Source organism: Zootoca vivipara, chromosome 8, assembly GCF_965207765.1.
Source record: "Zootoca vivipara chromosome 8, rZooViv2.hap1.1, whole genome shotgun sequence".
In the NCBI taxonomy this organism is placed as follows: Eukaryota; Metazoa; Chordata; class Lepidosauria; order Squamata; family Lacertidae; genus Zootoca; species Zootoca vivipara.
The window spans coordinates 62184907-62300157 of record NC_142591.1 but is presented as its reverse complement, the minus strand read 5'-3'; the positions used below and the strand labels follow the sequence as shown (position 1 = coordinate 62300157).

Here is a 115251-nt window from a genome sequence, read left to right as displayed (position 1 = left end):
CCTAATGATAAGACTATTTTCTCATTGCCAAAGTCATAATGGACTTTTGGGTAAAATCTTTTAAGTTCACAAGCTCTCAAGTGCATGTGATATAAGCAAGGGTACACTATGAAGAAAATGTAGACCACCAGAGTTGCTGTGATATTTTCATCATGAAAAGCCTCTCTCTCATGGCTGGTGGGCACTGAAGGTTAACTGCATATAAGACAGTTTACGATTTAAGAATTAAGGACCCTGAAGGGACCATTAAAGCCCTTGAATAATAGCATAGGGTCAGATTGTAGCTTGCTGCCAATGATATACACTGAGCAGAATGCGAAGGGGTCTACAGAATCGTAGTTAGAAGGGACCCCACAGATCATATTCTAGACCAGGGACGTCCAACTCCCAATAGACTGTGATCTACTCACAGTATAAAAAAATCTAGCAGTGATCTACCCAAAGTTTTTGAGCTTTCTTGGGAAGCAAGAGTTGTTTAGCTTTTGTAGGAAGCCAAAGTTGTTGTTGTTGTTGTTGTTTTGCTTTCCCCCCTTCTAAGGAATCATAGAGTTGGAAGAGACCACAAGGGCCATCCAGTCCAACCCCCTGTCAAGCAGGAAACACCATCAAAGCATTCTTGACATAAGGCTGACAGCAACGCGTGGCTGGGTCAGCTAGTAGAATAATAGAATCATAGAGTTGGAAGAGACCACAAGGGCCATCCAGTCCAACCCCCTGCCAAGCAGGAAACAACATCAAAGCATTCTTGACATATGCCTGTCAATCCTCTGCTTAAAGACCTCCAAAGAAGAAGACTCCACCACACTCCTTGGTAGCAAATTCCACTGCCGAACAGCTCTTACTGTCAGGGAGTTCTTCCTAATATTGAGGTGGAATCTTCTTTCTTGTAAGATCGCTGGGAGATCGCTGGGGGCCAGAGATCAACCAGGATCTACCAGGAACACCCCGTGATCTACCAGTAGATCACGATCTACCTGTTGGACATGCCTGTTCTAGACCAATCCCCTGCAATTCAGGAATCACAGCTAAACAATTCCCGACAAATAGCCATCCAAGCTCTGTTTGTTCCCCTGGACGAAGGCAACAATGCATGTGACCAGGGCCAGATAACAGAAGAGGTAAAAATTTCTAAAAACAGAAGATGGCAACTCTTCATACAAAAGATTCCAGGTTCAGTCCCTTTTATTTCCACTTAAATGATTTATGACAACAGGTGTTGAGAAAGATGCCTGCTGTGGAGCCTGGAGTTACTGCCAACACACAGTACTGTATTGTCCAAGACAATGGACTGATTTTGCTGAAGCACTTAAAATGAAAAGCATAACCTGGAAAAGTTGGGGTCAAAAACTCGAGTCTAAGTTGTTCTCCCGGTAAGTAAGTTTAATACATATGCAGCTTCATCCTGACCTGAATTTAAATGTCTAATAAAAACGTATACAGGTATTTATTTTCATTGCTTTAAGCAGTTTTTTCAACCTTTTCATCCCCCATCCTTTCTGCATTTAGTCTCCAACAGTGGAATCACAATGTGGTTGTTAAGGCACAATCTAAGTGTGCATAGGCTTTCAGCTCTAAGCCAATATGCACTTACTTGAGAGTAAGTCCCACAAAACTAAACAAAATTCCATTGTTAGGTTGTAATCCTATGCACGCTTACCTGAGCAGAAGATCCATTGAATGCTGCAGGATTTATGCATACATAAGCTCATGCAGCAAAATGGGAAACATGACTCCACCCACTTTCCATTTTATACAGATGTGTGCCATAGTTCTACACAGAAGTTAAGAATGTAAGAGCCTGCTCAATCAGTCCAATGGTCTCTATCTCATCCAACACCCTGTTACTTTATTTATTTCAAAAAAATTATATACTGCTTGATTCTCACATTGGCCAAGCAGATGCCTGTGTGAAACCACATGTGGGACCTGAGCACAGCACTCAAGTCCTTCCCAGTGGGTTTTATTCATAAGCAACTTCAGCCCCAGTAGCTCCCGAAATAGATTTCAGGACTGTGCAATCATAATCTGAGGCCCTTCTTCGTGTGCCTTGTCCAGGAGAAATCCAGAAGGCGGCAACACCAGAACACGCCTTTTTAGTGGTGGCTGGCGCTGTGGTTAAACCACTGAGCCTAGGGCTTGCTGATCAGAAGGTCGGCGGTTCGAATCCCTGTGACGAATCCCAAGCAATTCCCGTTGCTTGGTCCCAGCTCCTGCCAACCTACCAGTTCGAAAGCACGTCAAAATGCAAGTAGATAAATAGGAACCGCTACAGCGGGAAGGTAAACGGCGTTTCCATGTGCTGCTCTGGTTTGCCAGAAGTGGCTTTGTCATGCTGGCCACATGACCTGGAAGCTATACGCCGGCTCCCTCGGCCAATAATGCGAGATGAGCGCGCAACTCCAGAGTCGGTCACGACTGGACCTAATGGTCAGGGGTCCCTTTACCTTTACCCATTTGTGGAATGTTCTTGCCACTATCTTTAGGGGCTAGGCAAAAACATTCCTCCTCTGCTAGGTCTCTGGCTAATTTTTAACTCTGTGCATAGGGTATTATTGTTTGGTCTGATATATATAGTAAACTGTGATCCTCAAATGAAGGGCGGTATAGAAATTTAATAGGTAAAGTTAAAGGACCCTGGACGGTTAAGTCCAGTCAAAGGCGACTATGGGGTTGCGGCACTCATGTCGCTTTCAGGCTGAGAGAGCATTTGTCCACAGACAGCTTTTCGGGTCATGCGGCCAGCATGACTAAACCGTTTCTGGCGCAATGGGACACTGTGACAGAAACCAGAGTGCACGGAGAAGCTGTTTACCTTCCTGCCGCAGCGGTACCTAAATAAAGACTGAGGGGACATAAGCAAATTAATGGCCCTCTTAGGATGTGGGTCTATGGGACATACTGTAGTAGCAATGCGCTTTGACAAGCGTATACAGTACTCTACAAAACCAAAACAACCGAGATGGGACTGCTCAAGTTGAAACTTTGAGGGGACAAGCTCTTCCTAGACTCATAGAACTGTAGAGCTGGAAGGGACCCCTCGGTCATCTAGTCCAACCCCCTGCAATGCAAGAATCTCAGCTAAAGCATCCATGACAGAGGGCCATCGCATCCAACCTCTGCTTCAAAACCTCCAAGGTGTCCACAACCAAAGTCGAGCACCTCCTTACCAGTTCTAACTCCAGGATGCTCCAAAAAATAAAAATAAAAAATGGGGCACCCCTCCCCTTCAAAAAACAAAATTCCCACCTGAGACTGAAGGCGCGCCTTTCCCTTCCAGCCAAGTCTGTCAACCCCGGCTCGAGCGACCGAGCACGTGACGCCAACGGCCTCCGCCACCTGCACAGCGCAGGCGCAAGAGAGCGCGCCGGCTTCGGAATGCTTAGCCGCACGCGGGGAGACCGTTAGTTGCTTAGCCAGGTGAGAGAGTTCCGGCCCTGGCTCCACCCACTTTCACAGGCGGCCCCGCCCACCTCGAGCTTCTAAAAGTGTGAAGGCGGCGACGGGTGGGCCTTGTCAGTGTTGGTTGGAGCGGGACGGCGAAAGCTGCCGAGCTTTAAATTCGTCGGAGTTCGCGGTAAATGGTAAGGAGGCGATATTTGGAGAGGGAGGAGTCGGAGTCGTTTGTTCGCCGAGGTGGAAATTGGGAGCGTCCTGCGCGAGGGGAGTTCGCTGTCATGAGAGAGCGAAGCCTGTAAGTCGCCTTGAGTCCCCTGAGGGGAAAAGGCGGGGTAAAAATACTGAAAATCAAAACGAAACAAGCACCAACTCTTAGGAGCCTCAGGAAGATGGAGGAAAAGCGAAATTGTATGGAGGCCTGAAAACGCGACCATCCCCTCCCCCCAGGTTCACCATATCGGTTTTCCATTTCAGTATTTGGCCCCCCTGTCCCGTCGAGGCTGACCTTGGACTCTTTCCTTTTAAGCGGTCTCCTGAATCTCAGGGATTTTTAAAATATTTATTTATTTTATTTCGGAGCTACGGTGTGTGGACGCAAGCAAAGCGGGACTCCGCCCCTCGCACTTCTTTGCCAAGTCGCCTTTAAAAAAAAGAATATTTCTTGGTATTGTTTCGAATAGCTACTATAGCAGACAGTGTTTGCTAACGGGCAAATGGGTCGCTGAAAATTAATTCCGTCACTTTCAAGTTCAGTAGCATACTGTTCTGGCAGTTTTTACTGGGGCCCAGGTCCAACCAAGACCATCTGGTTTCTCTGAACGGTTAATCACCTACCGGTGGGGGCTTTTGATGTGATGGGTTATGATTCGGATAGGGTGGTCATGTGATTTAATTGAGTAAATTAATCATATGTGATTTGGTTAGGTAAAGCTACATATATTTGTATACCAAAACCAATAATGCTGAATTCCTTATTTTCTCATAATGCACACAAGTATTGCAGCTGACATCCTCACTCTTTGTCAGTACTTGTATTTTTTTTTAAAAAACAACCTGAAAAGAAACATGCTGCCCAGGCACAAGAATGATTCCTATGCCTAGTGATGTTGGTTGTCTCCTATGGAAATTAGGATTGGGGAGAGAAAGATCTGGGGGGGGGGCATTTATTCAGCAAGCAAAGCTAAAAACTTAAAAGCCGCCAAATGGCATGAATTCATTATTTGAATTCATTACTGTATTACTAATGAATTTATGAAATGGAAATTTACTCCAGAAAAGCACTGGAAAACATTTCCAGTTTCTGGAAAACTCCAGAAAAAAAACTGGAAAATGTAAGCCCATGTTACATTTTAGACACAAAAAGTTGTAAAAGTGGAGGAGTTGTCTACCTGGTTCATTATGACAGTATCTGGCCACTATTATTAGAATTTTGCTTTCAAAACCAAAAGTACAACCAAAAGTAGCTGAGGTCTATCTTAGGTTGGGAGAAAAAGCAATTAACATATTCAGTTATAATAATCATGATAACTCTGACTGCTAAGACATGTTCAAATACATGTAACTAAAGCTTATAAATTCATAAGTGTGCAAAGGAAGTAGTTTCTTCTTTTACAAAATACAGTATTTTAAAAGGCTAGATACCAAAATGGAAGATGGTATCCAGCAACAGCTGACTTGGATGATTAGGGTTTATTTAACTTGCACATTTCCATTGATATGCCTACCTAGGATACAACAAAGTAAAAGTTAACAAAGGCTTCACCAATCACATCTTCAGAAGCGCATTGTACAAGGTATGGACAACTTATCAACCCTTACTGGAACCGTATGCAGCACACCATGGTGGCTATCAGCATTAGAAGCCTTCTCAGTCAAAAAAGTAAATACTGTACGACAGGGAATAGGGCAACGTACAGCCAAACATTTGAAGAAATAAGGCACCATCTCACAGACTGGCTTCAATATCACCAATTAAACAATGTTTTTCCTTGGATAAAAAATTAGGCTTTGGGAAAGGAGAATCAAAGCTGCAGAAAGTATTATTAGGAAATAATAAAAAATTATTATCTAAAGTATACAATCTATTATTAGAGTGGGACTTAAAAGATGAACAAATAAAAGAAGCACAGATCTAATGGGCTCAAGCTAACGGACATTTAATACAATTAGACCAGTGGAAACGGTTTTTGAAAATTGATATAAGATTCACCACCTGCTATTCTATAAAAAAGAATACAGTATCATGAAGATGTTCTATAGGTGGCATATGACACCAAAAATCGTTAAAATATATAAGACCAAATCCAATCTTTGTTAGAAATGCATGAAAGTAGAGGGTACTATAATCTACCTTTGGTGGGGCTGCATCCACGATGAACTAAAAAAAGATGCTCAGAATATCTTTAGGAAAAAAAACCTGAGTCATTCTTACTGAGTAGTAGGAGATGAGATACCACAAGACAGGAAAAATTATTTTATGCAACTGCAGCAGCCAGGTTACTCCTTGCAAAGAACTGGAAAGGAAATTCTATATTCACAGAATAGGATTGGCTGTACTGTATAAATTAACAGAATTTATAGAATTGGCAAAATTAACTGTGGTAATAAGATATCAAGCACATCAGAAATTAAGGTCACAATGGTTATGGTTCAAAGAGTATATGAGTAAACACTGCTCTAAAGATAACATGCTGATATGTTTAGACTAAGCTCGTAAAGCTGTATTGATAATATAATATAATAGCATACTAAAAGAAATGTAGTGATACATGATTTGCAATGTAAATTAGAACTTGAATGAAAAAATGACGAGCACTGGTGGAGGAAAGTAATAAAGGTGTATTGTCATCCACCTATTTTATGTACTTCTTTCTTACCTTAACTTTTTTCTTTTGTTTTTCTTATATATTTCCCCCCTTTTGTTGTTGTTGTTGTTATGATATTATGGTTGTAAGTGTATGTGTATTAATGTTTGTATGAATGTCTAATAAAATAAAATAAATAATTTTTTTAAAAATCACTGTAGAAATCAGATATATTAAAACTGCAGTCCTGTACTTGTTTACCTAGGAACAAGTCCCATTGAACTCAATTAGGCATACTTCTGAATAAACATGTTTTGGATTGCACTGTAAATCAGTTCACAATGACATGAAAAATATGACTCTTATGATGATGTCCCCTTTAGTGCCTCCCTCAAGAAAATAGCCTTAAACATTCAAAGAGTGCATAACAGTTCATAATATGCTAATAGTAAATTGGGAAATAGTATACTGTTTTAGCCATAGTGAACATTCCCATTCAAAATCAGGATTAATAGGCCACTACTCTTGCTTGACTAAGCCGCTTCTGGCGAACCACCGCACGGAAACACCGTTTACCTTCCCACCAGAGCCTCCCTTTACCTTTTACACTTGCTTATTAAACGAGAGGCTAAACCTCTCTTGTTTAGTTGAAAGATACAGCTGCTAAGTTCACATGTTTAGGGTGTTACTGAAATATTGCATAACATTAGGAATTATTAGGAATTTAGCTTTTTGGTCCTTTAAAGGATGAGACAAGAAAGTTCAAAAATAGGGAACAGGGTTAAGGGTTTGGTGTGCGATGCTAGAGATTGTGCTACAGCAGGTGGACAACCTTAAAGTTGCAAGGCTGCTAAATGCATGTTAAGCTTCTTAATTTCTGGATGTTCTACTACAGTTATTTGCATGTACATGTACTTTGTCTTTTACAGTATGGCTCCTCAAGGTGTTTAAAATAATGGAAACAAAAAGTATGATTGGTAAGCCCCTCCAGCCAGCAAGACCTGCACGCCATCTCTCTTCCCATGGTAAGCATCTTGATGATTTTGGAGTGCATACTGTACTTGGAAATAGAGTACCAAACTATATGTAAATTGCTGTTGAATGATGTGATTCTTAAATATTAAATAGCAATTAGATATTAAATAGCAATCAGAATAAATTTTAAGCTTTTCCTTCTGTGCCACAGTCCTAACAATAGTCAGTCTTTCTCTTTCTCTGTATATATATATATGTGTGTGTGTGTGTGTGTGTGTGTGTGTGTGTGTGTGTGAGAGAGAGAGAGAGAGAGAGAGAGAGAGAGAGAGAGAGAGAGAGAGAGGTTTGACCACAGCACCACCCACGTCCCTCCATTAATTATAGTGGGACTTAATTCTGAGCAGACATCTACAGAACTATGCTGTAAACATAACCAACCCGCTCCACTTATATTTTTTGCCATATTCATTGACAACATTACCATCCTCTCTGTTATACAAACATAAAGCCTTTTAACTTTATTTTATATTTTAATTGTACTTCTTTACTCTCCACATTTGGTCTGTTGGCAAGTAATGTTGCTTTTCTCTTAATAACACTGCAGAGAAATACAGCCCTTGCTCTCTGTTCCCTTCGTGAAAACTCTGGTTTATTTCCTGGTCACCCCTTGCATTTACTACTGCAACTGTCCTTTTCTGGCAAATAATAATAATAATCCTAACTTCACATGTACACCAAGGGGTTCTGAACTAGTGGTGACTGACCAGGAAAGAAATCTTGGTTATGGTGGATAGCTCAATGAAAATGTCAAAACAGTGTACAGCAACTTTGAAAAAAAAGTGAATGACATGCTGGGGGTCATAAAGGAATTGAAAATATTATTATTATGTCTTTATACAAATTGTGGTGCAACCACACTTGGAATACTGTGCACACTTCTGGTGTCCACACTTCAAGGATATTGTAGAGCTGAAAAGGGTTCAGAAATGAGCAACCAAAATTATCAAGGGACTGGAGAAACTCCCATATGAGGAAAGCAAACATTTGAGGCTTTTTAGATTAGGAAAAAGGAGTAAGTGGAGATGTGATAAAAGATTATGTATGTCGAGAAAGTGGATAGGGATATCTTTTCCTCCATCTCTCAATACTAGAACCCAGAGTCATTCAATAAAGCTGAATGGAAGATTCAGAAGATACAAAAAGTACTTCTTCACATTGTGCATAGTTAAACTAGGGAGTTTGCTTTCATCAGATGTGATACAGACTTGGATAGCTTTGAACAGGAATGGGATAAATTCAAGCAGAACAAGGCCAGGCTATCAACACCTAGTAGTAATGATGGCTATATTGCCTCTAGCATCAGAAACAATATGCCTCTGAATACCAGTTACTGTGGAACATGACTAGAAAGAATACTGTTTCATGTTATGCTTCTGAGCTTTCAAAACAAAACAAAAACAAAAACCTTTGCTTGGCTTTTAGTTAAGAATTTTGTTTATCTCCCCTATTTTTATCTTAAATTATTTTATCCTGTTCTTGTATGGTAATAATTTTAGCGATTTGCTTTTATATTTTATGTAAGCCTAAATAAATTTTTATTTTTAAGAACTGCTTTGAATTTATTATTTTTAGAAAGCACAATAAAATTTCTGCATGAATAAAAAAGCCAGAGTCCACTATGGCACTGCCATCTTATCTGTCCGTTCATATATATTAATATTTCTCTGTCCTTCACAATCACCCTTTCTCCCTTTTTGCTCCTTTTGTCTTGATACAACCTTAATTTTGTCACCTTACTTCAGATTTCTCCTCAAAACCGACCTTTTTTACAAACCATTTTTCATAACCCTTTAGTCTTCATTCTCTGTTTTAACAAGTAACCAAAATGCATTCAAGTTCTTCCATTGTTTACTCCTGCCTTAATTTCTGTTACCTTACTAGTGGCGAAACATGATAAGCTGTGTTGTATTTTATATTGTAAGCTTGAGATATTTACAAATCATGTACATTGATGGTTTCATGAAGGTTTCCTATGGACTAAATATTACACTGTTTAATTTTTGAAGTTCGATTAGAGCAAGGAAGTGTAGTTCAATTTACTAACAAAGAAGTAAACATATTAAATTATTTCTACAACATCCTTTCCCACAGTATCAGCAACCACATTCACTTTCCAGACTAAGTTTCCATGCAACCCTTCTGTATGTTTGCATAATGAAATTAGTTCGGTAAGTATTCATCCAGTATACAAAATAAATAGTATTCACTATATTCTGGGCTACTACAAATGTCCCAATTGAGCTTTGATATAACTAGATAATAACTGCGTCTCAACTTCAGTTTTCAATTTGGGAGACGGGAATAATGATGTGCCAATAAAGCTGAATGGAAAGAATTATTTTTACAGTAATATGATGATTTTGGTAGCTGTGCCTACAGAATCAGTAGTAAATAGTTCCATTTACACAGTCAGTAGTCTAATCCTTGAAATCTTCCCCAGCCTTTCCTATCCTGGTACCCTCTAGATGTTTTGGATTCCCATCAGTTGGAGGTAATATTACAAATGGTCGTGGATTGTGGGAGTTGCAGACCTAAGCATCTAAAATGCACTAGGTTGCAGAAGGTTGTCTACTTAATTGGTGCTGAAAATACTGCTTGGGGGACCCAAGCAGTAAAGAGGTTTATAGGTCAAAACCAGCACTCTGAATTGGGCTTTGGTATATTTGTTTTGGATGCTAACTGACACATGTAGTTTGAGGATGGTACCTTTGTCCCTATTCAAGCCACAGGTGATGACAATTAACATCTTGATAAATTGTAATACAGCATTTTCACATAAGTCTCCCTTGAAACTTCTTTTCTTCAAGGTTACAGGGGTCTGGTAGGTCGAGTTTCCGCAAATGGTTTTTGAGTCTTGCCATTTCTGGTGTCAAATTTGCATCAATTTATTATTCTATTTTAAAATCTGGCCTATTAGTCCATAATTTGGGAAACAATGACATAGAACTGAGCACAACATTCACATTGCTGCTGTCCCTACCCTCTGAGTCACTGCTGGCTGTAATAAGCAGTTCAGCTGTTTTCAGAGATTAAATAATCAGTAGGAAATGTTAGTAGCTGGCATAATCTATGTCAATTGTCTTTTTTTTTGTACTGGCTTTGTCTCTGCACCAGCACTTTGTGACTGGTGGGCATCAGTAAATTTCAGCCCAAGCAGTAGAAGGTTTGAGAACCCCTGTTCTCTGGAGGCTGCAGAAATGCATTGCAGGCAGATTGAACATTGAAGATGTGAAGGTGAAAGAACCTTTTGATGCTGGCGCTAGTTCCAGTAATAATTTTGCCAGAGTGGACAGACTTTGCATCTCAGTTTGCCACATGGCTGGTTCTTCTGTCCAAGTTACATGACATATTGCTGGTGAGTAGCTGTTTTAGGTTGGGTGAATGTAAACAAGTACAGGTCTACCACCCAAGGCCTGTGAGAAAGTGTGACGGTCTTACTTTCTACAATCTACATCTTACAGTGGTACCTCGATTTGCGACCACCTTGGGGAGCGACCGCTTCGGTTTCCGACCACCGCAGACCTGGAAGTGTTTACATCCGGGTTTCGCAGCGCTCGGATGCGCAGAAGCACTCTTGTCGACGCTTCGCGCACATGCAGAAGTGTGCCTCGGGGAGTGACGAACTCGGGGAGCGACCAGCTCCCCGGAACCAATTGTGGTCGCAAACCGAGGTACCACTGTATTTCCCTTTTGCAGCTACTTGCACACATATGTCTGACACTTCATGCTTATGCTGCTACTGCTACTCTGACCCCCCCCCCCCCAATTAATAGAATTAAGCATTCATCATAATAGAATTTAATAATAATAATAATAATTTATACCCCGCCCATCTGGCTGGGTTTCCCCAGCCACTCTGGGTGGCTTACAACAGAATATTAAAATACAATAATCTATTAAACATTAAAAGCTTCCCTAAACAGGGCTGTCTTCAGATGTCTTCTAAAAGTCTGGTTGTTTTTCTCTTTGACATCTAGTGGAAGGGCATTCCACAGGGCGGGTGCCACTACCAAGAAGGCCCTCTGCCTGGTTCCCTGTAACTTGGCTTCTTGCAATGAGGGAACCGCCAGAAGGCCCTCGGTGCTGGACCTCAGTGTCAGGGCAGAATGATGGAGGTGGAGACGCTCCTTCAGGTATACTGGACTGAGGCCAATTAGGGCTTTAAAGGTCAGCACCAACACTTTGAATTGTGCTCGGAAACGTACTGGAAGCCAATGTAGGTCTTTCAAGACCGGTGTTATGTGGTCTCGGTGGCCGCTCCCAGTCACCAGTCTAGCTGCTGCATTCTGGATTACTTGTAGTTTCCGGGTCACCTTCAGAGGTAGCCTCACATAGAGCTATATTTGCATGAACAGCTTAGATGAATTCTAGACTGCAGTAAAACACCAGTATTTTATTTTGTTTTTAGATGTGCAAGTCTAATGGAATGCTGGTTTTAAATGACAGTCTGATTCCTACACTGTCAGAGCAGCATAAACCTGAAGTCACAAAAGGTAAACATTGTGAGTAGAAGTACTGAACTATACTAATAAACTGGAGGTGTATGGACTATTGAAAAGCCAATTTTTAAATTTGGGACATGTCTTGATGGGCCCTTTTACGTTGTCTCAGGATTGAGTGAGAGGCTTCAGGCAATCACTGAGGAAACATGCAACGATCTTTGCATATTTACACAAAATTTATCTCAGATTGCAATGTTAGTCTTGTTCTATTTTTTAAAGTTCATAAAACTTGGGAATTGATTTGACTGAGTAAAATGGAGATTTACTTGTGTTCAGGAGCTCCTTCAGTACACAAAGCTCATTGCAAGACAACTTTTTGTGCATCGGAGGTACATGAGCTAAACTCGGTTTCAACTGGTTGACATTTCCTGTCCCTTCTCAATATTGCTAATGGTATAGAACTCTCAACTTTAAAACTGTATAAATGGGTATCCCATAGTCTGTAGAAATCCCAGTCTATTAAAGTGCAACTTCCACAAACACTCACTTGCCAATGATGTAAGAATCATAAATCACCATAAAAATAGTTTAATTTATAATTTTCACGAGCTGTTTCATGCATGTATGTACTCTTCAGCACAATACTTAAAATTTAAAATTTGCATTGACAGAGAGAATAACATATAGTAGAGATTTCCTCTTGAAGCTTTCAAAGGTTTCACTTGCCCAAAAGAAACCAGAATTTCTTCCCGATCATCCCATTGTACTTGAAAAACCAGTAAGTGTTTGAAAGTATTTAAGTAGCTTGTTTTGTGCTAAAAGGAGTACAGATTAATAAATTGATGGAGCTTGCTGTTGGTATCTAGTGCTGCAGTTGCAGAAGGGGAATTATCTTACCCAGTGCTTTTTTTCTAAAAAGAAATGTTTAGGGGTACTCTCATTTTCCTACTCATATTGAAATACTGCCCTTCAATGAGGCCAAACTTAGATTCACAAAATGTTTAGGGGTATGTGTATCCCTGAGTCCCCCCCCAGAAAAAAGCACTGATCTTACCCCTCTTCCCACTATATTCCCCAACACTCCTGAATAGCTTCTCAAGGGTCCAGGGACAGCACAAAATGCCTGAGATGTGGAGGAAGGGGGTAATTAGATAAGGGCAGTATTTGAGTAGAGCTGCTCTTATGTAAGCTGCCTTCACTCGGTTACCCCCTCCTAGCCGCTATCGCCCAGCAGGAGGCTACAGCTGGAGAATGGGGGTGGGCGTTCTTGCTTGAGCAACCCAGTTTCTTCCATTTATGCAAGCTGCTTCTAAATTACTGCTCAAGGAATAGTTCCTACCATAGCTGCCAAGTTTTCCCTTTTCTCGCGAGGAAGCCTATTCAGCATTAGGGAAAATCCCTTAAAAAAGGGATAACTTGGCAGCTATGGTTCCTACTAATATGCTGCATACCTGGGAATTCTGAGTTTTTCAGAGCATCAATTATGATAAGGTAAATATTGTATAATCTGTTGAGATGTTCTTGTGTTTCAATACTTTCCCAGTAACTCAGTCATTCCCATAATCTGACTTGAATACAAGAACTATAAGTATGACACACTAAAGTGGGGTGTGGCTGGGAATTTGTCAAAGAGCTGTTATAGGGGAATGCTATAAAAATCTTTAAACATTTCTGGGTTTAAAGAGCAATCTGGTGTGTTAGGGAAGGGTCTTACAAGAACTACAAGTAGAGAAACTGACTCTAATTAATGGATACACGCCCACATTTTTTTTTCTTTTATCAACTGCTCTTACTACTCCAAGAGTTTGTGTTCACTTATTTCCTGGTTCTGTTATCCATTTATTATTTTATGTCAAGGGGGCAGGACTGGACCTGGTTGGTGGGCCAAATCCAAAGTTCTCACATCTTCTGTGGACCACTTATATACACTTATAGATGAATTGCCCTACCCACTTATACTCTGTTGTCAGCTTTGAACTCAAGGCTTGCACAGGAAGAGTCGGGAGTACAACCAATGTGTGCTTGATTCTTCTTTTCCTTTTGGTAATTTGGTACTTTTTGAATTCAGCACTATTATTATAGTATCACATTCTGCACATATGTCACAAGCAATGTACAAAATATATTAAAACAGCTAAAGAACAATTAAATAAGAGCACAGAAACTGATAGCAAGTTAATTTAAAAACAAACAGCAATACAAAGTATTGTTGCTGCAGGGAATCAGGAAAAAAAGGCTCCAAAATTGAAAGAAATCGAATTTTACAAGTGTCTGGGGAGGAAGAATCTAAGTGTGCTTCTGTTTCTCCCGTTTCAGTTGGTACTGTTGGTTTACCTGTCTCAAGCCTGATGTTAAATGTCATTTGGTGATGGTCAGGTGGGGGTGGTTTTGACTAAACCATGTCATGGGCTAAATGGGGAGGCGTGTGAGCTGAAGGTTCCCTTCTGTAGTTTTACGCATAAATGTGTGCTCCCAGCTTTTTAAATACTTGCTCAGAGTCTAGTCCTGAGGTGTGATTGCCCTTAAGCTTGCTTAAATATCTATTGCAAATATTCTTCATTAACTAAATTTGGTGGTGGGACATTTTGTCTTGTAGAAAAACTATTTACTACCTACTGCAAGCAACAATAGGTCTTTCTGAAGATGAGGAATGTGTCTTTTTCACCACTAAAAATTAAGGGAATGGGATCTGTAATGCCAATAGACTGTAATCAAAATTTATCTTTTACAGTTGGTGTACCCATCAGTTCATTTCGGAAGTAAAGCTGTTTTCAACAGAAAACTTATGTGAAAACTTCAAGTTTTGTATGACTTAAACCAATAGTTCATTGAGCTTTTGTAGTTATAAAGGAGAGAACTGCTAAAATGAGGCAGAACCACTTCACTTTTCAAATTTGGAAATGTTGCCTATGACACCATACTGCCATAGCTGTGGTGTCCGAAGGACTGCGAGTTCACTTGATCACTTTTGCTGCAACTGATTAGATATGTGCAATGGTGACGAAGGCTATTCTCATTGGTCGGCTGCTATAAACTACTGACTCCTCATGGCTACATACACCTTACAGTAAGCCTTCAAACCACCATCACATGGTAAACATTCCTCTGTATCTATCCTTAGTGAATGTTAAGTACACTGTATTATATATGTATATCTAAAATACTGGCTAGTCTTTTATAAAAGCACATACTTAAATCTCTTCCATTGAAATCATTGGGACTTGACTTTCGTTAGAATGTGCCATTTTTCCCCTAGTGTTATAACATTTCTAATGTATTTATAAATAGTAGCGGTATGTTTTAATAATTTTATCCCTCTCTGCCCTTCCATTTTTTTCACCTTTTTCCATCAATCACTGTAACTCTTCCTAAATAAACTAGATTGATTCAGGGTGGTGTGGATTTTAAACTCTGTGTAGAGTGACTTATGTGACTACAAGCCACTGATCTTATTGTCTTAACTTTAGTCATCAGTATACAAAACAGTCATACTTGGGAGTAGACCTGTTGAAATGAATCAACTTAAGTCCATTGATTTTAGTGGGCCTGTTGAGTAGGACTAAAGCTTGATACTACTCTCTATAACCAAGTGATATCTTTCTAGGTTAACGATAGCTGTTGCTAGCTGCCATAGCTCTGTGGCACCAGGCAGTGGATCTATATAGACGCTAAGTCCTATCCTGCTTTTTGTACTAACAAAATAGTAGTTTGTTCTGCTAAACATATCTCACTTTGTGATTGTCAGCAGCAGATAAGTTGGCATTGTAGACAGATATACAAATAATGGTTACTTGCAACTTGTGGAGGATTACGTTCTAGGGACTGCGCGTAAAGCCAAAATTGTGTATAGTCAGAACAACCTCTGGAACTGCCCCCATGTGCGCATCCCTATCACTCCAAAGCCAGTGCAGCAAATGGACTTTGCCTCCCACACAAGGTGGAGAGCTTTTAAGCGCTCTGCCTTCCTTACTGGGCTATGTGTTCCTTAAATGGACCTCCTTGTCATAAACATTGTTACAGGTAACTTGAACGATTTCAACTTTGCAGCCATTCAGTTCAAATTATACAAATGAAATGCACTGAAGGTGGACAGCTAAATCCATTCTCATTTGTGACTTGACCTATCATTGTTGGAAGGAAGACTGGTAAATGGCCTGTGTTTCTGATCTTTTCCGAAGGCTGCAAACAGGTTTTAAAATTGAGCTAATCCTTGTAGAGATGGAATAGCACTTTCTTCCATGGGCAAAGTTTTTCTTGAAGATCTTTTGGGTGTGCATGGGCTTACAGCTGATCTTTCCATTTTTCAGTAATAAATAGTAAGCTTGACTTACTTAACAGAGTAGCAGCAGCAGCTAAATATGAGTTGTTAATATAAATGAAAAACGTGTCAATCCAGGAGTCATGCTTCCCATTTAGTTCACATATGTTATATAGAATATCTTAGTATCCATGTTGGGCTGACTTCAGTGCACACCATGTTATTAAGCAAAAGGCAGCAATGTCCAATGTAAGCATATACGTTAAAATCTACATCCTGATTTGTGTCCAAAAATGATTTCTCAAATATTTACAAATAGTTAAAACATACAATAAAAGCACTATGCACAATAACATAAAGAGCCATATGAAACAAATTAACATCAATAAATACCATTATATAATTCCATAAAGTAGCAACAAATAACTTGTACAATGTGGCCCTTTTTAAAAATGGAAGGAATGTTATTTGCTAATTTTAGAGGCTTTATAATAGTTTTTTTGAAATGCAGAACATATGTCATTAACTGGGAATTATAGCGAAGCTTCTAGTTGTTGTTAAGGATCCACCAGGAAGCTGAAAAGGAAGTATTCATGCTGATTAGACAATTATAGTATTTTAGCAACTTCTTAAATTGTACTAGCTATTTTGGTTTTTAGTGGATGAGTTTATTCCAGGCATCCCCAAACTGCGGCCCTCCAGATGTTTTGGCCTACAACTCCCATGATCCCTAGCTAACGGGACCAGTGGTCGGGGAAGATGGGAATTGTAGTCCAAAACATCTGGAGGGCTGAAGTTTGGGGATGCCTGGTTTATTCTAACCATTTAAAAGTTTGCACAAATGAAAGCACAACAATATTCAGAGCTTTTCATATGGAATAAGAAGCTGCAACTAAAGCAAACTACCAAAATGAAAATAAACATATACCTGATTTAGTGACAGGCCAAGTTAACTAAGTTCTGATTGGCGATAGTTAAAAAGAATTGGGCAACCTTTCAGTAGTAGCAGAAATTTTATCAGCTAACCAGTGAAACAGTGGTTTCTACCATGGAACCTGGAGAGAACAGGTGAAATTTAATTATCTCCTCATATGATCACATAAAAGGTAAAGGGACCCCTGACCATTAGGTCCAGTTGTGACCGACTCTGGGGTTGTGCGCTCATCTCGCATTATTGGCCGAGGGAGCCGGCGTATAGCTTCCAGGTCATGTGGCCAGCATGACAAAGCTGCTTCTGGAGAACCAGAGCAGCACATGGAAACGCCGTTTACCTTCCCGCTGTAGCGGTTCCTATTTATCTACTTGCATTTTGACATGCTTTCGAACTGCTAGGTTGGCAGGAGCTGGGACCAAGCAACGGGAGCTCACCCTGTCACAGGGATTCGAACCGCCGACCTTCTGATCAGCAAGCCCTAGGCTCAGTGGTTTAACCACAGTGCCACCTGGGTCCCATACATACATACACATACATACTGTTAAATTGAAACCCAATTTCCAGGTCCCCAGAGCCCTAAGACCAGGAGGGTTCTTTATATTGCTCATTACAGTATGTTACAAAAGGGAACACATGAGGCAGTGTAAAGGGGAATCCAATACATATTGTTATTTAGAGCACTTAAATAATTACCACCTTTGCTCCCAGTCAGATAGTGCCGTCACATTTTGACTGACAATATTATATAATCTTTGGAGTATTAATGCTTTTGCATTCATTTCACTTAAAGATAAAAATGCCTAGAGACATTTCTAATCTCATTATTTTAATAGTGAACAGCCATTGGCACCACCATCAATTTCAAAGGGTCTACTCTGATTAGGACTAACATTGGATACAACCCACTATCAATGTTGTTCCCCCTCGTAACATCCCATTACTACTAATGTATGCTATTCTTGCTAACACAAATAAATGTTATTTGTGGTATAATTTGATCTTCGTCTTTAAGTACTGACACACGATCAATCAGAGGGTTGAAATGTTTCTACCATGTAGGAATATTCCAGTAGATTACTCCCTTCTTTAAAGTGACATGATTCAACCCTTGTCTGCTTTGATCTTGGAAAGGGAACGGGAACTGTCTCCTCGGAATCTCTAAGACGTTTCCCATATCCCATAATTCAGATTATCGAGAAGAGGGGGGATAATATATAAGAAAAGCAGTATTCCAGCTACCACAATGTGTATGTCATGTTGGAATTGTTCCTGTTCAACATGGCTAATACTTTACATTTAATTTTTTGGGGTTAATCTTTTAAGATCTCAGGAGCAGGAAAAATGGCTTATCATTTAAACAGATTTTACTTCAACCCAAATTCCTGGAGGTACTAATTTCAGAGCTATATCTGGTAGTCTGTTTATTTCCTCCTGTAGGACTAATATCAGTTTTTAGGGGAGATTTAAATTGGTTGTTCTTAAATCCCTCACTCAGTGCTGTACTCTGAATTGGTTTCAACTGCACCCAATGGCTCCTAGTAAGGATTTCTGTGGATTTATTAAAAATGGGAAGCTCTGGTCACAGGTCTCCCACATTATACCTTCTATTCAAGTGACAATTTGAATGGTATTCATATTATGCCACCAAGCCATTTATATTGAAGATAAATATTGCTTGTCAAGTTTTGTCTGTGCTTTATTTGTTAAAAGCTTCCCAGAGTGGCTGAGGCAACCCAATCAGATGGGCAGCATATAAATAATAAATTATTATTGTTATAACAGTCATACATATGACTTCACTGCTTAAAAAATTATCTGTTACTCAGGAGCATGTTCCACTTTGATCAATGGGACTTACATGGGAGCAAGTTCCATTGAATACAGTAGGTCCTATTTCTGAGTAAACATGCATAGGATGTCATTAGTGGGAAATCCCTAAATCAGGCATAGGCAAACTCGGGCCTCCAGATGTTTTGAGACTACAACTCCCATCATCCCTGACCACTGGTCTTGTTAGCTAGGGATGATGGGAGTTGTAGTCCCAAAACATCTGGAGGCCCGGGTTTGCCTATGCCTGCCCTAAATAGATGCTTCTCTGCTTCTGGAATGGAAAATAGGTGTTGAGGGAAGAAGGGATAGAATGAGCGGGGGGGGGGAGAACTTTTTCACACAGATAACTACGGTATTTACAGGATGATTACCAGGCACTAGCATAGTTGTAATATGTTCTGGAGTTTCCAGGCAATCCACATTACTTCTTTGAAATGTCTTGCTGTAGTTCATCTGCAGGTGGCTATAGAAATAAAAGCGATAACTTCATTTACTCTTTCTCCTTCCTATATCAATTCAGAGTTTAAAATAAAATTGGATAGGGAGCCCTCTTGGTTTACAAATCTGCAAAGCCTTTATTATATAGTATGAGATTGTTAGATAAAAATGTACTACTGAGTTAACCATAAATAATAGTCCAGTTTACAGCCTACACAATCAAAACCCAGCCCTGATCCATGTGTCCCTGAGATGTTTGTTTGGTGGCCACTAGAAAGTGTGGATTGAACCAGAATATCTGGGTTTTTTTAATGGAACATTTCTATGTTTTGTTAGAAAATCTCTTCGGGGCTTTAATACATCAGTACATTTATCTTTTTCAAGTCTATTTCATGTCGTCCTAATGTGCTTTTGCTTATTTTATGAATACTTCCATCCAAGTGTTCTGAAGGATCAGTGCATTTGGAATGGAAACTTGGTATGCTGTAGAAAAGTATAATAATTGGACTATTCTAACTGATCACCCAATTAATATACGTAGGAAACGATCAGACAATAAGCTACTTGTATTTAACATGGCCCCCCCTTTCCCACCCCCAGCTAGGTGATGCTGATAAATATTTATTCTGGAAAATCAGGTTTTGTTTCTAGTAACAGTAGTTGTAGATAGCTGATATTTTGAACTATTTATTTATATTTTTGTCCATAATAAGATATACACATGGCATTTTGTGTACCTGTTCCAGGCATTGTTCTCCCAGAATTCATAAATGATGAAGCGAGATTCACCAGAAAACCTCTGAATAGAAACACTAATAAAACAACAGAATTAATTTGATAAGTAGATAGCAAAGCCAGTATGAAGAAGTAATAAGTTTGGTTAAGATGTAATGAGAACCCTGGCTTCTCACTTTGAGAAGAAGCTGCCACATGCCTTGGACTTACATATTCCCAACCTCTTCAGTAGCCACAAGGAGATCAGATCGAAAGTTGTTTCATATCTTAAACTGAACCAGAGTTCCCTGTAATGCCCAAACTTAAGAACCTGTGGTTTGTTTTAATATTAAAAAACCCTTATTTTCAGATCATTATATTCACTTTCAACTGAAATTCTGTTAGTTTTTTTGCAAGAAAAGAGGAGTGGGACGCTAAATCCAAACCACCACCACCCATTCCAAAAAACAAACAAATCCTGATCGGTAGGATTTCAACTTTATAAAGAAATGATTACAGTTCTGGCACCTAGATCTTGAGGAACCCAGTTTGCCCCACAGCTACGGTAGAATGGTATGCATATTTTCAGTGGTGCCTCGCTTAACGAATGCCCTGCTTAACAAAATTTTCGCTTAACGAAAGGATTTTTTGAGCAGAGGTTGCCTCGCTAGACGAATTCGTTTTATGAAAAATTCGTCTAGCGAATCACGGTTTTCCATAGGAATGCATTGGAATTCAATTAATGCATTCCTATGGACAAAAAAAATTCAAAAAAAATTCAATGCATTCCTATGGGATTCGCTAGACGAATTTTTCGTTATAAGAAAAGACCCGTGGAACAAATTAAATTCGTCTAGCGAGGCACCACTGTATATTGCTACAACTATAGTTGCATATAACCTTCCATCCAAGTTCTCTGCAAGGTTTACATAAATGGTAAAATACAATTTGAAATAAAAACACTAAATCAAAAGTAAGTCACACAATCAGCTAAAGTCTTTAGGCTTTACTTGTTTTCAGCTGTATAAATTAAGACACAATTGGTGTCAAATCAGAAAGAGACCAGCAGGTGTCACTATGTACATAAGGAATACAGTGTGCGAGGAAAAAGTCAACTACGGTATCCCTTTTAACTACAGTATATTCAACAGGTTACTTTGCAAGTACAGCACTGTATGTTAACCTTTTTCTTTAATGGGTAATTCGCTGTTGCTCATAAAACTTTTTGGTTTGTTGTAAACATCTAGTTTTGCAGTCCATTTTGTTTTATGTTAAGTATGGCTGCTTTTTTGGAGCAGATATTTAAGTTCCATTGAAATTAATGAGAGTTCCGAGCTACTAACTTTGGCTGGTGCCAGGTCATAATGTGAGGGATGCTTATAGAACCCCTTCGCTAGTTGTCATCCTGATGACTTCCGATGGAATTCTAAGCAGAAATTTACAGCCATCTAAATTTTCTCATCCTCTGGGGCCAGCAAATGTACTCACTGCAGGCATCCGTCTTGAGAAGAGGCCGTGTCCACATACTGCTTCAGAGCAAACCGGAATTGCTCCAGTTCTTCTTCTATTACTGACATCTGACGCTGAACTATCATTATGTGCTGACAGAAGTATGAAGACAATATTATTAGTGAATGCATTGCACTCCTGATATCAGAGCATTTTTATCTTGCCATCTGGGTTGATTGCATACAATAAAATATGGTATGTAAAAATATTTTTTACAGTATATGTAAAAATAAGAGCAATATAATGCAAAGGTTGTTTTTGTTTTTGTTTTTTAAAGGCTGAATAAAGCAATGATGTAACTGGGTCTTCCCTCTAAATGTAATATACCGGTAATTGTGTTACTTTTGAGGGTCCTATTGGAATGCTCAGTAACAAAATTTTGCATCCTTACCCATAAGTAAGCCTTACAGAGGCCAGTGGGACTTACTTCCAAATTAGTATGCATAGGATTGCAAGTCCTTGTTAATTAAACCAGAATAGAATATCCAAAATTTACTTCATGCCTCCATGCAGAAATAACTGCATCAATTCATAATCTAGGGGTGGGGTACTTACAGATTTAGTGTTTTCTTCTGACACCTCTTCTTCCAGTGGCTCAAGCTTTAGATCCTTGCCAACAGCATGGAGGAGAAATGCAAACAAAAGTACCAGATATTAACTATCCACACAGTCATCCTCTGACTTGGACTTACAAGCAGCAGAACCATGGTAATTGGGCAATTTCGTTATAGTGTAACATACCTAAGCTATTGTTGGAATTTGAGAACAACAGAAAAGTAACTGTGTGCCTTGGGAAATAGATCCAAGAAACAACTTCTATTTTGTAACTGCTTGCTTATTGTCATTGGGATGTGCCACTGCTTTTATATACTCAGCACGGATTCAAGCCGACCTTCATATATGTAACAAGTAACACGTTTCAGCAACGAGGAAAGAAATTTTTTGGAGGTAGATAGAACAGGTAGTTATGGATACTGCCACTGCTGGACCATGCTGGCTAAGATAGGGAAAGATGTGGTACAAACTGACCAGAGGTGATTGAGAGCTGCCAACTGTGTCTGCTGCATGGTGATGAGGGTAGGGAAGAAGACCCACTTCTCTGCCTCCATCCCATCATCAAGTACCCACCAGCTGAGGGTTTTTTTGTGTGATATGCCCTACAACGTGCTACTTCAAAACCTTGCCCTTCAGTGGCAAAGAGGGCTACCCAGGTAGGTTATTTAGCTCATTTAGTGGATGTTGTACCTGCTCTACTACTGTCAGGGATGGAAGGAGAGTGCAATGCAGTAAGGATATAGAGGTATTCTTTACAGATTAATGAAGGACCTTGTGCTCACCTTCTGCTCTAGCCTGTCAATCAGTTTCTGGAGTCTGTTTATCTGGGTCATCCACTGGTTGTCTTCCTCCAACCAGCCTTTAGGAGACATAAATAATGGAGTTTTAAAACACTGTTGAAAACTATGGCTTTCTTTATTCACCTCTTTGTTTTGATGGGCATGTTTTCATCCATGTTAGAATATTCAAAGTACTGTTAATGTTCAACCTGGATAATGCTTTTCTAAACATCAATAATAGATAGCATTTTCCTACAATAAGTACTTCACATGACTCAACATTTCTTACTAAATGCAGCTAAGAAATTCTTAAGCCTTTCTTGTCCTGCAGTTTACGGTTACTCCAGTTTATAATTAATTCTGAGGACAGAATCTACTAGGTCAGAGAAGGGACATCCTTCAGGAGTTATTCCAGACTACATAGTTCCTTTTTCTTCCTGGACACTGTGTGGAGATGCAAAGCTTCAGAAGGTGCTAAATATACAAGATCGCATGCAGAAATGTGCTGCTTAAAAATGGCTGCCCGAGCTTCTTACAGTACCGATACTTTGGTTTACACAAAATGCCTATGCTGTATTTATGTTTAAAGTACAGTAAGACTCATACAACAGATGCAGTATTTTCAGATAAGCACATAGCCAGAAGGGTGGGAAGAGTTCTTAGAAAACGTGGACGGCTGCGATTCATCTTCAAAATGAATGCTATGCAAATAACTTTGAACTTGGAGTGGCTTTTCCCAGCATTGTTTCAACATGCAAAAATGGCCCCCATCCGGATCCTTCTTACACACACAAGTCTGATTGAAATTAGCAGTGTCACCTGTGGCAGCTCCTGGTGACAAAATGTTGCTGTCACTGTGGTGGGTAAAATCTCTTTTTGCTTTGTAAGATTGTTAGCTGGTAGATAGAGACCTTAGATTGCTCATGGTAGATATAACCTGGCACATTCCTTGCAAGGAAATGCCTCTCTGGTTTATGAGGTTTATTGGCATTTTGTTTGTTTTAAAATGGCAACTACAGGAGAATCCAGTCAAAACTGGGACTGTGTTATGTGGGGATGCCTTTAACCCTTTATGCCACAGTCCTAATTAACACCCCCTCCCCCGGTAGCTGCTATTGGCTCTGGAAGGGGAAGCTCTCATATTACAGCATACTTTTTGATTCATGATAAAAACAGTTGCACTAGATGAGTGCAAAGGACAGCTACAGAAATTGCTCTGTGTCCTGACTGACCACATATAGGAAAGAACACAGCTTGTTCCATAAACAAAAGGGGATAGATCAGTGTCAAAAGGCAGCCCTTTTTCTTGTCAAGCTAACATGCAGCAGCAGGGACCCTTGATCTTGCACACCTGTTTTTGAAGTGCCTCAATACCCTACCTTGAGCTAGGAGGAGTTCCCTCGTATCCGAGAGCAGTTTTCTCAAATCCTAGATGTGCCAGGGCAAAACTGAAGTTGGTCATAAAGGAAAGGCACTCTCTGCATGTGTTCAAATATGTTTGCATTTCAAAAGATGAATTGAAAACCAGTTTGGGAGCTCATACTTTTGCATAGCTGCCAAGTTTTCGCTTTTCTCGCGAGGAAGCCTATTCAGCATAAGGGAAAATCCCTGTAAAAAAGGGATAACTTGGCAGCTATGCTTTTATCATCTGCATGATTTCTACAGCCCTTTTAAAACACGAAGTTTTTCAAGCCATTTGTCCCTTGTAACAGCCCTGTGAGATTAGTTGGTAACACCTCCACTATAGAAATAGGGAACTGCAGGTAAAGACAGAGATCTAAGTGAGGTGGACAGACTGTTCAATTATGACTACAAGTTGCTGGTTTTTCTCAATTTGCTTAATTGTATATGAAAAAGTAGGGCCTTTGTACTGCTTTGATTTTACCTGTTCTCCATATTCCAATTTAATATTTTCTCTGATGTTGGATAGCTTCTGACTTTTCTGTTTCCACTGTATTTTTACAGTTTGTTCAACTGGCAAATAAATGTTTAGGGTGGTATATGCAAACTACTGCACATGTCCGCTATATGACAGGAGTTCACACCCAGATTTGTCAGGGCCAATTGAAGTGACAACTTAGGGCCATTCACACTGGTGTATATCTGAACATTTTGTAAATGTATTCCTTAAAGCACCCAAATCACTCATACATGCATAATCCAAATGCCTCGTATCAGCACTTGGACTTGGCAGCCCCCCCCCCCTGCAGTATCCCAACTGTACACTTGGTGGAATATGAGAATTACCTTTTACTGGGATTTAATTTCATATTAATTTAAATGAAACTTGCTATTTGACTTGTCCTTGGTGGTTACAACTTGTAAAGCACAGAAAACCAAAAATGCAGTACTTCTCTTAAATAACGTTACCTTGGTTAAAAAGAGGGCTGACTGGAGAAAAACTGCTGTTCCTTTGGAGTCTTCGACTTGAACGTCTTCCCAGCTGCTTAACTGCAAGCACCTCTGGCTTTGCTGGCCTTTGTCTTACAAATAAATATTTATATATGCATAAATCAATTGGATTAATGAAACTGTCTCTTTATTCTAAGCATGTTTCCAGTCCTCTTCACACATAGAAACACACATACTAGGAGCTGCCGAGTCACAGAATGTAAACATTCTAACTGCAGAGGGTCTGTCACAAATCTGGCATTCACCACAGAGCCTAGAACATAAGCTTGAGCAAAATCTAGGGAAAGGAAGATTTGGGGTGGCTGCCAATCCAGGTAACTGGAAAGCAGAACGGCCTTGGAGTCATTCACCTATCGGAATGAAATAAACATCCCTACAGTAAAGGTGTGCATCTGGTTCATACAAAGCTCAAATTCTGAACTGATGCAAGCTGCTTTTTTCTGAGGTGACATATGGCTTCACTGGCTGAGGGGCAATATGATTCTATGGAGCTTCCTCTGCCATCAGAGAAAAAGATTCAACTCTAGAGGGCTTGACACTGTGGCCATGGAAAACTCCCCCACCATTGCTATTCCAACAGCAGTGAAGCCAGGAATGGGGTGTTGCCCCATGGGGCATGTCCATCACTGTTTAGAGAAGGAGGGGCTGCAGGGAGCTTGCTACCTCCTCCTTGCCAAAAAGTATCACCTGCTCTTGCTGTCATTTGCCCTAGGACTGCAGAAACCACGAGGGAATTGGCCCCATCCACTGGCCAAAGGAACAAGAGCCACCAACTCCTCTTCAAGCAAGAACAGCAACGAGGGAAGCTCAGCCTAACTATCCATAACTGTTTAGCACTTTGTTCAGGTCCTGAAGGACTCAACTTTCCCACCCCACTCCCTTTATGTATTCTGTCTTTAGTTTGCAAGTCTGACAGCAGGGCCTGTTTTTCTCTCTCTTATTGATGTGAGCTGCTTGGGGAGGCAAGTTATCTGAAAGGCAGGCTAAAAGTATGGCAAACAGCTAAGAAAATGTCTAGGGAAGCTATACTCCCCAGACCCCCAAGATGCTAAAGCAACTCCATCTCCAGAGTTGGGGTAGTTAATTCTCACCCACTGGCTGCAATGGGAGGGAAAAGTTTATGAGAGAATAATGTGGCCACCCTCCTTCCCTGGCTGCTGCGAGCTTGCAAGGCTCTGGATGTGGCAGTTGACCCACTGGAAATGCAAAAACATACCTTCTCCAGTAGGTTAGCTTGCTCTTGAAAAAACATTGCTTGGGTGGAGTTTTACTGAGAGTCGACCCAATGAAATGAAGAAACATGATAAGGTTAGGTACATCAATGTCAACTGAGTCTACTCTGAGTAAAACCTAGTTGAATAAATACCACCCCATGGGATCACCATTAACTGGAAGAAAATGTATTGAGACTGACAGTGGCTGTAGGAAACCCGCAAACAAGATTCGAGTGCAAGGGTACTGTCCCCTCCTGGGGTTTCCAGCAACTGGTATTCAGAAACATTACTGCCTCTGACTGTGGAGACAGAGCCATAGCCATCATGGCTAGTAACATTTGATAGTCCTCCTCCATGAATTTGTCTAAATTTGCCTATTATGTTTTTCCATCCACAAAACATTTCTCCAGTGTTTGCAGCCTCCCTGGCTGCCTGTACTCCCTGATCTAAAAAGCCTCATGGAAGAAATTATCTCATGACATCTTCCTCAGGGTTATGAATGATGTAAGGCAGGCTTCCTCAACCTCGGCCCTCCAGATGTTTTGAGACTACAATTCCCATCATCCCTGATGACTAGTCCTGCTAGCTAGGGATCATGGGAGTTGTAGGCCAAAAACATCTGGAGGGCCGTGGTTGATGTCACCCAGGAAGGCTGCTGAGTGCTGACTGCTACTGAGATGATTTGTAGAATGAGGGAGGGGAGGGAGATGTTCATTCACAAACATGCCTTGACCACTTGAAATGACTTGTTTTTACAATCGCAAGGTAATAGGAGCACACAGCATTACTCAGTTGCAACCTCCCCCGAAACAATTCCTGATACATTTCCACAGGGGTTGGGGAACGGTTGAAATCTCACTTATCTTGACGGGTCTGTTCCTCTGTGGTTTCCATGGCGCACTCCAGGGAATTATGGAGCGACTGTAGCTGATTCACTGTTTCTTTCAGCAGAAAGCGAGTCACAAACTGTTCCAACTTGGAAGCCTCCTGATAATTCTACAGAAAAGAAATAGACACTAGCAGAAAGGGAAAGTGCAATATTTCACACTTGTGCAGCTTTCCTCCTAAACATCAGCTGCACACAGTCTGTATTCCGTGCTCTCATAAGAAGACAGCATGTGCTCATAATGTGATTCTAAAGCAGTTCTATAGTATTTTTTTAAAAAACAAAAACGAACAACAGTACAGGAAACAACAATAATTCCTAAACTGCTGGGACAGAAGTTTTATTGTGGCCCAAGGAATACCTGAGTTAACTTGTTAGCAGGTCCTGTGAGCCGAAACTATCTCCACCTATACACAGGAGGCTGCCTTCTGCATCTCTACAGTTCCCTACTCAATCTCTTTACAGTTGAGCTGGATAATTCTGCCCTGTCTATGCTAGGAGTATTTGGAGCAAAAACGATGCCAACATGCAGGAGAAAGGTCTGCTGTCATAGGAGGCTGCCTGTTGCTCCTCTGCATGAATCATCATTAGAGGTGGTAACTCTAATTACAGATAACTTTTAATCTATGGGCAAAACTAGGTGATGCATTAAATGTTTTATTACTATTATTAAATATATATATATATTTGTTATTAAACATTAAATCAACATATCACAAAATACACCAAAAAAATAAATAAATCCAAATTATACAAAATTAAACTTATAATACAAAAAAGATAAAAAAAGAGAAAAAAGGAAAAAAACTAAGAAAACAGGAAAAAACAATAAAAAGAACATAAAACACAATAAACTTCCCAGCACTTCCATGTCAGTTCCCTATTTACAAATAAACTCTACTATGCATTAAATGTGTGATAGCATCTAAGCTGTCCAGTTTCCTTTTCTTTCTGACAACCAGGGAATTGGCCTTCCAGCCTGTAATAAACAGCGAGAGAAGGCTAATCCTCCCCTCCCCAAGTAATCCTGACCAAAATTAGCCCCCAAAATTCTTATTTATCCTTGGATGGAAAGTGCTATTTCTGCCAATTGCTTGGCAGGGTTTCCTTCTGGGATGATTACCATAGCTGCCATGTTTTCCCTTTTCTCGTGAGGAAGCCTATTCATAAGGGAATTTCCCTTTAAAAAAGGGAGAACTTGGCAGCTATGATGATTACAATGTGTGTGATTTTCTCAGGACCAAGCATGGTTAAGTCTCACATGATTCTCACTCTCCCCCCATCTCCATCCTTTCTCCCTGTTATTTCAGAGGAAAAGCTTGAGACATTAAATACACTTCTAACATATTGCTTAGTTTGGCAGCCGAACACATGCCAGCAATTAACCTACAGGTGTCAGAAATCATAGCTGGGAGTGGTGGGGGAGGCAATACTGGTTTGCTATAATTGTTACTTTTTATAGCAAGATTAACAACAACAAAAAGAGGGGAAAGGAAAACAAAAAAGGGAAAAGGAAACAAACTCACATTAATAATACAATGATAATTGGTGCATCCATTTCAGTTTAAACATATAAGTTGATACATGCCATCCAAATGTCTTGATAATCAAATGAAATTGGTGTTTATGAGAAATATGTTCAAAGTGTAGCAAGGCCAGAAAGGGCCTTGGACCATTGCATAATAGATGTTTATATCCTCCCAAGCTTGAAGTATAAAGCCTCTTGGGGACCATCAGGGCATGCAAAATCCACTTTTGTCCTGCCATTAGTTCCCATACCACAACTGTAAATGCCAAGGATTTCACTAAAGGACATCATATGGTTCCAAGACATGGCCTGAAGCAGGGGTCAGCTACCTTTTTCAGCCGTGGGCTGGTCCACTATCCCTCAGACCATGTGGTGGGCCGGCTTTTTTGGGGGGGGGGATGATGAACGAATCCCTATGCCCCACAAATAACCCAGAGATGCATTTTTTTAATAAAAAAATCACACACTACTCATGTAAAAACACCAGGCAGCCCCCACAAATAACCCAGAGATGCACTTTAAATAAAAGGACACATTCTATTCATGTAAAAACACGCTGATTCCTGGACGGTCTGCGGGCCGGATTGAAAAGGCGATTGGGCCGCATCTGCCCCCAGGCCTTAGGTTGCAGCGGCACAGCTGTAGTTAAGAAGGGTAAGGGTTGAAGATTTAAACACATTGGGAAACATTTAAACTATAGAATACACTGCCATTAGACTACAGAATTCATCTGTTGTGCAGGACCTCCTAATGAACTCTAATTGTGCAACCTGAATTGCCCTGCATGTGACTGAATCCTACCTGAAAATAGCAACCGCCTGGAAGCACCCTAAGAGAAACACATGCTGTTCCCGCTAGGACATCAAACGGTTATTGAAATCCCAGCTGTGAAGCTGTCCCATGTACCACCCCTGCTAATTATGCACCTGAAGACATTAAAGTTGCCACCGACATTAATCAAGCCTGCGATATCACAATTCATAATAGCTACTACTTCTAAAGCTAAAGGGTGTGGGGAAGCCTGGCAGGACAGGTTGTCTGTGACTCCCTTTGGCACCGCTCTGAAGCTGGCACCAGCTCCGCGTGAAAAACATTTGCGGCGGCCTCTCGAAAGTGACAGAACGCATTTGTACCAGCAAGGCGAAGTTCTGCCTCCCCCCCCCTAAATCGTCCGACATGGCTCCTCTAATTGGATTAAAGCTGCCACAGTATCCAGCAGGGCTAATTCCATTGCTGGAAGCTTTGATTCTTTGTGACACCATGCTAGGGCCATCCACAGTAATGTTGCCGTAATGGGAATTGAAATTCATATTCTCCGGCAGATCCCCAAAATGGCTGCCTTTGAAGAGCAGTATCCTTTGTTGTCAAATGAACAAAACATTGGCAAAGGGGTTCTCGGAAGACCTGCCTCGCCTGTGAGAGGTTTGGTGACCTTAAAGAGGCTTCGGTGACGCATGATCAAAGGATGTTCAAATCTATAAAACATTACAGGTGTCTAACCTGCAACAAGAATTCTGATGAGTACTGTAGTTTGGGGATATGCTAGGCTAGCCTTCACTAGCTTGGGATACCCTCCCGATGTATCCCCCACTACTGGCTGGGACTAATGGGAGCTGTAACCCAAAATATTTGAAGGGCACCAGTTTGGCAAAGGCTGTGCTAACTAACTGCAGGGGGGGGCATTATTTAGGTCTTGGTGCCACCCTACACCTCGAATGGCAGGTAAAGAGGCAAAAAGGGTTTGCAGGCACCCCCGACCAGGTGACTGACAAATCTATGGGTACAGCACTTCACAAAAACTGTCAATCAGTTGATGGTTGGAGTTTCCAAAGTGGCACAAAAGGAATGCCAAGGCTTCCATTATACCCCGTGTATATTTGTAAATAAAGGAAATATTACGAAGTTAGCAGAGGACTTGAGAACCAAGGAGCAAATGATTACAGGACTTCTTTTTTTCTACGGCTGTCTAGTAAAGATGCATATAATTGCACTATTGCTTCAGAGAGGCTCGTTTACCTACTCAGATAAGCACAAAAGGTGGTAGAAGACATGATTTGATTTTTATTGATGGGGGGGGGGAATGTAAGAATAATTCTTATATTGAAAGAAAGCCTGTGCAATGGCCTTTATCGATTCATGTGGGTGAGATCACCATTCTGAGAGTTCTGACTATTCACACAAGCTTTCCTCTGCTATGTTTTGTGTTGATGGAAATTTGTTTTCTTTTTGGTGTGTTGAAGTAAACAATAATAATAAAAAGCAGTTTTCTTCTTGCTAGTTGCAAGATTAAAGCACCAACTTCTCTTGGCTCTAGTCTAGTGTCATAAAATGCAGGCAAGAAATGAAAGCGAACCCCAGGAGTTCTTGTCTCTTGTGTAGGGGGAAATAACATCACGAGAAAATGTTCACAGCTCTAGATTGCATTCCTCACAGCTCCAGTCCTTTGCTCCCGCTGCCCCACTAAGTCTGGTTCCTCTGACCTTAAGGGTCCATGATACTTTTAAATAAATAGAAGCACAGTGCAACTCTAGAGCCTGCACAGTTCCAGACAGCTGCAATAAAATTACTGTATTTTAATTTTCTAAATGTTTTTTGGGAAAGCATACATAATATTTTTCCCTGTATGTGTGTGCAGCGGGTGGATTCTAATGGGAAACTACCTAATTTGCACATCTCAAACCAATACAGGAACGGAAACACAGCTATCATTTGAAATTCACAGTTCTCCAAATTTTGTGATGCAGTTGCCCAGCCGATGTAACCAAAACACATATACTAAGGGAACTGTGAACACAAAAACGAAGATATTTTGAAAATGACATACAAAAATGCATTGAATCAGGAGAGATTGCTTGCAAAAAATGTGAATTTTTTTTCAAAACTACATACAGAAGTGTGCTTATTAGGAAAAATTGCACTAAAATGCTGACAGATTTTAATGTGGATTTAAAAAGGATTTTTTAAAAATTGCCATGGAGAAGTAGAGAAATGAATTTTACCACTGGGGGAAATGACAAAACAAAAATGTAACAGATTTGTCTGTCCCCAGTAGTTCTTGGCATACAGATGCCCAGTGGTTCAACCCTGGCTTTTTTAAAAAAAAAGGAATCTCAAGGTTTCGAGAGACTTTCATCTGAGGAGCTGCAGCAGCATCAGGTGCAGTAGGCAGTATGGAGACATATAGCCAATGGTCTCATTCAGTTTCCTTTTTGCCACAACAAACAAACAAACAAATAACATTATACCATTTTCCAGGTAAGCCTCACAAAATAGTTTACAGGAAAACTATTACATCACCAGTAAATAATGATGTTTTTCCTACTCACTAAAGCCTCCTCCAAACAGAAATGATTTCCTTAGTTTACAACCAAATACTGAAAATGGCTGCCAAGAAAAACTCGCTCCCAATTATAGTTATGGGAAAGTGGGGCGTCCTTCTCCACTAAGTCACAGGTGTCAGGTGTGGTTCCTGGTTGCTGCTTGCTCTTTCCAAACTGCCAAAGGGGCTGGAGTGGTGGCAAGAGGATGGAAACAGCTCTCAGCCTACCTCAGCTGTTCTGCAGGCTGTTGCTGGCTCTCAAAACATTAAAAGGTTTGATGTGAATAGCTGCCCGCAAAACAAGGAACAACAACACATTCTAATAATAGCAAAAGGTTAAGAAATAGGAGCAGCTTCCTTCACTCTGCTTGCTAAGCATTCTGGCACCCTCTTATATCCCCTGCTGAAGACACACCTCTTTACTTATTTTTTAGGGTTGCCGTATTTCAAAAAGTAAAAGTCAGGACACCCCAAAAGTTGTTGAACTTTTTTTAAGGAAAGCACTGAAATTCTTGAGCTTTAATGTAGTTTAATGGTGAATTTTGGACATAATGAAGATGTAAAGGATTTGGATTATCATAAAAGATGCAGGAGGAAATGGTCAACAGTAGGACCCACAAAGGGGAGGAGGGAAGTCCAGGAGATTCTTTGGAATCTTATTTTTATGTTGTATGTTGGATATATAATTGTAAAACTTTAATCTGAAAACCAAATAAATAAAATCAATAAATAATGAAATTGTTAAGGTCCGTCCCCCCCCAAAAAACGCCAAAAAACCCCCACAGTTTTGCCTCGGACATCAATCCTGCCTTTGAAATCCTGAGAGAATCTGGACGTATGGCAGCCCTATATTTTTAGGACCCACCTAATTTCTGTGTTTGTGTTTTAAACAGTGTTGAGCATTGTGTTTTAATTGTTGGCACCTGCCCTGGGATCTTACAGCAAAGGAAGGGTAAATAATAGTAACAATAATGATAAATATAAATACTTTCAGTTTTGGTAAGTTAGACAGAAAGATAGCTTAAAAACAGTTCTTCTGATTTCCACTTGATCAAAGGCAAATTGTAACCTGACAGATGCAAAGAAAACCTTCCCCAAACCAATTGTTAATCTGGTCACAGTCCTATTTTGCAGCAGAAGTGACTCATAGCAGCTCATCTCCAGGAGCGAAGTAATGGGATTTATACGCCACATTTCTTCCCATTTCTTCCTCTCCCCAGACACTCCACTATAAATACACAGGGCTTTCACTCCCTGCCTTTTGCCTGTTCTGCCTCGGTGGCACAACAACAAGGCATCAGCCAAACATGTTTTTGTAAGGGTATGTTTTGTATTCAAGTCCCAGCCTTCAAAAATAAAAGGGGTGGGGGGGTGGGGTGGGGGACAAAGAGCAGATTTAAAGGCATTTTTAATCCACGTATTACTGTTTCTTGTTCTTTCTCCCGGTGACATAACATGAACAACTAGGATCCCTGCTCGATTAAGAAACTGGATCTTCTAAGGTTCTTAATTGCTCAGGGAGCAGATAGAAGGATTTCCTTTGCAGACTGAAATATACTCGGAGTCTAAAGTGAATTTCATGCTCTTTATTCAGCTTGTAGTAGCAATAGAGGAAGAAGAGAAGAATCGCTCTTTCCCAAAAAACGTCTGCTTATATACTGTACATTATTTACACAATGGGCCTTGCGTGCTTGGCTACTTCAGGGCTGCACCTGGGGGCCAATCAGGTTGCGAATTGACTTCTGCCAGCAGCCTGATTGGCGGCTCCTGCAGGCCAATCACGTTGCTGATTCACTTCCACCTGGAGCTGGATTGGGTGGCTCCTGCGGACCAATCAGACTGCTGCATTCTGGATCCTATTGTTCTAGGATTCAGCTCAGTACATAACACAGACATTTAAGACCAGGTATGGCAACACACTCAGTGATGTTACAAATGAGTAATAAAATTAATAAGGGATAAAAAAGGATATACATTACTTTGTTTTATTACCATGGGGGGGGGGCTCTCTGAACAAGGCAATGGCAGAGTTTTATTCCCTGCTTGAGTTCAGGTTTTTGCTATTTTCAACAAATACTCACTGGGTGTTCACCGACCACAGTGTTTGTCCATTCGTTCTCTCTTTCTCTCAAACCCCCTCACAACGTACTTGGTTACCCTGGATACCAAAGATGAATGATTTATCCAGGGACCCAGTTCAGAAATTCTCCTCAAGTAAAAAACACCAACTAACCAAGGCCTCTATGGCTTTGGAGAGTCTTGTTTTCCCAAGGAAGAGATCTAACATTCTTTGTTGATCTGCCTCTAAGTTGCACTGCAGAAGTCTGCTCCTGCACAACAAGATCTACATTTGTTTCCAGGGCACCCTTGGGAAACAGCAAGCTGAGTGTCCAGAAAAGTGTGCACAGTGTTTGATCTTGCAAACACTGGGTGTGGGTGTGTTGCATCGTTAAAGACCTTGGGTACCATTGGGTCCTGCTACTCAACTTGACCTAGGCAGTCAATACAGTATTAGGAACATAGGGAATTGCTTGATACAGAGTCAAACCAGTGGTCCATCTAGCTTCAGATTGTCTGCTGCACGGACTGGCAGTAGATCTCAGACAGGGGTCTTTCCCAGCCCCATTCTGGGAATGTCATGGATTGAAGGCAGGCACTTTTGCGGGTGGCATTGTGGTCTAAACCACTGAGGCTCTTGGGCTTGCCTATCAGAAAGTCGGCGGTTCAAATCCCTGCGATGGGGTGAGCTCCCGTTGCTCTGTCCCAGCGCCTGCCAACCCAGCAGTTCAAAAGCACGCCAGTGCAAGTAGATAAATAGTTATCGCTGCGGTGGGAAAGTAAATAGCATTTCCGTGCGCTCTGGTTTCAGTCATGGTGTTCCATTGCGCCAGAAGCGGTTTAGTCATGCTGGCCACATGACCCAGAAAGCTGTCTGTGGACAAACACCAGCTCTCAGCCCGAAAGCGAGATGACCGCCACAACCCCAAAGTTGCCTTTGACTGGACTTAACCATCCAGGGGTCCTTTACCTTTATCTTTTTTCTACCTTACTTTTGCATGCAGTGCATGTGCTCTACCACTGAAAAGCAGAAATGGCAACCAATCCAGTTTTCTAGGAGTTGAATGTTTGGAATATCAACCTGAAGTTGCCAACCATATCCTTTGACATTCCAATGTAATTTCAGATACTTGCTGAATTACATCAAAGGTTCATCTCTAGCCACGTCGGACGTTCGGCTTCTGAAAAAACATTTGAAAACTTACTCCCGATTTGTTTGTCAACTAAGCCGATCGAGTACCAAGGTTCCACTGTATTATGAAGGTACGGGTGATAGACAGATAGACAGTGTTGCTGAAGAACAAGAATAAAACTTCCTCCTACTTTTTTTGTGGAGTCCATTGCCTTCAGTATGGATAGATTGAGGTCTTCCAAAGCAGACAGCACATTTTCATACTCTCCCAAGTGTTGGGAAAAATACTCTAAAAGAAACAAATTCACAGCACAAGCAAAGGAAGAAAGATCAAGGAATTATTCTCATTCATATATACTGTATTGGAATCAAATACATAGAGAGATAGAACAAGAAGCATAAGGATCTAAACTCCGGTAGAAGGCTCCTTCCCATTAGAATGGGGGGTTAGTTTGCTAACAGCCTGATGCTTTATGACACACAGTGCAGCTTCTGGCTATGCTGTGCTGTATTCTAACTTCTATGTACGCAACCAAGAGCTTGCACAAGGGAAGGTACAATAGATTATTGAAGCAAAGGGGACATGAAAAGGAAAGCAGCAGTAAAAATGGGCAAAAATGTAAAGAAAGGACATGAACCTCCTCGAGTAAGAATGTCAGATGCTAACACCAGCCCTAGCAAGCGGCTCTTGAGATGGTACTGTAGAACCCTCTTTGCGTAGATACATTACATACACACACACTTCAGAAACTGTGACAAAAGGAAATATCCACGGGGTGAACATCATTCCAGGGCTTCTTGTAAGGCGTCCAAAATACCTCACACAATATCGCATGACCCTCACCTTTCTATCAACTATCAAAGGAAGATGTAAGGAGGCTCACAAAGCATAGGAAATCACAGACAGCTTCCCTAGGGAGTCTCCCCCTCAAATTTTGGGGGGGGGGATCTTGGCAGAGAATCTACACATTAAACAATCCAGTGTTGGGGGAGTGGGGAGACTGGAGAAAGGGGGCAGGATCACTTAAAGGCAGCATTTGCCTTATTTTCCCCTCCCCAAGCAAAAGAGGGATACATTTTAAGTTAATGTCCTAGAGAGGGGGAGAAGAAATTTAGATTAAAAGACATACAAGAGGTGCATGTAATTCTGCACATTTATCTAGTCTCATTAGTGGTAATGGTTTATTGATTACCTTCCCTGGGAGTTCTGCACAGCTGCATTTTGCATAATTAGCTGGTGTGATCAAAAAGGAGCCACTCTGGCTACAGAGCTCTTTTGTTTAACTCCACCTGCCCATGACACACCCAGAACCGAAGAGCTTGGGAGTTAAAAATTAACTTACCGAAAAGTTCTTCTGTGTCAAGGTTGCTGTAAAAACAAGAACATCATAAAAGGAGTGTTATAATTGCTATTTTGTGCATCCTGCTGCTGTTTAAATGTTAAGCCCAATCACCCTGGAGACTACATTTATTTATATAAACAATTTATACTATTTCATATACTGTAGTAAAAAATCTCTAAGTAGTTTACTTGAAACAATTTTTTTAAAAAACAAGCAAAACCTTTCCATAAAATTACTTAAAAATTTGATTTAAAGAAAACAGGACATCGCAAACAAAACTGTGCCAATAAAATAAAAATTACAAGTCAATGAGAGCTTGGTCATTACTGTATTCCCTTGAATTACCTACGGGAGGGCATTACAGAGGGCAAGGTCTCCTTCCATGTTGTCTCCTTGGGATACCTTAAAAATTGGCTTGGTCCAGACTGGGGAAGGTGGCCCCAAGTTCTACAGGCCTTAAACATTAAACCACAAAACCCTGAACTTGACTTGGTACCTAATAGGCAGCCAATGCAGATCTTTCAAAATTGGCATAATCGGTGTAAAGCTGGGTGTCCCACTTTGCATCCTAAGCAGCTACCACTTCCGAACGAAGCACAAGGGTAGCTCCACAAACAATGCACTACAGTAGTCTAATTGGGAGACTACCACTGTATGGACCACTATGGCAAGGCTAATGGAAAGCTCACCACTTCTGAGGTGTTCCATGCAACAGCAAGGTCATCCAGAAGTTATTTAACCCTCTGCACTTTGCTGGCACGTTTGAGTGTGTCATATTTTATAAGCAGTAACCTGCCTTGTTGCCTGGAAAAGTTCAGTGAGCCAGTGCAGACATCGGAGCATCAAGTATAAATATCATGATTGGTAGCTGGGCTTTTAAGTGGAGGGTGGGAATTTTTCCGGAGCCAGTACTTCAATCCTGCCATTTGGAGATGCAAGGATTCCATTCTGCATGGAAGTTGCGTTATCTGACCCATAAGTCTGTTCTCTCCGAATTGGGATGTAGCTCAGATGTTCTCCGTGCCTTCATAACAAAAGCACAAAATGGAATTCACTACAGAATGGAGCAGTTGTGAATAACAAATCACGATGACAATAATTGGCATCGTTTCCCTCAACAGATCCATCCACAAACCTGGAACACAATATGCTTCCTTGCGCAAGAGAATTATTCAAGTCAGAGAATGGCTGTGCAGCTGGTAACACAGGCACCAGATCAGTTTATTCAACTCTCTGAATGGTGCTTATAAGAGCCGTCAGCAACTCACAATATGCTGTTGTGAGGAACATAAAGGGCAAACTCTTGAACAGGGATTATATAGTTGTGGGGTATTATAAACTTGTAGACCAAGCACCAGATTTTGTTGGGCCCTGTCGGCATAAGGCTTGGCAGGCCCTGGAGGAGGAATAGGAAGAAATGGGGACTAAATGGTGGGAACCTGGGTAGGAGGAAGAGAAGGCATCTCTCCTCTTTCTGTCCCAACTCGTCACTTTAGAAGGGGGAGCAGGGATGCTGTCTCTCCCTCTGACCTTCCTGCGGAGAGGAGAGTTTCACTGGAAGCTGAGGAAGGCTGAAGAGGAAGCAGCAGTGACTAAACAGGAGAGCATTGTCACCAAGAAGCGGGTGCCGCCTTTATAGATAAGAGCAACCCCCCCTCCCAACATAGAATGCACCTGCTATCTCAGCATTCCTGCAACATGAGAGAGTGAGCATGCCAAGCCTCATCTTTAGATCTTGGCAGGAGGAGTGGGGAAACTTGTTGGGACATCCTTGTCATTTCCAGCCAGTTCTAAACCTCTTCCCCTGCTCCCAAACTGACTCCTAAGCATCATGTCTGCTGGTTAGCCTGTACCAATACTTGCTGAATAAAGATCTCTTTCTTACTTCCAAGTAAGTGTATTTTTTTTTTTTTAGTAGGAGTTGGAACGCTATGCAACTTCAAGGGGACCTTGCATGGTTCACATTGCCACCTCCATCTCACCCCCACCCCCTTAGTTTATAAATGTAAAAATAGAGCATGTGATATAGTTGTTGTTTCCATTCGTACATATTAAGATGGTACCCGTGAATCAATAAATTTTCCACTAAGACAAATTCACTTGTCCCCACCCCCAACTATACACCAAATATTAAACGCATCGGTGTGCCCTTGCCTGTGTCCTATTTGCATTCAACATACAGCTGTACATGGAAAGATACCCCCTGAAGATGCTATGCTTAATGTGAGTATGTACGTCAACACTGCATGCAGGGTCAGCAACAGCCCCGCTTTCCTCTCCATGCATTTGCTATGTGAGTCCTGATCCCCACCACATAGATATGTGATAGCTCAAGCAGTGGGGAAATCAGGAGTTCCTGGGTTCCAAGTTGACAGGGAACCTCGGAGATGGACCAAGTTATGGGTTTCAGTACCATGGTTAGTGATCCTGCAGCTGAGGCAGAACATACAAGTTGCCTCAGCGGTGAGCTGGACCAGCAACTGTCCTATATCTATGGCTTGAGCTAGGTGTTAATTGACTAGAGGCCTCAGCCCATTCCTGCTGTTATCAGGCAAGTTAAAGGTCCGGAACATTCTTCTGTAGCCATTGGCTTGTTCTAGGCTCCAGGGTTTTGAGCTGTAGGGATGTCTCCTGATCCTCAGAGTCTGCCAGCAGAAGTGTGGCAGTGAGGAATAGAGGAGTGGAGGAAACAAAGAATGATTGTCAGCTGCCATATTTCAATCAGCTATCACACAATGATATTCCTGAGAGTTCAGGAATGAGAATGCAACCTTTTCTCTTTTTTTACAAGTTTTTGGCATCTCCTCATTTTGTAGCGTTGCTGAATGCTCCCGTCTTTTCCCCTGACACCATTTCCCCGAGGATCCCATTATTAAAACAATTCCTAGGCAGCTGCAGGAGCAAGAACATTTGCTTCTGTAATGAGGTTTTTCAAATTGCACTCTCGCTATCTAATAACTGTTAGGAGAACGCTTCCTCAACAGAAGTCTAAGTTCAAAACGATTTAAATGACGATTATTCCGGTGTTTTAGAAAAAACTGACAGCCTAAAAATGTGCCCACATGAAGCACCCAAATTTATAGTTCGGTCCTTCCTAACAAGCCCTACAGCAGGACCTTTGAAACAAGTGGCAAGTACTTGGAGAAAGTACAGTAGGTGTGTGTGAATGTTTGACCAAAAGGGGGATAAATTTCCAGAGACTGATAGCAATGATATTCCTGCTTTAGGAAATGTTTGACCTAGGTTACTGAGGAGGCATATGAAATGTCCCTGGGGAGGAGTGAGATTGCTTCCAGATTGTCGGTATTTTGCAGGGGAAATTCAAGCACAAATTGGAACTTGAGGTTATGCGATTAAAGCATACTTGCAACAAATAGATTTTGCTTTTCTTTTTAGTGGGTTTTTTGCTGTTAGGAAAGTGATAGGGAAACACACTGAAAAGTGTGAGATGGACCAATGATTAATGGGAAGCTGTGTAAACACTACACCAGCAAATCACAATGAATGATAATTTATCATAAAGTCTCTCCAAACAAGTCAGAATTGGTGTTCAATAAGGATCGTATATAGTCCAGCGCAATGTGGGGCTCATACGCATAAACCTGAGATTAAGAGTCATGCTGTACTTAACTGAGCTACTCCAGCAGTGCTGTCAAGCATTGCTATTCTGTAGGCATGCTGGAACCTCCCTGGACCCAAACTGATTTGATACTGGCTTCACCCTTGTCAATCACAACTCTTCTGGAACACATCTTAAAAACTGTCCACTTGAGCACATCCTTTGCCTGGAGGATCTATGCTACCTCTCCTAAATTATGGGCCTCATGCATCCCCCCAGCAAATAAAAGGATGCCTTGCACTATGGAAGATGCTGAAACTAAGAATTATTCATTATTCATCATTCATTCATTCAATGTTTACCTTATTTTCTACCTCCACAAATAATTTTTTCAAAGTTGCTTGCAAGTAAAAAAGCCAGCATGAAAACAACAATGATCCAACTATTACATAACCAATCATCAGGCTGAAAGCAAAACGCAAGAACACAAAGAGCAGCATATATTGATGAAGAGGTGTATTCAAATTTTCCTTCTGGCCAGTATTACACACAATTTAACACCACTAGCTGGTGATGTTTGGATCAATATTATCGAGTCGGATATATCCAAAATGTTTGCAGAAGTTTCAACTTCAAAACTGTAATAAAGAAAACAACATTAATATGTTTTTTACCTGACATATGGATATTATGGAACCAAACCTTTATAATGAGCAAGAGGATGGTGGATTCCAAAAGGAAATATTAATGCAGAAATAAAAAATGTACAGTGAAGTAATAGACATTATAATAGAACATTTGAAGTTCTTAGTAAAAGTTGTTGATACTGCTATAATGCTTTTGTTTTGTTTTTATGAGATGGCATTCAATTTCGTTGTACTATGTACAATGACAATAAGTATCTATCTATCTATTAAGAATCAATGCATTAAGAAGCAACAGAATTAAAAGCTTGTTTAGCTAAAATTTAATGCTTGTTTTCGTTTTATGCATTTGCTCTTACTCGTTTAGCTTGAATTGTCTAAGAAAAATTTCGACTAGAAGCTTTTCTTGCCAGTACCAGCTCTAGGTTTTGAAGGGCAAGACACCTCCCATAGAGACTCTGTACCTGCTACAGGGGCGGGCAGCCTACGGCAGGCTGGGTGGTGCAGTGCAGCTGCTCCCACCCGTCGCACTGGAAAACGGGGCGGGGCACCGGAGGGATCCGTCGCACCACGGCGCCAGGGCACCGGATATGCTTAAGACGGCCCTGCTGAATCCACAACCCCAGTCTGCCATAGTGCTATCGCACCTGGAAACTAGTCGAGACACCTGGGTATGCTTTTTGTAATTTGCTCTTTGGGCAGTGACATCACAATGTGAAGACTATGGCTCATGTCACTGCTTTTAAGACGTACACATTTAACTTTTGGATGGAGATACTATGAACTGAATGCATTTGCTTGTAACAAATTCCAGGGAGCCGGAGCCAACTATGGATTTACATGCTGCCGTTTATAAGATGATGCCGTTTGCAACAAAGCGGAAGCAGAAGCAGCCTATCATCAGGCTGACTGGCTGGTTACGGTTAAAACACACACAATTGAAACGTAACATTATAGAACAAGTCCTCCTTTCTTTATCTATCTTTAGAACCCTGGCATTCTCCCGCCTGTTATCCTAATGAGCACTTAAGCCAACACAACAGGAAAAACAACAACGATAAGCTTTGGATTTAACATTTCTGGGAATTCAGGCAACAAGCTATTAACAAATAATAAAAAAAGTGGGGGACTACATACAGCTATTATCACATTGCTCTCAGAGTCTGGGGAAAACCCAAGATCCTTAAAGCAGAAGTGCTGAACGGTTCATCTGCGAAGACCCTAACATTACCTCTAGATCTAGCTGAAAGGCTATTAAACAGACCTTGGGGAGCTCTTACAGCTTAATGCATGCCTGAGGCCACCTGGCACATTCTGCCAGAGGCATCCAGCCTCCTTCTCTAGCAGTTTACAGGTGTGCTAAATGAACACATATTGGGGCATATGGGCAGTGCCGGATTCACGTATAAGCTAAACAAGCTATAGCTTAGGGTCCCAGTCCCTTGTGGGCCCCAAAAAAATTTAAAGGGAAAAAAACTGGATGTACATTTCCAAAACGTAAGATTAAAAAACAAATAAAATAAAACCTACACACAGCAACAGTGTTTTGTGTTGTGTAGGCTCCTATTTGTTATGTGCAAATGGCTTTCAACACCTATTAGGTCCATAAATTACCATATAGCATATATTCAACACAAAAAAACAGCGACAATTTGTTGTTGACAAAGGACAGCTGGACATATAAAGGGCCCCATTACCTTCAGTAGCTTAGGGTCTCATCAAACCTAAATCCGGCCCTGCATATGGGTATTAAATGGAATATCTGTAGATAGGTCATGTGCGAATCTAAGGGGCCATCCACATTTATGCTTGCCCAGTGGAAACTGCTGTTTACTGCTAAAATGGAACGGAAGTATGTCGGGTTTTCTGCAGTTTGTTCCAATTGAGCGGGAAACAGCGGGTTTTCCTGGGGAAATGGAAAACCACTCAGATCCATGCCTAGAAAGCACGGGACAAGCAGAAGTGTGGGTGACCCCCCAAACAAGAGAGCTTGGATTACGTGGAGACTGCTGTCCAGTTATACAGCTGTATGCACAAGTGCTCCCCGCTGACTTTCTAATGAATGTGTGCCAGTTGGAAGTACAGTGGTACCTCGGTTTATGAACACAATTGGTTCCGGAAGTCTGTTCATAAACTGAAGCGTTCATAAACTGAAGCGAACTTTCCCATTGAAAGTAATGGAAAGTGGATTAATCCGTTCCAGACGGGTCCGCGGAGTACTTAAACTGAAATGTTCATAAACTGAAGCATGGGTGTAATTGGTTCCGGAAGTCTGTTCATAAACTGAAGCGTTCATAAACCTAAGTGAACTTTCCCATTGAAAGTAATGGAAAATGAATTAATCCATTCCAGATGGGTCCGCGGCGTTCATAAACCGAAAATTCATAAACCGAGGTGTTCATAAACCGAGGTTCCACTGTAGGCTAGCCATTTGCAATTCATCATCAAAAGAAAAAGTGGATACATAAAATTCACACATTCTCTCAAATTTCAGCAGTGCTCTGCACAACACTAAAATTTAGCACCCCCCCTGCCCCTCACACTCTGTTCTACACCATTGTTTTGGCGTCCCTTGCCGTGGGGCACCCTGTGCGACCACACTGGTCACGTAACCCTAAAATTGACTCTGGTGTAAGGGTGCACATTTTAAAACAATGCCCATAATTTGGACAGAGATACAATACACCTCGCCATAGTGGAGCAGCATACCCTCCAACATTTCTCCAATGAAATAGGGATATCTAATTCAATAATAGTAATTTTACTATTTATACCCTAGCCATGACATATAAAAACACAATAAAACATTAAAAAGCTTCCCTACACTGGGCTGTCTTCAGATGGCTTGGGGTCACATTTTACTATTTATACTCTCCAACGTTCCTCTGATGAAAATAGGGATGCCCTACCATACCTGTCAACATTTCTCCACTGAAAATTGGGATGTTCCGGGATCAAATCTCGAACTGGGATGCCTTCTGTAAATCTGGGACTGTCCCTGGAAAATAGGGACACTTTGAGGGTCTGGGGCAGAGTGACCAGGTGACCTGTGGTCCACCCAATAACTGGTGATGAGAAACTTCAAAGCCCCATGCGTCCCTTCTTTATCCTCAAACCAGATTTGGACCAGATAGAGCACTTCAAACAGAGGGCTGTTCCCCTAGAGCAGGGGTGGCCAACTCCCAAGAGGCTGTGATCTACCGGCAGTGATCTACCCCCTTTGGGGGGTTCAGGTCAAAGTTGTTGAGCTTTTTTAGGGAGGAGGAGAGCACCGTTTTTTGGGGTGCAGGGCTAAAATGTTGAGCTTTTTTAAGGGAGCCAAAGTTGTTGAGCTTCTTTGGGGGAGTCAGTGATCTACCACAGTCTAGTGATCTATCAATAGATCATGATCTACCTGTTGGACGTGCCTGCCCTAGAGAAAAACCTGTTGGCATGATGAGACTACAGTGACACCTCCCCCTCTCCCATTCATTTTATGCGCAGGGCTATGGTGTGGTGATTGAAGTGTCAAAACTCCTCGCCATGTGTAGAGAGGACCCGTTCTGTGAGTTTACAAACTACAGTAGTCCTTTCCTTTCATTTTTTCTGATAGGGTACAAACAGTCCCCCGCTGTTTCACAAAGGAATGATGGGGTGGGGAGGTTCAAGGCCACAGCTGGCGTTAATCAGAGTAATCAGTAAAGCTTGGTAAAGGTAGCTGCAGATTTGATGCAAGGCCTGCATACAACAGCTGAGCCCAGAGCCTCTAATTGTAATTTTGAATCATCTTAAAGTGGAATTTTGAGCCCTGTTCCAGCAAATGGCAGAGCGGAACTTGAGGGTCGATCTTCCGATTTGCATATTCTTCGCTTTCACCGGGCTACAGATAAGATATACCAGCAGAGCAGCTCTTAAAGCTCAGAATAGACTTCTGCAGCAGCTGTAAATATTAAGTAGGCAATTATTTCTTTTAGCTCATGATTGACCATGTTCTCCTCTGAACTGTAACGCAGATATTCAAGGTGAAATAGTGCAATTGGCATGACTTTCCCAGTAACTGCATCACAACTTATTGTGGTATAAATAATGCTGTGTTCTAAATTGCAACCCACTCTGGGACCTTAGAGTGACGGGTGGATATTAAATCGAAGGAATAATGTAAGAATGCAGTTTCTGGGGAAATCATATACACCAATGCAAGGCAGAGGAGCCAAGCCAGAAGAAAAGGGAACAAACCTGGTTGGCTCCAGAAAGAAAATGATATACAGAATCAATGTACACAGGTTAATACATTAGCAGGGTTTTAAGAATACTTGTAATTTTATTATGAATGGACAATAAGTAATTCAAATGGTTAAAATTTTACAATGGACATGTAGTATCTTGATATACAATGGAACCAAGGAAGGGAATTGGGAGGAAGTCAATTTGTTCTGTTTGGATTATTTTTATTGTTGTTTGTTTTATTTTTGTTACTATTGGAAAATTAATAAAATGCTGTATTAAAAAATGCTTCCTAATATTAATGACACAGCCCAGTTCTATGCATGTTTACCCAGCAGCAAACCCCACAGCGTTCAAGGGGACTTTCCCCAAGTAAGTATACAGGGCTGCGGCTCTTTGCAATTACTGGTCCAAATGATGTATTATCATTTGCATTTAACAAACTGGAAATCAAGAATGACTAATAGCAACTCACTGAGACAATGGCTATGATGGCACTTGAACTCACATCTCCTAGGCTCAGGATCAACATCCTATCCAGAAACACTGGCCTTTCTAATCAAAGACACCAAGGATCAACCTGGAGATGTGTGACATACTAAGCACTGAGCTATGGTCATGCCTCTTTTCAAGCAGATGTAGAATAAGGATGGGGAAGTTGTAATATTCTTAAGTGGGTCCCTAGTCACATGGCTGCACACCTTCCATGCACCACAGAGGACTCCAAGAGAACAGCAGAATGCCTGCTTTATGAAACTGGAACTACCTCTGAGGCCAGCTTACATAGAACAGGCAGAGGGCTGAAACACAAATAACATACAGTGTAATGGTGCTCTACCATTGAGCTATGATGAGCCTTCCTTCTCAAAAGAGGCAAAATAAATAATATATTTATACCCCGCCCATCTGGCTGGGTTTCTCCAGCCACTCTGGGCGGCTCCCAACAGAATAATAATAATAATAATAATAATAATAGTAAGCGATAAAACACCAAACATTAAAAACTTCCCTAAACAGGGCTGTCTTCAGATGTCTTCTAAACGTCAAATAGTTGTTTATTTCTTTGATATCTGATGGGAGGGCGTTTCACAGGGTGGGTGCCACTACCAAGAAGGCCCTCTGCCTGGTTCCCTGTAACCTCACTTCTCGCAGTAAGGGAACCGCCAGAAGGCCCTCAGAGCTGGACCTCAGTGTCCGGGCAGAACGATGGGGGTGGAAAAAACCCAGAAACTGGGAGTTACAAGGGAGATGAATTACCCATTTATTGTTATTTTTGTAGCATCTTGTTTAGAAACACAGAATGCAGGCCATGGGCACCAATCTGGGTATATAGACTGGTGTTCTATGGCATTTCGTATGCTATTTGTAAAGCTGCAGTTTTGCCAGGAAAATTCATATTGCACAACCATACTGCCTTCCTAAAGGCTGACCATATGACTTTTCAGTAACGTTACCCACTCTGTATTGTGCGTGTCGATGGTGTGAAACAGCTCATGCAGTTCCTCTCTGCTCAGGATTCCGTCAGCGAAGTAAGCTTTGAATTCATCAAAGGACAGTTTGCCATCATCTGAAATCAAAGACGCAGAAGGAAAATTGGTTGCACAGATGGCTGGTTTTTCCCTTTAATCAAATTGATTCTAGGAAGGTGTTTCTGTAAACAAGAAGTTTTCTCATTTTTAATCTCTGCATAGAGCTGAGCTCTAATACTGAAGGAAAAGAACCAAGAGAGCTAACAAAATCATTGATCAATAGATAAGCACAACAGCAGGCTACTTCATGTCTTTCCTTAGGGAAACACTTTGTAAAAGATCCAAGCATCAGCGTTCGGTATCTCGGTGGCATCAGAAAGAAGGCAGAAGTATAGGGAGCCTGAGGCTGGAAGTGAAATGTGGGTGTTTAAAAAGCAATATATCAAAGTTAGCCCAAAACTGGAGATTTTTGTTTGAGGATACACCCACTTCATGTCAATCCAGCCAAGACTAGTGATGAATCTTGGTGAAATGTTTTACCCAAAGCTTCAAACTTGTTAACATGTGTCATCACCAAGGGCCGATCTTCTCAAGTCTGGAACCCCCACCACTCCAGTAATATTTGAATGGTGCCAATTCTCATGTACAACTATTTCCAGGACAATGCAGAGCTGGTGCGTGAACTTCTCACCCGACATGCTGCTATTCCCACAAGATTTAAATGGGGCCTGAGCACAGGAAAGCAGAAACCCCACCTGTAACGGGAGGGGAGGATATGAACCTGGTGTGCGCTGGGCCATCAGTCCATCCTCGCCACCAGAATCCGGTCAACCGAAACTTCTGGACCTGGCTTGCCAAATTGTTATAAGAAAAAAAACTGCTCCTTTTCCCTTATGGGGTATCCAAGAGCCCGTATAGTGTCCTTATCCTGTTTCATAACAGAACTACACATAAAAAAGGTTATGTGAGAAAGAAGAAAACCCTTTTGGTCTGTCGCTACAGGAAGTGTGCCACAAAGCTGCTATTATTCGAAGGAGTGTGGTCATACTGGTTCAAACTTTGCTGGGAATGTCTAAGCATGCCAGAGTTGCAGAACATGGTTGCCGATTACTCCACATTAGACTCCAGATATCTCCCAATGTGTGCTGCTTCTTCATGATTTTTAACCGAACAACTTCGGTTTCCTGCACAATTGTGCAAAACAATGGATTGCTTTTTGGAGGTTATATGCAAGGTTGAAGGTGTGTCCAGCCCTGTGGTTCCTACATGATTACAAGTTAAAAACCAACCCAAAGGGGTGCTGATTTCCGAGTAGGCTGCTGTTTAAACAACAGAGCCCAAACTGCACACAGTCAAGCACAGTATCTTCCTAAGCTTGCTTGTAGCAATGCAAGATATGAAGAGATATAAAATTACACACCAGTATTAAGCACAGTAACATAGCTAAGGGATCAAAAACCACGAGGAGCAACTAAATAAAATGGCACAATACTTTGCCTGATACTTTTGCTTTCTCTTATTTTCTTTTTTCGACAGAACGGTCTTAAACATCAAATTCAGAATCTAAATGTGCCTGTCATTTGGCATCAAATGTGAAACACTGACTGAATGCCAAGAATAAATTTGCCTTGATAAATAAGTGATTTTGTAAGTAGCTTGACTTCTACATCCTCCAGGCAACAAGTTCACTCAAATCTTAACATACTACTACTACATGCCACCCCTTTGAGTTATGTGAGATTCCAGGGGTACCAGGCATGCTTTACACAGGGTCTGTGGTTCCTTTTGGACAATTAGGCACAGCAAAGACTACAGTGCCTTTCTGATATATGGTTTGATTTACACACACACACACACACACACACACACACACACACACACACAACCTGAAGCCTCCAATGGAGAAAGTTCAGTACATCAATATCCCAAAGAGGATTCTGTCCCTCTCATTTGCATAGCACTGCTTCCAAGAACCAAAACCAGCTTCACACTGAGAGCCAGTGTGGTATAGTGGTTAAGAGCCGTAGACTCGTAATCTGGGGAACCGGGTTCACGTCTCTGCTCTTCCACATGCAGCTGCTGGGTGAACTTGGGCTAGTCACACTTCTTTGAAGTCTCTCAGCCTCACTCACCTCACAGAGTGTTTGTTGTGGGGGAGGAAGGGAAAGGAGAATGTTAGCCGCTTTGAGACTCCTTCGGGTAGTGATAAAGCGGGATATCAAATCCAAGCTCCTCCTCCTCCTCCTCCTCCTCCTCCTCCTCCTCCTCCTCCTCCTCCTCCTCCTCCCCCCAGCACATTGCTTCTTAATGCCAAACTCGATTTAGGAAGATTGCCTAGGTTAATTAACTTTTCATATATGCTAATCCCAGGGGATTAACAGTGGCTAACACGCATCTTAAATACACATGAGTCTGGCTATTACTTCCAAGGAAATTAGTTTTAGCACCACCAAACCTTAATTAAAACCCAGCTCTAAATTTATCAGGAATTTAGGAATTATTGCACCCCCAGATTCATAACAATATCATAATGCTGGATCAAACATTATATGCAAAACCATGGGAAAACATAGGAAAATGGGCTTCTTAGGAAAACACAGAAATTTACAGCCATTCTTAATGAAGGAGAGAGGTTTAGAGAAGATATTAGTAAATGGAACCTGGTAATACAATGAAGTTAACTCTTTATTCAAGGAAGCTGAAACAGCGCAGGTCTAGTGATCCTAGAATCCTCTTCCCAGTAAGTCTTGCTGCAATGAGGTAAAGTCCTAACTTGGAAGTCGAATGGAATCTGTTCCAGAAGTCCATTCGACTTCCGATTGGCTGCAGGAAGCCGCGTCAGACATTTGGCTTCCAAAAATAGTTCGAAAACCGGAACAGTCACTTCCGGGTTTGCACGTTCAGGAGCCAAAACGTTCAAGAACTAAGGTACAACTGTAGTTGCAAGGATGGAAGGTCCCCTCCTTCCCACCGCTCTCTAATACAGTGGTACCTCTACTTACGAATTTAATGTGTTCCGAATGCACATTCGTAAGTCATAAAAAGTTGAATCCCATAGGAATGCATTGGAAGAAAAAATCCGTAAGTCGAAGCAACCCTATCTAAAAATTCCTAAGTAGAAAAAATCCTATCTAAACCACATCCAAGATGGCAGACGGAGCTCCGTTCGTAAGTAGAAACATTCGTAAGTAGAGTTATTCGTAAGTAGAGGTACCACTGTACTCCTCTTCTTGAGGGTCTTTCCCAAGCAGTCACAGACTGCATCTGCTCACAACCACTCTCTACTCTGCCTTCTTCTTTGTGTGTTCTAGGAGACCAGGGGAGAGGGGAGCTGGTCGCAGCACCATCTCTGTTTCCTCTGCTTCTGTCTCCGAGTCTGGACTGCTTTATGCCACAGCATCTTCCTGCTCACTAAACCCTGTTACCTCTTCAGCTTCCAACACCTCCTCCTCCCAGTCTGCTCCCTCTTCTCCTTCTGACCACTTATCGTCATTCCACCACCAACCCGCTGGCTCTGAGCCTTCTTCCCCTGAGGGTTCCCCAGCTAGTGCCTCCAACCACTCCTCTGCCTCCAGCCAGTCCGTGGCAATATGTTTGATGACAAGAGTTCAGAAACGGCAGGCGTTAAGTCGAAGGTGAACTGCTTGTTTGGGGAGGCACTTGTCCCTCAATCCCTTCTGACACCATCTATGATGGAAGTGGCAGCCCCTACGATGGTAGTCATCTACAGATTTTTGTAATTCCTGGTGGAAGAAGCTGTTCAAGGCTGCCTAGGCAGGCATGTGGAAGTCAGAGGGGGCATAGTCTCCCTGCCCCAAAAGTGCATCATCAAGCACCAAGGCTGCATAGCCCACAATGTTATTGTCCAAAGAAGGCTGGCAGCTTCTCCACACCAGATTTCCTGGCTCTCTTGTAGAAAAAGTGAAGTAAAAAAATTAACCATCTCTCAACCCTCTTTAGGGCTGTCTCCAGGCTCAAAGTGGCCACAAGGGAATAGCCCTCACTCAACCCAACCTTGAACTAAACACAACACCCAAGTGCCACAAGATGTGTCTTCTTAGAAGGGCTTCAGCTAGTTTCTCTCAAAAACTTTCAAAGTAGAAGAAAGATACCAATTTTCTGTCCTCTGATCTTTCCAAAAGTTCACATCTTGAAGACAAGATGAATCGTGAAATGAAAGCCTTCACTGAAATCCCATTTTCTTCAGATGAAAAGTTAACCAAATGCAGTATCATCCCCCCTGGCAACATATCTTCCGACAAATTATTTCACCCACCTTCCTGATCTCACATACTCTCTTCCTAACGTGTTTCATTAGCATTTTCTCAAGTAGTCATAGAAACCTGTTTTGAGCACTTTGGAGAATAAACTAAACTCTAAAAGGCAATATATATATATTGTTTTATATGAGAATGGTATTTATGTTTGTCAGCTTACCCACCAACAATGTGTTCAATAAAGGAAGATTATATGGACTTTCCCAGCGGGCTGCAGGCTAACACATACTGTAAATCCTAACGACAGGGTGTAAAAGTTTTCCTAGGGAAAATAGGAAACTACCTTACATATTGAAGCAAACCAGTAGCTTGATACCACCTACACTGACTGGCAGCAGCTCTCTTGGATTTCAGGAAGGGGACACTCCTAGCCTTAGCTGGAGAGGCCAGGGATTGAACCTGGGATGCTTTGCACTAACATTTAGCTGCCCAGCTCTTACTTACAGTGAAGGACTTTGGTCCCAAGGCCCAATGGTTCCACCCAGACAGATCCATCATATTGAAACATTTCAATACTTCAACAGAATTAAAGCAAACAAACTCTCTCTTACACTGTACACAATTTGACAAGGGTATTATTAAACCAAGTCCATGCATCAAAACTTTAGATACTCTTTGGGGTAAATATAAACATATATTAAGTTAGGGACTCTCAGGGTGGATTTGATTTAAATCAAACTGATTTAAATCATGATTTAAATCACGATTTAAATCACTAGTCAGTAAGGCTTGATTTAAATCATAGTCGATTTAAATCACATGAAAAACTTAAATACTGTCCACTCCAAACAATCAGAAAAATATTGTTTCTATTCTATTCACTGAACTTCTTGAAACTTAGCACTGAAGGGGTTGTTTCTGTATTCATAGGTTTGTAGAACAATAGGATTAAGGTCTTTTTCTCAACTCTGTTCATGTTATAACATTTTTGCTGTGAAGAAGAGGCATGTGATCTCTGTTGAGTCAAATTCAGTTTTGAGAACTGCAAAAGTAAACCAAGCATCTGTGATAATATCTTGTAGGCAGAGAATCTGCCCAATAATCTTACAAAAACCTCTGGAAGAGCATGACATTGTGAATGGATTAATGGCATTTATTTACCCCCCAAAATAAACATATACAACCTTATTCTACATAATTAAAAAACTAATCTTTATTTCATGATGGAATAACCTTTGGATGGTAATATATTTTCCTCAAAAAGCATTTTATTTTAAAAAATCAGATTTAAATCAAAAAATCGATTTAAATCAAAAAAATCCGATTTAAATAAAAAAAATCCGATTTTTTTGATTTTTTTAAAAAAATCATTGATTTTTATCCACCCTGGGGACTCTCAATTCTGGCATCATTTTCCTATAACGAAAAATGGAGGAAGAGGTTCCATTGGGTAATATTAATTTATGGAAAATGCATGGGATCATAGAACTGAAGGGAAATCTACCAACTGTGTTGGCTCAGAGTATACATCCACTTCAGAAAGACTTGTTGGGGGGATAGTGTTGGGGGTTGGTCACAGTTCTTTTTTGCACCATATAAACTCTCTACACATCATGTATTCTCCGTCAACTATGCTGTGCCTTTCTTCAGTTCTTAATTATTGTCTGCCTTTAGGAATGCAGTTAGAATGAAATGTAAACACTGCACAGATGTTTATTCGCAGGACCCATTCTCTATTTGCAACGCAAGATTTCTGCTTAGATCTTGTTTTGAGCAGGGGGTGGGTAGCAGACCTGGAAGTCAAAACTGAACATATGAGGTTAACACATTAAATCCCTTGGCCCACCCGTCCCAGGACTTTCAACTATAACTACTGGTAGCACTTATCATTAGGTGAATTAAAGCAACTACCCCAGGTTGTGGAAAGATGCTGTCCTATTGCCATAGTTAAAGTACTGGTAAGCATCTTTCTAGAGAGCAATTCTGTTCTCTGCATCTCCCGGTCTGAACTGCTTGCCTTTTCACAGACACAAAATTTGTACATTAGGATCTCCAACCATTAGCACCTGTGGCAACAAATCACTTGTACTTGTCCACCTATTTTACATAACAAAACCAGATCTGTTTTGCACATTTGACCAGTCAAACAGTCCTTCTACTGTCCAGAAAGCAATCTTCCAGTGATGGAAAAACAAGAACAAACCTGTCCTGCCATCAGCGTCCCACAGATGAAACCATCAATGCCACTGTCAATTTCAGAGCACTCTGTAATCCAATGCAGAAAGTCAAACTAAATATCTAAATATCTAACTAAATATCCCAATGGAATCCCTTAGTGCTTTTACACTGCAATTCTCTGAAAATAAAGAAATACTTGGACTTACCATTTTTATCTGCTCTTCTCAGTACCTGCAAAGAAATAAATTCAGGCTTAGTACATTCCAGTATACTGATGGCACCTCTCCCCGAAACTCCTAATGACTGCTTCCAACGGCTTCGTGTAGAGATGAAGGCCCAAAGACCCCCTTGGCAAACTGGACAATAGCTGTTCCAACCCAAATATTATAGTGATTACAATCTCTCAGTAAAGGTAATATTTTTGGAGGTAACGTTTTCTATTGGATAAGGGATGAACGTGTTCCAAAATGCATCCATGCAAAGTGGGGAGTCATTCTCAGTCATGCACAAATTAGCAACTGCATGGAATATGGCTACCAACTTGCAGTGGTGGCCACCAACCAAAGATGGCTTGGGAATATTTTGCTCAAACCTGAAAATAAAAGTGTTGTGTTCTACTGGCTGAGCTATCCCAACAGTATTTAGCACACGACATAATCAACATGCAATTGTATTTACTATTTAGAAGGATCTGACCATTAACAGTGTATGGGATTCAACATTTGATGCTTGTCAAAACCTGGCAACCCGACACAAAACACTATTTTAAAGGCTTGTTTTCCCTCTGCCAGGGTTAGGACAGCAGCCGCTGCCACTGCATGAGATTTGGACCTGATGTAATCTTATACTGTCTTAATTTACCAGCTTCTTGTGCACAGGATTTCCCCCTAGATGCCTGATAAATGTCAGCCATCCCTCCTCTACATGCTTATAATATTAATTAAATTGGCATCTCTGATTGACAAGATGGACTGGTTCTGTTGTGGATTTTGGTCTCATTTTTGTGCTTCTCTATATTCGCTTTGGTTTTGTGTGTTTTTACAATGTTTCCTTTTTACGTAAATAAATTTTTAGATTTAATTTTAATTAAAATTTAATTTTAATTATATTTTTAATTTTAATCTTTTCTTCCAAAAATGCATTTATATTCTTTTGTGTGACCTTTGAGGACCTCTTTGGAGTGGAAAAGTGATCTATATAATTTAATATCGTATCACATATCATATAAGAGACAGCCTATCCAAGTACTAAGAATGCCATTTTCCATGGCAATCAACTGATATTCGAAAGCAGTCTGGTTGTGCAGAAGAAAGTGAACCAATTAGTAGTTTGAAGTTTTTTTATTTCCATTCATATCATGACTTTAGCCACTGAATTTAATGAGCACAACTAACTTAGTTTAACCCACATTTTTATTTATTTATACAAAAGAAAAACATTAATGCATCAGAGGAAAATAGGTAGCATAATTTTGCCTTCTACAAATGATGGCGTGGATTGCATTTTTTACTTTGATTTGCTCTCCCCATTTGACAGGCTAACTTGATTCTCAATCCTACCCACATTTACCTGGGAGTAAACCTCACTCAAATGCAAACAGACTTGCTTCTGAGTTGATACGAATACGGTTAGGATTGTGCGATGAGGTGCCCCCCCCATTTCTTAGTTTTATTTACAAGTGTATCAGAATGCCACTTTCTAAGCTGCCTTATCACCCTGCATACTAAAAACAGTAATAGAAAAAAATCTCCAAGGAAATTATGCATTGAAGATTCCCGCTATGCCCATCGAAGCTATCACAGATCTTTCTTTTTACTACGGGAGTACATATTCGGTAGCAACCTTGAGTAGCAGCAACCGAGCAGCAAAACGTTTTTTTTCACCTCCCCATTTATCCTATCAATTTCGGAGGCGTCAGATACACACAAGATGTGGATGCCTATGAGCCCAGTCTCCAGTGCTTTTTTAAAAAGTGTTTTATTTTTAAACCCTTTAAGTTTTAGTCCGAGGGAGGGGTGTTTAACTGATTCACTTGTGCCATTTCTCAACCCCCCCCCCACATCCAAAAACTAGGAAGGTAACGAGAGACGGGGGGGGGGGGAAGGAGAGAAAAGAAAAGAAAGAATAAACCCTTTGTGTTAAGACACCGCGCCTGCGATTTGCCTCCTGTATGGCTCAATTTGGGGGGGATTATTTACCCCCATGGCATCTAAAACGTTTAGGATCAAGATTTTTTAAAAACCCAAAACCATGTTCCAGCATGGTCCCCTGAGAGCTGCCGGACTCTTGAGATGGGTGGTTCCTAAATTTAATCTAATCTTCATCATCATCATCATCGTTGCGTGATAGACGAACATTCAACAGGTGCAGCTTCCCTCCTCGGTCCGCAGATGCAGCGAGCGGCAGAAGCTTCACCTGTGGATCGTTTGCAGCTCTCGGAGGCGCAGGTAGGAGCCCGGTGGGGAACAGGCGGCCACCCCCCACCCCCTCTTCCCTCCTTGCCCCCTTCCTGGGAAAACTTTCCTAATCGAAAGGCGCCTGCATCCATCCAAATCCGGAAGATGCTGAAGCCTGGGGGGTGGAAAGGGGAGATCACCAACCAACCAAGCGCAATGGCGACAACCCAAAGTGACAGGCGCCCTACTTACGTCGAGAAAGATGGAGAGCCCTTTGGTCATGGTCAAGGCAGCGCGGAATTCTTCGCAGGAATCCGCGGAGGAGGGAGACGTTTCCGCGCTACAATCCGCCGCCGAGCCGTCCATGTTGCCGGCTGCCGCGGCAAAGTGCCGGAGGGCTGGGCTGGGCTGGGCTGGGTGGGAGTGGCAGGCGCTGGCGACTCCGCCCTCCGGGCCAAAGGTCCCTCCCCTCTTGGCCTTTGGGGGCGTCCGAGCCGGATCTCTGTCTCCGCTGCTCCGCCCTCGACGGGCCGATGAGCGAAACGAAGGTGCGCTCTCGCTCGCCGCCGTCGGCTTCCCCTCCTCCTTTGGGGAACTCGGCTGCCTGCTGCTGAATCGCCGCCCAGCGCGTTCTGAAGTCGGCCTAGAATCTTATTCTGTGAAGCAGCCTGCGAACGGCTGCGTTCCTGAGCATGTGCAGAGTGCCTTTTCCTAGTGAGCTGTACACCAGCGGCGCACAATACCGCTGCACGGCGGACGTGGCAGATTTCGGAGGTCTCGCGTTTCCTTAGCAGCTGGGATCATGCTGGCTTTCCAGCCACTTTTAAGGCAGGATTCGCCCACCCAGGCCAGTAGCCTGCTTCCTGCGGCAGCCAATCAGGTGCCTTTGTGAACTCCACAGGTGGGGCTTGAAGGCAGAAATTACTACCGTAGTCGGAGATATACTACCTCCGATCATGGGGGCTCCATATAGACTGTGTTCACATTAGAAGCTTAAAATGTAGCGAGGGCCATTCCCGCCCTGCCCCCCCTGCATTTCAAGCCAAATTTGCATGGTGTGTTCACATCAGCGTGAGAAGGGGCAAGAATGTCTTCCTTCCCCAACTCATGGGATCTTTTTGGTTCTCTCTCCCCTGCAATCCCTCTACCAAAAAAACCTACCCTTGAAGCTGTTGTTGGCATATGTGAGACAGCTGTTAGGGTGTTTACATTGGTGCTAACTCCACATCCAGTTTTGTGTATTGTTCTTGTGCAAGAGTGTGCAAGCTGCCTTGAAATGCCTTGGTTGGTGGAATGATGAAGTGCATCATCATCATCATCAAGGAATTGCTTCATACCTTTACATTTCAGAGCAGAGCCCCAGAACTAACAGATGCTAAGACTCAGGGCATGTACACACAGTGCGATGATGTGTATTCTGTACTGGATGCCGGTGCCTTTTTGAGGTGCTGTGCACACAACATCACCCCTATGTCATCCCTGTCCAACACTGTTTGCTGATCTAAAGTGCATTCCGCTGTAACGATTGCAATCCATTTTGTGTATGTTGTTGTTGGCACCTGTCTGTCTCAAGAGACAAAGGAGTGTGCCACCAGAGGTGAAGTCAAACAGCTGTATTTTTACCGAAGTGATCTCCCTGGGGCGCAAGCCTGGGCAGTGTGTATGGAGGTCCTGGGCTGCCCAGTCAACAAGACCCCCTTCTTGGCCTCGCTGGTGTGGTCCAAAGGACAGCAGAGCAATCAATACATTTTGCACAGCTTGGCTGCAGGAGTTGCCTGAAGGAGGCATACAAGACACCATCCAACTGTCTTAGGGACTCAACTCTGGATTTGTGTAGGGTTTACTCCTTAGCCTTTTCTTCTCCCGAAACTATATAGTATATGGTACTTGCTACATGCATGTGCACACAGAACGTGCTTTCTCAGGTCACCTCCACAAAATAGACAAAATAGGAAGCAGGGCAGTAACTTAGCTGCCTCTGCATATCCTCTGCATATCAGTATATCAACACACCAGTTTCCGGCCCCTCTCTTTTGAAAGACTGCAGAAAAAAAATATTTCTAAAAAAGAGGTCTCCAGAAACACTAATGGAGGGGAATAGAGAACACCATTGCACAGTGTGAAAGCATCCCCACCTGTGTTCCCAGGCAATATGGAGAGTAGCTGCCACTTTGGGTGACATTATCACTGTGGCGCAGTGGGTCAGTGCATCTGGCTGTTAACCGGAAGGTTGGTGGTTTGAGCCCCACCAGGGATGGCTGTGAACAGGATCCCTCCATTGCAGGTAGGATCAGATGTGTTAGCATTTCACTCCTCCGTTGCTAGATATGTGGTTGTTATATCACATTACAGGTAGGTAGCCATGTTGGTCTGCCGTTGTCGAAGCAAAATAAAATTCCTTCCAGTAGCACCTTAGAGACCAACTAAGTTTGTCATTGGTATGAGCTTTCATCGAAGTTTGTCATTGGTATAAGCTTTCGTGTACACGAAAGATCATACCAATGACAAACTTAGTTGGTCTCTACTGCTACTGGAAGGAATTTTTTTATTTTGTTGTATCACATGTCTATGTTTAGTTTCCAGACTTGGAAACTGTGAGAATGAAAGCTAGTCTTATCTCTTCCACTCTGTTGTACTGTTGTACTGTTGTACTTTACTTTCTCTGTGTGTCTCTTGGAAAAGAAGGAGGGGAGTCACCATGATTGCTTTGTGCTGTATAATGTATACAGTATTGGTTAATAAATACAGTGGTACCTCGGGTTACGCTGTGGGGACCCAGGTGGCGCTGTGGTTAAACCACTGAGCCTAGGGCTTGCTGATCAGAAGGTCGGCGGTTCGAATCCCTGTGACGGGGTGAGCTCCCGTTGCTTGGTCCCAGCTCCTGCCAACCTAGCAGTTCGAAAGCATGTCAAAATGCAAGTAGATAAATAGGAACCGCTACAGCGGGAAGGTAAACGGCGTTTCCATGTGCTGCTCTGGTTCACCAGAAGCGGCTTTGTCATGCTGGCCACATGACCTGGAAGCTATAGGCCGGCTCCCTCGGCCAATAATGCGAGATGAGCGCGCAACCCCAGAGTCGGTCACGACTGGACCTAATGGTCAGGGGTCCCTTTACCTTTACCTTACCTTTACCTCGGGTTACAGACGCTTCAGGTTACAGACTCTCCTAACCCAGAAATAGTACCTCAGGTTAAGAACTTTGCTTCAGGATGAGAACAGAAATTGTGCTCCGGCGGCGCAGCGGCAGTGGGAGGCCCTATTAGATAAAGTGGTACCTCAGGTTAAGAACAGTTTCAGGTTAAGAACAGACCTCCGGAACGAATTAAGTTCTTAACCCGAGGTACCACTGTACTTAGAACGCACACACCAAGCTCCACTTCGTTTCTGCTATACTCTGCTGAGTTGAGCAATTGAGTGTGCACATAGACTTCTGTTATGTGTCGCTGGAAGTGTGCCGGGACTAGAGATTTATGTGCTTCATCAGGAAGACGCAGGAGAGGTTTGTCTCACCCCGGGGGCTGCGTGGACCCCTAGGCGTTATTCCGACAAGATGAACCTCAGACTCCCTTCCAACTCTACTACCATTCTGTGAGTCTACGATCATGAGACTCATTGCAAACAAAAGAGACTCTGTGTACAAAAGTGCACTGTGCAAAAATGGACCCCTGTGTGTTTCAAAGGCTATATATGTGTACACAGCCTTAGGCTGCAAACCTTACAAACTAGGGAGTAAATGCCATTGAAGTACTCAGCGGGACAAACCTGTTTAGGATTGCTCCATTAACCTTGGCACAGATTGTGCGACACGTCTCTTTATCTACACAAAATAAATCTATTGCCTATCATCTACAAAGGCAAAGGATAGGAGGGATTAAAGAGGGTTTCCTGCTGGAAATTTTTGTTCCGGCCAACTAAAAACACATGCAGCACAGCAAGGCTTGAAACAAATGCTCAAGGAGCAAAGGAAAATGAGAGAGGCCTCGCTGTGTCATCAAGATTAAATTTTAAGTGGTAGAAAAGCTCATCTTTGACTGGATGTTGTGAACAGTGCCATCAAATAGGATGCCCAGATACTGTACAAAGGTGGACTACAGTCCTGAATCATTTACAACTAACATGGCAAAGAGAATTTTCTCACCCCGCATGGCAAGCTGCAAACTGCCCAAACAACTCATATTAGTATCATTGCTGAAGTCTTTGCCATCGGTGTACCTTGTGCTTTAAAGGGTGACATATGCAAAAGACAGACTCCTTCCACTAAATGTAAGATATATAGGTCCAGGGAAGATCCATAGTTCAGTGGCAAAGCATTTGCTTTGCATGCAGAAGTTCTCATGTTCAATCCCTGGCTTCTAGGTAGGGCTGGAAGAGACTCCCTTCCTGAAACCCCCAGAGAACCTCTGCCAGTCAATGTAGACCGAGTTAGAGGAGTGGGCTTAGCACATGGCAGTTTCCACTACCGGTATTTCAATATTTTTCGTGTCTGACTTGCGTCACCATCTTCATTAGCAAACTTTTTTTCCTTTGGTCATATAGGGCTTCTATAAAATAAATCCACAGGCGTGTGCACATTTTCAGTCAAAATAATCAGACGGTAAAAGCAACAATGATGTAATTCCCATTTTTTTGTAATGGGATGCTTTAAAAGCTCTCGTTGCTCACTTGTTGACAGTCAAAACACGAACGAGTGCAATGGCGCCCTCTTGGGGAATGATGTTCTATGGCAGTTTAAGATACTAAAAATAGTTTCGGATGGTCAAAAGTTAGTGTTGACGCTTGGAATATTTGTCTCTTTGAGACAGAAAATCATTGTGTTGCTTTTTTTTTTTTTGGCTAGGGATAAACATGTGTGAAAAACTTTGTGCATCCGAATATTCCTTTGTGGGAATTCAGTCCATGCCAAAAGTAAAAAAGGCCCTGTTAGCCCATAAGGGGGTAGGGGAATCAAAATCTTTGTTAGGGCAAAGCCCTTATTAGGCCAACTAGAGTGTCGCAAAACAGTGTGCAAGCTTTTGAGTTCTCAAGAACTCTTCATCATCAGGGTAGATGGTAAACAGAGCAGGGATTTGGCACTGGGTGGACAAAAGAAGTTGGTAGGTGGTGAAGTTCACAAAGTCCATCTGATCACAAGGTGAAATGTAAGAGGAGGTAGCAGACATTCAAAAAAAGCTCTGTTTGGTGCTCTGCGGTTTTCAGATTGCACCTTCCACCTGCAAAACACCCGTGCCCCCATCTCACACTGTTCAGGATTTAGAAGTGTCCCCCGGCCCTCCATAGATGCAGGGGGGCTTCAGGGACAGGGAAGAAGTGGAACAAGCTTCCTTCTGTTTACAGTTCTCAGGGTCTAACTCAGACTGTTGGATTGGATGCCAAAATGGGAGACAAAGGAAAGATGTCAGGCCTTGCTGCCTCAGCACACGCGGGTGATGCTGTGGTCTCTAAACCACTGAGCCTCTTGGAATTGCTGATCAGAAGGTTGGCGGTTTGAATCCGTGTGACAGGGTGAGCTCCCATTGCTCTGTCCCAGCTCCTGCCAACCTAGCAGTTCAAAAGCATGCCAGTAAAGGTAGATAAATAGGTACCACTGCGGCGGGAAGGTAAACAGCATTTCCGTGCGCTCTGGTTTCCATCACGGTGTTCTGTTGCGCCAGAAGCGGTTTCGTCATGCTGGCCACATGACCCGGAAAGCTGTCTGTGGACAAACGCCAGCTCCTTTGGCCTGAAAGTGAGATGAGCGCCACAACCCCATAGTTGCCTTTGACCAGACTTAACCATCCAGGGGTCCTTTACCTTTACCATATGAGTCTATACAATGTCAATTGTTTTCATTTGAAATAATCTTTCAGTACTAGGCCTGGCTTTGTAGTATAAAACCATTTGTACTATAGAATTCAGCCATATGAGAGTATGTAGGGAATTTTTTTATTTTATTTTATGAGAGAGAGAGAGGGAGAGAGGGAGTGAGAGAGTGAGAATCTAATTTGCTTCCTCTTTCTTCTACAGCTTGTCAGGTTATTAAGTTTTCATTTAGAAAAAGAAGAGTACTGTACCAAGATATTCAGACTGTACAAATTATTTGCAGCAAGAAGTGGGCAGCCAGCATGCAATGATTTTGTGCTTCCAGCCGGAAAAAAAATCACTAACATTGAACTTTACATGAAATTGGCTGTTTCATAACTAAAGTACTATCTAGAGCTAAGTGGCGTTCTTTGAAAGAGTCCCTTTTAGCTGAGCAGATTTAAACAATCTCCACCTCTAATGAGGCAACCACATCATTTTTTAATGGGTAGTGGTTCATGCTTTCCCTAAATGATTGAAAAATGCACTGCATAATGGTCACATCAAAAACACCATTATGGATCAGATCCTTTTTCTAGCCCTAGGCTGGGCAGAAATGTGCAGAACTTGTAGTGGAAGATGAGACTGAAAGAGCATCCTGTTCATAAACTAACTGCTTGTTCCTATATTCTTTCCACAGACAAAAACAGAAAGCAGAGGCTTTGCTAAGCTATCAAGGAGCACATTGGACTTAGCCTGCACTTAATCTTAACTGTCGGGTATTGGTTCACATATGCATGAACATCATGTGACCTCTCACAATAACAAAAACAAAAACAAAGAGACCGTATAGTCAATATGAATGAGGTAATATGACTGAAGTAGGCTGCTTTATTTTGTTAGAAACCAAGCTTATTCTCTAAGCAGGGAAGAGGGGAACAACAGGTAACAATTTAAAAGGGTTGTATATGAGGGGATGGGGAGAGAGCAGAGGAAGCCCTCTTTCCAAATGGCACCTGCTTGAGTGAAAGACTAGAGAGCAGGGCCAGCCCTACCATTAGACAGGGTGAAGAAGCTGCTGGGAACGGGAAATTCTGGGGGGCTGTGAGTGGTGGTGTGGTATTGCTGAACACAGCGGGCTGCCACACACCTGGGATTTCAAAGGAAGCACTTTGTCCTGGATTTTAGGCAAGTCAGTTGTTGAAAAAGCTCAACTTAAAAAAGGTCCACAATTTTGGGGTCCCCCCCCCACAAAAGCTCAACAGCTTTTGAGGTGTCCTGGGTTTTCCTTTTTGACTTTTTGAAATATGCCAACCCTAGTTTCCAGTCTGGTCTGTATGTGCAATGTGGTGTATGTGTGTGTGTGTTTACATGTGTGTGAACCACCTTGTCCTTTGCCTCAGGCAGCAAAATGGCTTGGGCAAGACCAGAGAAGAGGAGATGGAAGAAGGTGTTCAGCCCCACCATCCAGGGAAGATCACCACCACACAGGGAACTTTCAAGGAGGCTGTATGGCTACAATACTCAGGGCCGTCCTTCCTATTGGGCTGACTGGCGCGGTGCGCCAGGGCGCCCACCCAGCAGGGGGCGCATCAAGGAGACACACAGAGCCGCCCTCCGCCTCCGCCTCGCCCGCTCTGCTCCTTTCCCGGCAGCGGTGGCTGAAGTGAGGCGGCAGCAGCGGCAGTGGAGCTGCCTCCGTTGGGGGGGACCTGGACCTGGACCTGGGCTACCTTCCGCCCACACAGTGCTGCCCCACAATGCTCCACGGCACCTCATTTGCATGAGGTGTGTGCTTGAAGGAGTGTGGGCGGAAGGTAGCCCAGGTCCAGGTTTCCCTCGACAGAGGCAGCTTTGCTGCCGCTGCTGCCATCATGCTTCAGCCGAGTAGGCGGAGGCGGAGCACAGCGGGCAGCATCCCTGCCTGTCGCGCCATGCCCTCTGGCTGCCCGCTGTGCGTTCCCTGCCTGGCAGAGCGCGAGGGGCGGAGGGATCATTGCGCCACAGCGCCCGGTACACTTAAGATGGCCCTGACAATGCTGCAGCTTTCATTGGGAGTGAACCACAATAAAATCAGTGTGTCTTACTTCTTATTTGCCAGAACTATTGGGTGTTAGGCAGATGTGGATTTGTGCAAATAGAATGAATAGAATAGAATAGAACTAACAGCACAATCCTATGTATGTCTCCTCTAACGTCCTCTTGAGTTCAGTAGGACTTACTCCCACATAAGTATGTACAGTGGTACCTCGGTTTATGAACACAATTGGTTCCGGAAGTCTGTTCATAAACTGAAGCGTTCATAAACTGAAGCGAACTTTCCCATTGAAAGTAATGGAAAGTGAATTAATCCGTTCCAGACGGTCCGCGGAGTAAGCGTTCATAAACTGAAGCAAACTTTCCCATTGAAAGTAATGGAAAGTGGATTAATCCGTTCCAGACGGGTCCGCAGAGTACTTAAACTGAAGCGTTCATAAACTGAAGCATGGGTGTAATTGGTTCCGGAAGTCTGTTCATAAACTGAAGCGTTCATAAACTGAAGTGAACTTTCCCATTGAAAGTAATGGAAAATGAATTAATCCATTCCAGATGGGTCCGCGGCGTTCATAAACCGAAAATTCATAAACCGAGGTGTTCATAAACCGAGGTTCCACTGTATAGGAATACAGTCTAGGTGGTAGTGACACTTAGTGACTAGTTGAGTGACAGCCAAGCACCCATTTTGCTACATTTCAAGGGATTTATAAATTTCCACTCTGCAGAGAGACCCATTTCCCTTTGTTTTCTATTCTGCTCTGGGTGTCTTACAGCAACGTCCTAACCATGCCTACTCAGAAATAAGTCATGTTGAATTCATTTGGGATTACTCTCAGTGTGGTTGGTCTCACAGCACTTATGTAGACCACATTTGCTAATTTTCTATCACACATTCAAAGCTTTTTTAATTTAGTCAAATCTACTAACACGTCTTCAGCATGCCCTCTGCTGGTTTTAAGAGAGAATAGTCTGAATTGTATGAAAAGGACAAATTTAGTTTGTGAATTTACTCAGTTCATAGTGCTGTAATTTTCATTAGAGAGTCTTCTAGCATCCTAATGACTTACAGATTTATATCACTATAAATATGGTGGGGTTTTTTTTTGCAGTAATAGCTTACCACTCTAGAATTTATCATCAATTCCATATAAATGAACAGCTTGCTGTTTTCTGAGTTATATCACTGAGAAAATTTTGCATTGACTCATCTGATAGTAGCATTATTAAATTGTATTATGTGGCCAATAATTGCTTCATCAAGAAATGCATCATTGTGTTAAGGATCTTACACATTTAAAAAGTGGAATATTTTGTTTCCCAATAAGTTATTTAAAACCTGTAATTGGATCAATTATAAACATTTGGTCCATGAGGTCACGAAGAGTCAGGCATGACTAAACGACTAAACAACAACAACATAAACATTTTACATTTCTGTTCCTTGAGTTATTAGAAAATAGGAAAGTTATCTGAATTAATTTATGTCACTACTTGTTTTTAAGTGAGGAAGAGTCAAATGTTCACCTCCCACTCCTGTAATCTAAAACTATAGGGCCCAAAGGGATCTTTAGCATCAAATATATCAGAACATGTAATACTGTATATCTTTGAGGGGTGGACAGGGCCGGCCCATTTATTAGGCAACTGCGTCAGATGGCCAGATTCACCCTGGCATCATTCTTCCCCCTTGTTCTGATGTAGATCTTCCCTCACCTCTTCTGACTTCCCTGGTAGGGAGGAAGCCACCATTTTGGAGTGTGTCTCAGGTGCCAAATTCTCTTGGGCTTGCCTTGGGTGTGGTGTATGGGTCCTTTCCTCATCCAGTCAGACTGAACATCAAAGCAGGCCAAGAGAGGGTAGATACAGGCCACATCACACCATCCTTTCTTTACTCTTTTTTGAAAACAAAACCCCATTGTTGGACTTTGGATGGTTCAACCAACAGGTGGAATGACATCAATGTACCTACAGCTAGGGATAGATGTGCATGTCCATTTCGGTTTGCTCAGTTTCTCATTTTTCCCAATCTTAAATTCATTTCTCCACTCCTGTTCAGCAATTTGTGATTTTTAAAAATCCTCATGAAAATTTGCCAATACAGTAGTACCTCCATTTACATAAACATTAGGATGCGAAAGGGGCAAACCCGAAAGTATTTGACCGGGTTTTGCTGCGTGGAAACCTCAGGATCCAACTGGACCTCCAGAACGGATCCTGTCTGCAACCGGAGGTACCACTGTAGTGTGAATCTCTCCTGATATTTTTGTTGGCAATTTTGCCTATGTGCATTTTTGCAAAGCAGTTTCCCTTAAGAGAATGTATTTTTGTATGTTATTGCCATTTTTATGCGCACTTTACCCTAGTATATGCATTTTTGTACACATTACTCGGCTGAAGAACTGCATTGCAAAATCTGGAGAAGTGTGAGTTTCAAAGGATGGGTGTGTTGTGGTTTGTGTTTGGTTTCAGAGAATGAAAATATGGTAGCTTTCCATTTAAATGCAAACTTAATTGACTTTATCCACCATCCCTACTTACAGCAATATCAGAAAGTTATCTGAATAATAACCTCATAGGAAGCTGCCTTATACTAAGTCAGCCTATTGACCCATCTAGTATTTTCTACCCTGATTTCAGGCTTTCAGGTAGGACTTTTCCCCAGCCTCTTTCTGGAGATTTCAGGGAAGATTTCAGGCTTGCAAAGCAGGTGCCCTAGCACTTGACAGTATCGTTGGTCCTCCTTAAAATCCCTCAAGGTCTTCTGCAAACATTTCACAAGCTTTCTCTCCCCATTTGAAGGTCTGTTTTACAGGTATGTAAATGAGAATCATTTACATCCCAAGGGAAAGGAAATGCAAGAAAGCAAAATGGTTGTCCAACGAGGCCTTACAAATAGCGGAGGAGAGGAGGCAAGCAAAATGCAAGGGAGATAGGGAAAGATACAGGAAACTGAATGCAGATTTCCAAAAAACAGCAAGGAGAGACAAGAGGGTCTTCTTAAATGAGCAATGCAAAGAAATAGAGGAAAACAATAGAATGGGGAAAACCAGAGATCTGTTCAAGAAAATTGGAGATATGAAAGGAACATTTCGTACAAAGATTACCATAATCAAGGACAAAAGTGGTAAGGACCTAACAGAAGCAGAAGACATCAAGAAGAGGTGGCAAGAATACACAGAGGAATTATACCAGAAAGATATGGAGGTCTCGTACACCCCAGGTAGTGTGGTTGCTGACCTTGAGCCAGACATCTTGGAGAGTGAAGTCAAATGGGCCTTAGAAAGCACTGCTAATAACAAGGCCAGTGGAAGTGATGATATTCCAGCTGAACTATTTAAAATTTTAAAAGATGATGCTGTTAAGGTGCTACACCCAATATGCCAGCAAGTTTGGAAAACTCAGCAATGGCCAGAGGATTGGAGAAGATCAGTCTACATCCCAATTCCAAAGAAGGGCAGTGCCAAAGAATGCTCCAACTACCGCACAATTGCGCTCATTTCACACGCTAGCAAGGTTATGCTTAAAATTCTACAAGGCAGGCTTAGGCAGTATGTGGACCGAGAACTCCCAGAAGTGCAAGCTGGATTTCGAAAGGGCAGAGGAACCAGAGACCAAATAGCAAACATGCGCTGGATTATGGAGAAAGCTAGAGAGTTCCAGAAAAACGTCTACTTCTGCTTCATTGACTATGCAAAAGCCTTTGACTGTGCCGACCACAGCAAACTATGGCAAGTTCTTAAAGAAATGGGAGTGCCTGATCACCTCATCTGTCTCCTGAGAAATCTCTATGTGGGACAAGAAGCTACAGTTAGAACTGGATATGGAACAACTGAGTGGTTCAAAATTGGGAAAGGAGTACGACAAGGTTGTATATTGTCTCCCTGCTTATTTAACTTATATGCAGAATTCATCATGCGAAAGGCTGGACTAGATGAATCCCAAGCCGGAATTAAGATTGCCGGAAGAAATATCAACAACCTCAGATATGCAGATGACACAACCTTGATGGCAGAAAGCGAGGAGGAATTAAAGAACCTTTTAATGAGGGTGAAAGAGGAGAGCGCAAAATATGGTCTGAAGCTCAACATCAAAAAAACCAAGATCATGGCCACTGGTCCCATCACCTCCTGGCAAATAGAAGGGGAAGAAATGGAGGCAGTGAGAGATTTTACTTTCTTGGGCTCCTTGATCACTGCAGATGGTGACAGCAGTCACGAAATTAAAAGACGCCTGCTTCTTGGGAGAAAAGCAATGACAAACCTAGACAGCATCTTAAAAAGCAGAGACATCACCTTGCCGACAAAGGTCCGTATAGTTAAAGCTATGGTTTTCCCAGTAGTGATGTATGGAAGTGAGAGCTGGACCATAAAGAAGGCTGATCGCCGAAGAATTGATGCTTTTGAATTATGGTGCTGGAGGAGACTCTTGAGAGTCCCATGGACTGCAAGAAGATCAAACCTATCCATTCTTAAGGAAATCAGCCCTGAGTGCTCCCTGGAAGGACAGATCATGAAGCTCAGGCTCCAATACTTTGGCCACCTCATGAGAAGAGAAGAATCCTTGGAAAAGACCCTGATGTTGGGAAAGATTGAGGGCACTACCGTGTTTCCCCTTTTTTAAGACACCGTCTTATAACTTTTTTTCCTCAAAAAAACACACGGTGGCTTATTTTCAGGGGGTGTCTTTTTTTTTAAGTGCTGGTACAACTGGGTCCCACTGGCTCAGGACACTCGGTGCTCTCTTCCGCGCACATTATAAACACCACACTCTAGCCTACTGTGCTATCCAGGTTTTACTGTCAACCAGGCTGGCAGCAGCTCTCCAGAATTTCAAACTTGGGGGTACCTGGGGGTTAAACCTGGGATCCTTCTGCTCCCCGGGCTCTCTCACGCCGGCCGAGGAATAAGGAGGGAGGCCGTGACCCGTCCCGCTCTGAGATGCTTGTGAGGGAAGCGCGAGGGGGACGAGGCTTGGGCCCATGCCCCTGGCGCGCGCGCGCGGCTGAATGACGAGCCGAAGCGGAACCTTTTCTCTGTGGGGGGGGGAGACGCGCGCGCGCAAACACACACACACACACACACACACACACACACACAGAGAGAGACACGCACAGGGAGAGAAAGAAAGAGACGCGCGCACACACACACACACACAGAGACGCACGGGGGAGAGAGAGAAAGAGACGCGCGCGCACACACACAGAGAGAGACGGACGCACGGGGAGAGAAAGAAAGAGACGCGCACAAACACACACAGAGAGAGACGCACGGGGGGGAGAGAGAGAGAGACGCGCGCGCGCGCACACACACACACACACACACACACACACACAGAGAGAGACGGACGCACAGGAAGAGAAAGAAAGAGACGCGCGCACACACAGAGAGAGACGCACGGGGGAGAGAGAGAAAGAGACGCGCGCACACACACACACAGAGAGAGACGGACGCACAGGGAGAGAAAGAAAGAGACGCGCGCGCACACACACACACACAGAGACGCACGGGGGAGAGAGAGAAAGAGACGCGCGCGCACACACACACACAGAGACGGATGCACGGGGAGAGAAAGAAAGAGACGCGCACAAACACACACACAGAGAGAGAGACGCACGGGGGAGAGAGAGACGCGCGCGCACACGCACACACAGAGAGAGACGGACGCACAGGGAGAGAAAGAAAGAGACGCGCGCACACACAGAGAGCGTGCGGCTGCAGCACACACAGAGAGCGTGCGGCTGCAGCGCTCACGAAGCAGCGCTGCACTTAGGGGAAGATGGCCAGGGAGGGGGGCTGCGGGGTCAAGGCAACGCGTGAAAGGGAGGGATGGCGAGGAAGAAGTGGGGAGTGAAGTGATCGGGGCTTTAACATGCCCGCACGCGCAAAAGGGAGGCTCGGAATGTGGAGATCGGTTCTGGCTGCTTCTCTTAAAGTGCCGCAAGTAAAGAGCCTCTCTCTCTTTTCTCCTGCCGCTCGTGCCCTTGGTGCTTTGTGCGGTGCTGCTTCACGCTTTGTCAGCGCTGCAGCCGCCACCGCTTCTGGGCACCCACCCGACCCCGCAGGCTTCCTCCTCCTGCCGCGGCCGGCATTGCAGGAGCTGGGTCCTGCTGGCTGGTGCTCCGTGCGGCACTGCTGCACGCTTTATTGGCACTAAAGCAGCCACCGCCGCTTCCGGGCACTGACCCGACCCGGCAGGCTTCCTCCTCCTGTCGCGGCCGGCATGCTGGGTCCTGCTAGCTGGTGCGGAAGTATGGCTTATTTTCGGGGTATGTCTTATAGCTCTCAAATGGTTAAAAACCCTGCCATGGCTTACTTTCTGACTACGTATTAAAAAAGGGGAAACACGGTAGGAGAAGGGGACGACAGAGGACAAGATGGTTGGACAGTGTTCTCGAAGCTACGAACATGAGTTTGACCAAATTGCGGGAGGCAGTGCAAGACAGGAGTGCCTGGCGTGCTATGGTCCATGGGGTCACGAAGAGTCGGACACGACTAAACGACTAAACAACAACAACAACAAATGAGAATCATATTTCTTTCATACTGCTTGTAACAGCCTCTTTCTAACCTGATTCCTATCTGAAGAAATACTGCATCCACCCATTTCATTTGTAGAGCCAAGTATTAATCTGTTGTGTAATTTCACTAATACTTGCTCATCCTCTCCTCTAATTCCACACCACTCTAAAGACAACCAATTAATTTCTTCATTTCCCTGCTTTGTTGATACTTGGAAGAGCTTTTTCCTGTTAATTGCACTGCAATGTGGCATTTGTTTTTTCCAAGCCACAGTTCCTTTCCCCAACCTCCTTGTTTTGAGTTAAGCTTCTTTTCCTAATCCACCCGTTTCTCGGAGTTAAATGCTTGGAAAATGTGCCTTTTCTACTCCTCACAGGTAATCAAGAGTGTAGAAGAGACTCCGTTCAGCCCTAGCAATTTACAAAGACATGAAACACCGAGCAGCTGGATTAAATAACATTAATGGTAGCTGTTATGTTTGCAGTCTTGTGCACAGTTCAGCTGCTTAAATCCCACAGAAATCAATGTGGAGTATTTCGTCACTGCAACCCTTTTCTTCTCCAGTTTCACTATTCATTTGGAAAATCTGGTGTTTTTAGATACAATTGCTAGCAAATAGAGTTGGCGCTTCTTTTCCAGGCCTCTGAACAAATAATTTTTTTTAAATGCAGTAAAATTAAAAGGAGAGATTCGTTCTTTTAAAAAAAGATGCAACTGCTACATCAGTTCAGAAAAACACACAAATGTGCTATACAGCTAAAAATATCTTTAGCAACTCTTTAATACACAGCTGTAGTGACTGTGCAGTGGAAGGGATGTGTCACAGGTTATCAAGCTCTAACGTGGAATTTATTCATGAGTGGAAAGTAACAAGGAGGGGAAGGAGGAATTTATCAAGCTCTAACGTGGTTTTTTAATATTGAGCTTTAATTGTTGCAACCCACCCTGGGACCTTGGGACCCAGGTGGCGCTGTGGTTAAACCACTGAGCCTAGGGCTTGCTGATCAGAAGGTCGGCGGTTCGAATCCCTGTGACGGGGTGAGCTCCCGTTGCTCGGTCCCAGCTCCTGCCAACCTAGCAGTTCGAAAGCACGTCAAAATGCAAGTAGATAAATAGGAACCGCTACAGCGGGAAGGTAAACGGCATTTCCATGTGCTGCTCTGGTTTGCCAGAAGTGGCTTTGTCATGCTGGCCACATGACCTAGAAGCTGTACGCCGGCTCCCTCGGCCAATAATGCGAGATGAGCGCGCAACCCCAGAGTCGGTCACGACTGAACCTAATGGTCAGGGGTCCCTTTACCTTTTTTACCCTGGGACCTTGGGGTGAAGGATGGGTATTACTTTGTCATAATGATGATGGTCATAATAATATCCTTCTGAATAAGGTATTGCACTGTTTCCTCAGGGTGCATTGCAATTGCTGCCCTTGCATTCCCAGAAGGGCTTTTGATCCCGCTAATGAAAAACGCCGGGAGACAGTTTTTGCTCATTCCGCCTCCTCCTCCGAAAATCAACTGAAGAGAGTTGGGGGACCCTCCAGAACAGGCAGGCAGGTGACATGGAGAGGGAGGAGGAATCTGCAAACATCGCCTTTCCTCCTCTTCCATGAGTAGAAGCGTCCACTGGATCAAAAGCCCTTCCTCCGACTTAAGATTGCCACTAGGATTCTGCTCCTAGATGGCAACGTGTTGACAGTACAGTGGTACCTCAGGTTACAGACGCTTCAGGTTACAGACTCCGCTAATCCAGAAATAGTACCTCGGGTTAAGAACTTTGATTCAGGATGAGAACAGAAATTGTGTGGCGGCAGCAGGAGGCCCCATTAGCTGAAGTGGTACCTTAGGTTAAGAACAGTTTCAGGTTAAGAATGGACCTCCAGAACGAATTAAGTTCTTAACCCGAGGTACCACTGTACACAATTGCCCTGAACCTGAGAGGGAGATCTGCATACAGTTTCCCACATGTGCAAATGCAATGCTTATATAGATGTTAATGCGCACATTTATATGGCAGAGCTATATAAATTTATCGGCCTAGGTCAGCTTTTCCCAACCTGATGCCCTTTAGAAATAATTTAACCTGTTTCTCTGTGAGGACTCCTCAGATTTTATCATTCTTTCCGCCTGCCAATTTCCCCACTTCTCATCCTTCCCTATTGAGAACAATAAGAATGATAATAAGAATGATATTCATTCATTCATTCATTCCCTGCCCAACTGGCTGGGTTTCCCCAGTCACTCTGGGCAGCTCCCAACAGAATATTAAAAAAACACGATAAAACATCAGACATTCAAAACTTCCCTAAACAGGGCTGCCTTCAGATGTCATCTAAAAGTCAGAAAGTTGTTTATTTCCTTGATCCCTGATGGGAGGGCGTTCCACAAGGCGGGCGCCACTACTGAGAAGGCCCTCTGCCTGGTTTCCTGTAACCCCACTTCTCTCAGTGAGGGAACCACCAGATGGCCCTCGGAGCTGGACCTCAGTGTCCAGGTTGAATGATACTGGGAGCCAATGTAGGTCTTTCAGGACCAGTGTTATATGGTCTCAGTGGCCACTCCCAGTCACCAGTCTAGCTGCCACATTCTGAATTAGTTGTAGTTTCTGGGTCACCTTCAAAGGTAGCCCCACGTAGAGCATGTTGCAGTAGTCCAAGCAAGAGATAACTAGAGCATGCACCATTCTGGTGAGACCGTCCACAGGCAGGTAAGCTCTCAGCCTGCGTACCTGATTGAGCTGGTAAACAGCTGCCCAGGACACTGAATTGACCTGTGCCTCCATGGATAGCTGTGAGTCCAAAATGACTCCCAGGCTGCGCACCTGGTCCTTCACAAGGCAGCTGCTTTGGTTTGTGATAGGCAAGGCCGTCTTAAGCATATCTGGCGCCCTGGCGCCGTGGTGCAAAGATCCCTCCGGCGCTCCCCCACCCTGTTTTCCAGTGCCCACAGCGCGGCGCCGCCTTGGCAGCCCGGCGCCCTGCGCCACCCAGCCTTGCCGTAGGGCCAGCCCTGGTGATATGCTATTGTATGAAGAAGGGAATGATCTCTGAAAATAACCCCCTTTCCAGAAGGCTCTGCAGGGTCTGAACATGTTTTATGAACGCACCTCGTCCCAGTAACATTGGTAATCCTGCTTGTAGGTTTTTCATATGCAAGAGGTTGGCGTGAGAACAGGATGTTGGACCAGATGGGCTTTTGCTTTTATGCTCTGCTCATTTCTTAGTATATATTCTAGTCATTCCAGCTCCGTCCGCTCCCCCCCCCAAAGGACACTTGTAACCTTAGATTAGCCATTAATATTTGTCTAGTAAGTCTCCTTCAGGGGACTAGGAGGGAAAATCACTCTAGCAAGAAATGAGTTTCATCACGCGACAGGGCATTATCCTACCATCTGAGCCTCAGTACCTGGGTAAAAAAAATGTCAAGAAGGACTTGACATAACAGATTTATTTTATTTTTTTAAAAGAAAAATGTGAAGCTCAGTCTGGATAAAGTCCAAATGCAATCTAATGTCAGCTGAAAGCAAAAACACTGGATTTTCCACGAAGGGATTTAAGGAGCTTCACTGTCTCTAGAATGGAATGGCATCTGTCCTAGTCCTAGAAAAACATTGTTCCTCCCTGTTCCTCAGCTGACAGTAAAGTGATAGCAGCAACAGCTGTTAAGGAAAAGGACAGAGAAGTTAATTCAAAGAGATCGGTTTGGCCAAAGACCAGAATGGGCAGAAGTATGCAAAGCATTGACTGCAGAGAGGTGAAGGCTAGGCATTCACTTCTCTGAACATGTACACAATTCCAGGAAGAATGGGGGGGGGGAAAGATTCAAGAGGCAAACATACTTTCAGATCAGAAATGAAACTTTATGTAACTCATTCTAACAGGAATGCAGAATTCCTTGGGGATAAGGAAACTGAAAGATGGGCTTTTAGATCAACTTTTTTTTAACTTCTGCTTTCAATTGACAGTATTTTATGTAAACTGCTTAGACAATTTTTATGATTAAACAGTATACAAAATCTGTTCAATAAATATATATTAGGATATCAAAATTAACAATGCTTATTTTAACAGGGAGGTCTTTCAAAATAATTATTGTGAAGACTGCATGGGAAAACCTGGTGTGTGTGTGTATGTGTAATTTACAAGTCTTTCTTTTAGTATGTGTGAATCCCTCAATGCTTTCCTGAGATTCAGCTGAGGATGATTGCTATGCTATAGGATGCCTGATTTGCGCCACTCAGCTGTCCGGTGAGGTGGGTTTGTGACTTGCACAAGGCCACCCAGTGAATTTCACAATGTTGGATGCTGCTGCCAGGCCTGCATCCTAGTTTGCCCTTGCATGTGAACCAGTAAGCTGTGGTTGCATAATTCCTCCAGATCGCTGAATCAGATGCAACGGCAAACTATGGTTTCCATGAAATCGGAAGTAAGTGATTAAAAATTTGCATGCAGAGGTAGGTGGAAGAAGCTCATGAGCACAAGGCTCAGAGATGTATCACGAAACTATGAAATTAGATTACATGTTAATGAACCCAGAGCTGCATGTGGGAAGGGGAAAACGGATAAATAAAATATAAAGCCAAGGGTGAATGGTGATGTTAATGTATATTGAAAAGAAAGCTTTTCAGGAAAGCTTTTTTGGACACACTTTCGAATGGCAATCAGACATCCAGCTTGATATATTTGAGAAGCTTTTGTGTGCCCTGAGTCTATGGGAAGAGAAATTCAATTTCATAAAATGAATTTATGGCTCCCACTTTTGACATTGGCTTGTGTGGCCTCAACCTAGTCACTGTTTCTCTTGTCCATACCTATAAAAAGGTGACTTGTACACCTGCCGTTGGTGTATCATGTGAAAACACAGATAATGAAGACAGTCTGGTCTTTCATTACCTGCAATTTCACATACCCTTTGAACCTAACACCCACCTACTTTAATTGTTACTTTTGTATACATTCAGTTTCACAACCTTATAATTAAGGTGAATATGATTGTAGTTGCCGGATTCTCCTTTATTCCTTTCTCAACTGACTCATCTTTGATTACACCAATATGCTCCATGTTAATAATGTTCGGATATCATAAAACCATGCTGAGGCTAAAGATTTATTACTACTATTTGTTTTTTGCAATTTCCTGTGTTTGTTCCATGAGAAGTTTTCACGTGAAGTTATCTACTTTCTCCATTTGAGCAAATATATTGTTACATGTGAGGGAGGGTACGCTGCGTGCCTGAGTCCCTTCTGATTCCTGGATCCAACAAGGAATAATTGCTGGAATAGCCAGATAAGTTTCTTGGTAATAGCCCCCAAAGTATGAACCCTTAAGGTAACAAAGGATATGGCACTGTGCCAGAGGACAAATGTTCATTGATAATCCTAAAGTTTAGAAAGATCATGCCAAAAAAAAAAATATGCATGCATGGTCAAATCTAAACCCCAGCTATCTACCTTATGCATCATATATATATATATAATCACAATTATACAAAACTTTACAGCAACTGCTGCAAATGAGTAAATATGTAAGTAATTTGCTTTAACATATGAACAATGAAATAGTTTCTCTAAGTGCAAAGAGAAAATTAGAAAATTCTTGCTTCTCTTACAAATCTTCTAATCCACCAAGATTCTGGACATACTTCAGAGTTCTTCCTTTGTAAACAGCTTTTGTCCCTAAGCAACAGGGACTAACTGCAGCAAATGGCAGACTTGCAGCTTGAAGGACGTAGCCATTATAAAAAGTGACAAGAGCCCAGAAATACTATTCAACTCCCCAGCAAAACAAGATTTCACTTTCCCTCTTCTGTCTCTTCAGTGAGTCCACCCTACTGGGATAACCCAACTCATTCATGGGTGTTTCACTTTCTTCCATGTAAGTGCTATTAAAATTGTACCCTTATAAATCAACTTTGGATTTGATTCACTGCATCTGTGTGCAACATCATGCGGACTGTACCGTGAGCCATTTAGTATTGCTTAGAGACATACTCTTGGCAGGATCTGCTGTATGCACTTTTTATTAAGTTATCCACTTGAGTGGAAAAATAGAACATCCTGTAGCGTATAGCCCAGGCTATACTAAATTCTCCAGTAGTGAAAATACTGTAATAATAATATAGAGGGTGGGGGAGGGAGCAATTCAAGAGTTCTCTAGTTCAGTTCCTTACTCAAAGACATTCAGATCATTAGTGATTGTCCTCATCAACTTCCCTGTAAGCAGCAATTACCTGCCATATCCAGACAATTGACCAATACAGCCTATGGTAATATCCAAATCACAGCATACAGGAGAATCATAGCTTAGTCTTTGGATGGAAGCATGGTTTTTTAAAATGAACTACCAGACCTTCCTAATTCCAAGGTCAGCAATAAACTGGACAATAAGCAAATGAGGAGGGCAGAGCACTGCCTTATCTCAGGCCCCAAACAGACAACACAGGAGATTTATCAACAAGATCTCACATTTTAAAAACAACACAGCAGCTGCCCCATCTGATCGGCAGGACTGTTGGTGATGCAGTAACCACCTACCCATGTCATTCTCCAAACTGAACTCTCAATGCCCCACCTCAAGCTGCTATTTGTCTGAAATGCGAAACATAGAATCTTAGAGTTGGAAGGGACCTATAGGTCATCTAGTCCAACCCCCTGCAATGCAGGAATCTCAGCTAAATGACATGCAGGTGTCACACTTTCAGAGTGCTAGCTAGCTATGTGGGTGTAATGTAATGAAAGGAAGCCAGTAGCACCTTAAATATTAGGGATATGATCCTAACCCCACTTACATGGGAGTAAGCCTCATTATATTCAATATTTATATCTTTGTAGACATGGTTATGATTGCTCCAGGCCCACTCAGAGATCCATAGAGGTCCAGGCTACCCCTAGGCATAATAAACCCTGTTCTGGGCCAGTTATTGTTCAACATCTTTATAAATGACTTGGATGAAGGAATTGAGGGGGTGCTCATCAAATCTGCAGATGACACCAAACTGGGAGGGGTAGCTAATGCCGCAGAAGACAGAGTCAGAATTCAAAATGACCTTAACAGATTGGAGAACCGGGCACAAGCTAACAAAATGAATTTCAACAGGGACAAATGTAAGGTTCTGCACTTAGGCAGGAAGAACCAGATGCACAAATATAGGATGGGGGACACCTGGCTTACTAGCAGTACATGTGAAAAGGATCTAGGGGTCTTAATGTGAGTTAATAGTATGATGCAGCAGCAAAAAAATCTAATGCTATTCTAGGCTGCATCAACAGAAATATAGGGTCCAGATCAAGGAAAGTAATAGTACAGTCGTACCCAGTGCTTTTTTTGGGGGGGGGGGAGGTACGCAGGGGTACGCATACCCTTAAACATTTTGTGAATCTTTGTACTTTGTCCATTTACTGTATTTATTTTTCCTGATTTGAACTATAAAATGGTTATTTTCTTAAGTCAAATTGAGAGTACCCCTAAACATTTTTTTAAAAGAAAAATAACACTGGTCATACCTCAGAAGTCGAATGGAATCCATTCCGGAAGTCCATTCGACTTCCAAAACGTTTCGAAACTGAGGCCTCGGATGTTTGGGTACCAAATAATTCTGGGTTTGTGGCGTTCGGGAGCCAAAACGTTCGACTCGCAAGGCGTTCAACTTCCAAGGTACAACTGTACCACACTATTCTTAGACCACACTTGGAATACTGTGCCCAATTCTGGGCACCAGAGTTTAAGAAGGATGTTGAAAACCTGGAATGTGTGCAGAGGAGGGTGACCAAGATGATCAAGGGTTTGGAAACTAAGTCTTACAAGGAGTGCTTGAAGGAGCTGGGAAAGAGGAGGCTGAGAAGAGATACCATAGCCATCTTCAAATGTCTTAAGGGCTGTCACATGGAGGAGGGAGCATGCTTGTTTTTGTGTGATGTAAAGGTGCAGTCGAGTGCAACATTCCGACAGAGGACTAACGGCCTCCATGTTCTAACCAGTTGCTGTGACAACTAGTTTGTCGTCGGTTGCTGGTAGTTTTGAAAGATAACTGCTCAGTTGCAGTCACCTCAGGACCAACTTCCCTCTGGTATAATTTATTTGTTTGTTATGTAACCTAAGCCTGACTTCTGGGACAGTTCTGTAAACCTGAATGAATCTGAGAGCAAAATAGTTTTATATTAACATGAATCAGATTTGTGTGTGTATTCTTTAAGAGGAATTCAAAGGGATTTTTAACCAGGAAGGCATCTTTATTAGTAGAACAAGTTAGCAACAAACTGATCGCTGCATAAACTTATAAAGGGGATTGTTTAACTCTGCTAAAATAAACCTTCCCACAGTTTTCTCCTGCTCTAAAGGGTCGGACTTGAACCAATGGCTTCAAGTTGCAAGAAAGATTCCGACTAAACATTCAGAAAAACTTTCTGACAGTAAGAACTGTTCAGCAGTGGAACAAGAGGTGGTGGACTCTCCTTCCTTGGAGGTTTTTAAGCAGAGGTTTGATGGCCATCTGTCATGGATGCTTTAGCTGAGATTCCTGCATTGCAGGGGGTTGGACTAGATGACCCTTGTGATCCCTTCCAACTCTAAGATTCTATGATTTTATGAAACATAAAAAATGCAAAAACAAAATGAGGCACCACAAAAGAGTAAGTGGTTTGTCTATATATATAAGCTGATCTTGAGAGGACATGTTCTCCTGGTATAATATGGTGCCAAGAGAACAGATGCCTATTTATTAAAATGAACATTTTAAACTTTAATATGACAACAGCTGTAACAGTTAACAAAGTAATTATCTTTGCTTAAATGGACAGCTCCAAGCTGAGAAACAAGTTGTGAAACTTACCAGATGTCAAAACATTAACAAATGTCTAAATTGGAGGCCACCTTTGAGCTTGAGGCCCTGAGTCAAAAGGCCCTCTGCCCCCTTCCCATTGGCCCAGGATTGTGCTGTGACAGTTTTTTTAAAAAACTTTTGTGGGCAAAAGTCCACTTCATCAGATACAGCATACATGTGTGTGGAGAAAACAAAAAGAGAAGTAAACAGTGGAAACAAATGTCACAACATGCAAAAATTACAGTTCAACTGAAATTTGAGCAGCTTCTGCAGGAGAGTTAAACACTCCATGCTTGGCATCACTGCCTCCCGTGGCTGAATGGGGGAGTTTGGTGCCCACCATTCAAAACCTGGGGCTCAGTTTCTTCCTTGCAACCCAACCCTCTGAAATCTATAGGCTTCAGCAGGCCTAACTCTGCAAAGTACCTCAGTGGGCCACCGTGTGAGAGGTGCTAGGCCCTAGGGGGTCACTGTGTGACGTGTGCCAGGGGTCTGGGATTGACTCTGCCATGTGTGCACAGTCCATGTACACAATATGTAAAAACCCGCATAAGCAACCTGCATGTAATAATGTATATATAATGTATATATAAATATAATGTGTGAAGCAAGTATGCTGGACATTCTGATCAGCAAGCCCTAGGCTCCGTGGTTTAACCCACAGCGCCACCTGGACTGTGGCAGTGGTGCACGCACACTATTTGAATGACAATGCTCATCATGCCCATCTATTTTTTTTGGGGGGGGGGAAGCGACCCCCTGAAATATTTTATTGAAAGGGGCGGGCACCGAAGGGACCATAAGAGTTGGCTCCACTCGTGACGAGGACGCCCTTTCACGCGTTTGCGTGGCAGCACCCGTGTTCTGCGCGTGCAATTCGTTTAGGACCGTGAGATAGGATGCGGTGATGATTCGTGAGGGCGACGCTCTGCGGGGAAACGTTCAACGGCTGTTTTTCGTCAAGGGGGTCGTTGGTTTGTTCTCTCTGAGGGGGACGTATTCGTGAGGGGTTTCCTTTAATGTGTGCAGATAACGTATCTGCGTGAGGCGGAGGCGGAGGCGCGTGCTCCTCCCCCTCCCCCTCGCCCAGCACCGCCCACCGGCCTCTTCTCTCCCGCTGCCACATCGTCCGGCAGCGGCGCCGTCTCCTCCTCCCTCACGCGGGCGGCGGAGGCTCCCCCACCGCCGCGGCTGGAGCCCAGAGCGGGGCGGTGCTTCCACGAAGAAGGCGAACGGGTGGCGCGGCCTTGAAGAGAGCCGGCGGGAAATGGAGCCCTGCTGCCGCTCCCTGGGACGCCTGCTCCGCCAAGGCCGCAGCTGCCGAGCCCGCCTGTTCCCCGTTTGAAAGCTCGCCCGCCCGCCCGCCTCGCAAGCCTTGCTTCTCCTCGGCGGTGGCGGCGCCGGAGATGTGCGAGCGGCCGCCGCCGCCTCCTGCGCCTGCGAAGCCGGGAAGAAGGCGAAGCAGCCGGCCGCTCTGGTCGCCGTAGACGCCGCCGAAGCAGACGCCGCCGTCGCCCGGGCGATGTGGAGTTTGGGCGCGACGGCGCTGCAGCTGCTCTCGCGGGCGGCCAAGCACGCCTTCGCCCAGGGAGCCCGGCAGGACCTGAACCGTTGGCTGCCCCGGCAGGGGGCGGCGGCGGCGGAGCCGGGCGAGGCGCCGGGCCGCGGAGGAGCCTCCGAGGGGCTGTTTTGGGGAGAGCAGAACGGGCTGCACCATTACCCGCCTCCGCCTCCCCACCACCACCCTTCCGTGGAGCCGTCGGTGGAGATCCTGCTGTGCCAGCTGCCCGAAGTGGGTCCCGGCTTGTCCGAGGGCAGGACGTGGCGCTGCTCGGGCTGCCTGCTGGGCACCTGCTGGTGCAAGAGCTGCCTGAGCGCGTGCTTCTTGGCGGCGCTGTGCTTCGCCTCGCTCGCCCTGGTGCGCCGGTACCTGCGGGACCTGATGCTGTGGGCTGAGAGCCTGGACAGCCTGGCCGGCGTGCTGCTCTTCACCGTGGGCTTCATCGTGGTGTCCTTCCCGTGCGGCTGGGGCTACATCCTGCTCAACGTGGCCGCCGGCTACCTCTACGGCTTCGTGCTGGGCATGGGCCTCATGGTGCTGGGGGTCCTCATCGGCACCTTCATCTCCCATGTGGTCTGCAGGAAGCTGCTGGCGGAATGGGTGCTGGCCAGGATCCAGGGCAGCGAGAAGCTCGCCGCTGTTATTCGCGTGGTGGAGGGAGGAAGTGGCCTCAAGGTGGTGGCTCTGGCCAGGCTCACCCCGATACCCTTCGGGCTCCAAAACGCTGTCTTTTCTGTGAGTAGCTCCTTGCCATAAGCTCGGGGGTGTTCAAAGGGATGCCCTTTGCTCTCAGATGCTTGGCTTGTAAAGGACATTAATACAGAATAGAAAGCACTAGAGAGCCATTTGGGAATAGAACATATATTCTGCCAAATCTAGGTTTTGCATTCAAATTGTCTATGGGGAGAATGCAAATTATATTGAAAAGCATTGCCTGTGGAGATAGGCTTGGACATTCAGAACTGTTTCAAAGATTTTTGTTTTTCTCCATGGGAGTGGTTTTGAAAAGTTTGCCATGGAAGCATTTAATATATGGGAACCGTAGGTCTGTCTTGATGATCCAGGAAAGATAAGTAAGGGCCAAATATTGTTGTTGTTGTTTAGTCGTTTAGGCGTGTCCGACTCCCCGTGACCCCATGGACCACAGCACGCCAGGCACTCCTGTCCTGCACCGCCTCCCGCAGTCTGGTCAAACCCATGTTCGTAGCTTCGAGAACACTGTCCAACCATCTCGTCCTCTGTCGTCCCCTTCTCCTAGTGCCCTCAATCTTTCCCAACATCAGGGTCTTTTCCAAGGATTCTTCTCTTCTCATGAGGTGGCCAAAGTATTGGAGCCTCAGCTTCACGACCTGTCCTTCCAGTGAGCACTCAGGGCTGATTTCCTTCAGTTTGGATAGGTTTGATCTTCTTGCAGTCCATGGGACTCTCAAGAGTCTCCTCCAGCACCATAATTCAAAAGCATCAATTCTTCGGCGATCAGCCTTCTTTATGGTCCAGCTCTCACTTCCATACATCACTACTGGGAAAACCATAGCTTTAACTATACGGACCTTTGTAGGCAAGGTGATGTCTCTGCTTTTTAAGATGCTGTCTAGGTTTGTCATTGCTTTTCTCCCAAGAAGCAGGCGTCTTTTAATTTCGTGACTGCTGTCACCATCTGCAGTGATCAAGGAGCCCAAGAAAGTAAAATCTCTCACTGCCTCCATTTCTTCCCCTTCTATTTGCCAGGAGGTGATGGGACCAGTGGCCATGATCTTGGTTTTTTTGATGTTGAGCTTCAGACCATATTTTGCGCTCTCCTCTTTCACCCTCATTAAAAGGTTCTTTAATTCCTTAAGGGCCAAATATTACTTGAATGTATATAATGGTAATCCAACATTCTCTTGTAGATCTGATCTGAAGCAGAGGTGCAGAGGCAAAAGGATTCGCCTCCATCAAATGACACCTTTCCCCCGCTTCTTGCAGGATTATAAAAGCGTAACTTTTAAAACACACAGGGAAAGCTATTTATGGTACAAACCTAAACTCATTGAATACAATGAGACTTGGGAATCATGCATAGGATTGTTCTATTAGAGTGGGGAAATTGGCAGGAAAAGGTGGAAGCATCCTTACCTGCTGCTGCCTCCATTGTTGATTAGTCCCACAGGCAGCAGTATTTTATTAAGGTTCTCTTGGACTGCAATCAACCATTACGCACATTTGAGTGCAACTTGTACTTTGGTCTGAGTAGGATAGTAAATTCCAGCTGCCTCTTTCAGCTTTTTTGAAAAATCTTTATGCCTTTTAAATTACCACATAACTTCAAAAATTCCTTACATGTAATTCCAAAATAATTTTTAAGGAGAATACTCCTGCATCAGAAAAAACTCCGATTTCCTTCTAACATCAAAAGAAAACTCTGTTAGAAGGAAATGAAGGTTCAATAAAAATATGGGGGCCAATTCTGTTCTTCAAATTTATGTGGTATTACTATTTTTCAAACTTGTGTCAACAATCCTCTTGATATTTAAAATAGGGAGGTTTAACTTCACATTTTCCTATAAGAAAGTTGTAGGTACTGTTGAGTTGGGACTCTTGGAAAAAGCACGTGTCTATCTTTGTACAATTTTAAAGCCACAGGAGAGAACTTGCAGCTAACCCTTGCTTGAATGTTATAAAGATTTTAATCAGGTGACTTGATTAAAAACTTGCGTGTGCCTTACTATGTGTAAATAGGTGATCATAATAGGTGTTTTTTTGGCTGGGAAATCTTAACCATATTTTGTAGTTTGCCCTTATTATAATCCCCCCCTCAATAACATGCAGAAAGAACATACAACTATGTAGATCAGCGGCAGTGCTATGCTTCCCCCAGACTATAAACATGTCTTTGGGGGGAAAAACAGCTTACTAGAGTAACTCTTCAATGATATTATTAGTGATAAAGGGGAAAAGCAAGTGTGTTAAAACACCAGCAGTTTGAATTAGGGATAGCTCAGTTGGTAGAGCAGGAGAGACTTAATCTCAGGGTTGTGAGTTCAAACACCATGTTGGCCAAAATATTCCATCATTGCAGGATGTTGGACTAGATGACCCTCGTGGTCCCTTCCAACTCTACAATTCTATGATTCTACATTTGTCACATTCAAGTGCCTTACCAATGCAGTCTTATGGATGCCTACTCAGATGTAAGCCCCACTGAGGTCATTGGGGTTTACTTCCAGGTAATACTGTGTAGGGTTGAGGTATGAAAACTTAAAGATAAAAGTTGGAGTTGACAATCTGGTAACAGTTTATTTTTTAGTACTTTTTAGAGTTTTAATAAACCTTGTGAGCTTACTTTTTAGTAAGTGTGCTTAGAACTGCATCTTCAGTTACTTACTTTGGGATTACTGCTATGATGCTGAGCTTATGTGTTCTTCAGTTTGTGTTTATCCTTATTCTGTGATGCCCTCTTAGATAGTCTCCCAGCTCTTTGAAAGCTGCTTCTGAGTAAACAGCTCTTGTGAAATGACTACAACATTTAAAGGACTGAACCATGTGGGCAGATGCTGATCATATTGGTGTCTCCAAGGAATTGGTTCACGTCTGTGCTGTTCAGTCACTTAAACACTCTCCCAACCCTGTGGGAGCTGTTTACAGATAAGTGGGTTTCACAGTACCAGAAGATTGCCTAAAGGTGCCTGTGTGTTGCTCCTTAAAACGTACTGTGCATTAGTGCACCTGCAACATTTTAATTTGAGCCAGCAATCCTTTTTGGATCAAGTGCCCCAAAGTGTAACTCAGTAACAGTGGATCATAAAAGAGTATGAGACTGTGTGCATTCTTTGATAACAATATCACAGTGGTACTCCTAAGGGATAATAATGAAATTCAATGGAGAGCCTTGTGGCACCTTAAAGGCTTTTATTATGGCAGGACCTTTGGTGCATCCATCTGGTGACATGAGTTCCGCTCCACAAAAGCTTTTGCCATAATCAATTTCCTGGTCTTTAAAGAATTACTCTTTGCTTTTTGCTTCAGCAGACTAACAACCCCACCCTTTTGAAAATTGCTATAATGAAGTCTAGTAATAACTACAAATGGATGAACCATGGAAGACATTCAATCACATCTGTAACTCCTTTCTGGAAAATCATATTTCTACATCTAGCATATGTATGCTGGATACATAGGGACATCTGGATTCTGTAATTTAATAGGACATCTGGAACTCACTCCTTTCTATTACTTTTTCATTCTTTTAATACCTGTGTGAAATTGATACTCTTTGATATGTGTAATATTTCATATACTTTTGCTATATGTAATATTTAATTATACCTTCATGGTCTGTCTTATATGATGGTTTTTCAACTTCTTTATTGTTTTTGGGTTATGCTGTCCTAGTTGTGGCAGCTTTTCACAAAATAAGGATATAACGTAAATGGTGCAACATGTTAGGAGTCTGGTCCTAGCACTTACAGTTGCTTTCTTAATGGCATTCTGCATGGGAATTTCAGGGAACCTAGGAATTTTTAAGTAGTCAGAGAAAAAGTAACCTAAAGACTTGTCATTATAGCACCCATCTGTCTCGAGAGAGAATAGAGTACAACTCTGGGGGTGAAGTCAAATTGCTGGAGAATCACAGCACCTGCTGTGGCTGCAGAGACCAGTAACTTGTAACAGCTGTCTCCTGAGTTGTTTTTGCTGTATTAGCACCAAAGTGACCTCTGGGGCACAAGCCTGGGCAGTGTGTATGGAGGTCCTGGGCTTCCCAGACAACAAGGCTCCCCTCTCGGCCTTGCTGATTTGGTACAAAGGAAAACAAAATACGTTTGGCACCAGCTTGGCTGCAGGAGTTGCTGAAAGGAGGCATACGAGGCATAGGGACTTCACTGTACCTTTTTCACGAATTGCAATGGCAGCAGAGGTTTAGGATCAGAGTTTTCCTTTTCCCTTTTCCTTCCCGAGTTGACAAGCCCAGTTTGCATCTCATTTCCCTTGACAGTACGTGCAGTAACCACCTTCTTGACCATTGAACCCACTGTTGGTCTCGTCCACTCAACCACTGGAGCCTGACTTTGCACACAGGGAGTCCCTAACTCACCATTGGCTACCCTCACCTGGTTTAGCTGGGGTGTGGCTGCTGTCACATGCTGATAGCTTATCAGAGCCACAGGTGAGAGCTGAGTGCAGAGTGGGAATGAAAGGTGGACAAACTACCCCAGAAGGAGCACAACGTGTCCCCCACCAAAGGTACTACCCCTCCCCTAATACCCCATATGCTCCAACTTATAGTTTCATAGAATTCTTACATTCTTACTTCCAAGTCCTTTATGAATATAAACTGATGTGACGTGTGAATTTGTTCAGTGGGGTGTGTATATCAAGCCCTTGAATAATTCTGGAATATCCTAACAGCAACCATCAGGTCATGCTAAACTGTTACAAGAGAGTAGATTCGGAGGTAATTATAATATCAGATGATTTCAGTTAGCTTGAAAACATGGTGGTACTCCCATTACTTCTGTTACTTTTGGAAACTTGCAGAAACTGCTTGTATGTGATTCTAAGTATTCCTTTTAAGATGGAACAGTAAAAAATGCCTGGAAGTACTCCAGTACAGGAAAGGATATACTTTCAGAATTAGTAAATAATAATCTATTGGAATAAAGGTACTTGGAGTCTGTTAGGAACACTTAGATATCCATGCTGCCCAGTCCTAAACTTGTTTACAGTACTTGGAAGTAAATTCCAGTATATTCACTGGGACATAATCCCTCCCTTTTAGGTAAATTAGGATTGCAATCATAAACTAGGTTCATGGTTGTGAAAGGCAGGCATCTTGAGAGAGTGCTTCCTTTTTGAGTGCCTTTAGTTTATCTCTTCTGCAATGCAGTGTGCAGGACTGTATATTAATGGATGCTTGATGCATGAAGCTTTTCCTACAGAGATAAAAAATCTCCGTGTAAGGAAAAATAGTATGCTGTTGCTGGTAAAGTGCAAGACGAGATTTTGCTACAAATAGCAGGATGAATTGATTAAAATCGCCACAAAACCAGACAAATTGAAATCACTTAAATCAAGAGTATCTTATGATTTGTGCTCTTCCTGATCAAGCATCCACATTAGGTGATTACAGTATATAATTTAAGATACTGGTTTGCAACTAAATAAGAACCTTTATACTAGCTGGGACTAGGAGTATGTTCTGAAGCCTTTGATCATTCAGCTAGCATGCCATTAGTGCTACAGAATTATATTTGTGGGAGAGGCAGGAAGGATAGTGCAATTGTGAGATTTGTTGGCCTCTCTATGTACAAATATCGGTGACACTAAGCAATATTACTTATTTGAAGGCTAACTACACAATCCACTGTATGTTTACTTAGATGTGAGTTCTACTCTGTTCACTGGGACTTACTTTCATGTAAGCCCAAGGCTGCAGTTGTATGAATATTTATTTGGGACTAAATCCTATTGAAATGATTGGGACTTCCTTCTAAATCCAAGTGCAGAGAATCACACTGCACACATGAAGGTGAATTTCTCCAAGTGATCAATGGCAATAGCCTCCTTATTTGGTTAGTAGAGTAATAAATATTCAGCACTTGAGAACTGATTTTATTGCAAAGCTCAGGTAGTTGTAAAGCAGTAAAACAACAACACCCAACCCTCTCCCATGAAGGTTGGTCAGTTGATCTGGTGAGAGACAAGATTATGTCTTCTGGACCCAACCCCCTATGATTTGACTATTTTGAGTGGTAGGCTCAAATCAGTACAACATGTCACTTATTGTGTCCTATTTATAATGCTAGACCTCAGAAGTTGGCCTTTTCTCCTCCATTTCTTCCTTTGACATAAAAAGCAAGTGTTAAATCAATCTGCTTGGTAACAGATCATCAGACAATAAAGCTAAAATCCGGCAACCACTTAAACATGGAAGTAAGCCTCATTTAGCTCTGGAACATATTTCTGAGTAGACCAGAATATGCTTGCACTTTAAATGTGGGTATTAACATTTTTCATAAAATTTAAACAATGCTGTCTTTACAAAGAAACTATAATTGAAATATAAAAACAGAAAGGAAAGCAGAAAATGTGATCTAAATTTTCAGCTTCCTGTGATCAAGTTAATAAACGCTCAAGGCCATGCCAATGCTGTTAAGTTGCTTTCAGGACCATGTGTCATCTTCTGGCCCATGCACTCAACAGCATGGGTAAAGGTCAGTGACTTTAAACAAATAAATAAAAGCAAATGGTCCTGAATGTAGGTGTAAGTGCATTGGGTGATGTTGCATATTTATTAGCTTGATCATGAGTGGGTGTGAATTTGCATTATACAGTAATACCTCGGGTTACGAACGCGATTCGTTCCGGATCGCAGTTCGTAACCCGAATAGTTCGCAAACCGAGCGCGATGGGCGCCGCCATTTTGCGCATGCGCAAAGCGCGATTTTCACGCTTTGCGCATGCGCAAATCGCGCGATCGCGCGCGTGCGGCTTATGCGCGCGCGCGCGGGGCGAAAACACTTCCGGGTTTGCGCAGTTCGTAACCCGAACTGTTTGCAAACCGAGGTGGTCGTAACCCGAGGTACGACTGTATTCTATTTTCTTCCACAGTTAGAAGCCACTGTGTTTAGTTGCAACCAGGAAAACATTGCACTGAGGACTAGGCTAATGTTTATCCAGCGTGTCAGGTCAAAGGTAGTTCTTGACTCTTAGAGTGACAGCATTTCCAGAAAGATTAATACAGTAGTATTTGACAGTGAAGTAGTTAGCAGCCCACATGTCTTATCAGATAAACTACTTTTGAAAAAGCATGTCTTATTCTTGAGATGTATGCTTTCTCTCTCTCTGAGATATATAAGCAAAAATACAAATACGAGAGGAAAAATTGTACGCAATTTTGCGTAAGACTATCCAGATAAAATACAGTGGTATCTCGGTTTTTGAACATCTCCATGTTCGAATCTCCATGAACATTTCTGTTTTCGAATGCCGTAAACTTGGAAGTACGGTAAATGCTTTGGTTTTCAAACACACCATGGAAGTCAAACATGCCACGTGGCTTCTGCTGAGTGCAAGCTCCTGAGGCAGGCATCCCAAAACTTCAGCCCTCCAGATGTTTTGGGCTACAGTTCCCATCTTCCCTGACCATTGGTCCTGTTAGCTAGGGATCATGGGAGTTGTAGGCCAAAAGATCTGGAGGGCCGCAGTTTGGAGATGCCTGTCCTGAGGCCTAGCTGTTGGTTGTTGAGTCCTTGGTTTTTGAACGTTTCAGAACCCGAACAGTCTTCTGGAATGGATTACGTTCAAAAACTGAGGTACCACTGTACTCATCTCTGCAGGAGAATGTTATAGTAGACATTCCAACACTGAACAAAAGGTTTCATTCTATTTTATTAACTTTGTCGAACTCACAAAATCATTCATTTTGGTTGTATTCAGAGCCTTTCTCATCCATTTTAATGTTGAAGAGTACCCCCTTTTTAATATCTGTCAATTACAACTTTAGGGCTAATAACAGGTTGTCAATTAATGCATTTTTCAGATGAAAAAGCAAAAAACAAACAAACCCAAAAACCCAACAACCCAAGGTTTTGAATTAATTAATTTGCATTTAAATAACAATATCACAAATGGATCTAATTTCAGTTTACACCTGGCCATCTGATATATTACATCAATCACTTTCTTCCAAACTTCAACAACTGGAAGGCATTTCCTTCACAACTGCATGAAGGTGACACCTGATGATTGACATCTCCATCATTTATTATAGGTTCCATACATATTGTTGACTTTATGTGGGGTGAAGAACTATTTGCATAATGATTTATATTGTGTTTCAGATTTAAGCAATATGAGAAGGATCTGATAGACTAAAAACATATGGCTGTTACCTTTTTTAAATCATTGGCCCCTGCCCTTCATCAGTTGAACTTTAAGGACATTCACACACTTTCACTGTGCACAATATGAAAATATTCCTGAGTAATTTTGAGGTGATTCAAAAGGTGTTTCATGAATGTGGCTGTTTGTTTGTCTGGTTATAATACTTATATTCCGTTTGATAGATCCAATAAGTCCAAAATATTTTAAGATCCAAAATATTTTAATGATATGGTTGCATTCAATGATAGTTTTAGGAAGAGAAATAATATAGCATCCATATGATGCTAGGCTATTTTGGAAGCATTTCCTTTCTTCATCCGTGGTCTTCCCTGCTGTTGCCAGGTAGCAATCCCACTGAGGATCTCTGAGGCAAAGGAACTAAGGCTCAGCAGCTGGACCTCACTCAGCCCATGATGGAGGCAAGTCTTGGTCAAATCAAGTAGCTATTGTCTTCCTTCTTCAAAATCTACCTTGAAGAAAGACCACAACTACTTCCTCCTACCTTGAAGAAAGACTTCCTTAATACCAACTGTATGTAACATTTGGTAGTAACTTATTTTGGGCTCTATCCTAATCCTTGTTCTAAGGAGCTCAGGGAAAGATGATAGTATTGTTGAAATGAAGAGAGACCGAATTCCCTATCCCCAGGATGCATGAGGTAGAGAGGAGGGTGGGTGGTGGGGAGGTAAAATCAATTAAAAATTATGATCCTGTCTTTAAAAAAAAATCTGAATTTTAATACAAACATGTTGAAAGGCACAGCATTTATTACTGTGTGTGTCCCTTGGTCCCAGGTAATTATATTTTCCACCTACGTGTTCACTTCTTATATTATAAATATTTATGATGCTACCAGGCAAAAATCCTGGGCGTTTGTTTTTCATATCATGGAGGAATACAGTTTTGTGAGGCAGCTACTACAGCCAGCAAACATTTTAGGCACAGCCAATTGATATGCAATTGCCGACGTGCAGGTCCTTTTGGACCCAGAAGAAGGCGGAACAGAGGTGGCCAATGTGCTGGGCGGCCAGAACGGAACCCCCACGTGAAATGGTTGCCACCTGCATCTGCAAAATTCTAGGCACTTGCTACCATCTGATCTTAGTCACAGTTATGTAGAAGTAAGCCTCACTTTGTTCAGTGGGACTTACAGTACTTCCTTATAACTGATCAAAGGACTACAACCTTAGCCTTCAAGTAAGCGGTCTTGCTTAGTATTCTTGCATGTCTACAGCAAAAGCCAAAAAGACATAATTATGTTTCATAAATCTGTGGTGCTAAAGGTTTTGAATTATGCTCCTAGATTACATAAAGATAGATAAAGATAGATGTTTTAATTGTTAAAGTAGCCCGTTAGTACACATATATTTAGGAAGGGTATGAATTTCAAAATGAGGAACTTAATAGAAGTTTATTATTCTAAATGGTCTTTTTTCTTTTTCCTGGTAACTTAAATCAAAATAGATAACTAAATTAAAACCAGTCTACCCTACTTGCAAAGCAGTGTGAGAAATAAATAAAAAAGAATAAATATCTGATTAGCCCTCTGTCTCTCAACCAAGAAAGAAACTTCCTTCAACTGTGCAGAATTTGTGGTTTGCTTCTTAGTGGATCACTATGGTGTGTGGTCTCCAAGCTTAGATGTTCTGCATTCCCCCCCCCCCCCCAAAAAAAAGAAAGAAAAGAAAAATGGTGTTGAGATGAAATCTTATCTGGATCCCTCTGAGGTCTAAACTGCACATGATGCATTGCCTGCTGTGTCCTTTGGGGTTCTTTTATTTACTAGTAAGTGTGTGTACACATGTGTCTGGGACTCAGGGCAGCTTTGCATAGATAAAATAGAAAAACCTGAAAAACAAAAGACAATAATTAAAATAATTTAAGATACGGTAGATCTATTAAAAACACAGGCAACAATAAAAGCATGTTGGAATAGAAACATCTTGACCTTACAGCGGAAGGACAGCAAGGAGGGAGCTTGTCTACTTTGTCTAGGAAGGGAGTTCTGAGATCTTGGAGCAGTCACCAAGAAGGCACTCTCCCATGTCCATGCTAAGATTTCCTGCAATGATAGCAGGACTGAGAGAAGGGCCTCCCTCGCCTGAAGACCTAAGAGCCTGGGCAGGTTCATATGAGAGAATAGGGGTCTTTCAGATAGCTTGAGGTTGGAGTGGCATCTCAGTGACAGACCCTGCTCCCATTGCACACAAGCTCGTTTGAACATCTGTCTTCTATCGAGTCGGACTGTTGCTTCAACACTGACTGGCAGCAGCTTTCCAGGACAGGAGTCTTTCCCAGCCTTACTTGGAGGTGCTGGGGATTGCTGAATATGAAGCATGTACTCTGCCACTGAGCTGTAGCCTTTCCCCCAAACTTTCTTTAAGGATTTGGGTGCCTATGTTTGTATGGGCCAGGGGTGGAGTCCGCTGACCCTTTTTTATCCCTCTTCCTGCCATGTGAATCCTTTCTTCATGGTTAAAATGCCTATAAAGGTTTTAAAAATAATCTTATGAATTGAGTTCTTACAGGTTTCTCTTTCCCCCAACATTACAGTTTTAAAAAAAGGTTCTGATGTAAAAATAGATATGCAAATGGTTGTATCAAATGTGTCCCCTAATTTTATTTAAGCATATTTAAGTATATTTTCTATATTTGAAAAATGCATGGTGACTTTAGATAGGATTTAACTGCATCTTGCTAATGAGTTCATTAGACATGCCTCTTTCCTGCTCTATAATACTTAGTCCAGAGCCATTTTAGGATGAAAGATGAAGCAAAGATCATGATCTGTACAGATAACATCTTACCAGTAGCCTGGGTACATTACAGGCTGAACAAGTTTACTGTCGAGAGGTGTTCATCTAATCCTTGTGATTGTTTCAGAGTACGATCAAATTTAATGAGTGCCCTACTTAGTATATCTGGTTTCTAATTTAATATTTAAAAGGCAGAGAAAGTACTAGTTGCATCCTCCTGGCAATAAAGTAGGTCTCCCATGTGTAAGCTTTTGTAATGTCCCAGATTTCAACAGAATGACAAAAGTTATCAGAAAGTGCCTTTTGGATATATAACACTGGTAAGTTTATTCACATACCTGTCAATAAAATTTTCTCTAAATCTTCTGCCTAAATTGAATTCATGCTACTGGTGCAAATACTTTCTTGGAGAAGTACTGTAATAAATTGCCTAAAATTGTGGAAGAACTGTTTCACTACTCAAGTGTTTCAGCTGATCACCTTACTGGAGTATTTGATTACTCATGTCACAGCTTCATTTTGAAGAGATATTGTTAAAATACCAACACTATTCTAAAATAGTGGCTACTGACTATGTTGTGAAACATATTTTTTAAATCATCATTCTAATGCTACATAATGCTGAAATGAATAGAATATCATTTTAACATGTCTTAGTGTCTGCTGGGAAAATCTGTTTTCATTAAAACTTTAGAAGCTGTTTGGGTCTTCGTGTTGCTTGACTTAGGAACATATTTTAGACCAGCCATGTTGCACTTCAGGCCCCCGCACCTGTGAAGTGGATTTGGAAAAAACATTCATATGACATCAGGTGCTGTAGTGGTGACGTCTCTGTGCCTAATTCCAAAAGGAAAATTGGGAGCGCAGTATAGGTGCACTTCTGATTCTTTCATTCCAGTGACTGCTTCAGTTTGGCTCTTTAAAAATTGGTGCCAGATTCAACTGGAAAAGAAGAATTGGGAGGGCATTTAGAGTGCATTCCTGATTCTTCTTTTGCAGCTAGGGTTTAAAATTTGAATCATCTGATGTCATATGATGACAGATGATGGACTGGTGGGTGGCCTTGCTCACCTGTCAAAGTCGCCTGTGGGTGGGCCAGTTGAGGGTCTGGTTTGTCAGCTGCATCAAGTTTCCTTGAAGCTTCAGCTGTTGGAGAATGCAGCACCCCTGATGTTGACAAAGTGATAAACAATTAGGCCAACTCTTAATCAGCTTTACTGGCTACCTGTTGGCTTCTAGGTGCAATTTAAATTGCTGGTATTGACTTTTAAAGCAGGCTTCCTTAAACTCGGCCCTCCAGATGTTTTGAGACTACAATTCCCATCATCGCTGACCACTGGTCCTGCTAGCTAGGGATCATGGGAGTTGTAAGCCAAAAACATCTGGAGGGCCGAGTTTGAGGAAGCCTGTTTTAAAGCCACCACTGTGGGGGTGAGGAGTTGCAGTGGTAGAGATAGATTAGGTAGTTATTTGTGGCCCTCTTTTTTAGTCCCTGTGTGGTATGATTGGTAGTAATATAGAATGGTGTATGTTTTATTGTTTCTACTCATTGTTCTTGCATTGTTCTATTATTCAAATAACATTTGTATGTTTAAGTGGTTTTATCAGATATTTTATGTTCCCTTGGAAAACACCTGGTTTTGTTAGGTGGCTGACAAGGCTATAAAACAAATAGAAAAGGTTAAGGTACCCCTGACCGTTAGGTCCAGTCACGGACGACTCTGGGGTTGCGGCACTCATCTCGCTCTATAGCCTGAAGGAGCTATAGAGCTGACGTTTGTCCACAGACAGCTTCCGGGTCATGTGGCCAGCATGACTAAACCACTTCTGGCGAAGCAGAACATCTCACGGAAACGCCGTATACCTTCCCACTGGAGCGGTCCTATTTATCTACTTGCACTTTGATGTTCTTTCGAACTGCTAGGTGGGCAGGAGCTGGGAGAGAACAACGGGAGCTCACCCCATGGGGATTCGAACCGCTGACCTTCTGATCAGCAAGCCCTAGGGCTCTGTGGTTTAGACCACAGCGCCACCTGCGTTCCTTAAAACAAATAGAACTAAACTACAAATTAGAAACTGTATTTCTAAATATATGGAAAAAGCCTACCAGCAGTTGGGCTATTAAACATGACATACTAGATTACTTTCAGAGCCTCAACACTGTTGGCAGTATGTGTCGTCACAGGCCTCTAGTATAAGTACTAGAATGTTTTTTTGTCTTCCTGCGGGCAAGCTCCTACTTGGAATGTATTACCAAAGGTAACTTATAAATACATTCATATTTTAAAATATAATGTGTTTGTCATACTGTATTAATAAATACTTGGCTATTTATCAAAGGAGCCACACCCTGGGAACGGCTTCAACTGGCTGGCTAAACCAGGTGAGGGTAGCTGATGGGTCTCAAACCCTTGGTGAGTTAGGGACTTCTGCATGCAAAGACAGGCTCTGGCAGATTGAGCAGATGAGACCAATAGTGGGTCCAACAGTCAAGAAGGCGATTTCTGCACATGCTGTAGGGAAATGAGGGGCATATGGGGCTCATCAACCTGGGAAGGATAACAGTTGCTTGCATGATATCTTTGGGAGAAGAAAAGGCTAAGGAATAAACCCTGCAGAAATCTGGAGTGGAGTCCCTAAAGCGGTTGGATGGCACCTTGTATGCCTCCTTCTGCCAACTCCTGCAGCCAAGCTGATGTTAAACCTATTGTCCTGCTTTCCTTTGGACCACATCAGCCAGGCTGAGGGGGGGGGGGAAGCCCAGCACCTCTATACACAATGCCCAGGCTTTGCCCCAAGGAGGTTACTTCAGAGCTCCTAATGCAGGGTTTGACTTCACCTCTGGAGGTGCACTCCATTGTCTCTCAAGACAGCCAGATGCCAACAAAAATAGCAAAAACCTGTCATAATCTCAAATTCTGTTTGAAAGTTATTTATTGTTTACCCCCTATTTCACTAAGGGGTTCAAGGCAGTATACATGATCCCTCCCCACTTTTTTTAATCCTTATGTCTCCTCAATACACCTTCTGTCATTATGGTATATCACAATAACTCAAGATTTTAAAAGATTATGGTTATTTTCCATAATCCTCATCTTGTATCCTTTATTGTAAAACTTTAATTTTCATTGTACAAAAATTTGGGGCAAGCGGTGTGATGTCTGTAGAAAGTGGTTCAAATAAAATAAGAACGGGAGCATCACTCTGGACTGTGGTGCAGAAATATAGTCATGAATGGCTTCTTAAGAACACTACAGTGTTTTGAGAAAAAGCTTCCAATTTATTTCCAAATCTAAATCTGATGAAACACCCTTAAAAACAAAATGAAAGGAATCTGGTATGGATTGCAGAGTTCTGCAGTTGCAGGAATTGTAGTAAATGGCATATCCTACTTGAACTGTACAGTCAAAAGCTATACAAAAAAGTTGGAAAAGAGAGATTTAACTGGAAGAACTAATAGGTGTATTTTCATAAATGTATTCGGTGGAATTTTCCATGTAGCTACTTATTTACTTCCTGCTTTGAACCTTTTCCTGAAATAAGTTATGCATCTAGTAATCTAAAATGATTGTAATATTATTTTAATTTTCACTTTTAGCATTCATAAATAATTTTTGAAATCCTTATGCCAATTAAAATATGTAAAAATATTTTCCCAGTAGACTTACGTAGCTTCATAGATGTCATGGATTTTGTACTTCAAAATAAATTTTAATTACCTGATGTTCAAATATAAACACTATGGCTGTACTATTAGGTCTATTGAAATAAGTCATTCCTGTTAGCCTTGGGGCTGGTGATGGTGTCTTTGGGAGATTTAGAACATGTAAACTAATCAAGAGAATACCTTTTTTCAGGTTACATTTTATGCCTTCTTTTTTATTTAGATAACAGATCTTTCCTTACCGAACTATCTGGTGGCTTCTTCCATTGGATTGCTTCCAACTCAACTCTTAAACTCCTATCTGGGCACCACCTTGCGCACTATGGAGGATGTCATTGCAGAACAAAGTGTTAGTGGCTACTTCATTTTTAGTTTACAGGTAAGCCATTTTTTAGCCCTTACTCAAAAAATTCATTTTGTCTCTTTACGGTATGTGTTTAATGAAAAGTAAGTCCCACTGTCTTAAATGGTATTCACTCCCAGGTAATCTGCCTGGTTAATATTGGCTTGGATTGTAAGGCTCCTTTTATTTATATTATACTGTACTGTAGTGCAATTCTCTTTGAAAGCCATCCAAGTTGGAGGCCCATCACACTGTCTTGTGGGGGTTGAGTTTTGTAGTTTGAGTATATGTTGTGTGAAGAAGTACTTTCTTTTGTCTGTCCTGACTCTCCGTACATTTATTGAAGCCTCGGGTTATATGATATGAGAGAAGGAGAAAAACACATTCCCTGTACTTTCTCTGCACTGCACATATGTGAATTTGACATTCTATTTAACGCAGTTGCTGCTAGCATGACCTGTAAAGCCTATTTAAAAGTTCACCTTTCTCCCATACTTTGAATCTTTTCCTTGTGCTTATTACTGCTGTTGAAAATATTTTTTAAAAAGCACTATCACTTCTGTTTCATTCACAGATTGTAATAAGTATAGGCCTCATGTTTTATGTTGTCCACCGGGCTCAAGTGGAATTGAATGCAGCCATAGTCGCATGTGAAATGGAAATGAAGACATCACTTGTTAAAAGCAGTCTACCAAGCAACAGCAATTCATCCTTTTGCAGCAAGAGGACGCTTGCATTTTCTGGAGGAGGAATCAACATTGTATGAGTTCCCCTCCCCCTCTCCTCTTGAAGTATTATATTAACTTTCTTTGTGAATCTGGACAACCTAACATATTGCCTAGACATCTCAAAAAGATTTAAATCCCAAACAGTGGAGGATGCATTATAGTTCAAACAACCTTGGTGGTTTTTAAATTGCAAAATGGGCAGCTTTTTGTAAGGTGGCTAAGTGACTGTAAATATAGATGTAAGTCTGGCTGCACCTTTTGTCATTATTATACGTGTCATGGCCTGTAGTCTGCACTTTAGGTTTGTTTTGTGTTTCCTTTTTCAAACGGAGAAAAAAATGCCCCTGAAGCAAATATTCCCCCCCCCCCGCTTAGCGTTATTTATAAGGCTGACTAATAATATACAGTAGATCTATAATACTGGCGAATGAGTGTAAAGTATGCAACTCCATGTACAGTACTCTTGAATGTGCTTAGCTTTCAAAGTATTTCCAGAAAGCAGTATGTTCTTCTGTCACAAGCGGCAATCCAGCAAAGGGAAGGTTCTGCTTCTTAGGGCTGGGAAAGGCAAAACTTTCTGAAAAGGACAGCTCTCTCTCTCTCCCAGTATCCACAGTCATTTCCTGTCTGCGACAGGTTACAGGGTTTCTCCACAGTTCTTTTGGGGACCTGCTAAAAAGGAAAGTGCGGGAGCATTTTTGCTATTTGGGGACTATTTGGCTCCCTTACCTTGCTTTTTTCTTTTATTTCTTGTGGGGCCAGGGGGAGAACACATTATATAAATATTTGGTTGAATGTATTTTTGTAAGCCACTGAAATATTGTGGAGCCATTCATAATTTTTCACGCAAGTTTAAATCCTACATTGTGGGACTGAAGTGCTCTTATATAATGTTTAAGTTACACTGTGTAATATGCAAAGTAAAAGAGAAACTACAAAGAACTTAATATGATTGTGGCCAATAGCAGTCTGAGGGAGAACTTGTAGGTGAAATACAAGTCTGACCTGGTTTTATCATCCTCGTTAGTGACGAAAAGGGCTCTTCCATTGCAATCCCATTTCTAGCTAGCTAGAGTTTGGGGAGCGGGGTGTAGATCGGCTTCGCTTTGTACTGAGCACCATAAGACTTGCAAAGCAGGAGGAACTAAATCTCTCTGAAAATACTATGGTACTAACAAATAACGTGGCCTTTATTTTATGGGGAAGACCTTTTGGTTTTTCTTTAATAAAAGCTTTAAAAATCAACACAGTTCCTCCCTAATACTTTCCTCCAGTCATCAAATGATGCTCTTCTGGTATGTTTTGTGCAGTACGTTGGTACTTGCACCAGTGAAATGCTGTGAAGATGCTGTGCATGTGCCCCTTCTTCTTTGCATGTGTAAAACATTTGCAAAAATTAGGAGAAACAGGTTTTCCATCTTTAAAAAATAAAGGACTAGAAAAGGGCAGATATGTCTTTCAAGGCTCAGGAATCCATAAATGTTTTTAAAAGAATATATTTCATATGATGTGATGGACTCTCCACAGAAGGATCGCCAGGTCTCTTCTCCGTGGGTTTGAACAGACTGAAATAATCTTGTGTGTGTCAGTACCGTAATTCTTTACAGATACATATTTGTATACTCTCAAAGATGCTTCATAGAAGTTGGAACCAGCACAAAACTACTTTGAACTCGAATAACCTTATTTTTTTTGTCTTAATTAGTTTGTTGTTAACAATAAAGTACAATTTGGGCTGTTACGATTTTGTGTTAACTTATTGCCCCCCCTTTCTTTTTTGTATGTGTGTCACCTGGTTGCAATCAGTTTTGGGTTTTTTGTTTTTTTTGCCAGTTGTGTGTAAACTACCATCTGTAGAAAACAAGGGCCACAGTCTAAAACCATATGTCCATTAGCTTCAGTGGGCTTAATGCCACCTAACTTTTGTGTTTGATTGTGGCAAATTGCTTACAGGGTTATAGTTCGGAATAGTTTGCCATTGAGAATATACCATACTTTTTTTTGGTACAGTAATTGCACTGTTCCAATATGTCCCCAGTCACCTTGAAATGGTGGTCATACATCTTAGCAACATTTCCTTTCTTGAATCCATTGACGTTTCTGGAACTACTTGCAAGCAACTGTTTGGGGTGGAATTTAGCGTTATTCTCCTACACCTGCATTAGTTTGTCCCTTTTGAAAACTGACAGTTCGGTTACTATTTAAGGGCACGGTTTGACAGTGAAAGACTGCTGATCCCTTTGTTACCAAGCATTTTTATTTGAAAAGTAACTCCAGTAAGCAAAGTAACCTGGGTGTCATCCCACTTAAGACTTTACCAATACATGTATTTTGTGGACTCCTTTGATGACAACAATAAAGAAGACTTTGCAAAGCTGTATTCTCAAGTGCTTTTAGTTCCATTGTGTTTTGCAACCAAATTAACTTCACTGTGTAAACATTTTAAAACAATCTCCTTAAAGTTTCTGCTTTTGGCGTGATAACTTGTGTACAAGTTAATAGAAAATATGCATAAAAGTCCCCCCCTTTTGTATCTTGCCAATCATTTTATACAATAAATTCACTCTTTATTCTGCTTGTGTAGATGTGAGCTTTAAGTCTTCTACTGTAGCATGTGGCTTGGCTCATTTGATAGAGCCACCTATGTACTGTATTACTGAAACTGAACTGTTACTTTGAAGCAGACAGCCATCACTGGTAGGAGGCCTCTTGTCGCTCCTGCTCAATGTGGATTAAGCTATAGGCATTGGCTCCCTTTGTATGTTAGTATGTGGAGGATCTTATTTAGACTTAGAACACAGGAAGGTCTGTCTAGTCGAGCATCCCGTTCTTTTGTGGCCAACCATATGCCTACCAGAAGTCCTTAAGCAGGGCTGCTTAAAATAGAGGAGAAAACTTGGCATGAATACTGCTTCTGTATCCTGCTCTGTTTTAATGGCCGCATCAGAAATCTGTGTGTTATCCAAATACTTTCCATGCACGTTAAGAAAAAAAATTGTGTGATGTCTGGAATTTTTGGAATGTTAAAAACCTTTTTGCATCAAGCCAATTGCTTTCTTGGAATATTTTAACATCTCTTTCATGCCAAGTCTTATAATCTCATAAGACCTGGCGTGTGTGTTGGGGTAGGGGCGTCAGGGCAGTTGAGTGAGAGAATGGGTGTGTTCACAGTATATGTACAGTATGTGGCTTTGGTCCTACCCCCCCCCCCATCCCATGTGACAGTGAGGGAGAAATTCCCCACCCCTGTCCTAGAGCCAAATAAGCCTTGTGGAAAATACCTAGGGGCTTGACAGAACCACTGGCACTGACCTGTATTGTCACACATAAAGCAGGGGCCTGGTCTCATTTTGAATGTGTTTTACATATGATGCACCGAACGTGACTTTTGTCATTGGAGCACAGAGCATCTCCTGAGAGCAAGCCTTTGTAGATGTTTTCAGTGCAGACACTGTAGGCTAAAAATACCGTCAGATGTTTTTAAACAGTATAGTGTGCAATAGACAGCTGTTTTGTTTGTAACATGGATCTTCAGACCGTCCAGTTCCAAAGAGATCAGATCTGATCAATTATGACAAGTACCTGAAGATTATGAAGTTCATTCTTGCCATTTCCTGTAAAACTGAAATACATCTGAGGACAGCAATATTACTTGTTTCCATATCTCATTTTAAGCAGCTGATTCAGAGTTACTGTACCTCACAACATGATGTGCGAAGGCTAGAAAAATTATGGAACCCCCCCCCCCGTTTTTTGCTTGAAGCCTTTTTGGTTTTTTCCTTATTTTTTTTATGGATTATGAAACATTTTCTTTTAGAATGATGAATGAAATAGGAAGGCAAGGTGTATGGAAAACTCGAGGTGACATACTTTTCAGTATAAATAATAATTTGTTTTACCATAATGTTGTTGGTTTCTGTTTTTATTTTTGTCATAAACCAGCAAAACACAGAGTTGCTAGGCTCCTTACAGTTCAACAACTTGTAGCTCCATTTGTGACAACAACTTTAAAAATAAAGGCAATTCGCAATTATTGTCGGAACTACTTTTAGATATGATACTGTAATTCTATGGTGAACCAAGGTATACATAATGCATTTTACTGAAGTAACAAACCACTCTGAGAATTTTCTTTTTGCAATTGAGTGGCTAATGAAATTTTATGAAATAAATTGACTTTCAATATGTAAAGACTGAAAAAAAGTTTGTACCCCCCCATTTTCTGAAGCTTTCTTGTTTCCCCAGAAATTTTACATGTCTACTCCCAGCCCAACATTTTATTTTCCTGTATAAAGGAGATCTGTGGCATGAAGTTTCTGAGCTGTTTGAATTTTGCATCGTTAATATCTAGAGCTATACTGACAGTGGCAGATTTAGAAAATGAGAAGCAGAGGGTGAAAGACTGGGCTGGGAAAACTTGAATGGGAGGCTGCTCTTGATCTTTCAGTCTGAAGACAGCCGGCAAGACTCTGAATACCTGATGTTTGTCTGCTCTATTGATCTATTTTACATAGCTCACCGAAAGGATGGCCACAAAATCTTCTTTCAGGCACAGAGGGAATTGCTGAATTGCTGCCTGTAAACCTACCTGAGTTCCTTCCTTTCAAACCACACTCAATTTCGGCTCTCACTACTCTGTAAATTAGGTAGCTGTACCACCCCCACCCCCCGGAAATCTTCCAATTAAAAGGTAATATCCTGTCCTTGATTTGTGGGAATTAATTGGGAATACAAAAATTAGCTTTCTTGCTGATAACTCCACAAATGAGTTCCTATCACCACATAGGCACTAGGCAGACATACAAGAAGAAGATGGCGAGAGGAATTGTATTTGAATGTGCCTAAAGTATCTTCCTTGGTGTCAGTAAGAATTAGTTGCTACCGTTGGCTGGGGTGATAGCTCCATCGCCCCATCCTCCTGCAAGGCTAGCAGCCAACCTACGGTATTTGCTTAGCTGGGGTTGCAGAGAGGAGAGAGAGAGTTTTGAAGTGTTTATATGCAGTTCAAACAACATGATAGATCAGGGGTCAGCAACATTTTTCAGCTGTGGGTCGGTACACTGTCCCACACCGACCATGTGAGGGGCCAGACTATATTTTGTAAAAAAATAATGAATGAGTTCCTATGCCCCACAAATAACCCAGAGATGCATTTTAAATAAAAGGACATATTCTACTCATGTAAAAACACGCTGATTCCCGGACCATCCGCGGGCCGGATTGAGAGGGCGATTGGGCTGCATCCGGCCCACGGGGCTTAGGTTGCCTACCCCTGTGATAGATTGTGTGGTCAATGGCTCAGTATGGTGTGTCGTGTGTGGGCACACTGCATTTGCTCTCATCCTTGGGCTTTATTTGACTTTTGTCAAATGCCTTGAATGAAAAGGCCCTAATAATCACAGAACTTGAAACTTAGTACAGTACCATTTGCCAGTGTTGAAGCCTCCCTCCCAAATCCACAATCGCCTTGGGCAATTATTACCCTCTCAGAAGGGTTTCTGAATGTAGAAAGTTTTAGCGACTGTTTCTCTCTCGCACTGTTCTGTGTGATCTCTGTGCAGTCGTATGCCTTGGAGAGCAGCATTTCAGAAACTTCAAAAGCTCAGAAGAGCCTGCAGCTTCTGCCCCTGAGGAAGGGAACACAATGAAAACTCTGGGTTTATATGTGGCTCAAGGCTTTTTCCTCAGTCTTTTCCTTCACTTCCTGTATGGCATGATAGAGAACTTCCTTTAGAGCTTCAGAATATTTCTCATACTTTTCACCTTGGCTTTAATCTGTTTTCATCTCCGTTAAAAAACACAAAACACTTCATCTTTAAACCAACCAACCAACCAACCAAAGGGATACAGGCGAAATGAGACACAAAGCATTTCCGTTCATTATTTTTTTTGGAGGGGGAAATCCTGCATTATTATCTTTATTTTTTTAAGGGGAAATTTCTGTAGATGCTATGTCTGATGCGTGGAGAAGGTTTTCTGTGCCTGACAGATATGACTGGTGTTTTCCTCTGCTCCACCCCACAGGTTCATAGCAACAGTTTCCACCCACACTGTTTGAGCTTCCTTGAGCAAGAACGTCAAGACTAGGCCATGTGTGGCTCTCTGTGGATTTGGGCATGAAACATGTTTGAGTCAATACCCCTGCCTCTGTACTGATGCCCCTGTTCACTGGTGTTCTTGTACCGGTAGTAGCCCCCAAAGGCACTGGCACTTTCTGGCCTCATCTGTGATTTTGACCATGACCACCTGGCACAGGAGATTGGGGAATGCATCAAAATGCCACAGTGGCCTTGGTGGTGCCTAGAACACTACCAGTTCAGATGCGTTATGGGTTTAATCTTTCTATTCCCACAACATTGCTAGAGGGGATTAAGCCGACATGCGATTCCTTCAGGAAACTGACCTGGACAAGCCCTCAATCTCTCTGAGGCGGCCCCATTTCAGTTCTTGATTCAGGATTCATCTAAATCTTTTGCGCACACTTAGCATATGTATATGTGCACACACTTCCAATGATTTGTGTAGCAAGTGGTCAAACAGTTTGCTTTCAGGTGTATATTATTAGGAATTGCATGTCAGCTATGCGTATCCTGCCATGTTATTGGTGTCAAGCTGGAGGTACGGCCAATATAATCTCTTCATTGCATTGGTTGACCTTCCTGGAACATTTTTTTTGTCGGTTGAACCTTGTTCAGATCAGTCCTCCAGGTTCATTTAAGAATTCAAATGTCTCCTTTGAGCCTTCACATCCTGGGTATCTTGACAACAAAGCCAAATCTCAGTCTCTTTCGGAGAATCATAGAATTATAAGGTAAAGGTAAAGGGACCCCTGACCATTAGGTCCAGTCATGACCAACTCTGGGGTTGCAGCACTCATCTCGCGTTATTGGCCGAGGGAGCTGGCGTACAGCTTCCGGGTCATGTGGCCAGCATGACTAAGCCGCTTCTGGCGAACCAGAGCAGCACACGGAAATGCCGTTTACCTTTCTGCTGTAGCGGTACCTATTTGTCTACTTGCACTTTGACGTGCTTTCGAACTAGGTTGGCAGGAGCTGGGACTGAGCAACGGGAGCTCACCCCGTCTCGGGGATCCGAACCGCTGACCTTCTGATCGGCAAGCCCTAGGCTCTGTGGTTTAACCCACAGCGCCACCTGATCTTGCCCAATGTGGAGCTTGAACCCACAACCCTGAGATTAAGAGTCTCATGCTCTACCAACTGAGCTACCAGTGACTAAAACCAGCCTTTGCAAACACTCTTTAAAGGGGTCCCATTGCTTGATTTGCACAATGGTGCTAAAGGTTTCTGCCATGCAGTTTGTGCCAAATGAGAGGAAAACTTGTCTGGACCCACCTCCAGATTGGTCATTTTACTAATCTCCCATATACGTGTCTGCGCAGAGATTACAAGGAAGACTAGGCAGGTTACTTATCTGTTGGTTTTTGTTGTTCCAAATGGCCATCTGTCACGTAGCCAACAGGCAACTCATCCTACTTCCTTGTTGCTGGCCTACCTTTTGATTTGATCTTGTGTACAAATAACCAGATAGAGATCCTTGGAGCCACCCTTGAGCCATGCAATGACTTGGGGTGGGTGGGGAGTGCAGGCCCTCCCAACTCTAGTTTCCAAAACGCTGTTCCGTGACTGCACAGATGGTCGCTCAGCTCAGAGAACAACAGCTACACCTCAGGAACATGCCATTCCGTGTAGCTCTGGTATTATGGGATGCACTCCTTGCTGAAAGATGAGACTCCTGGTCTGCATTGGCATTCTGCTGGCTTTTGAAGATGCATCTGTTTACTACTTCCTTGAGCTCTCGACCTGAGTCTCCTGCTTTAATAGCTGTATTGTTTTAATGGGATTTGTTTTCTTGTGTATTTTTTTTTATTATCATTGATGTTTAGGTTTTAATGTTTGCATGGCTGGTTTTTATACCACTTAGAAGTTTATTTTGGCACCAAGTGGCACATAAATAAATGATTGGATGCGAGAGCCCTCCTTTGAAAGTTTACTTTGTAAACTATGCCAATTGCTGACAGTAATCAGGGCCCCTTAGGCTAAAAAGCCTCCACCTTTGGGACTCATTAGGAAGCTCCTGTTAATAAACACATTTACACAATCAAGTTTTCACTTTGACCCAGCAGACCATTTTTGTATTGAATCTCTATAACCTGCTCAAGCACCCCTGTATTTAAGACTGGATTGGGGAGCCAGTGGCCCTCCAGATGTTATTGAACTCAAACTCCCATCAGCCCCAGGCAGCATGACTGAATGGCCAGGGGTGATGGGGTTTGTAGTCTGGCAACATTTAGAGAGCCGCAGTTTCTCCATATCCTTGATCCTAAGAGATGATTAACAGATGCGTCTGTGTCGTTCAGCTTCAGATCAAAACGTTTTTCTGGTGATGCCAGTGACACATAACGACCTCCGTCTAAAATCCTTATCTGTAATGATTCTTTGACACGTGAAAGTCATCGCTGGATAATCAAGGGATGCAATGAAATTGCCTTCAAGTTCTTCATTATGTTTAAAGTTTTTTAATATAATATTTTTATTGAAGAAAAAGAATTTTTGAACGATACAAATTTCCAATAACACAGCCAATTACATTTTCCCCCTTATGCGGAGTTGGCAAAGATGACATACAAACTACGTGAGAAGGACAACCGTGACTTCAAAGAAGAATGGGAATTTCTTACAAACTATTTATAAAGACAACAAAAGGATCAGGTCTCCCCTCCCTCTCCAACATCTCCCACCCTCTAAGGACTTCACTCAGCTCCCCTCTCTGATTTGTTTGTACATATTGTTTTCTGCATGTTATAAAATTGTACATATCATTACCTTATCTATCATATGTTCTACTAATAAATTGTGGATGTTTATTCAAAACCTGCCAAGGAGACCAGATCCTTTTGTTGTCTTTTTAAATAGTTTGTAAGAAGTTCCCATTCTTCTTTGAAGTCATGGTTGTCCTTCTCACATACCCTGTTTCCCCTATTTTAAGATGTAGTCATAAAATAAGCCACAGCAGGATTTTTAAGCATTCAAGGAATATAAGCCATACCCCGAAAATAAGACATAGTGATAGGCGCAGCAGCAATGCCAGCCGCAGCAGGAGGAGGAGGGAAAAAAATAAGACATCCCCTGAAAATATGCCATAGTGTTGTTGTTTTTTGAGGAAAAATAAATATAAGACGGTGTCTTATTTTCGGATAAACGCCGTAGTTTGTTTGTCATCTTTGCCAACTCCGCATAACTCATCAGTTTTCATGCCATTGCTCTTTCGTTGGGATTTCCTCATTCTTCCATCTTCGTGCTAACAAGACTCTTGCCGCTCTTGTAGCATACATAAATAAGTTCTTTATTTTCCTTGGCAGGTCTTGTCCTAGAATCCCTAACAAAAATACTTCTAGTTTTTTTTACAAATGTCATTTTAAACTTCTTTTTCAATTCATTATATAATATCTCCCAGAATCTTTTTGACTTCTCTACATTCCCACCACATATGATATAAAGTGCCTTCTTTTTATTTACATTTCCAACATATGTTTGACTGGTTTCATACATTTTTGCCATTTTTACCAGTGTAATATACCATCTATACATGTAGTTTTCCTTCAAAAGCGTTATGTTTAAAGTTTTTAAAGATTAAAAGCGTTTGATATCCTCTCCTGATATCAGAGAGGGGAAACACCGCTTGTGATCACTGTTAGAACTTCCTTTGTACACAAATTAGTCGCTTTCAAAGGAATTAAGATTTGGTTCTGCTGTATCAGAGTTAAGAATTCATCTACTCTTAGAGAGTGTAGTGGTTAAGAGCGGTAGACTCGTACTCTGGGGAACCGGGTTTGCGTCTCTGCTCCTCCACATGCAGCTGCTGGGTGACCTTGGGCCAGTCACACTTCTCTGAAGTCTCTCAGCCCCACTCACCTCACAGAGTGTTTGTTGTGGGGGAGGAAGGGAAAGGAGAATGTTAGCCACTTTGAGACTCCTTCAGGTAGTGATAAAGCGGGATATCAAATCCAAACTCTTCCTCTTCTTCTTCTACTCCAGTTCTCTGCTTCCAACAGTAGACAGCCACACTTTACTATTCATTCCATGACAGGGTACATGCCATGTTACTATTGGGACTCAATGGACTTGTCAATTGGAGTCGGGAGTCAATTGGACTTGTCTTTAGCTCATGTGCATTAAAAGCTCCACGTTGCTTGCCTTCAAAAACGCCATGTATCACCACATATTGTGATCATAAGTTGCCACTTCCTTTTGACTCTTTGCATATACCCTCGTTCAGCTGTACTGGAATATGCCTGAGTTCTAGCATGTGTGTTTATGCAGGGAGCGGTGTGTGTGTGTCCTTATTTACTCTCCCAACATCACTCACAATGTACAACATTGATCATGCCTACCTCAACTGTGCAGTTAAAAATCCAAAGCATGATTTCTCTGAAGTATCCTACTGAATTGAGTGGGCCTTACTCCCACACCAGTATATACAGGCGTGCAACTCTACATTGCAGTCTTTTACTTCTTTTCAAAAGAGAATGTCTATAGCACAGGGTGAGCACACAGGTGGAAATCGAAGAGACTGCCATGGGCATTTCACAGAAGAAAAACGGGTAGTGCCATACCCCCCAACATTCGCCGATGAAAATACGGACATCCCATTCCATAATGATAATTTTACTATTTATAACCCTCACATCTTACTGGGTTGCCCCAGCCACTCTGGGTGGCTTCCAACATATACAGAAAAATAACAAAACATTAAAAAAACTTCCCTATGCAGGATTGGCTTCAGATGGTTCGGGGGGTCAGATAACTCCATACCCTCCAACATTTCTCCAAGGAAAATAGGGACCCCCTAAGGAAAAGCAGGACATTCTGGGATTAAATCAGAAACCAGGACAGATTCTCTGAATCAGGGATGTTCCTGGAAAATAGGGACACTTGGAGGGTCTGTAATGCTTAAAGCCCCCCTCCCTTCCAACAACAGACAAAACACACTGCACACTGCAAAAGAAATAGACAAAAAGAGAGGCAACACCCTCCCCCAAAGAGGCAATTCTCCCTAAAACAAAAAGAAAAATTCATTTTTTAAATAATTAGGAGGGACCGGGGACCTCAAGGAAGGCATGTCTGAAAGGGGTGGATTTTGGCCTTTCAAATTTCAGCAGCACCCTGTGTGATGCCAAAATTCGGAGCTCTCCCACCTCCCAGCTTCCACTTGGCTCAATTTGTTATATCATAGTTGTGGCACCCCCTAGGCTCAGTACCCAGTGTGGCAGAACAGGTCACGTTGCCCTAAATCAGGCTTCCTCAACCTCAGACCTCCAGATGTTTTTGGCCTACAACTCCCATGATCCCTAGCTAGCAATACCAGTATTCAGGAGTGATGGGAATTGTAGTCTCAAAACATCTGGCGGGCTGAGGTTGAGGAAGCCTGCCCTAAATCTACATCTGTACCTGAGAGCAGTAGTTTAGCCTTTCAGAGCAACCCTAAATATATGTTTACTCAGAAGTAAGGCCTATTGAATTCATCGTGGCTTACTCCCAGGCAAGTGGGGTTAGCTTTGCAGCCCTAAGTTGTATTTTATCTAAGCTCAGAAAGCCCTGCCCTATTTAGCTTCCTAACATAATTTTTGAAACGGAAATGAAACTGCACTTGTCACAGGCTGCCATAAACAGCCTTCAAACAGAGTGAATGTGCGCAAAACAATATACTCTTGTATCCAAAAGTTAGCCATGGGTTCTGTGTCACTTGTCTCTTCCAAAAGAGCTGTGCTATTTTGATAGCATGTTAAGCTGGCAAAACTGTGGCTCCCCATTTAGCAGGCTGTATGTAGCTTTTTTTTAAAAATAAAAATAAAAATAAAACAACAACACAGATGCTCTGAAGTTGTAAGCAGCAGCTTAAGCTGCAAACTATTTAAATGACTTGCTAAATATAACCAACCTAGTGAGCGTAATTTAATTTTGCTCAACCAAATCTTAAAGCGCTCAGCTTTTAGAAATCAGGAAGTGGAAAAAGGTCAGTGGCTTGATTTCCTCCTATGTCTCACATGAGCTCCAGCGCAGGCTTATTAATGGGATAAAACTAAAGCTTCAATTTTGTTCCAACCGGTTATTCAAAACAATGTTTTTAAAAGCCTATCAACCCAGTGTAGTAATTTCTATGTGTACAGGCAGATAGGGAGCGAGTCTTATACAAAACTCCTGCGGAAAAACAGACCTATGTTCATACTCCCTTATATGTTTGAATTCCAGTTTTTGGAGTTTAATTTTTAGGCATTTTACCCGGTCTGTCCTACTCTCTTATAGGCTAAACAAATTTCTGAAATTAGCTTCCGTTGTCCTTGATGTGCTCAGAAGGACTGCGGTCAATGAGTTTGGGACAGCAGCTGCCAATTCCAATATCAGCGGTAGGTCACACACCCTAGCTCAGATACGTAATTGATAGCAACAGCTCCCTTGTTGCAGTTGAAATGTTTGCTTGAGGCAAAGACCAAGATCTACCTCTCATTCCACACGCAGGAACAAGGGCATAAACTTCAGTTCCAAAGTATGAAACATGCATATTTAGGAAAGTCTCCTCCTTGTATGAGAAGGGAATCAATATTGTGGAATTACTAGTGAAGCCAGCAACAAAACATTGTAGTGTATCAACCCTCTTAACAGGAGTGCTCCTATTCTGGGTTCTAGTCAGCCATTTTCTCTGCTGTTTCAGTTTTTCCTCACCCTTTTCTCTTTGACCCCATTTTTCTTTTTCAAGTAGCCCATAGCATTTTGTTGCCCTGTCCTCATCAGGCTGCCTTTGGGAGGGTTTGTCCTGTTAGTGGGTTTTTTTTAAAGGCATTTTGGTCCTCCTGCAAACTGCAGTGCCTCCTGCTATGCTGATACTTCCCTCTTATTTCCCAGCAGTCTTGTTTTAAATCAGTTTCTGTCAACATTCAACGTCTGAGTTCGATATTGGAGGAAGTGAAAAACAAGCACTTGTGCAGTAGCAGCTAAGGCATGGCAGGAGGTGGAATCCATGCATGTAAGGTGGTAAGGTAAAGGTAAAGGGACCCCTGACCATTAGGTCCAGTCGTGACCGACTCTGGGGTTGCGGTGCTCATCTCGCCTTTTGGCCAAGGGAGCCGGTGTACAGCTTCCGGGTCATGTGGCCAGCATGACAAAGCCACTTCTGGCGAACCAGAGCAGCGCACGGAAATGCCGTTTATCTTCCCGCTATAGCGGTACCTATTTACAGTATCTACTTGCACTTTGAGGTGCTTTCGAACTGCTAGGTTGGCAGGAGCAGGGACCAAGCAACGGGAGCTCACCCCATCGCGGGGATTCGAACCGCCGACCTTCTGATCAGCAAGCCCTAGGCTCTGTGGTTTAACCCACAGCGCCACCCGCGTCCCTATGTAAGGTGGTATATGGGATAAAATGGTTTTCTTACCTTATGCAGCCTCCTTCCTGCTATGCTTTTCTCTACAGTGAGCCTGCTCCCCGGGGGAGCCGGGGAGCAGAAAATAAACCCTTGGCCACCTCATATACGAATGAAAGAAAGAAAGAAATATTTTGAATATTTTGGAGACAATTTCCCCACAGGAAATCTGAGAATATTGTACCGTTTTTGTGTGTGGTTGTTGCATTTTTGCAACAATTAAGACGGCATTTGCTTCAGCACATCCTAGAAGATGAAAAGGGCTTCGCTTGGTGTTGGTATCCTGGTTGTGGAATCTACTGAGAGCTTAGCTGGCACAATCTTTACTATCATTGCAGCACCAGGGGAAGGCATTTTAATTCTCCCAGGCCTTTAAAAAAACTCCATTTTTTTTTAAAAAAAAGTATTCTGAACTGCTTACGGTATTATCTGCTTTTATTCTTCTAAGTCCTGCAAGTTTTTTTCCAGCTGGAAAGTGGTTCCCAAATCTGCATCTGCACTGGAATTGTTTTTAAATATGTTCATATTGTTTTATCACTTGCTGTTTGCTGCCCGGGGCTCCTTTGGGAGGAAGCAGGGATGTATATGTGATGGTGATGATGTGTTATTTGATGATACTATGTTTTTAATTGCATTTCATGTTCTGCTGTGAGAAGCACAGGGAACAATGTTCTCAGGCAGTTTTATAAGCAAACCAATGAGATGGAAGAGACACGAGGCATGTCGAGGAGAAAGAACTAGGGCAGAGGAAACAGGCAATAAATTACTGTGGCACTTTGTACTGATAAACATTCAGCTTTTCAGATGGTACGGTAGGAGACCAAGCTTCATATCTGCTCACATTAATGATGCAACAGTGTCTGATTTGTCTCCTGGCTCGGTGGTTTGATCTGAGAAAGCATGCTTCTGAGATACCAGGTGTTTGCTAATAGCCGACTCCTGCAGAAAGACTAAGAAGGGAGAACTAGAAAAGGAAGCAGGCTACAAAGCAGGCAAATCAATACTTGTATCTTCCTGTGCTACTTTTTAATATATAACATTGCTAAATAATGTTGGGATTCCAGACACAAGACTCGCTATCAGCTTTGCTGTAAAAGCCTGGGAATTATGGTTAACAGCTGCAGACCACCTGCAACCAAAGTATTCCGTTATTTGGCCGCTGCTCAGGAATCACATACTGCGGAATTCTAACAAGGTATAAAACAGTGCCACAAGTTTCAGTAAGGCAGTCTGGTCAATGAAAACATCTTTCACAAACGTATAAAAAGGTAAAGGTAAAGGACCCCTGGACGGTTAAGTCCATTCAAAGGCAACTATGGGGTTGCGGCGCTCATCTCACTTTCAAGCCGAGGGAGCCGGCGTTTGTCCACAGACAGCTTTCCGGGTCATGTGGCCAGCATGACAAAACCGCTTCTGGCACAACGGAACACCGTGACGGAAACCAGAGCGCACAGAAATGCTGTTTACCTTCCCACTGCAGCGGTACCTATTTATCTACTTGCACTGGCGTGCTTTCAAACTGCTACGGTAGGTTGGCAGCAGCTGGGACAGAGCAACAGGAGCTCACCCCGTCACGGGGATTCGAACCACCGACCTTCTGATCGGCAAGCCCAAGAAGCTCAGTGGTTTAGACCACAGCGGCACAATGGCGTGCAGTGAATTTTTCCATAAGGGAACAGTTATGGTCAGAGGTGTCACCTTGCAAGGACAATTGGGGTGGGGTGGGGTGATGTCGCAGGCATGAACATTGCGCCACCCTCCCTAAGCTGGGCAGAAGCTTTCCGGGCTTGGGAAGGAGGTGCCAGGCTTTAATACTTTAATGTGCCAGGAACATTTAGGGGACTAGTCTAGTCCCCCTAGTCCACTGACAATGGATAGATACTGTACATAACCTATAGTTAGATGTTGTAAATCAGGCATCCCAAAACTGCAGCCCTCCAGATGTTTTGGCCTACAGCTCCCATGATCCCTAGCTAACAGGAGCAGTGGTTGGGGAAGATGGGAATTGTAGTCCAAAACATCTGGAGGGCCGAAGTTTGGGGATGCCGGTTGTAAATAAATAGATCCTGCCTTTCTGACTCCTATCCATTTAGGGCTTGGGAAAAGGGGACTGCACACCTGACTATTGGTGTCTGGAAGCAGAGTTGCTATTCCACAGGCATCTTACAACGGAACAGCAATGACTAGGTGCTGGAAATTCATCCACACCTGGAGGCACCCAGATGTTCCATAAACGAGTGAGAATAATGTATCTGTATTCATTTTCTTCACCATATTCACCTCCACACCCCTGTTTTCTGATTTCACCTGTGCTTGGCTATGACATATCCCCTGCCTATTCCACATGGGACTAGCCCTCAGGCCTGTTTTTGAAAGGCTGGCTTCAGTGGGGTAGAGAGAGGCCTTTAAAAATAAGCAGTGAATTGGGAGCGAAGGAAGGCTGTCTAGAAAAATTACTCTGGCGTTTTGTTATCCTTTGCAACTGACTTCGCCGCTTGATTTGAAAGCTCAGTTGTCATTTCGGGGGGGGGGAGGGCAGGGGGAGCAGTCAATTAGATTTGTCAGCATCTCAGGATTTGAAGCGGGTGTAAACATGATTTCAAGGCTTGCTTTTTAGATCTGTTTTATACTCTTGAGGACGAAAGAGCAGAACTCATGGCAGGGGTGAGGAAATGTGTAGAGACAACACTCAGCATGGCCTTGTCAGTGACAGCTAATTGACTTCTCTAAGAATAGCACTCTTGTTTGTTACAGTGAGTAATGCTCAGGAGGAAAGTGCGGTGCAGAGAACCCACCAGCCTTCCTTGCCCTCTCTTCTGCCCACCTACACTCAGCCTTGGAGAGTGGGGCAGATTGAGGCTGCCCACACACCATACATTTAAAACACATTTCCCTCCCACCCATGAATTCTGGGAACTGGAGTCTACCCCTCACACAGCTATAATTCTCGCGGGGGGGGGGATTTCGCATGATTCTTTCAAAATGCTTTAAATGCATGGTGCATATGAATATGTGTTTGCTGTGACAGCACAATCTGAGATGCGTCCAGGTGTGCCAACTTGAATAAAATTTTGGGGAGGGAGCGGGTAAGCCCCACCCTCCATAACTGATCACAAGATGCAGCACAAACACACCATTTGAATGCCAATGTCCATTAACTTGGGGTGCCGGCCCCCTCAAATATTTTATTGGGGGGGGGGAGGGCTGAAGTGACCTTGGCCCCTAGGAGTTGGTTCTTATGAGTGGGTCACCCTGGGAGCTGCATTTGCCCAGGGTGGGGTGTGTGTGTGTGCATGTCTGCGGTAGCCCTAAGTACCCCATACTACACACACAGAGGCTGGCAACCCCCCTCTTTTCAGTTGATCCAAGCAGATCAGCTGGTGGGGGGAGTCTATCACCCCTTCTCTGCTCATCAGGTGATCAGCCTGATGTTTTGCATCCCATCAGGGCGCTGGGTTCTGTCCATTTCAGCACCACCATGTTGGTTTCATCCCCCCTCTGACTTTTTTGCTGCCATTGCTAAAACCAGCAGAGACTTCGGGGACCACAAAGATTTACTTTCGGAGCCAGATCAGGCACCTGAAATGGAATTTGCTAGTGGTATGCCTTGGCTATGCCAAGCCTAACAGAAGAGAATGATACCTCCCCCTCCATTACATCACTCTGAGCTAACCACAAACAAATGGCACAGTCTGCATCACATCCCAGGTGTCTTTCTGTCAGGATGCTGTCAGCGGCTCCCGGCTGGTTGCCCAGGAAAGTATAAAGACAAGGAAAAGTTTCTTACAGTCCTTTTTTTTATTTCAAACTTTACAGAGAGAGGCTATGGAACACAGCCTCTTGGATAATGGTGTTGTCCTGAGTGAATCTTCAACCCCCTTCTCTCCCACTTCCTCATTCGTCATCATCACCTCCTCCTCTATGGGTGCCACTAAGTGCCCTCTGTCTTTGAGCTCTTTGCTCTCCTACTTTTAAGGCTTGCCGGGTTCTGGAAGATGGTGGATCTGGAATGCTTTCTAGTAAAAATGTGTCAGCCAGCTGCTACTCCGGCTCTGCTTGCTCCTCCTCTCCCATTATTTCCCAACTTTCCCCCTCATCTGCCTCTGAGCTGTGACCTGCCACAAACTCCTGTTGTAAATCTATACTGTCTTCCTCTTCCTCCTCCCTGGAGGGGTCAGGATGGGGAGGCGGTTTCCAACACTCCCCCTCTGCCCAGCGCCTGACACTTTCGTCAGAGTTCTCATTAAAGAATCTTCATTCAAGATATATTTTCCTTAGATATACCTTGGAGACAGATCTCATAAAGGATGGCGTTCCTTACAACTTAACATCATTCCCAGGGACATTCTTGATGAAAAAGGATGGCTGCTCTTTTGGCCAGTGGCGGTAGCCATTTTTCTCTCTCCCAGGAATGCCCCTATGAATAATGCATTTCACAACACAGCGTGCAACTCCACTGATCTAGGTGATCTACCAGATCTATATTGGGGCTTGTGAACTTTCTGTCTTACGATCATAAGAATGTAGCCTGCAAAACTTGCTGGTATGGGAGGAAGATGTGAAATGTTAGGGCCAAGGGCGTTCACTCAAAAAAGGAGAGACTGAGTACACTTTAATCCAAGATTCAATATAAATCAGTACACAAGACAACCTCCAACAACTCCCACCATCTAGATATAAGGAGGAGAAAGCAGAAAGCAAAGAACCAGAGGAACTGGCAGTTCCTCCCTATTTCCCCCCCAATATACCACCAGCCTTTATGCCTTGCTGCGGTTTCCACCCTGGAACACAATGGAGAGGATTTATGCTGATGTACAACTCTTTTGAGTTCTAAGTGCTTCAGAAAGAGCTCCCTGCCAGAATCTGATAAATTCATTGCATTACTGGGAGTCATGAGATCACTTTGAGGAGCCATGTGGCAGGGCAGAGTCTTGATGCAGTGGTGCAAGTTATTATTATTATTATTATTAAAGCTTTTATCACTGACCCCAGAACACAAGAAATAGAAGTGGGGTGGGTGGGAACCTGGTGCCTTTTAGGAAACACTGAACAAGTTTTTGTGAGGTTCCCCCCCCCCCTACAATCGAGTGGCCTATAAAAGGTAAAGGTAAAGGGACCCCTGACCATTAGGTCGAGTCGTGCCCGACTCTGGGGTTGCGCGCTCATCTCGCATTATTGGCCGAGGGAGCCAGCGTACAGCTTCCAGGTCATGTGGCCAGCATGACGAAGCCGCTTCTGGCAAACCAGAGCAGCACATGGAAACGCCGTTTACCTTCCCGCTGTAGCGGTTCCTATTTATCTACTTGCATTTTGACATGCTTTCAAACTGCTAGGTTGGCAGGAGCTGGGACCAAGCAATGGGAGCTCACCCCGTCACAGGGATTCGAACTGCCGACCTTCTGATCAGCAAGCCCTAGGCTTAGTGGTTTAACCCACAGCGCCACCTGGGTCCTTATAAGTGGCCTATAAGTTTCACAAAATAAATAAATAAAATAAATAAT

At 42.6% G+C, this 115251-nt stretch overlaps 3 protein-coding genes across 5 annotated transcripts; 2 read left to right on the top strand and 1 right to left on the bottom strand.

Annotated features, from left to right (window-relative positions):
* Positions 1–3473: 3473 nt before the first annotated feature.
* C8H8orf88 (chromosome 8 C8orf88 homolog) lies at positions 3474–12709 on the top strand. Its single transcript, XM_035126013.3, has 5 exons — positions 3474–3581; positions 7130–7225; positions 9327–9403; positions 11644–11728; positions 12349–12709. Exons 2-5 carry the CDS (start codon positions 7156–7158, stop codon positions 12465–12467), a joined length of 351 nt encoding a protein of 116 aa, XP_034981904.2. The 5' UTR covers positions 3474–3581; positions 7130–7155; the 3' UTR covers positions 12468–12709.
* Positions 12250–56097, bottom strand: NECAB1 (N-terminal EF-hand calcium binding protein 1). 3 transcript variants are annotated; one of them, XM_088675690.1, is made up of 14 exons: positions 55505–56038; positions 53063–53087; positions 46451–46559; positions 43704–43787; positions 36587–36612; positions 35435–35532; positions 27184–27316; positions 25065–25178; positions 22698–22774; positions 21916–21969; positions 21340–21452; positions 19875–19949; positions 19071–19162; positions 12250–16511 (listed from the first exon to the last, which is right to left on the bottom strand). In XM_088675690.1, the coding sequence occupies exons 1-14, from the start codon at positions 55616–55618 to the stop codon at positions 16483–16485; spliced, it is 1143 nt and encodes a 380-aa protein (XP_088531816.1). In that variant the 5' UTR covers positions 55619–56038; the 3' UTR covers positions 12250–16482. The 3 variants fall into 3 exon arrangements, with proteins under 3 accessions (XP_088531816.1, XP_060133697.2, XP_034981902.1); XM_060277714.2 differs by having other exon boundaries at positions 25065–25177; positions 27180–27316; positions 55505–56008; XM_035126011.3 differs by lacking the exon at positions 43704–43787 and having other exon boundaries at positions 25065–25177; positions 27180–27316; positions 55505–56097.
* A 23047-nt stretch (positions 56098–79144) lies between these two features.
* Positions 79145–98693, top strand: TMEM64 (transmembrane protein 64). Its single transcript, XM_035125762.3, has 3 exons — positions 79145–80695; positions 95466–95621; positions 96160–98693. The coding sequence occupies exons 1-3, from the start codon at positions 79922–79924 to the stop codon at positions 96349–96351; spliced, it is 1122 nt and encodes a 373-aa protein (XP_034981653.2). The 5' UTR covers positions 79145–79921; the 3' UTR covers positions 96352–98693.
* Positions 98694–115251: the final 16558 nt, after the last annotated feature.

What these genes read in the sequence shown, in the direction of transcription:
- C8H8orf88 (XM_035126013.3), top strand. Translation starts at nt 7,156, where the DNA reads ATGGAAACAAAAAGTATGATTGGTAAGCCCCTCCAGCCAGCAAGACCT. An exon ending in ACGCCATCTCTCTTCCCATG is followed by an intron (nt 7,226 to 9,326) that starts GTAAGCATCTTG and finishes CCTTTCCCACAG; the next exon opens with TATCAGCAACCACATTCACT. An exon ending in TAAACCTGAAGTCACAAAAG is followed by an intron (nt 11,729 to 12,348) that starts GTAAACATTGTG and finishes TTGCATTGACAG; the next exon opens with AGAGAATAACATATAGTAGA.
- NECAB1 (XM_060277714.2), bottom strand. Translation starts at nt 55,618, where the DNA reads ATGGACGGCTCGGCGGCGGATTGTAGCGCGGAAACGTCTCCCTCCTCC. An exon ending in ATCGACACGCACAATACAGA is followed by an intron (nt 43,788 to 46,450) that starts GTGGGTAACGTT and finishes CCTATTTTCCAG; the next exon opens with GGACAGTCCCAGATTTACAG. An exon ending in TTGACAGGCTAGAGCAGAAG is followed by an intron (nt 21,970 to 22,697) that starts GTGAGCACAAGG and finishes GCTGTTGGCAAG; the next exon opens with GATCTAAAGCTTGAGCCACT.
- TMEM64 (XM_035125762.3), top strand. Translation starts at nt 79,922, where the DNA reads ATGTGGAGTTTGGGCGCGACGGCGCTGCAGCTGCTCTCGCGGGCGGCC. An exon ending in TCCAAAACGCTGTCTTTTCT is followed by an intron (nt 80,696 to 95,465) that starts GTGAGTAGCTCC and finishes TTTTTTATTTAG; the next exon opens with ATAACAGATCTTTCCTTACC. An exon ending in ACTTCATTTTTAGTTTACAG is followed by an intron (nt 95,622 to 96,159) that starts GTAAGCCATTTT and finishes TTTCATTCACAG; the next exon opens with ATTGTAATAAGTATAGGCCT.